This window comes from Vigna unguiculata, chromosome 1 (genome assembly GCF_037176805.1).
Source record: "Vigna unguiculata cultivar grain cowpea cultivar isolate G323 ecotype 2 chromosome 1, ASM3717680v1, whole genome shotgun sequence".
Lineage (NCBI taxonomy): Eukaryota > Viridiplantae > Streptophyta > Magnoliopsida > Fabales > Fabaceae > Vigna > Vigna unguiculata.
Window position 1 is genome coordinate 46,310,413 of NC_140792.1, and position 125,361 is coordinate 46,435,773.

Genomic DNA, 125,361 nt, shown 5'->3' on the forward strand with positions numbered 1-125,361 from the left:
TTTCATCAAGTGTTTTAAATTTTCAAATATCATCTTTATCATCGATGCACAAATTTACATTTTTATACAAAACTCAAATTTACGATATTTTGATATTATTGTTTACTAGTTACATAATTTGGTATATTTGTCAAAATGATAACAATATTCATTAAATAAATATTTTCATCTCATTCATCCACTTCCACACTTTCAATAATATCACTCTTTTATAAAAAAAAATTATGTAAGATGTTCTTCAAAATTTATATGAAAACTGACAAACTTGCTCAACATGTCTTGTTACTTGCTTAGAAAGTTACCTTTGGAAGACTCTCACTCAGCGACTAAATGGGTCACACAACGAGTCGAGCACGAAAAATAAAACGTACTCTACTACCTCTCTACAAAACTCAAGTTTGACTTTCGCTCATCAAGTAAGCAAGAGAGCATACATCCCTAACTTTTTGCCAAAGTCAAATATAACACTCGTGGAAAATGGGCTTGATTAGCAAGTTTGCATAACGCAAACTCAATTTTTTGCATAAAAAAGGTTCATAGACTTTAATGAATGTTTTTATCCTCTAACTAAAAAACAATGTCAATTTAATCAAAATTACTCGTTAAAAACCAAGGATGTCACTCCATATATCAAATCCAAGTTTTCACAACTTAGAGGTCAATTCAACAATTTAAACACATGCTTACTTATTTATCAATTACTCCTCAAATATATCAATTCAACCAATGTTATGCACAAATTCAACATTCAATTCACAAAGATACAAACAGTTAATTTATACCATACAAATCAAACGTGCAAAGACTACAATTAACTTTCTTTATCATGGTTAAACAATCCCTAATTTTACAAATGTTTCTTACTCTAATTCTCACATAATGACCTAACTAGACAAATAAAATCCTAATTAAAAATTTAAACATATCACTATTATCATATAGCAATATAGATTCATATTAGAACATTTTATCGAGTCACATGCGTCTCCTTTACAATTCATATGCGACTCAAAGAGTAAAATCATCTAAAAAAATAATAAAAAGTAAACTTACTCTATTTTACACTCTAATTGAAGATGTGTAATTTTTATTGTTTTTTATCTTAAAAAAAAGGTAAACTTGAAAAAAAAAGATATCTATAAAAGTAAAAATAGTAATATTCACAGCGATACATGATATTTATAGACAATATTAACACTATTTATACAAATATAACATAGAAAAATGTAAATTAATTTAACACAAAATAAAGATTAATTAATAATAAGTAAAAACCAAAATGGATAAATTTAATAAATTTAAAAACCAAATTAATAATTAAACTAAATATTATTATTCATTTAAAAGATTGGTACAGTACTGAACTCAAGGAGATGACGAGGATTCTGATGTAGTACAGAGTGCAAACTGTATCACACTTTGAGGCACTAACACACTTCCGAGACCATGTGTTCCACCCTCCAATGAAAAAGCTCCATGTCATCCACTTACTTATTATTTGTGTGGATATAAGGAGAATATTTTGGATGATTTTTTAGTATTGTATATATTTGATTTAATTAATTTTTGAGAATTTGCAATGATGTGCAGAAAAGTTTTGGAAAAAAAGGAGCGATGAAAAAAATTGTATATATTATTAGCTTATTCTTATATTCAATTTTTAAATTTTTATCATTATTATTAACAATTAATATTTTTAAACGATTTATATTTTCTATAAATAATTTATTTTCATTTTGTAACTAATTCTCTTAATAGGAAAAGTTTATATTTTGAAAAATACACCTAAAAACATGATGGGACCTCATACCGGAAACAGCTTATATATTTTTATTAATTAAATCAATTATACATGTTAATAATTTTTTGTTTAATTAATTTTGAAAACTCTCATGTAGTTCTTTGTAGTTAATTTTTTATTAATACTTACATTTTTATGTTTAATTTTTATTTAAGTGAGTGATTAATTATTATTTTATTTTGTTATCATACTTACTTATCTTTATATATTAAAATATGTAATTTTTTTATTAATATAAAATAATATTATAATTGTTTAAAAAAATAAATAACCTTTATTATTTTCATTAAAAATACATTAAATAACAATAATTATGTTAGATAAGAATAACAATCTCATTAATAATAATAGGAAGGTAATATCGGACATCCCAATGTCATTGTATTAACATTAAGATTCAAATAAAAAATATAAAAACTTTTAATTACTCAACAACTAAAAAAAATGAGTTAAAAATATCTTATCTTACTAGATATTGAAGATTTAATTAAACCGAGATTCTTCACTCGATCAGAACAGTCCCGAAGTCCTAGTCAGGGGCTTCTGTTCAGTTATGATAGTGTTGAGTTAAAGTCAATTAGTCACTCAATGCAATACAAAACCCCAAAAATCAGAATATCAAAATTAGGTTTTGTCCTTTGATTCCTTCTTCTTTCCTGTGGTCAAAGAGATCCATTTTCAAGGAACTTCCAATTTTTTCTCAGGTTAATTTTGGTGTTATCCATGTTCTGTGTATTGTTTTTATTTTGCTGCATTTGTAGTGGGAATTCTTCTATTTCTTTCTTCCACAGTTCTGTATAATGTTTTCATTTAAAGCTGTCTTGAACTGCATTGGGTTTGCTCAGTGCGGGACTTTGTGGTAGAGTGGCAAAAGGGGGAAAACATGATCAGGGCTTAACGATTTTTGTGGAGCTGAAGGCGTCGATTTTCGAAGGAGCTTCCCGTTTTTTAGAGTTAAATTCTGTCTCATTTCCACCCAATTCGCCAATAATTTCCTTTTCTCATGCATATGTTCTTCAACGGTGTTTGTTTCTCGGTTATCGGTGCATTTTTTATTTCGCTTATTTTTTAGTGGCAATTTAATTTTTTTCCTTCCGAAGTACTATGCAGTATTTTTATTAAAAGCTGTTTTACACCACCTTGGAGGTTGGTCAATTCCAGACTAGTGTGCTGGAGGTGTTGATTTATCAGCTGTTTTGAATTTTTAAGTGAATAATGTGTGGTTTGCTGATTGCTTCATGCATGGCTGAGAAATTGGAATTATCTGTGTGCTTCAACGGATGCTGCTGAATATATGTATTGTAAAGCCCTTTTTGAGTGTGGAAAAGTTATTGCAGCTTGTTAATCTGAATGGTTCTGTTTCTGCGTCTCTATTATGTGTGTGTTCATACTTGATCTGTTTCATAGTGCGCAGTTCCAGTTTCACATTTGAAGGAAGCTTATAGTTTCTTATTTATCCAGTGATGAAGTATTTTTCAGATGAAGTGATTGTAGTAAAATTTCTGTTCTAGTTTAGTGCTTTTCTACTGAATCCAATATTTAATGGAACTCGTAGGCACTCTAATAGAACAACAGTCCGTTCTAATGCTACGTTTGTCTTTCAGGCGGTGGAATAATAATAATAACACGCCGTGGAGGAACTGTAATGGCTCAAAGCAGCTCTGATGAGGATACAGATATTAGTGAATCTGAAATCAGTGAGTACGAAGATAAATCCTATGAAGAGCTGAAAAGTGGAAGTCAGAATTTAAAAACATCGAATGAGACTTTCACTTGTCCGTATTGCCCTAAAAAGAGAAAACGGGATTATTTGTACAAGGAGCTCCTTCAACATGCTTCTGGGGTGGGTCAGAGTAGTTCACAAAAGAGGAAAGCTAGAGACAAAGCTAATCATTTGGCTTTAGTGAAATATTTGGAAAAGGATCTCATGAATGTAGATGTTCCATCAAATGATTCAAAACCGGAAGATGAAAGTGATTCTTCTGTTAATTCTAATGATCAGTTTGTGTGGCCTTGGATTGGAGTTGTAGTTAATATTCCAACTAGACGGACAGAAGATGGACGCTGTGTTGGTGAGAGTGGTTCCAGACTGAGGGATGAGTATAGAAGCAGGGGTTTCAATCCAGTTCGAGTCAATCCTTTGTGGAATTTCCGGGGTCACTCCGGAACCGCTCTTGTGGAGTTCAATAAAAGCTGGCCAGGCTTAGATAATGCAATGGCATTTGAAAGAGCCTATGAATTAGATCATCATGGGAAAAAAGATTGGTTTGCTAATGATGGGCAGAAGTCTGGTCTTTATGCATGGGTTGCCCGGGCAGATGACTACAAAATGAACAGCATCTACGGAGAATATCTGCGGAAGATGGGTGATGTCAAAACCATATCTGAGCTTATGGAAGAAGAAGCTCGAAGGCAAGATAAACTTGTATCCAATTTGAATAACATTATTCAGGTCAAGAACAAGCACATAAAAGAGATTGAAGTTAGATACCATGAAACTACGGACAAAATGAACCTTGCTATGATGGAAAAAGATAATCTCATTCAATCTTATAATGAAGGTATCTATTTTTATTGAGCCTTAGGACCAAATAGCAACAAATACATATTACTTGAGTCACCGTAGGGGTTCACATGACAGGATTTTGCATTGAGAAATTTATTTTTAAGAATATTGTGCGGGAATTCTGTTTTATATTTTTAAATGTTTACTATTATTTTAAAATGGCGCTGATCTTTTGTAACAACAACATTTTTTGCTATGATTCCTTGGCTTCAGAGATACAGAAAATACAGTCAAGTGCCCGGGATCACTTCCAGAAGATTTTTACTGATCACGAAAAGCTCAAAATGCAACTGGAGTCTCAGAAAAATGAGCTTGAGTTACGGAAAATTGAATTAGAAAAACGTGAGGCGCACAATGAAAGTGAAAGAAAAAAGTTGGCAGAAGAAATTGAGGAGGTATAGTGTTTTTCTTATTTTGCTGCATCTCCTATAGTGTACTATGATTGAAATTCTGTTAAGATTGGGGAAATAATGTTATTCTTTTAGGTTGATTGATTATTATGGTTGAAGTTTAGGTATTTCAATGCTTTAGAGGAAGGTGTTAGCTACCAAGATCAATCTTTTTCCAATTTTTGCTTGTTGGGTTTGATGATAGTGATGATTGGTTATTGTCATTTAAATTTGTGGATCGAAATTTCTGATAATAATGGAAATATGATGAAACTGGTTTTGATTTGGCATATATGCTATTCGAGGCTGTGAATTGAAAATAAGTTAATGTTTCTATTGATGGTGCGTTTGCCTATAAAGTGAACCGTCTAACGATTCAATCCTTGGTGGCGCAGTACATAATTTGTCTATCGGATTTTGATCTAGGAAGTGATCCTGTGCCATGTTTTGCCACAGGCGATACTCTAGATCGATGGCACTGATATCCAATAGTAATTGTGGAGTATTAATTTAAATGCGACCTCTATCATACATTCAATGAGATGTAATTTGGGAAGCGAGAGGGGATGGAAGTAATCAATCTTGAGTAGTATGCCAAAGAATTTCTTACTGCCATTAAAGAGTTTGCTTAAGGACTATATCAATAATTCTTTTTATATAATCAATTATTGCTGTATCTTTTAAATCATTTAAAGTAAAGAACTGCTTAAGGAGCTTGTGGAAGGCTTTGTTTAACACTGCCGACATTAATTGGTTTTGCAGAATGCAACAAAAAATAGTTCTCTTCAGATGGCTGCTCTTGAGCAAAAGAAAGCAGATGAAAATGTTATGAAACTGGCTGAAGATCAAAAGGTGTGTGGTGCCCATCTTTTACCTTTGTTAACAACCAAAAATGTCCTTGTGAGCACCAGAATGACTTAGTATAAAACTATTTATATTTTATACAGAGGCAAAAAGAGCAACTCCATGCTAAAATCATTCAGCTTCAGAAACAACTTGATATGAAACAAGAACTGGAGTTGGAGATTCAGCAATTAAAAGGATCTTTAAGTGTGTTGAAGCACATGGAAGATGACGAAGATGTTGAAATTCTGAAGAAAGTAGATAATTTACAAAAGGATTTAAGAGACAAGCAACAATCACTTCAAGACATTGATGCACTTAATCAAGCACTAATAGTTAAAGAGCGCGAGAGTAATGATGAGCTGCAGGAAGCTCGACAAGCATTGGTTGATGTAAGTGTGCTTCTTTCAACTATATCTTCCTGCTAATTCTTCAAATTAATTTGCAAGGGCATCTGAATGAGGTTCAGTCCAGTGTCGTTGTGCTTTCACTTGGCTTATGGGCTGGTAGTGTTTTGTATCGTGATCTTGCTCACCCATATGGAGTGTTATATGAATTGAAGCACATACGGTCTAACAAGTTTAAAGCATTCCAATTTTTTCTTTTATTTGGTTAACTGCTTGTTAGTTCTTATAATTTATAGCAAGGCAGCAAAGGGACGAATAAAATTAATGTTCAAAATTAATTTGCAAAGTGACGTCTTACTGTTCAATATTGCTTTCATGATTTAATGGTAATGTTTTTTCTTTTTCGTTTTCACTCGCAGGGAGTTAAAGAGTTACAACCTCATGGAAATATACGTTTGAAGAGAATGGGCGAACTTGACACAAGTCCATTCCTTGAGGCAATGAAGAAAAGATACAATGAAGATGATGCTGAAGAGAGAGCTTCAGAACAGTGCTCGTTGTGGGAAGAGTATCTAAAGGACCCAGATTGGCATCCATTCAAAGTTATCATGGTTGATGGGAAAGAAAAGGTGTTTCTATATTAAACATATTTATAATTCTCCTGAAATTATCCTTAGTGCTTCATTGCATGTTTCTCTTAATCAAACTTGGTTCACTATGTTATTTATTATTATTGTGTTGTGGAAGAAGACAGTTAATGTTTTGATAGTTTCCGTCTCTGCATTATGATTGTTTGTCTTTCTGAACCTGTAATACTTTCACAGGTTAACCTGTAAAATGAGCAAAAACACAAACAAATAGATTGATATAAACTTATGTTCTAATCTTTTCTCTATTATATATTATTATAAACTTTAAGTAACTTTCAATTTATAAATACAAATTTTCTCTACCCTTTCCTCAGAAATCCTACTCCCAAATACACCCTTAGGTTTGTATTTAACGGAATAGAGGAATGCTTGCGCTGATTAGAAGAGTCGTATGTGGTTATTGATTAAGTGGAGAAAAATGATTTGACCACTAAGAATAGCTGCATATTTGTTAATGTTGAAGTTTTAAATAACCTTTCAAGACACGCCACTCTGTTAACACGGCCAGTTCAGGTGTTTATGAAAAACTTCAGTCATGTAAAATGTCAAAGGTAAAGCCTAGCCTAGCTTAACTCATCTCCACACGCTAATGGCATTTTCTCCTTATGATTTTGTAAGCCTGGAGGCATGCACTGCCAAATAAAGTACTTTGCAAAAATTTGTGTTATGTTCAAATATGAAAGAGAAACGAGTATACTTAGCTGATAAGGATTGGTGTGGGAAGGATGACACTCGTTTGAGAGAATCAGAGCTGATAAGAATGGCCTCCCATAAGTTTTACGAAATGATGAGTGTGTTAGAAACAGTGTAGTAGAGTGTTTTTCTAGCATGTTGTTTTAACCTACATCCTTCAATTCTGCCTCTAAAGCTTTATGGCAAGTATCATTCTGATTTAGCAATTTGATGAATACTGATGCTTTTAATTCATTTTAACCTAAACTTATAAATTTCTCTTAATCTGTAAGCTGAACATTTGCATTTTGTCATCTGGCTTCACGCATCTATTATTTCAGGAAATTATTAGAGATGACGATGAAAAGCTGAACGGGTTGAAAAATGACCTGGGTGAAGGTGCATATAAAGCGGTGGTGGAGGCATTGTTAGAAATAAATGAACATAACCCTAGTGGCCGGTACTTAACGTCGGTATTATGGAACTACAAACAAGGAAGGAGAGCAACTCTTAAAGAAGGAGTACAATTTCTGTTAAATTATTGGACAAAACGCAAGAGGGGAACGACATGAAGGTTTGTATATAACTATATTAGGATACTGCATTTGTCTTTTGAACTGTGTGTAGAGTCAGATAGTAGAAAGAAAAAGATTTGAAAAGCTATTGGCATGTTGCTTAGTTTTCGCAAAAAATTAGTAGTTAACTTAACTTACATTATTCACAACCAGCATCATCTTTGTGTTATTATACGATTACTGTTATTGTTGAAATTATTGTGATGTAGCTAAGGACTGTATTTCCGAAAGGTTGATGTTGGCTTCGGGAAGAGAATTATGCATAGCAGTCTGGTAGCATGCGTCCATATTGGGAGAGCAACAAACCTAGCAGTTATGTATCGTAGGTTAAGTTATTTGTGATAATGCCAAACTATTTAATTTCACTTGGCACTTGGCTTCTCTGGGCATGTTGCCGGGAAGCAAACTACATTCGTAATGGTGGTCTTTGCAATCATGTGTGTGGGAAAAGACATTAAAGTTAAACTTCTATGACTATGTATCATTTGACTTCTAATCTTAACTTTGAGTAATTGAAGTTAAGACTGTATGCCATTTGCCTTTTCAACTTGACTTTATCTGAGTAATAGCCATCCTTGTGCAAATATAGTTGACTGGTTTTTTACCATGATCTAACTAATTCTTATATATTAAAAGCATTATTTTTCTCTAGTTAAATAAGTACGTTTAAAAGATTTTATTTTACAAAACTCTTTTCAATATAAGTATGAGAATGTAGATATATTTTTTTTTTGAAGGATGATAATGAAAAAGTGAAAACCACATTGCCACACCATACCCATTGTCATCTTAATAAAAGATTTTTAAAATAATATGTACACATTATTTGACGAGAGTTTAAACTAATTAAATGATTACTTTAGTTAAGATAATAACTTTTCGTAACTAAAGTAATAATCATATTACACCGTTCTCACGCGTCATGAACAACGATTCCTCGAGAAGCTTGTGTTTGTTTTTATAGATCAAGAACGTTTCATGGCTCAGTTCCAGGCATTCGCCTCATCCAGCTGAATATTAATTAATGTAGCTCTTGGGTTTTTTCCTGGATGCAGATAAAATGGACTTGATGGGTTCTGGGTGCATCTATCATGTTGTTGGTGCCTGACGCCATCAAGAAAAACGAAGAAGTAAAAAAAATTTGAAGAAAAATAAGAGTCAAGTATGAAAAAGGAAACCTGGACTAGCAGAAGCATGTTCTTGGTCTTGAACAACTACCCAGAAGAAGGAAGCTCAAAATTGTAAAACACCTAATCTAAAATTAAGCATGAAGGAAAGAGAAAAGATAAAAGCACTAAACTACAGAAAAGTATAAGTTGTATTATACAAGACATTAGACTTAAAACAGAAAAACTAACAAAACGAAAAACGAAGGGTTCTTGCGGAGGTCTAAAGATTTGAGCAGAGAGTTTTCCTCTCTTGAATCCGGGATTTTGGAGTTTATGCAGAGTTACGATAAGCCTGAATTTTGGAGTTTTCATATTAATAAAAATAGATAAATTAAAATAAAATAAAACTAGAGTTTTACATGAGACAATCTCTGTCTATCTATTCACAAAATAAGAAAAAGAAAACAATATATTGAGAAAAGTTCAGAATTGGATTGATCATAGGCCCAAAAGAGCATCCATCGACTTTATGGAACCTATCTTATTATTCGCACCACCAAGTTATTATTTAGACTTCATAGTATTGTTTGGAGATGTCAAAATGAATTTCAATCCGTAAGTCAATCCGGTTCACCAAGGGTTCGAGCCGGGTTGTGTTGAGAAAAATTCAATTTTTTCAAAAGTAGGTTGAACTCAACCCGGCTTATTTAATCCACATGTTAAACAGGTTCAAGTCGGGTTGGAAGTGGATTGACCCACTTAACCTACCAACATTTTTTTTACAATTTTTTAAATTTTTTTAAATTTTTTTAAATTTTTTAATAATTATTTAGTACTCCTACTTATATATGTTCACAATTTCATATTTTTAAGTTATAATGGTGCTCAATAATATTTGAATAGTTTGAATGTTTAATTAATTTGATTGTTAAGTTGTATATATTGATACTTTAATCTTTAACTATAATCTTTATAGTAAATTACTCAAGCAACCGTCTTATAAATGATTTTTTCTAAATTAGTATAACAAAAATGTGTAGTTTTTTATTTATATTTTGTTGAATAACAAAACAGAAAATGTGTAATATTATTCATGTTTTCTTAGACTATATGGATACTTTCTTAGAAACAATTCATCATATACCGGTGGTGAGCATGATCAACTAATTTTATTTTATTCATTAAATATTCATATCATTTATAAAACAGGAATACAATATTCGTTACCAAACAGAAACCTAAATATATATTTTCCTTTATCATAAACGAATTTACTATTGTTTGAAAAATTTCAATAAAAAAAATAATTTTTTATGCTTCGTTAATTTTCTCTCTTTAAATACGTACAATGTTAAGCTAATTTTATTAAAAAAAATAGTTTTTCACCACAAAATTCTAGTATTGTTCTAGAAAAGATGAATAAAATGGTTAATTCGAAAAGGAAAATTTTAATACCTATTGTTCTTAATTGGATAATATTAGAATTCCAAATTAACCTAATTGAATAACAAAATAGACAAATCAATGTATTTTGTTTTTCAAAATTAATTCAATTCATTAAGGAGGCATAGGTAGTTTGAGGACCTCAAATATTATAGACCCACTACAGTCTCTTTGGGTTCCATCCATTAATGTTAAAATTTAATGTATGATTTTTTGAAAACATCATTTATTATATCATAAATAGATTGCACATGCAGAAAAAGCTGGTGATGCCCAATTAGGAACCAAGACATGGTAGTCAACCAATCCTTTTTTTCACTCTACAAATAACAACTATTGTCCACAACCATTTGATTTATATTTCTAATTTTTTATATTTATTATCTCTAGTCTTTTGATTAAAAACAAATGTTAATCTAATAATTTAAACATATAACTAATATTTTAAGATCAACAAAAAAATATTACATTCATTAATTTTACCAAGTTGATAAAAAAAACTTAATTTAGTTTTTTGCGTTGTTATTAAAATTGGATGAATAAGTAATTTAATAAAAGTATTGAACGAATAGATTGTTTGTGAACAAATCCGTTGTTGGCTAGATGGAACATAAAATAAGTTTACTAAATAAATAAATGAATAAAATATTTCTTTTGAAAGATAAAAATTCATGTTTTAATATACTAAACTAAAAGCCTCTGTAGAAATTAAAAAAAATAGTGCACAGTGATTTGTATATTATTGTTTTCAATAATTTCATTATATCCATTCCTTTTCATTGTTGTTTTTATATTCCTTTGTAGAAATAAAAAATGTAAAAAAATTCTTGAGCCTTATTTACCAAATGATATAAGAAAGTTAACATACACTTTGTGATAACAACGGCCGAATTGAACATTGAAAAATGACAGAATATGTTTTGTTTTCCTATGTAGACACAAAAGAGATTTTGGTAAGTGAGGAAAAGGCTTGGTGGAATGTTAAATCACATGCTCTGCTACCTTTCCCAGTCATTTGGGTTGGAATGAAAAAGATAAATGCAATCATAGAAAGAAGGTACACTCAGCAGCATACAATTTTTTATTTAAAGCTTACACATCCAAATTGAATCACAAGTATGAGTATTTTTCAAGTAACTCTTGTGTTTGTAGGTCAAATTTAACAACACAAGTCTCACCAATACCAACACAAAGGCTCGGTTTGGAGAGAGATTTTTCACTTTACAATGAAAAGGGCACTTAAGAGGAATAGTTTAGCATGTGAAAAATAATAATATATGGGCTTATTGTTAGATCGGAACGTTTATTATTAGATAAAAAGTTATACTGATTATTTAGGAGTTTTTGTTAGATCAAAAGTTTATTATTAGATAAAAAGTTATGGTTATCGGTTAGGACGTAATGTGTTTTACTTTAAGAGAGTAACAGTTTAAAACGTCACGATTCGATTGTGATTCGATTCACCTAATCTTTGCATCAACAATTATGCTACTAGAATCTCACTTTATTGTGATTTAATCCATTTGATCTTTGTCACGAGACAATTACGTAACTGACAACAAACTTTCATCGTTGTCTTTTATTGTTTCATGTATAATATATAAATATAAATTGTAAATCTGCATCTTTTGCCGTCCCATATAAAGAACCTTGTGGATCACGTTAGCTAGTGAACCTTTTGAGTTTGTCTTTGATTCTATGAATCCAGGGGACAAATAGCTGGCGTAGCAAACGGAGACATGCTGTATTCACAAGTAATCACATGCTCAAAATATATGCTACATCCATTTCAAGCTTTTTCATGCTTTACTAATGCAAGAACCCATCTTTGTGGTTTGTAGTAGAAAATTTAGCACCACGTTGTGGAAACGCATAATTTTATCCCTGGTGGATTAAAAAAATCAGAATGCAATGTGCATTCCCAATTATAAACATGTAAGTATAATTATTGGGTAGAAAGTCATAAATCTAACTCTAACGTCACAATTGAAAAATACTAAAATTTGTCACATGGCTGGCTAGGTGTGTGTAGTTTGCTTTTTTGTTCTTTGCTTCAAAGCCCAAAAATAAAAAAAGTTTCCAAGACAAAACTTTTTGTACATACTATAACCTAGCATCTATCTGATAAGTTAATTTATATCGAGATTATTCTCTGCCATCTCGTAATTACAACCCACCACATTAATTAACTTAGTTCACAAAGGTTTCAATTTCACCATATTCCTTTCTTCACCTTCCAGCTACCGCTTTAGGAAAAAGTAACATAACCAACTTCCATTTTTGTTCTACAAGGAACCCAACGCTTTCACCAACTACATATTATCATTCAAACAAGGCACTGTTAATTAAGTAAGTCGCAGTCACATCACCAATAAATGTTGATTTATGTGATCAAGAGCTTCATCATGTGATCTTCAACCTCGTGTACCTAATTTCCTTAACACTAATTCTATCATTGTTGAAGCAACGATTCTGTTTATGAAGCTTTTAAACCACTTAACTATGATTTATCAGAAACTGTTTGAGAAAATAGATATGAATTGCAGAGTCCAGTCAAGCTCAAATTCGCAACGAAACACCAGAGAAGGTAGCTAGCAACTGAAATTGACCCTGTTTGATGTGTATATAGACTATGTAGGTGTTAATTATTTAATGTTAAGGGAAGAAAACGTAAGAGTGATCTCAACCAATGGTAGATATTTTATTTTGGGTTTTGTTTGTTAATTTCAATGGGTTTGGTGTGCGATCTGGAATCTGGAATCAATCACCACATGCATTAAACGCGTTATTATGCAAATTTTTATTCTTCACACGTTTTCGGAACAAGTCTTCCGATACAAGTGAAATATGAGCATCAATAAAAAAAATTAAGGAAAAAGGTTGTTTGAAACTATTTGATAATTTATATAAGGGTAAAATAATCTTAACAAAAGTTAATTTTTATATTTTTAGAAGAAAGATAAAATAAATAGTTATGAGAAGTAATATCAAATAGTAGTAAAAAAAAAGAATAATGTCAAAATATCAGTGTTTAAAAATTAAAAAGATTAAAGGTTTTACAAGATTACAATTAAGTATTTCTGGATTTATATATTTTTTCAAAAAATTTAAACTAAATCAATTAAATTGAGCTAGATTTGGTTTGTTTTTTAAATGAACGGATTAATTATTGAGTTTGATTTGATCTATTTTCATATCAACAAAAACTGAATCATTTGAATTTGATTTTCTTCCAAATTGGTTGAAGTGTGAACACACAGCTAGAGAGTATTAAAATACCCAAACGTTGAAATTTAAGAAGCCGTTTATGTGTAGTTGATGATGATTATGTTAGGTTAAAAATATGGCACGTGACAGATTTATTAGTAGCGAATACTTTTCTTGTCCTGTATCGTTGGGTGTATTATAGGGTTGTGACGTAGGTTCCTTAATTAAGCTGATAAACGGATAAGAAAAATAATGCAGATCATATGGAGGATTGATTTGTGTGCCCCTTAAATAACATAAACTTAGATCTATCCTTGTCACTGTTATATATTATGGGGTGTGGTTTTATATTTTCTTTAATATGTTATAAGTTTATTTAACTACTTTGTAATTTATTTTAAACAATATCGACTTGGTTGTTATGTGACTTTATTTGAATAATTTTTAACTTATTTTTAAATGTTACCTTAACTTGTGGTTTAATATTATTATATTATTATTTTTAAGTTTAGAAAATAATTTAAGTATGGAATAAGATAAATATCAAATTGAACTAATTAGAGTTGTAATCTAGGTAAGTAGTTCAATTTTTCTTTTTATGTTTTGTAAAAGGGATGCTGTTAATGAATTCGATATTTGGTGATTTACCTAGAGTTTTAGTAGATATATAGAAATGTTAAAGAAAACGTTTTGCTAGTAGATACTCTATATAGTTTTAGTAAAGGAATGTAGTGATAGTGTGATATTGTTTATATGTATAAAGAATTATCGAGTTTGGATTTTTTTACTGGTTTGTTTATATTGTTCTTCTGATGTATCTTTAAATTACACTTATAGTCATTAATTTTAAAATTTTAAAATAAATTAAAATTATCTTTAAAATATTAAAACAGTATGTTTTGTATGTTTATAATAAGATAACACAAAAAATACAGTAGAAAAACCGAACTCATAATCTATAACAATATATGATTTTTTCTTTTATGTTCACATTTTAAAATTTAAATTTTACTCTTTAAAATATAATTATTTACTAAATTTTTAAAAATAGATCATTACTTTTACAAATTATTTTATAAAATCGTCTATCTTTATTTTTTTTTATTTATCAATCGTTATTTTCTCATATTTTATGATATATTTCACTTTACTTTTAATAAATATAATTTTATTTTATATATTTAAAAAAAAATACATAGACACGCTTTACGCCAGTTATATTAATATGCATTTATATAAAAAGGGAATGTATAATAAATGCAAAACCATATGCTTGAGTGGTATAATCGAAGTAACATGCTATTTTTATAAGGGCAGTTGAATAGAATTTTCAAAATATTTTGAAATATATTTACAATAACTATGATTAAACATGTATATAACATTCAACTTGTCATGTATATATAACAATCTTTTTCTCTATAAATCCTTCCATAATACCAACAACATATAATCTTATAAATAAATTATGTGCTTTATTATAATCTACTTAGAAATTCGTGAATTATGTTAGTAAAGAGTAGACAAACTAGTAATTTAAAATTGGGTCTTATAATATCTATATGTGTACAATATATACTTATGATTCTATACTTCATGTGTTTTTCGTTTAATCTTCATTTAATGATCTTATACTTTTAAATATAAATATAATATTTTATGAATTCATTTTATTTTTGTCATAAAGGTCGATTTCTTTTATTCGTATTTGAATAAATGTGATTAAGTTAACTAGAAATTAATATTAAATTTTATTAATAAAATAATGAATCATCTTAAAAAAATTATGTTGATTTAATCAAACTTAGGTTATCCACTTTCCACACTTGTTAAATTGTTTGTCTTAAAAATAATATTAAAAACGGGTGAACGTATCCATATTGTCAAACTATCAAACCTCTACAAATTTTGTACCCAAATTCTATAAGTAAAACAATTTCAACTATAAAAACCTATCTATCAATTTATAGAGACTTGAGTAATAAATATAGAGTTTAAGCTTAATTGTAACTATAAATTGATTTTATGAACAAAAGTTTATTGCTATAATTAATTTCAAATTCAATTTAATTTAAAGTCATTTGAATTAAATAAATTTTTATTTCGTCCTTTTTAGGAAATTTCTTGGAATAAATTTACGAGATAAAAAACAAGTCAAAGTTTCAAATATACCACTCATATAATATAATAACCACAAACTTTATACTACACAATATATCACTCCAAATATATATATATATATATATATATATATATATATATATATATATATATATATTATTGTTAAACTAACCTGTTTTCTTTGGTTACAGTTTATTGGCTAATTGAGGACACTATCATTTATTATTGTAATAATAATACTTAATCAATACATAAAATTTTAAACTCGTTCTGAAATTACAAGCATGTATAAAAGAATGATATTTAGAGATTTAATCCATGTATAAGATATATCAATATCGTAACTTTTAAAATATATACTGCTACACATATACGAATAAAAAATTTCATAAATAAAAATTAAATGTTTATGTATAAACTCAATTTTATCGTTGGTTTTGGAATTTAATTCAATAAAACCTATTGATATTCACTTTACTTATTTATACTTTTTTGTTTACAGTTCATATTAAATTAAATTGAATTAATTTAATTTATAAATACTGTTACTTAATATTTATAACAACTATTTATAACAGAGCAGTGTGATTGGTGTTTACATAACAAAAGTTATCCACAAATCTTGTCCATGATCTGAGTGCGTAAAGTGTTTCAACACTATACCAACCATTCAGTTTAATTAAAAGTTTTATTCCTTATGCATGTTAAATGGCTAAAATGAACTTAATTCTTTTGTCTCACATTTTGTTTCTATATTAGTAGAAAATAAACGTTTCGTAGCTCTATGTAGTTTAACAAAAAATATTAATAAAGATAATTACATAAAACATAATCAGTGATTGAATAAAAATGTCGTTGATTTGATTTGTAATGTGTTATCATGCTGTCAAAATGTGTAATTACTTTTAATATTTTGACAGTTTTTTTTTTATTCTTTATTATTTTAAAATAAAATTAAAAGTCAAATATAAATATGAAAGACTTAAATACCTTTTTGGTACTCATTTTCGTAGTGTTTGTTGCGGATGTTCCTCATTTTCACAGAATGTTTAAAATGGTCCTCATTTTTACTGAATGTCTAGAATGGTCCTCATTTTCGCAATTCGTGTTTTATTTAGTCCTTTTCTGTAACGCCGTTTAAATCATTAACGGAACATTGTACAGGTGGCACGGTTTGTATTAGGTGTGTTACGTGGTACTGTACAGGTGACTAATTAACGTTAATTTTTTAATTTAGGAGAAAATTTTCAATTGGGAAAATTTCTTTATCTTCGTCTTTCTTGAGTTCAGATTTGCAGATGAAGCAGCTAATACTTGTCATTTCATCATTGGATTGCAGTTGTACTCTTCATTTCAATTTTCTAGTTAATCATCATCAACGAAGCAAGTGGGTTCAGGGTCCTAGATCAACTATAAAAATCAAAGTGGAAAATGATAATGATGAAGCAATTTTGTAGAGGTTTTACTCCTGTTTAAAAGCATGTAAAGATTCCTTTGTCTTCTGTAGACCCATCATAGGTTTGGATGGTTGTTTTTTAAAAGGAAAATACGGAGGTGAGTTGTTGAGTGTTGTGGGTAGAGATGCTAATGATCAGTTACTGCCCTTAGCGTATGCTGTTGTGGAAGTTGAAAATAAAGAAACTTGGACATGGTTCTTGGAATTGCTTATTAGTGATCTTGGAGGTATTGACGTGTGTAGGACAATGACCTTTATGTCTGACCAACAAAAGGTATGTTTAATATATGTTCAATTTATTAATTTTTGTTTAATGTTGTAAGTACTAATAATCTTATCATTGCACAGGGATTAGTGTCTGCCATTCAGGACCTATTACCCACTGCTGAGCACAGATTTTGCATGAGGCATCTGTATGCAAATTTCAGAAAAAGATTCTCTGGCCAAAAATTAAAGATACTCATGTGGAAGGCTGTTAGGAGCACACACCCAGTCGTTTGGGAAAGAGTGATGTTAACAATTAAAGAGTTAAATATCGATGCTTACAGATACATTATTGTTATACCTCCAAGGTATCTCTACTGTACAAATACCTGATTTCTATACAAATACCTGATTTTTGTACAAATACCTGATATTAATACTGACGCTATTATTTATGCAGGTTCTGGTCCAAGTCTAGATTTAGTGGTTGAGCCATATGCGACACAATTGTCAACAATATGAGTGAAGCTTTTAATAGTGTCATAGTGGATGCAAGAGGCAAACCCATAATCACCATGCTCGAGGAAATCAGATTTTATTTAATGGAAATGTGGGTTACCAAGAGAAAAAATGTTACAACTTTTGAAGGAAACATTTGCCCAAAGGTCCTTGACAGACTACATAAGGAAAATAAGTTAACCAAATATTGGATCCCAAGGTTAGGTTTTTGTCTTTTTTTAACACAATCAACTTATTCGTGTACTGATATGTGTAATGATATTTGCAGCTGGTCAGGAGAAAAGATATTTGAAGTGAGGCACATATCTATGGTTGGAGATAAGTACACAGTGAATGTGGATGCTCAACATTGCAGCTGTAGGAAATGGCTTCTGACTGCTATCCCTTGCTGCCATGCTATTGTAGCAATGAATTTCATCAATGTCAATGCTGAGGACTTCATACCAATCTATTTCAGGAGATCCACCTATGAATAAATATATCAATCCATCATCTTTCCAGTCAATGGTGAAGTCTTATGGGAAAGAACTCCCTACCCTGACGTCCATCCACCACATAAGAGAATCTTACCAGGAAAACCCAAGAAAAAAAGAAGGTTGGAAGAGTGGGAGTTGAGAAAGGATAACACACAAATCAACAAAGGAGGTCATAGAAAAAAATGTTGCATATGCCGTCAGATTGGACATAACAGGAACAATTGTCCAGATAAGCCTGTGGATGAGCAGACTGTAACACCTGCTGAGACTGTAACACCTGCTAAGACTGCACTAGATGCCCAAACTGCTGAGAATGCACCAACTGCTGAAACTCAAACAACTCAATCACCAAGGAATGAAGTGGAGAGTCAAGCAACACCACTACCAACACCAGAAGAACCAAAACCCTAGCTCACTTATTTATCCCAAAATATCTAATTAAGCCACATGTACAGTACACGTAATACACCCTAATACAAATCGTGTCACATGTACAATGCTCCGTTAATGATTTAAACGGCATTACAGAAAAGGACCAAATAAAACACGAATTGCGAAAATGAGGACCATTCTAAACATTCGGTAAAAAATGAGGACCATTTTAAACATTCTGTGAAAATAAGGACCATTCGCAACAAACACTACGAAAATGAGGACAAAAAAGTATTTAAGCCAAATACGAAATGTACATGAATCTCTCCTATATATTACTAATGGAAAAGAATCCCAATATATTTTAAGGGAAAAATAATATTAAAAATGGTAGTTACATAAAAAATAATTTTTTTCAGTGTTTAGATAGTTTATTTTTTTAGTTTTAAAACACAATTAAGAGAAAATTGAAAATATAAACTATATATGTCTCTATATAACACAAAATTCTTTAAATCCACACGATATATACAAACAAAATTTATATACCTAAGTTTCATGTACTTATTTTTTAACTCTCGAACATTTTATTGTTGTCCATCTCTTCTCCTTAAATTATTTTGTTCACATATAATATACAATATAATATATGATCGTCAACAAAATAATATCATAGGTGTATCATAATTTGTGTTGAAATAATTTGATTTAAATATAAAGAGTTATAATAACACAAACTTCCTCTTCAAAACTTAAAAAATAAAGGGTTTTGCTGACCGGTGCCCTAAGGGCACTGGTTAAGGATAATTAATATACATTAAATCCTACAAAAGTATATAGATAAATGTAATATTAAATAAAACCTGACCTAATAACCATTAATGTAACTTTATTTTCTCTAAAAGACAAAAATGTCCATAAATATTGTACATGTATATTTAATATTTTATTTAATGTTCACAAATAAAATTTAAAAACTAATTAAATAATAAAATAACTATATTTTAATGTTGCTAAAAATTAGATATAAGAAAATTTAAATTAAACAAAAACCAACAAAAAAATAGTGTTAAACATCTAAAACTTAAAAAAAATAACATAAGAAAGTATAAATTAACAGAAAAACCAACAAAAAATAGTGTTAAACATCTAAAAATGTTACAAAAAAGGAATAATTAAAGTGTCAATTTAAGACTTAATTGATTTTTTTTCTTTTTAGTAGAGACCTTAAAAATTTCAAAATCTTGTTTTGTAACAGTAAGTTATTGTCTACACATTTAAAATGGTATTTTTGTCTTTATAAAATTGATTATGTGCATTTATACTATTTTAATTACTGTATTTAATTATTTCAGCTTTCAATGTAAAAATGATGATATCAAAGCACATTTATTATTTCTTAACCAGTGCCCTTAGGGCACTGGTTAGCATTCTCCAAAAATAAATATAGGAGAATGCTAATACTGGTTAAGGAATAATTAATGTGCATTGATATCATCATTTCTACTTGGAAAACTGAAATAATTAAGTACAGTAATTAAAATAGTATAAATGCACATAACAAATTTTATAAAGATAAAAATATCCTTTTAGATTTTTAGACAATAACTTTATGATACAAAATAAAGACTTTATAATATTTAAGATCTCTACTGAAAAGCAAAAAAAAAAAAATCAATGAAATATCAAATTAACACTTTAATTATTTTCTTTTGTAAAAATTTTAGATGTTCAAACACTAATTTTTTTGTTGGTTTTTATGCTACTTTAAACTTTCTTATATATTTTTTTTGTAAAATTTTTTGATGTTTAATACTATTCTTTTTGTTGGTTTTTCTATTAATTTAAAATTTCTTATCTTTAATTATATTTAATTTTTAGCAACATTAAAATATAGTTATTTTATTATTTAATTGGTTTTTAAATTTTATTTGTGAATATTAAAAAAAATATTAAACACATTTGTATAATATTTATGAGTATTTTTGTACTTTAAATAAAATAAAGGTACATTGATTGTCATTATATCATATTTTATTTAATACCACACTTATCTATACACTTTTGTAGAACTCAATATATATTAATTATCCTTAACCAGTGTCCTTAGGAGACTGGTTAGCAAGACCCATCAATATATTCTTACCTAGTACGACGATAACATCACATGTTCTTAAACATTGTAAACTATAATAAGCACAATTATCGGTTATTTTCTAGAAAATTTCGAACTATTTATTACTTGCACAACTTTGAGAGACCAACATAATTGGTTTTTAGTCAAATAAGTCAAAAGCACTTGTCAAGGTATAGTTAATATATATTGAATCTTACAAAAGTTTACAATTAATTGTGACATTAAATGAAATCTGACTTGATAACTATTAATGTAATTTTATTTTGTTTAAAGTACAAAATTATCCATAAGTGTTATACACTTGTGTTTAATATTTTACTTAATGCTCACTGATCAAAGTTAAAAAAGTATTACATAATAAAATAATTATATTTTAATGGTGTTAAAACTTAAAAAATAATTAAGCATGAAAAAAATTTAAATGAACAGAAAAATCAACAAAAAACAATGTTAAATATGTAAAAAGTAAAAAAAAAAATTATCAATTTCAAACTTCATGGAGTTTCCTTTCTCTAATTTTTCGATAATCTTTTGTAACAACAATATATATTATATTAAAAAAACAGACAATATTTCAATATCTAAAATTATTAATTATAAATACATAAAACTATCCATATGTAAGAAAAATATTTTTTACTATTCTTTAGTAAAAATTTTAGAAATTTCAAAATGCTTATTTTGTATAATAAGGTTATTGTTTAGAAATTTCAAAAGATATTTTTGTCTTTATAAAATTTGTCATATACATATATATTATTTTAATTAATGAAATTAATTATTTTAAATTTTTATATAAAAATTATAGAACCAAATATACATTAGTTTAACAAAAGTAGTACAAATAAATGATAATCCTAAAATATGCCGTGATACATTTATATATCAAATGTTTGAATGTATGGACACACTCCCCCCGCTGATATAAACAATTAGAAAAAAAAAAAACTAAACCTTAATTATATATAAAAATAAAATGCGTCAGAGTCTTACAATGGTTATATCAAGGAATAAATAGTATATGAATTCATACAAACTTTTTATAAAATAACCATATACCATACTTATTGCTCATAGTGTGTAGTGTACGAATATTTTAGTGTTTTCTATTTTGGAAATGAGAAAAATACGAGATCGAAGTAGGCATCACCACCGTCCTCTTACTATTACTCATCTTTGGAGCTTTAGTTAGTTAGATGTCAACAAAAGTTGTGTTCTATTAACGATTTTTCCAATTTATGAAAATTACAAAACTTGACATGTTTTTTCCAAATGGAGAAAGAAAGAGTCAATTTTTAAACAATAGAGTTGTAGAATGTTGTATATCTATTGAACCATGATAAAATAAAATTTAAGAAGAGGAATACGATAGTATTTGAGGAACAAAAGGAAAAGATGTGCATAGTTTGAAGTTTGTACGTTTCTCCAACATAGACCAAAGTTAAGGAAAACGTGATGAACCAGGTTCCTTGTTTTAGATTAGTTGAACATCGTCGGTAATAATGATAAAGCAGTTGGTAACCAAATATTTAATTATCTATAATTTGTAATAATACTATAATGGATATTTATAATTTGTATTTTCACTATGTTCATGAAATTTACGGAGCGTGATATACTTCTATTGATTTAAATAATGTAAGAGACGTGATATTATATTATATTACAAGATTAAGATAGAAGGAAGTAAAGAAACACAAATCAATGACCCATTGGGAAACCCGAACCCGCCAGGGTTGTAATGCTTGACCCGAGAGGTAACTGAGGAATTGACACGTTGGAACAATAAAAGAGAGTGGGACCCGCAGTCCTTGGTGAAGAAAGTGATATGAATGAGTCATAACACAGATAAGATAAAGTAATAAAACAAAAAATGTTAATAACAGCAAACATACTTTGACACCAAAATTTTATTATTTATTATTATTGAATGGTATGGTATGGATAAAACTCTTTGCCCATCTCTTTTTTCTTCCACCACATAATATATCCCGGTTTTGCAGCCATTCATTTTTCTTTTTTTAATTTTGAAATAATTAACTTATATATACGTATACATACATATTATATACATATGTGTATAGTCAATGGCTAATCGAAAAATTGATTTGTTTTATTTATTGGTAAATTCGAAGATGCATTCCGGTGGCTGTTTCTTGAATTTAATGTGAGATTTATTATCGAATGCTGACACAATTAAAGCCAATAATTAAGAAAAATAAGAATTAAAATAGCGTGAATTTCCACATTGTTAAGAGCATGTCATGATAAGAGATGTCTTTAAGACATAATTAAGGAATGTGGATGAACGTTTTAATTATCACCTTAATTGCTCAATTAATAATATTAAGCAATTTAAGGCAATGATAATGACAATTTCTATTTTTGAACATAGTTTATCATAGATAAGTATTTACAAAAGTTGAATATCAGTTTATAATCTTTGTATACACTTGTGGATTAAGTGTAAGTGAGTTGAACTAGAAGATATGTAATTAATAACATTTAATATTTGGAAAAAATATTTCAATATTTATAATAATTTTATCAAACTCAAACATATTTATTTTCTAAATAAGATACATATGTCCTTAAAAAGTTTATTAACTTGGCGTTTTTATTGAAGGTCTGAAAATTTGTGATAATACTCTCGACATATATAATATGTGCTTCTTTCACAATTAGTAAATTTTCCACTGTGTTGAAACCAATCAGTACTTAAAAAAGGTAACATTTCAACTTAAAAAACTGATTTACAGTATAAACTATTCTTACATTAAAACTTTCAACTTATTTTACTATTATAAGCAAATTTCAATTAGTTTAATGGAGTAAGTGTAACCACTTAGATCTGCAATAAAATATATAATAGTTTACTGTGGATCTCAAAGTAGTAAAATTTGGAACAACTGTAATTATCTTATTAATTTAATCATTCAAGTACCATCGGATCTAATGATATTTCAGCCCCGAAAAACTAAACTATGTTAATGAAATAATTTACTTGATCATTCCTCAAATTATCTTATAGTCGCATGTTGTGCTTTTCCAATTCTCTTTATCGGTGCACTTCAATTAGTACTTTCAACCACCGAAGAGAACAAACCAGGTATGTCAAAAATGCTAAATAAGTAATCAATCTACTTTGCAAAGATGATTTTTTTTTTTTTGGTCAGATAATTTGTGTTTGGCTAAAAAGAAAGAGGAAAAAAAGTATAAATTTCTTTACATAATTCTGATTCTTGCTTCCAAAATTAACTATTGTGGAAAAACATCTCTTTTGCATAAATTGAATTAAATTATCTGTTAATCTGAACATGCAGATTAATAACCTTTATTAAATATTCATAAATACGCATATTTTTGTTAATTAAGTACGGAGTAACTCTCTCCTTGGTTGTTCTTTTTTCATTCATTTGAAACAAAACAATATATAAATGCATATGTATATTTAATTTAATTAATTTGAATATAAAAATTATTCATTTTTAATTGTCTTGCGCTAATTAAATTCTCTTAATATAAAAAGATATTATTTTAATCCTCCAATTATATATGTAACAAAGTTCACCACCAAATCATAGATTAAATCTTTTCATAATATTATTATTTGTCTGATAACCTTTTTACCCGGTATAATCAAACATAATGTTTCACGCGCACAATAACGAGTTTTAATAAATATATAATTGTAATATCTTAACATTCAATTGACATAGTTGAGAAATGTAATTGACTTAATTAAAAAGGGAACAGCAAAAACGATATATTATATATAAAAAATAATATAATTAAGAAATAAAAGAATTAAATGCTATATTTGATGGCATCACATTGAAATTCATTTGAAGCAAATAGTATTTTTGGTCAATTTTGGTATAATTCTATCTTTTTATAGAATGAGGAAGGTCCCAGAAACTGCAATGGAGGGTGCGTGGATTGAAAATAAAGTCATGAGTGGATGTTTATTTAAAAATTGGTGATATTGACCTATGAACACCAAATTATTACCATGTACTCAACAAAACAGTACTTATATAAAAGAACCATAATAACCAAACTGAACCCACAGGAATTCCCTTGCCATAACAAATCTATCAACACAGAGAAAAGAAAAGAAAAGAAAAAAATTGAAAAAAGAAGGACCACGAGAAGAGATAAAGAATGAAGGTAGTAATAATGTACATCATGATATTGGACACACACACTATCTACCACCTCTTCATAGGAAGAGCCAAAACTCCCATGCTTCTTTCTAATCCTGTACAAGGATGAGTGAGAAAGACACGTGGCAAAAGGTGGAGGCATGAGGGGTTAAGAATGGGTTTTTAGGTGGGGGAGATACCGGTATAAGCGGTAGCATATACCCTTTAACTGGGTGGTCCGGTTGTGTGGTCAAAACCATGGGATATAAAGGGTTTAAGGCCACTGTTGCGTGGTTTTTGTTTACGGTATTGGTGGGTTTTTGTCTCTTAAGACTCTTCTATCTAATCTATCTATTATTCTATCCATTCTTTCCTTCCATCTCACAAAAAAAAGAAAAACAAAAAAACAAAATGAAAATTTCACGTTCCTGAAGGAGAGAGAAACAGAGAAAGTTGAGGACTTAAATGTTTTGAGTTCCTGAATTCCCTTAGATCTCTTGCATTTCGAAACAGTTTTATCGGGGGTTTTGCTTTGCACGCAAGTTGTACTTTTTTCCCCCTGTCGGAGAATGAGTTTGATCGGAAACATTGTAACTTGATCGTGGTTTGGTTCCTCGGATCCTTGTTCGAATGTTGTTTTTCCAAGAGGTGAGTTGATGTAAGAGGTTTTGTGGTATGTCAGGGGTTTTGAATTTCGATTTTTTTGTGGTTGTTTTTTTTCTTGTCATGCTTCTCGGTGCGATCTAATCATGATTGCGTGGTGGAGATTATTTGTTAACTCTCTATCTTTCCTATAGTTGAATTTCGGAGATGCAAGAACAGAATTGTGGTTGCTTATACGCAATTTTGCTCTTACTTCTTGAGATTCAGTTTCTTTTTTGGGGAAAAAATATGGGTGTTGTTGATTTGAGAATTGAAGATCCGATCGTGGAAGTTTGGTTGTGTTTGATGTATGCAACCTGTTCTTCTTTTTTGTCTATGAAAATTTTGATTTTTTTCTATTTGGTGGGGGTTGTTGGACTTTCTGTTTAGTGGTTCAGGTTCTTTGATTTGGATACAAGGGCTGCAGATTCTTGAAAATTGCTTGGTTTGCGTTGATCTCGCGCAATTAGAGCATGGCAACTGATTGCAGCGTGTTTTTTCTTTTACGATGATGTTGATTTTTTATGATCCTTCCATGTGTTTGTGTTTCTTTAATTGTTTGACTTTTTGATCATGGATTTATATGCAATTGTTGAATTTGCTGACATCCGGGGAATGATTTTGAAATCGGAAATTTTTTTCCTACAGTTCCTTGGAATTCTTCTGAGCATTAGGATTTCGTGTGATCAATTTTCTGTTTCAGTGACTACCGTGATGTGGATTGACCGATTCAACTTTGTACCCCTTTTATGTGTTGTTCATAGTATGTCTGTTCGATGAAATTGAACCCGAAAGTCAAATGGGTCTTTTCTGGATTTCCCTTAAATCTGATCTTGTTTATTCCGCAAGATTCATCTGGGACATAAATGGTACTTTATTGTAACAATTAGATGCATTTTGTGAAAGATTTGAATTCCCTGACATCTTGCTTCTTTAATTTGCTGAGCCAAATTAATATTGTGAATTTTCCTTTTGCTTTCATGCTGTACATGATCTTAATTATCTTCCATATAAGTTCATATGTGAGAATAGAAATTGTCGTTGTCGTTAAACCTTGGATTGTTCAAGTTGCTCTCCTTGATCTGGTAGCATGTGAATAGTCGGTGACTGTTGTTGGGTTATATGTATTTTTTTATTAAGCAACCATTGAATCGAATTCATTGCAAATTATTTATTACAGTGGTATTGTGACATTGCTTTCCAAATTTTCATATAGTAGCAAAATGTGAAAATTAACCTTGCATGTTTCTTTCTTCAATACTGGCAGTGAAAAGGATCTGGTGTATTTACGCTTGTGGTTATTTGATGAGCTGTATATGTTTTAACTATGGTGTTGAAGAAGAGGGTAGATAATGGATTCAATGGCTTTCGTGTTCCTATTATACCTAAAGCTCCTAGATCTGTAAGGGTAAGTACTGAGTAGTTTTTGCAATTGTGGCTATTGTTTTATGTATTCCTTTCTTGGCGCATTGAACTCTATTTTGATTCTTTTTTGTGATTGTTCAGAGGAGGGGTCCTTTGAACAAAGCAGCAGAGGATGGTCGAGTTTGTGCTATTGAACTACTGGCATCTTTAGCTGGCCAATTGCTGCAGGAGAGTGAAAGTTCTGCTTCCAGCAATGCATCTGAAGGAAATGTTCAACCGGCCTTTAGCCAAGGTGTGATTGAGCAAGCAAGAGAGAATGAAGTTAAACCATTAAAAAAGGAGGAAATTCACCAGGGAAGTTGTGCTGAGAGCACTATTAAGACTGAGGTAGGGTCACAAAACAGTAGCCAGAAACCTCCTCCATATGCCAAGACTGATTTTTCGCAAGGACATGTTACGGTTAATAATGATTCTGACATTTGGGAGAAAGTTGAAGGTGATGTGAAGTCTGAAATTTTCAAATGGGATAACAAATTTGGGAATTATTCTAATAGATTAGTAAAAACACCCGAAAAGTTTAGGGAGTCTAGTGATGGTAAGATGAAGAATGGATTTAAACAGGAACAAGAAGCTGGCAGTTCATGCTTTAGGGGATCAAATTTGGCTGATAAATGTAGTTTGAAAGACCACTTAGAATTGTATGTATCTCCTACACTAATTAACTCAAAAAGTAATATTAAATCTTCCTTTCATAGGAAATCTTCTCCCAGTGCTTCCTTTTCCAGGCGTGGGAATGTTGTTAAATTAGGTTCTAGAGATGATGACGAAAACTTTTTAAGGTGCAAAAGAGTTTGCACAAAGTCAAAGGCTTTTAGGTCTCCGAGACGCATTGCGCACAGAAGAATCAGGAATTTGATGTCTTCTAAATACTGGAAGACTGCTCCAAAGCTGAAAGACTGTGAACTTTCAAGATCTGGTAATGTGGCTTATAAATGCGCAACCAAATGCTTTTATGATCTGATGCATGCTATATCTACGAGTTTGATTGTCTATCACTGAAAGTAGTATTGAATTTGCAGATTTAGGAGTACCTCATTATCACAAGAGGAAGACTTTCTATGGTTTTGAAAGGTCTCAGCACAACACTATTATTAAGAAGAGGAAAATCGTTGATCGGGTTTCAGGGGTAACTTCTGATGGAGGATTCAGCAGTGAGAGTGTATCCAATTCACCTCAGAAAGGGACAGATGGAGACAAGCCTAACTCATCTACAAAACTGCATTTAGCTAAGGCTAAGGATTCCCATGGTAACTAATTCTTATCTTCATTCTTTTTGCTTTTCTGCTGATTGTTCACCACTCTCAATCGTAACATATTTGTTCTTTATACCTTGTGAACAGTAAAATTTAGCATCAAGTCGATAAGGATACCAGAGCTTTATATTGAGGTTCCTGAAACTGCAACTGTCGGTTCGCTAAAGGTATACATAGAGATAGCCAGATAGATAGTTTCATTTCTATTTTATTGTTGTCAAATCTTTAACATGCATTTGCTGTGTTGTCTGGCTCTAACTTTTGCATTGCATTTTCTTACAAATTTTTGTAGAGGACAATCATGGAGGCGGTGATGGCGATACTTGGAGGGGGCGCGCATGTTGGTGTTCTTCATCATGGGAAAAAAGTCAGAGATGACAGTAGGACACTTGTGCAGACTGGTATATCTTGCAACGAAAATTTGGATACCCTGAGTTTCATGTTGGAGCCCGTTTCTCTTCAAGCTTCTCCAACTGTTTGTGCTGGTGATCCTTCTTCTCAATGTGAAACATCCCAGCTCACTAGGTGAGTCAAATTCTATTTTAATCAGCATAGCTGATTTAGGAAGGGAAATGGCCGAGAATAATTTATTGGGTAGAAATGGTGATTCAGTTTTATTTAGTAGAATTTTTTTTATACTATACCTAATACCATTATCTGATTTTTCTAGGCCCATAGAAACTCCTGCCTTAGATTCAGGGATTACTGATACCTTGCATGACTCACCCTTGCTGACATATCCGGGCAACCTAATTGAAAGTAACCAAGAGACTACTTCTTCACTCGCCGACACAACAGTTGACAAAATAACATCTGATTGCAGAGCGCTGGTTCCTGTCCCAGCTAGCACAGAAGCATTAGCTGTGGTTCCTGTGAGTCAGAAAACTAAGCGTTCTGAGTTTGTACAGCGTCGAACTAGGAGGCCATTTTCTGTAACTGAGGTAGAAGCACTTGTTCACGCAGTTGAAGAACTTGGAACTGGAAGGTACGATGTTGTCAATGATATCATATTAATGTGGTTATACATTGCAAAACTAGTTTGCTAATAATGTTCATACCATCATGCATCATGCAGGTGGCGTGATGTTAAGTTACGAGCTTTTGAGAATGCAGATCATAGAACTTATGTAGACCTAAAGGTATATTAATTTTTTGGTTCCATATCTATACACTAAGTACAATTACATCCTGAATACATAAACTATACATTCATATAACATAAAGATTGAAGAAGAGTAGCATGATTGTACTAATTGATTCCATTTTACGATTGCAATGCTACTACATTTTTGTTTAATTGTCATTTGATGTGTACAGGATAAATGGAAAACATTGGTGCATACTGCAACAATCTCCCCTCAACAGAGGAGAGGAGAGCCTGTACCTCAGGAGCTTTTGGATAGAGTTTTGGCTGCTCATGCTTTCTGGTCTCGGCATCAAGCTAAGCAGCATGGAAAGCATCAAACTGGATCTGGAGCCTTGAAGATTACAGAAGCCTCAGCTGAAAGACCTTGTGTTTGTTGAAGGTGTCCAATTCAATGACTTGTGATATAATGGTGTAGAAAGGAGTGGTGGTGTTGACAGGAAAAAAGGAAGACAAACTTGTACATTTTCATTCAAATTCATGTAATATTCTTACACCAAATTCTTTGCCGGCCATTAATTGCATGCAGGTTGGCATTTGTAAATGATTTGATGCAATAAGATTGTTCTAACAGGAACTTATACTGTTCTTTGATTTGTATTTTATTTTTTTTACATTTATGAATGTACGTAGAAAGTGTAAAAAGAAGATAGAACATGACAGACAACCCAAAAGAAAGGTTAAAAATGTTCTTGTTATTTTTTTTCATTTCACATATGAAAATTTTTTCCACTTATTTGATTATCATTCTATTTAGTGAACTGGTACGTAGTGAAAAATGTTTTTGTTATTTTGATTTATTTCACATGTGAAATTTCTTTTCATTTATTTGATTATCACTTTATTTAGTGAACGGTTACTTAGTGAAAAATGTTCTTGTTATTTTTCTTTATTTTACATATGATTTTTTTTTTTACTTGTTTGATTCGTGAACTGGTACTTAGTGAAAAGATGTTGTTGTTATTTTTCATCATTTCACATATAATTTTTTTTACTTGTTTCATTATCACTCAAATCACTTCATTTAGTGAACTGATACCTTTTTATATTGTGTTTGTTCATTTTTGCTTTTCAGGTTGAAGATATACTACAATAAAGATTGATGAAAAATATATTTTAAAAGTATTCAATGATTGAATATGATTCCTTGATTAATGATTAGTGTTACAATAGTATAATTATTTGGTGACTTATTTGTTTTTGGTAAAAGAAAAATTGAAAGCATATCTTAGAGTACAATATAGTTGAATATATAATTTGAGGGGCAGGATCTCCATTATTATGTGTTGTGGCTACGATTTCACTTCATAAAGTTATAGGAAGACAAAGTGGTCTTGTGGATATAGCAGATGTAAGGACGAATATTCCACCTCCTTTGAGATCCTTATCCACAATTTGCACGAAACTCGATGCCCATGTGCCTTCTGTTATTTTTTTCCAAATTTATTATTATAACAGATATTGTTGTTGATTGCTGTCAATTTCTTTTATTATAGATAGTATGTAGACAAATTATAACATAGCTGTGCAATTTTATAAGTATACATGAATTTCACTTTCAAATAATAATAATTTCAAAATATTTAATAACAATAAATATAAATATATATATATATATATATATATATATATAAAATGTTCGTCAATGTTATAATTGTTATAATTGAGATATAACACACAAAAAAACATTGTGAAATTCTAGAAAATAATATTTAATGAGTAGTGGTGGCTTAAAAATAGTGAGACTTGATTATTTTAATATTAAAAGGTTATAACATAATTAAAATTGTTATTAAAGAGTTTCATTATTTTAAAACAATATCTTTCTTGACATTTTTTTAGAATTTTTTAATGAGGTGTTCTGTTTCTCTGGTCGTCTGATTGATTGAAAAACTGAGACCGTAGGGTTGATCATCTCGACAAACATTTCAAATTGAACCGATCAGTTTTTCCGTTTATGTAAGTTGAGTTTTCATCATTTTTTTGGTTTTTTTTCTTTTATGTTTTTGGTTGCGTGTTAGTTATTTTCTGCTTGCATGCATTTTTTTTAATCATCAGTATAAGTCTATGTTGAATAGTGATCATAAGTCATAACGACATGTCCTAATGATCCTAATGGTATGTCTTAATCATTCTTGTGATGTTTTTATGTGTAGATATAACATCTTGTGGAGTTAAAGGTGTTTGACGTTTTCAGAGCTGTTTAAACAGATAACATGTAAGGAAAGCTAATTACAATGTTTTTAAATTATATACATGTTTGAATTACTCATTACATTGTTGTTTTGTGATAATTTGACAAGATTGAATCATGTGATGAATTTTACCTGTTGAGTTGGAGGTTAAATTCTCGGTGTGTATTTGTGTGTTTTATTACTTTTAAGCGGCTAAAGTTGAGATGTTACAAATATAACATTTTTAATAATTTTAAAAAAATTAAAAAGATGATATATAATAAATTGAATCCTTACTATAATTTGGTTTTGTAAATCTTAACAATTTATTTTGTTTATTATTAAATCTAACTGTTACAATAAAGTTAATTTCGTTAGTTTTTTTTTATTCTGTATATTGAATATAAAAACACAATAAATAATTAAAATATTTATAAACAGAATTATACTCTTATTGTGAGGAATCATCCAAATTCTCTAGTTATTAGTGGAAATACATGTGAATTAACGTATGCATTTTTATTATATATTAAAATATTATAATTTTAAAAGTAGAAAAGATGAATAATTTTGAAAGAATAAGAATTGAGAAGTTATAGAACTATTTTTCAATTCAAGAGTTAAATGGGTGTTCTTTAAGTTAAAAAGTCGTGTTTTTTTAAGTTGAGAGTTACTTTGGATTGAGATGATTTGATTGAAATTCTTATTAAATAATAAAATTATATTATTCAAATAAAGAATAAAATAATATAACTAAAAATAGTTATATATATATATATATATATATATATATATATATATATATAATTATTTTGAGGATGAAAAACTTACACGTTATCACAATCATCATGCAATGCAATGGATACATCTTATCAAAGGATAAAATATGTTTTTTTTTTCTCTGCGAACTATTTCTATTTTTTTTTTCTTTCTTAAATTTTATATATTCTGTATATTATGAGAATTATATAAAATATTTTTCAACAAAGGGTACATAAAATGTTTCTCATATGCTAAAATGGAGTTTCACAATACATTACAATATAATATGGTCTCTGCATATTGTTTATTGGAGAAAATATTTTATATAACTTTCTTTAAGGCAAAAAAATAGATATATAATTTAATTTGATTTATGGATGAAACACAAATTTTAAAAGTAGTTTATGAACAATTTTTTTTTTTATTAAACCAGAAAAAATAGATATCAAACTTAATATAGGTATACGTAATTAATATTTGAGATGTAAAGGGACTTTTAATATATAAAAAAAATTAAGAAACAATTAAAGATGAGGTTTGACTCTTATAAAAGAAATCTTAATAAAAAATAAAATATAAAAAACAATTAATAAATTGATCATATTTAACACCAAACAAAAATCAGTTAATAAAGCTATGCGAAGAAGAAATATAATTATAATTATTTATCAGAAAATCATGTAGAAAAGAAAAATAATAATACTTATTGATCTGAAAACTGATTTGTTTTTTTGAAGTTATAATTGAATTTAATTGACTTAAAAAACTTCCTATTGCGGGTTGAATGTTTTGTTCGACCATGTGCTTGATGTGTAGAAGATGGAATAAAATCAATGGACCATGGTGTCGTTACCAGCCTGCATCATCTTTTGCATCTCTTTTTGTTCAAAAATAAGGGGCCCAAACCTTTTTCATGACGGCGACTTTTTATTTGTTTATTTAATTTTTTTTTATCAATTCTTACCCTTTAAATACTTGTTGTAATGGCAAACACTCACCTAACTATTAACCCATATCTTTTTAAAATATTAATAATTTTATTATCTTGTTATAACTATTTAATTTTGAAAAAAATTGGATATAGATAAAATAATTTTAATTCAATATTTTGATAGATAAAAGTAACTTTTTTTCCATAAAATTATATATATATATATATATGTATATATATAAATAAATAACCTTAATTTGTTATTTTTAATTTTTTTTTTTGGGAAGTACACTTTTTTTCCTTGCTCAGTCTAAAATTGGGGATAGAAACTTGTAAAATGTGAAGGATAAAACTGAGGGCACAATTTCTCATAAAATTGGGGATGCAGAATTTACAATTTATGTGACAAGCTTGTAATTTATTAAACATTACAGTGAATTGTAACCATTATTACATTGTAAACCATTGAATTTAGATGCAGACTTTCTACTTAGTAAGTTCCTCGTGTTTGATGATATTTGACAGTATTATGTTTTTTTCATATACAGATAATTAATTACAAGATACTGAGATAGTTTTGTTTCCTCTTCCTCTTCCTCGTCCCATATGGATCATCGAATTTGAGTGCGCCCCAGTGACCAAAGGCCTGTATCTTTAACAGGGGCCTGAAAAAGAAAACAACATCATGAATGAATCATAGGACAAAGAATTTGAGTCAGGAGAGGCCATAATTGAAATTGGTAACATTACTTACAGGTGCTTTCATTGATGGGAAGATATTCCAGAACCTGAGAGTCTCATCCCCTGCTCCAGTTACTATTGTCTGCAATTGTTTCAATAAAATTAAAATTCATACAGAAAATGAATAACTTCTTTTCAACAACACATAAAATGGAACTATGTTATGTGGGGATATTCAGTACCTGACCATCAGGAGACATTGCAAGGTACAGCACTCTCATGCTATGACCAGTTAGAGTTGCAACCTGATCAAAATTTGACCATAAGTTTAGACATACATGGTTATACAGAGAGACAAATAGTTTTCTGTAATAATATCTAGAATTGTCAAAGCAAAGTACCTTTGCCAATGATGGATACTTCCACACCATGATCTGATTTTGGGAGTATCCGTGTGTACTTACTAGCTCATTCACATTTTTACTCCAAACAAGGTTGCAGACCTGGCTCCCAGTGTCAACACTGTTCAATTGATGGCCATTTGTAGTGTTCCAAAAACGAATGCACCTATCAGCAGTTCCACCACCAGACACAAGGAGACCGCTTTGGTGAGGTGACCAAGCAATGGCCTTAACTGCAGCAGTATGTTCGGTAAGTCTCAAAGTTGGTTGCTGAGAATGTTGATTCCATACCAGGAGCTGATCATATAATAAAACATAACATTCATGAGCAAATCACAAATATATTAACAAGAAGTATAGAATAAATAACTTTTTCTGGGTTTGGTAAAGGTTGCCAAGGAAAGAAAGGAAAATATACCTGATTATCATTACCACCAGAGGCAAGTTCCCTGTCATCACAGGACCATTTCAATCCACATACCTGTCACAAATTGAGGGATAACAATTGTTAACAACTTCTCAGAATCCAGGTTTTAGCATTGCAAATTCAATGTATATTCCTCAAAATATTTTTACCTCTGACTTGTGGCCAACAAGCTTGTTAATAAAGTCGCCTGAAACCCTCATGTCATGCTGAAGTATGTTCCTATCCCTGCTCCCTGAGGCCAGAATGCGAGAGTTCCATGCCAACACACCAGTCCTTGTCTGATGGCCTCCCATGGTTCTGACCTTCTTACACTGAGTTCCATCCCAAACCTGTATAGCATAAAGCAAAGTGTATGCTCTTTATTCCTAATCATGAAAGGAAACAATTCATGGATAGATAAACAAAAATCTAGAGTGAGACAAAGTACCTGAACTTGGCCGAGATTTGTACCAATTGATATAAAAGAGCCCTCCCGGGTCCACTGGACAGAACATACACCATCATAGGGCCCCAAGTCACATAGCTTAGTCACCTGAAAACCACATAAATATATTTTACTTTAGATTCATGGTGAGAGGGATTTTTGATCAATATGAAATTGTTGGTAGCTCACTTTACTGTTTGAAGCGCTCCAAAGGTAAACACAAGTTCCTAGTCCCACAGCAAGAACATTCTGTGAGGACCAGTCCACTAGATTCAAGTAAAAGTCATCCTGAAGTGATGGAGCATCCAGAACCTGCAAACATTGTCCGAGTTTAGCAATCAACAATCAAGTTCAATAATCCAATATATATATCACAGTAGGTTTAAGTTTGTTCAAGCTTCATCAAGGACCAATATATATCTCAAAAGCTCAAGTTTGGCATGTGCAACACAAGAACAGAAGCATGAGATTACTTTCAAAGCTGAAATTCAACTTCACTGAAGAAGAATGAGGGCCCAAAGCGTGAATTGTTGGTTAAAGGCTCATGGTCAACTTTGTATGTAACATATTGGTACAGATTGGCACGCATGTAACAAACGGGACATCCTATACTCTCTTAGGGTGGATGGAGCTAACGGCAACATCCTAGTAACAATAGTGTTACCCTAATATCCTTCGTTAATTGTTTCCCCTACAGTTTTTCTAGATCTCCCTCCACTACAAGAGATTCTTACATTGTCCAAAATCACCACATGTATGGTCCTAACAAATCTCCACATTACCTAATTTTTCGATTTGATCTTATACATGCATGCACAAAGCATTCCACCAAGTCCTTTCATGACAGGTGCAATTTAGTACTTTTATTTGAAAACCCAAGTATTTCAGTCACCATTTCTACCATTAAGAGTAAATATTAATCCGAGAGCAGTGAGATCCTTAGGGTTTAAAGTTTAGAGCTTTACAAGGAATTGAATAAAAGGGAAAAAAAGAGCTTGCCTTGTGGGGTGTCTTGGGGACTTTCCGGGGAGGTTTGGGAGGCGGGGTAGAGGAATCAGAAGCGAAGCTACTCTGCTGGCCCAAGATGGAAGGCGAGTAAGGGGAGGAAGGCGTAGTGGAGTGATCGGTCTTGAAGCGGAGCATGTTTTTGCTGGGGCTGATCGGCGAAGGAGGAGCACCTGCAGAAGGAGAAGAAAGAGAAGAAGGAGAAGCAAAGTCAGATCCAAAGAGTTCGCATTTCAACAATCTGGAATACGCCTCGTTACTCCCTTCCTTCACCGGCGATGGCCTGTCTACCAGGCCGAACGTGTGGAGGCGTGAGGAGGAGCGGCAGGGGATGAACCTGTCGCTGCATGTGCTTGATTTCGAAGGTGAAGTGAGGTTAGAGATGGAACGGAGAGAAGAAGGGGAAGTGAGGCTGGCGATGGAACGAGAAGAAGATGGCGATGAAGCAAAAGTGTCAAGGCGGAGTGAGGTTCCGGACATCCCAGCTGGGAGGTTCAGACCCGATTTCTTTGTTTGAGGAGACTCCATTTTCAGTAGCTACTACTGTTGGATGAACGAAGAACAGAAGAAAGAGACGATGAACAATGCTAGAGAACGAAGAAGAAACCCTTTCTCTCTGTTTATGACAAAGAAAACAACAGATCAAGAGAGAAAAAACAGAGAGGGTTTTGGTTTTAGTGATGATGGAAATGAAGAATAGTGACTTATTATAAGTTCAACGGTCGAATTCCTGAGGAGCGTGGGAAGAGAAAAGCAAAAGATAAAACAGGTAGGTTTTGCTAAGCTCGTAAATTTATTTCCTTATAAGAGATTCCAACGGTCATTTATTCATTTACTTATACTGCATATATGAAGTTTTTTTTTTTTTTTAAATAAGGAAAAACTATTAATTTAGTGTATGGAATGTAATATTTTCTTTCAAAATGATTTTAAAATAATGAAATTATTTTAAACATAATATTTTCTAAATAGTTCTAAAAGAAATGAAATTATGTTGTTTGTATGGTATTAAACTTCATACTAGATACTATAACAAAATGTGACACCATCATTTGTTTTTTAAAATTAATCCTTAATACTCAAGTAACAATAATACTCAAGAGATCACAGTCAATTTTTTTTTTTAATATAAGATTGTGGGAATTTAGGATTTTTTTTTTCATGTATCGGTTTATAGCACCAATGTTTTTTGCCCTTTTTCAATTTTTTTTAGGGATTTTTAATAGTTTCCAAGTGTTAGATTTGTTAGGAAGATCTCATACAATTATGGTAATTATGAATTTGCTAATGTTTAAGAAATCATAGGCATTCTTGAAACAATATGTTTAAAAAAAATATCAAGTGATTATGTTTGCAAAATTTTAGATTTTTGAAAAACAATAATCAAATTACGTTGGAGTGATTTTAAATACAAGATTAGAATGATTTCTTGCAATATTTATGAGTGGGTATCTTTTCCGTTTATTTGACTTTTTATTTTGGGATGTAATAACTTTTTTATTTGACTCAAATAATAAAATCACCAAGAAAAATATATTTTAAATAAAAATAAAAATGTGAAGTTGTATTGTAGATTTTTTTTAAATTATTTTGCCATTATTAAAATTATATATATATATATATATATATATATATATATATATATATATATATATATATATATATATATATATATATATATATATATATATAAATGTTTTTGTTTCTTTCCCACTATTTTATGTTTCATATGCATCTATATACAAGTAAAACGATTTTCTTCATTTTCTTTCTTTCTTACATTCTTTTACAAGTTTTATTCCAATAACTTTTTTTTTTTCCAAATCTTTGTTCTCATTTCTCATATCTTTCAATAATAAGTTTCTCAATCCAAAATATATCAAGTTCATGATCAATTATATCCCATCAAAACTAAATTTGGATTAAATATCTTATTGCTTTCCTGTCTCTTTCAACTTGTTTAGTGAGCAATTGAAAATTTGTTGATTTTGTCATTTTAGAGATATTATCTTTTAATTAGTTCATCTTGGTTGGAGTTTTGATTCATTTGATAATATTTTCTTAGACTCCTTGAATTTGAATATTTGATTAATCATCTTTTGCATTATCCACTAAATTTCAAAGTAAGAGAAGTTAAGTAATTGATCTTTAATTTGGGTACGAAAATAATTGTTGTTGAACTTACAATTTCATAATATGTTTAATATGATTTTTTTAAAATTTACATAATTGAATAACATTGATCAAACTTAGTTTTTTTTACTTTATTTTAGTTTTAATTAGATACTTGTTCATAAGAGTCAAACTAAAATGTAATAAGCATGATAGATAAAAATTGTGTTAAATGAGCTTAAAAGTACATTTTATACTAGTCATTACAATATAACAATTGGTTTTTGAAAAATTGATTTTAAAGTTTATGAAGAATTGGTTAGATTTTTTTTTTCAATTAACTATCAGCATGGTAAGATATATTTAATATTAATGGATGTTTGAATTTTTATTTTCTATATTGTATTATATTTAAACTTCGATTTGATTCTTTTTTAGTTTGTCATTTTTTTTTGGATTAATGATAGATTTCTTAGTTTTAAAGAGAGATGACGTTGGTGCTTGCATTTTTGTAAGTATACACAATTTTAAGTTTGTCATGTTTTTTGTGAGGAAAATAATTGTGCCGATGAATTATCTAATTTAGCTTTCATTCATATAAAACAATACAAGTAGTTTAATATTTTAAATCTATATTTATTTAGATTTTCTTCATAATAGATATAGTTTGTCTATATTTTGTGAAGTATAATTTTTATCATGAGTTTGATGTTGATCCATGCTTTGTATTCTTTTATTTATTTTTTTAATAAATTTTATCTGATGACAAAGCAGCATCCAACACCTTGGACTCCTAGCAAGTGAGTTTCCAAAGGTGTCAAGTCATGTCCAAAGCTCTCAACCCTAGATCCAGCCTTTTACATCTGCAGAACATTTAAACAATGAGTTGCATTCTAATACATGGTTATATCTATAATTATAATTTTTAATATTATATGTTTGGGATCATATTACAATGACACTATTAAAGAGATTAAAGAAGGTCTAGAATGTAGTATATTGTTCGTCTTTGCCACAAAGATGAAATGTGGTCATGTGATTTAAACTAATCTTTCAATACCAACACCAATGTTATAATAAGAAAAGAAAAAAAATGAAGAAGCAAACCTTAGATGACCTTGTGTTGCCTTCTTTAAACGTGAGATTCTCACAAATTATCCATTTTAGATATATTTGTTTTCAACCCATAACCCAGATATTATGAAACAACTTCATACTTAGCACCGTTGTAACTTGTAAGAACATGTAATGAGAAGCAAAAACTCGTACCTTTGAAAATAGTTTAAATTGTTTTGCTTTGCAATAGAAATCAAAAGCATAGTATAGATGAAGCGATAATATTATGTAAATTGAAGTATGATGTTGAAGACAAGAAGTCTTGTGTTATGGATTGATTTACAATGAATATTTTAGTTGATAACTGCGGAGCCAGTCTTCACCCTTTTCAAAATAGTCCATTCTCGTGAAGGTTTGGGTGTGGAATTGTGGGATTGTTGCATATTCAGCAGCGCCACGCCATGCATCCATAATAGGATCCAATGCTCTGACAACCTTAATGGGTGATCCACATGGTCGAATCATCCTAATTCCGGCTTCGAGGCGTTCAATGATGCCGGGGAAAATAGAACTTCCACCGGTCACAAGTATGGAGTTTGTGAGTCTCTGTTCTAGGCCTTTGTCCTTACACGATAACCTTCTTATTGAGACCCCAGCCATCTCATCTAGCCCTGCTTGATCAACGGCGATCCAGTTTGGATTGAACAAAATCTCAGGGCATCGGAACCTTTCCACACCGAAAACAATTTGAAAATCTTCCTTGGTTAAAGGACGAACACGTGATGCCTCAGCAGGTTGAGAGCTACCATTTTCTGACTTGGGCACGAAAGTTGGATCCAAATCCTACACCAATGCAATGCAACAATTGAACAAGATTTTTGTGAGTCATCAGAATCAGAAGGTTTTACGCAATCCAATCCACAGAACATGTTAACGTTGCTATGAAAATAAACCTGCAGCTTGGAGGAGATGCGAGCTAGCTCAGTGTCATCCTCATCTGGTCCTTCATCACCATCATCGTTATCTTTGCTCATCAATTTGTAAAGTTGCCAATCTTCATCTTTGGCACCGAATGTATCTTCACCCTTACCGCGATCAAAGGCAGCAGTTGTTAAGAGGCGCATTCTCTCCCTCTGAGCAGCACTGAGTCTCTCACCCCGACCAATGCCACCGGACAAGTTATTTCCATTCGAATGATCTCCGTTTGTCTTGAGCCGTTTTCGCTGCTCAACTTTCTCTGAAAGGTCTTTGTACTTGGCACGCAATTGTTCCAAGTAAAGCTCTGGGTTCTCTCTGTAGTAACAAGAGCCAAAAAACAATCAGAATTCGCATAAATATTCTGAATAAACTGACTCGCATAAATCATACAGGCGTTTTTCCTCCTCTAACTGTTGTTTCCTTTCTCGCTCCAGTTCCTCTTCATAACGCTTCTGCTTCATTCGCTGTCGTCCATCCGACATGGATTTCAGTGAAAACTGTTTCTTTTTTTCAACTAGCTATCAACAAATCACACCCACAAGTACATGGTCAACATCATCACATCGCACAGAGAACAACTTGATAAGGTAGTAGATACAAAACTGACCTGTTCAGGGGAGAGCATGTCATCAGGGATGTTTATAAGAGAATACTTTTCGTTAGCGGCAGAGTCAGGCTTTTCAGTTTCAGCTTGTTCACTCTTTGGTTCACCTTTTGCTTTACGTAAAGATTGCGTAACTTTAATGCGGGCAGATTCTATCTCCTGCCTGGAGACATAACCAGTCTCTGCAAGGAAAGATGGAATATCACTGTCTTCAACTTGTTCAAGCTGTTTTAGAAGAAACTCCAAACCATGCAATTCATTTTCCAATTCGTTTATTCTAGAGGACCTCTTTGCCTCAGCCATTTCACGTAATCTTTGACCCTGTCTTTCTCTTATAGCTGCCTTTCTAGCAATCTCTTCCTCAGAAGGGGGCTCCTCAGTAGGGGGTGGAACCCATGGGAGCTGCCAGCATCTGGTTTTTTCTTTAGCCTCCTTAGATTTTTTCTGTCAAACCATTAATGAAGTAAAATCTTAGAAACGGATAAACAGTATATAAACTTAGACTGAAAAGAAGAGCCTTTTCTTGCCTGAAACGGTCGAGCTTCAGAAGCATAATCTGGTGCAATATAACAATGTTCCATCTTCAGGTCGTCAACCTTTTCCCATGTAAATCTTGCCCTGCATTGAGAATCTTAAAAGGGTAAGAAGTACTACTTATTTAACAGACAGGTTAATATGATAGCAGAGGAAGGATGATTTATACTCACATATGATAAGGATACTTAAGTGAAAGAAGTTGCTTTAAATAATCAGTCACATGGAACCCACCAACATTGGTTCGGCAACATCCTTTATATATAGGCTCCCCATCTACAAACTGGAAATACAGAGAACAGAAATTCTGATATAGCAGCACAGCAAATGAGGTATACCAATTTAAGAAAATGCAACTGTTACTTGGCAAAAGGCACACATGTCCACAAAACAAGAGAATTTTCATCATATACACCCCTCCTACATAGAGGGTCAACCAATGCTTAAAAGTAAGCAATCAGACTAAAGTATTACGATATGAATGTTATCTACAACTTCAACAAATCGTAAATATGTGATATTTTGCATAAATATCACATAAAGCATACCGGAATCACATGAGTTGTATTGAATCCAGGACACAAAGCAAGGCCATCTTTATCACAAACACCATGTTGTTGATTATATTTATAGCTGAATGCCGCATCAACACCAAAGGCTGCCATAACAGAGAAGCATAAATATCTTTGTCAAATAAATTATATCTAGCAAATCTAGTATAGAGTAGAAAAAAATATTTGTCCGTGATTAGGTCCAAACTAGTAACAACTGTGACAAGATGTCAAATGCAGTCTTGATGAGCCTAATTTGAAATTTGTTTTTCACTAAAGACGCCTTCTTGCAGAACGATTGGGCATTAGACAACAGGCAAGCCAACCTTCAAGTTCCTACAAAGGCTACTTGAAGAAATTTTTTTTTTTCTTTTTGTTAGGATTAATAAAGTATTGATACCTATAGATGGAACTCCATATGTCTCAAAAAGAAGTTCTGCCATTTTACTACGAGATTGTATTGGGTTGCATACACATTCAGTGATCAGGACAGGATGATCAATCTGCTCTGGCATTAAACATAAAGATAGAACAGAGTGAGTTAGATAATTTAACATGTCAAAGTTCGAAAAGAGAAAAAATTGTACTTATCAAATCAAGGAACTCCTAGGTAAACTACAGAGACCAATAAGTTTACTAAGATACCAAAAGTAGTAGTGGTCTTTTGAAGTTTAAAATGTCATCATAAAAAAAAAATAACAAACAAAATGCTCAGGGAAGAAAAATGAAAAATGTTATTCCAGTAATGGGTATGTATACCTCTGATCCTGTGGCTCCCAACCGGTCAAATCCAAAGTCCAAAATCTATAAATGAAAGAAAATTTTAGTAACGCTTCCCATCATATGTTCTTTATAATTAACAAACTAATACACCAGTATACATGAATGATCCTATTTCCATAATTTTTATATTTAATATGGTGCACATCCCTTCCAATTAGTTGTAAAAATCTTATAATTCCATATTCAGCTTATGACCTTTAACTTGTGACCCTACCCACTGTCACAGATCAATTTACCCATTGTCTCGTACAAGGAAAATAGTTCCTGCATAAAATATATACTGGGAAAAGGAACCTTGGTATTGCCTAGTGCAAGGCACCACTATGCTTGAGATAGTCCCAGGTTATTATCAATATGTAATTGTAAGACCTTGAAAAGCTGAGGTTCATATTCTAGGCAACAAAAAGAAGAATTTTGGCCATGTTCAAACAATATATAATTTAAGCACTATTATCACAGTTCAAAACCTAGAATCCATGCAGAGGAAAACAGAGTATATTTTTCGAATTTGGATACTTTCACCAAACATTTTAGAACAGAGTATCCCGAGGAGTTACTGTTTAGTCTGGTGTCCAATTAGGACAAATCATCAACTAGACAAAGATATCTCATCAGTTCTCATATGACAATAACGAAAGTACAATCTATGATTCTAACATGCAGTTCCCAAATAGACCATTTCCTGAAATAGAAATGCAACTTCACGAGCATATAGCACATGCAAGAACCAACAAAAATAACAGGCTAGAATAAGATCATCGAGACTGGAAAACAAAAATATGATTCTAAACGTTTAAAACAATTCACATTGAATTGACTCCGAAAAACAAGTCCTTTATACACTCACAGGATTGTCATATGAGGAAAAACTTACATATTCCATCATTTCAAATTGGTAAACTACATTGCTGTCAAACGCTGAGCGTGGTCCAGAGCGACTACAGTCGAAGTATTTCATTAATGATGGATCATGGTCACCAACAATAGTGACAATTTCTCCTGTGTAACAACAGTGTTCAAAATAATTATTCAACATGCGACAAAAAGCCTTTCGTTGGCTCATTGTCAATAGCTCATAAGAAAGGTTCCTCTTAAGTATAAAGACGATGACTCACAATAATAAATATATCTCAGTCCCATTTTATGTTTTTTACGAAATGAAATAAATTAACGAAAATGCACCAAGACAAAAAAGAAAAAATGGCGTAACAAGTTAACAACCATAATAACATTACCGACGCAGTTTCACCAACATTTTCGACAAACAAAAACAACAAAACAAATACATAACACAGTAACTAAGATGGAGAAGAACAAGAAAACATGGTGAAAACGTAGAATGTATGATACCAGTAGCTTTGTGGCGTGGCCGTTGGACAATGCTGCGGAAAACAACACGAGGTTGAGTCTCGCCAGCCCATCTAACAATTCACCAAAAGTAACAAACTTTAACGTTAAAATCCACAACCCCGACACAAGCACAAAAATAAAGTTTCAATTTTGAGGCGAAATTAGGGTTTGGGAAAATACCCAATACGGAAATAGGAGGCACCATTGTCGATGACGATGGGGGTGGCGGAGCTGAAGAGGGTGTAATCAGATTGGCGCTGAATTTTGGAGATGAATGGCATTGTGTAAGTGAAATAGAAGAAGAAGTGATCTTGATTCTGAGTGTTCCTGCAACTTGACAAACTTTGCAAAATGGTGAACAACATAAGTAACAGACATGGTGAGCTCCGACCGATCCGGCTAACCCGAACCACAATACGGGTCGGGCGCAGTAGAAATGGTCCATTGAAGTTAAAAAGGTGTTCTTTTTCTTCTATATTTGTTAAGCCATGCAATAACGCAATCTTCCTTTATCAGCCATCTAGCCAATGCCAATATATATAATTTATCATTATAATTAATCGTCATGAATGAAAAAAAGTACTCATATAATGTAATAAATGAAATAATATTAAATTATGAAATAAAGCAAAAGAATAAGAATGATGAAAAATATATAGTAATTTTAAGACTTTACTCATTATTATTTTTAATTGGAAAACTTTTTAGTTAAATTTAAGTAAATAATTAGTAAGAATATTACATTAAAATGATGATGATGATGTATAATGACCATGATGCATGATGATGATGATGATGCTGCTGATGATGCATGATGTTGAGGATGATGATGTTGATGATGATGATGATCATTCATGATGATCATGATGCATGATGACCATGATTCATGATGCTGATGATGGTGGTGGTGCATGATGATGATGATGATGATGATGGTGCATGATGATCACGATGCATGATGATGATGATCACGTTCATGATGTACATATGTACATATATGGTCTTCCAGTGAAGAAATTGATGTACGATTTCAAGGTTATTAATGATGGACAATGTATATTGAAATTTAATCATAATTAAATTGTAATATTCTCGTTGCTAACATAATATTATACATATTCTTGAAAATCTCACATCAATTAGAGATATATTTTATAATATATAAGTGAGTACAAATCTCACTTTAGATCAGTTTTGTGTGATTGAGTTAAGCTGAAAATTTACTTCTTCACATTGTATTAGAGTTATTGGTTAAAGTTTATCCTAACGGAATCTGTGTTTCTTGGACATATAATTATATACCTTATCGTACCACCCATTAATGTCTAGTCTCACGCACGAGATGCATATACTTCGAGATAAGAAAGTGCGTTGGAAGTCCCACATTTTATGAGACTAAAATTTAAAAATCCAATTAATATCTTCCATATCATTCACACCTTTAATAACAATATATATATATATATATATATATATATATATATATATATATAAACTAAATCTTTTGAGAGAATTGTTTTAAAGGTTAACAAAAATAAGATCTGGTATGAAACTGTTGGATGTTACTGTAGTTGCTAAAAAATGAGTTTTATTTTAATAAGGTATTTTTGGATTTTGTTTTAATCATGCATAAAGGAGATAATGACCTATATATGATAATAATAGTTCTCCTAATTATCATTGGAAAAAAAAGATACAAATTTATAATGAATATTATTGGAAGAGTATACCGAACATATAAAACTACTTTTAATTAGTTATTTTAAAAGTACATAAATGAAAAATACCATAGTAGAAATATTATAATTGCCGCAGTCTCGTACGTAGAGCTAGAATAAGACGTTCTACCCGCTTGATTAGCGTAATCATTATCTCTTTAAACAACAATGATAATAGTTAGTTCGACAAAGTTATTTTTAACAAACTTTAACAAATTACATTTTTAAATAAAAAATTTAATTTTTTATCTTATTTTGGTTAAAAATATACAAATTAATGTATTTAGTTTTATATATAAAAGTTTTGTCAAATTTATTAAAAAAAATTGTCAAAAATTAATTTTCCTTTTTTAGAATGTCGATTTATTTCAAATGTAACTACGGAATATTTAGTTATGAAAATACTTAAAAGCATTTCACTACCTAAAACAAGAAATACTCAAAAAGCATTCAATAAATTATATTCAATTCCCTATATCTCAGCTTACTCATATTATATAGCAAGGGTAACATCGATGACGTCTCGGCCTCATAATTTTCCCAGGTCAATCAATAACTTGTATTCAACCACTTACATTGAATATATGATCACATCCATGGTTGTGGAACTTCTAATTTCTTCGGTTTGAATTCATTACAAAATAAAAAGTCAAGAACCAAATCTAAACCAGAATCATAAAACAAATGAAAGCGTAAACGGACTCATTCCAAAGGGTTTATTATTCTTTTTTATAGGTCAAACAATTACGTTTGTCCTTTTTCAATATTTCTTTTGTCATAATGGCATCTAATCACATCCATAAGATTTGAAGTTTGTTGTTCTAGACCTGTTCATTATAACAATGGCTATCAGCCAAACTATACTAGGCTTCATCACTTTCACTTGTTTGATGCACATAACGAAACCTTCAAACTTGAACACTGACACGTTACTACAGGGTCATGAGTTCACAACAAGTGACCGTTTGATTTCACCTACAGGTTGGTATACAATGAGTTTCTTTCAGCGAGAAGGCTCTGCAGATTTCTACCTTGGAATTGGAAAATCAGCTGAAAATTCAACTGATCAGAATTTCTGGATAGCCAATAGAGACACGCCAATCCACGACCCTGCACCGTTTCTCACAATTGATGAATTTGGTAACTTGAAAATTATTTCCAACCGGGATATAAATTCCACTATCATGCTCTATTCTTCTGATGCTGGAAGAGAAGTTAACAATAATAACAGTACTACTTCTACTTCTACTACTACTACCTTCAACGCCATATTGCAAGATACCGGCAACCTTATGCTTCGTGAAATGAACCAAAATGGATCTTTGAAGCGGATATTGTGGCAAAGCTTTGATCACCTCTCACACGTTCTCATGATGGGGATGAAACTAGGGTTTGACAGAAAAACTGGTCAAAATTGGTCTATAACATCACGGAGAAGTGAAGAGACTTATTTGTCAGGGTCTTTCACCCTTGCCCTTGAGCCCACAACGAAGCAATTGGTGATATGGTGGAAAGGGAACATTTTGTGGAGTAGTGGGCAATGGAGCAATGGAAACTTTGCGAATCTAAAGTCCCAAGCTTACCAGAAGGACTTTGAATTTGATTACTACTCAGATGAAAATGAAACCTATGTGTCATATCTTGCTAGTTATATCTACATAGCACCTTCAGGTTCAGTATATGGCGGCGCTTCTGGTTCTTCTTTTTCATGCTTCAGTGATTACATTCTATCTGGTTGTTCAATGCCAAGTGTTCCCAGATGTAGAGATTATGATAGCTTGTATCGGGGTAGCTGGAATAGCTACGGAGTAATGTCAGGGAAGGGTTTCAAATTTGATGAAAGTGAGAACCTCACAAATTTTGATTGCTGGATGAAGTGCTTGAATAATTGCAGTTGTGAAGCCTACTCTTATGTTAACGATGATGAAACTGGGTGTGAGATATGGAGCAGAGACTCAGCAAACTTTGTAGCCACTACTAATTTGACAGGTGGAGGGCGTCAGATATACTTCCTTGTTCCCAGAAAAAATGGTAAGTGCATATACTATAATATGATTACTATGGTAATTAATATTGCAGTTGTGAAAAGTGTATCATATAAGAGATTCAAGTTTCAAATCATTGTTGAAAGTGTAACAATACTTCGTTTGACCATGTTGGAATTCGATGTTTTTGAATATGTGAAACCTCGTATCTGATGAGAATAGCCAACATATAAATAAAAAAGAACCGGTAAAGTTCTTCTGTTTCAATAAGATTTTATCTCACAGAAGCTCTAACTGGGCTACATGCTAACGGTTCCAATTTCAATGCAGGCAATACTAAGATATGGATCATAAGCACAATAGTTGGAACTCTCATACTAATCATCTTATGCTTCACATGCACTAAGTTGCAGAAAAAACTAAAACTGAAAGGTAAATATTAACAACATCAGGGTTGGCCTCTTATTTATTTGATCCTAAAATATATAGTCTTAAATAAATACAAACCATTCGGTAATAATTTATTAAAAGTATTATGATTTTATTTGAAATTTAAGGATATCTTTAAGTGGTGACTTTATACTGCTAAAACTGTAACATATAGATCACTGCCCTTATGCATGATATTGAAATATGCAGCCGAAGATCGCAAGAAGCGAACGAAGTTATTGTCTGAAATCGGAGGAAATACTGCAATTTCCATTGCTTATAATGAAATAAAAGAACGGAAGAAAGATGGAAAGACTAGTGATGATATGTATATTTTCGATTTTCAAACTATTCTTGAGGTAACCGCTAATTTTTCTTCCACCAATAAGATAGGAGAGGGTGGTTTTGGACCTGTCTACAAGGTAATTCTTATACTCGTGTTAATGGTGATTTTTTCTTTACGTAATAGAAAATTAGAGCTCTTAAAAGTGGGTTAGAACCGTGGGTCAACCTGGTCCATCACGAGTTTGGATTGAATTGGGTTAAAATTTTTTTACAAATATTAGTACGGGTCAATTTTTAACCCGGCCTACCCAGAATCCAGCTTATCCGGGTTGAACCCGTGGTGAGCCGGGTTGGTGACCACCAACTTGTATGATCACATACATTATGTTGGACTTTGCAATGTTGGGTTGTTTTTTTAACCAAACACATTAGTTAGTTGACAAATGGAAAGATAACTTCAACTCCAAATAGATGAGGATAAAGAAGATGCTTCAAAAGATGTGTGGATTTATCGATTCAAGACTCTAATATTATAGTTGGATCAATAACAAGAATGCTTTGATCCTACATAGTAATTTTTTTTTTTTAATTTTGGTTTGTATTAAAGTTTAACATCATTTTGGATTATATTTATATTGTATTGAAATAAATTTTAATCCGAATTATCATTTATGATTTAAGAAAAAAAATTATATTTTATTTTAATTAAGTTGACTAATGAGCCAACCCGTGGTGAGTCGGGCTGAATTCAAAGTTTTTCGGCTCACTTATAAGTGAATCGGATTGGGTTGACCCACTAAGTAACCAACCCGTAGTGGGTCGGGTCGGGTTGGGTCGAGCAGCCATTTTGACAGCTCTATAAAAAACAATGAAATTTTGTATTATTATGAAGTTTTAATGTTTTGTAAAAGGAAAAGTTGCCAAGTGGACAAGAAGTAGCCATTAAGAGACTTTCCAAAAGCTCGGGGCAAGGTTTGGTAGAGTTTAAAAATGAAGCCATGCTAATTGTCAAACTCCAACACACCAACTTAGTGAGGCTACTTGGTTTTTGTATTGACAGAGAAGAAAGGATATTAGTTTATGAGTATCTCCCCAACAAAAGCTTGGATTTGTACCTCTTTGGTATGGACTTTTACACATTGAATTGTTCAACACATATTTTTATTTTATATTTGAAGAACGTTGCCTCCTTTATTTACCTATGTTTACTAATCCTTACTGTAGGTTCTAATCACAACACTACACTAGAATGGAATATTCGATGCAAGATTATTGAAGGAGTTGCACAAGGACTTGTATATTTACACCAATACTCAAGATTAAAAGTGGTACATAGAGATTTGAAAGCAAGTAACATTTTATTAGACAATCAATTGAATCCAAAAATATCAGATTTTGGTATGGCGAGAATATTTGGATTGATAGAATCTGAAGAACGAACTAACAGGATTGTTGGAACATTGTAAGTATATAAATTAAATATGCTATTCGTCTCCAAAAACTATTATGAAAAATAATAATGATATTTTAATCCATTTTTTTTATTCATTTTTAACCCACTATTTTAATCACTATTAGATCAACACATCACATCACTAAAAAAAATCAAAATAGATGATCTAATAGTGATTGAAGTGGTAGGTTAAAAGTGAGTAAAAAAAAAAGTGGGTTAAAATATATCATTATCCTATCAAAAATTGTGTATCCTAAATTAAATCATAAAGTTTTTAGTTTCTATATTTTATAAAAGTCAACGTAAAATACTATTTCCAATTGACAACATGTGAATTATTTCTCATGTAAACGAAATTCATATATAGTGGACTAAAATGTTTTACATTGACTTTTATAAATACGGGATAGGAACTAGATACTTGTAATTTCTTATAGAGATTAAACATTATTCTTCATAATAGTTTAAGAATGAAAAATATATATAATCCTAAATACATATTATTTTTTTAAATTGTAACATATTTATTATTCTTTATTTTAACCTTTAAATTTTTTTTATGAATTAATTAACATTTTCATTTCAGTGGTTACATGTCTCCGGAATATGCAATGATGGGTGTGATCTCTACCAAAACAGATGTTTATAGCTTTGGCATCCTTTTACTAGAGATTCTAAGTGGAAAGAAAAATAGTAGTGATTATCCATTTAATCTTGCTTTTAATGTAAGTGTTGTCAAAGCTTTGGATATATGAATGATGACCTTGCATGGCATTGGTTTGACATTTAACACCATGTGTTTACTTTAATTAGGCATGGAAACTATGGAATGAAGGTGAAGCTCTGACACTAACGGACACTAACATGAACGGATCATACTCCCCAACCCAAGTGTTAAGATACATTCATATTGGTCTGTTGTGCACACAAGATCAAGCAAGAGACAGACCTACAATGCTTGAGGTTGTTTCTTTTATTTCAAATGAAAATGGTGATTTACCAGAACCTAAGCAACCAGGATTTTGTGTTACTGGACCACCGGAAGAGGAACGCTACACTTGTTCCGTAAGGGAGACAACAAATTCGTTGACATCAGGTAGATAAAATATTAGTTCTTGGAAGAGTTCAAAATCTGTAATAATAATTTCTGAATATATATATAAAATAGTGAAGAGAAGTGCTCAATTTTCCAATTTATATGATGTTGAAGGTTGGAAGTGACAAGATTTATTAGAAAACTGGGATCTATATAAATGGAGATAAAAAAAATATAAGCTGCTTAATATTTCGAAGGATACCAGCTGCTAATTTATGGGCTGATGAAATGGGCCTTACCTTGGAGAGTGTTATTGAGGGATTTCTTTTTACACTTCCATATTTCCTTTCTGCACTCCTACAAATATTTTTTTGATTTATGAAAAAATGAATTTCAGATTGTTTGTGTAATTCAGAAATAGGTATTTTACAGATTTTAGTCTTTTTTATTTCCAAAAGTTTGTTTTTACTTTCAAATCGTGTAATTTGAAAGTCATTTTTGACTTCTAAACTACACAACTCAAAAGTAACATTTGCATGAAAAAAAAAAAATTATACAAGAATTTTTCCTTCATTAAATAGCTTGTGGGATACAAGAAAAAATTTTGAACAAAATATTTTTACACCATCTTTTGAAAACAACCGACAAGTTTTTTGTGTTAATAAAATAATTTTTACAACTCTTTTTATTAACATAATAATAAATATGATATTATATTAAGAAAAAGTTGTGAAGTAATTTTTTTTATAAGAGAGTCAACATATTATCACTTAACTTTTGATATATCAAACCTGTATCTAGTTAGGGTTCCTCTTGTTAGTAAAATTCATATTAAAAAATAATTTATTTTAAGAGAAAGTTGCTTTTCAAATTTAGAGTTGTTGCATAAATGGTTAAAAAATCTGAATCTAAAAACGGTTATTTTTTGCTTCTTTCTTTAGAAATTAATAAAAAAAAATTAAAATAATTTATGGAGAAAACTATGAGGATTTTTTTACTGAATTTTATAATATTTATATTAAATCATATACATCATGAATTTGTATTGATTTCATAATTAAATTGAGTTTAAATTAGTTGACTTAATATACACATTTTTCTGATATACACAATCCTAAACTTAATCTAATTGTAATTGGATCAACCAAAGTAAACACAAATCAACCTAATGATAATCCGATTTGACATGCTAAAATATATTTGGAAAAATCGAGTTTATAAATTTACAATGATTTGTTTGCACTCCTACTTTAAATAGCAGCGTCTCTATGCCACATTCGAGTTATACTTGCATTTATCTCACTTCAAATATTTTTAAATGTATTTTATAATTTTAATTTTAAAAAATTAATCATTAAATATGAAATCTAATAATAATAATAATAATCGATAACTTTTAGTAGAGCCGTCAAAATGGGTTATAACCTGCGAGCCAACCCGGCTCATCACGGGTTCGGGTCGGGTTGAAAAAAAATTACAAATTTCAGTACAGGTTAAAAATGAACCCAACTCACTAAGAACCCGGTTCATTCGGGTTGAACCCGTGGGATTGACTCGCCAACCTACCAATAAATTTTAAATATTAAATTAATATATATATATATATATATATATATGTAATATTTTGAATTAACATGTAACATTATTGTTAGTACTGTAAAATTAATTTAATTATTTAATACTTAATTTTTTAATATTATTAGTTAACATTATTTTTTTCTTGTTTTATTGTAGATGGGGATAAAGAAGATGCTTAAGAGATGAAAATGTTGTAGATTTATCCATTCAAGACTCTAATAGTATAGTTTGATAAGTGATAAGAATGATTTGATGTTAGATAATAATTTATATTTTTGTGATTTTGGTTTGTATTTGGAGTTTAACATAATTTGGGATTTTATTTGGATTGTATTGAAGTTTATTTAGATTTTAATCAGAATTATAACTTAGTTTTCTTGAGATTGAAGAAAAAAAATTGTGTATTTTTTTTAATTAAGTGAGCCAGTGAGCCAACCCGTTTAACCCGTCAACCCGTGGTAGGTCGGGTGGGATTTTAATTTTGTTGACTCGCTAATAAGTGAATCAGGTTAGGTTGACCCACTAAGTGACCAATCCGTCGTGGGTCGAACTGGGTTGGGTCGGGTGACTCGTTTTGACAACTCTATCTTTTAACATTTATTGGGCCTACTTCACAATGTAAAAAAAGCATTACTATTTTTATTTCATTTTTAGGTTTATTTTTATAGTTTTAAATCTCATTGACCTGGTCTTCATTGTCTCTCTCGTGGCTTTCACTTGATCAAATTCTTGGTAGATATACCAACTACCGACAACAATCAGTTATAATTTAAGAAACGTTGGATTGAGAAAGAAAGAAAGAAAAAAAGAGATAAGCATTACATAAAAATTATGTGTACATTTTTCCAAGTAAACAAGGAACTATGATTCAACCAACCTCTCTCATAAATGCTTTTCTATAAGAAATAGAAGAAGAAAAGAATAATATGTTTATGCTTTGTAGATTTTTGACCCTGTCTATCTATATATGTGCTAAATTCAGATTGTGCTAAGTGCAAACAAAAATGGTTTTCAGCAACAGAGTTCTATGCTTCATCATCATCATCATCATAACTTTTACCAGTTTCTTGCAACTTGCAGAGCCCTCAAACACGAGGGAAGACACGTTGCTCCAAGGCCATCCCCTTGCAGCAACCGATCGTTTAATTTCACCTTCATCTTTATACACACTGCGTTTCTTTCAGCTTGATGATGGGTCTGAGGCTAACACCAAATTCTACCTTGGCATATCAGCCAAGAAGTACTATTACTATGTTTGGCTTGCCAACAGGGACAATCCAATCTACGATGACCCCGGGGTTCTCACCATTGATCAATATGGCAACCTCAAAATTGTGTCAAGAACTAACACTATGATGTTATATTCAGTTGAAGCAGAAAGTAACAAAAGTGTTAGAGGGTCTTTGCTGGATACAGGAAACTTTGTGCTTCATGAATTCAACTTAGATGGATCTGTGAAGAGGGTGTTATGGCAGAGCTTTGATTACCCCACAGACACAATTTTGCCAGGGATGAAGCTTGGGTATGACAAGCACAGTGGCCACAAGTGGTCTCTAACAGCAAGGAGAAGTTACAAAACTCTTTGGTCAGGGTCTTTCTCTCTTTCCGTTGACCCCAAAACTAACCAATTGGTTAGTAGATGGAGAGGGGACATTATTTGGACCAGCGGAGAGTGGAGAAATGGAAGTTTTAGCAACCTGAAATCTTCATCACGTGACAGAGAGAACTTCAACTTCAGTTTCTTTTCAAATGAAAGTGTGACCTACTATGAATTTTCTAAAGTTTCTGGTTTTCTGATCATGGAAGCATTGGGTAGAATGAATGCTAGTGGTGTGTCTTACTCGTGTGTTGACAGTGAGATTGTGGCTGGTTGTACAATGCCACAGCCTCCGAAATGTAGGGAAGATAGTGATTTGTACTTGCCAAGTTGGAATAGCTTTGGAGCAATGTCAAGAAAGGGATACGTATTTGATGAAGGAGAGAACTTGACCATTTCTGATTGCTGGATGAGGTGTTTGAAAAATTGCTCCTGTGAGGCTTACTCTTATGCATTCAAGGATGCAACTGGGTGTGAAATATGGAGCAGAAACACATCACACTTCGTTGAGACTAATTCCGGTGTTGGCCGTCCAATTTTCTTCTTTCTCAGCGAAACCACCAAACCCAGTAAGTTCATACACACAACACAACATGAACTTCTTCAGATTTAATATCCATTCTCTTTTCTGATTTTTTATTTATTTTTCCTTTTACTTTTATCTTTCTTTCCTTTACTCTCACAGTCTTGCATGGAGATGTTAAAGAATTATTTTTGTTATAATATGCATATATGAATATAGAGTAATTTGGTAAGCATGTAGTTGTTTATTACACATATATGTAGAATTAACACTCTTCTTTTCTTGCAGAAGGCAAGAAGAGGAGAATATGGATTGCTGGTACTGCAGCTGGAGTTCTTTCCCTCATAGTCTCATTCATTGCATCCTTTATCATGTTCTGGAGAAAACAAAAAGAAACAGGTTAATCTACATCATTTCAAAATTCTCAAGTTTCAAAATGAAGCTATTATGTTATATATATATTTGAAGTTCTTATATATTATTTTTAATGTATGATGATATATACAGTTGAAAATCGTAAGAAGCGAACAAATGTATTCTCTGACATTGGAGAAAATACTGAAATTTCTGATGCATACGATGAAGGAAGAGAACAATGGAATGAGAAAAGGACACGCAGTGATACACATAAATTCGACTTTATAACCATTCTTCAGGCAACGGACAATTTCTCTCTCGCGAATAAGATTGGAGAGGGTGGCTTTGGACCTGTTTACAAGGTAATAAATTCTTATAAGTCTGTTGCTTATGGTTAAAACTATTTCATACATTTTTTTCAGTTAATTTTTGTTTTTTTTTTTTTTTTATATACACATTCAAGAACTTCTCTTCAAAATTTAAAGTTTCAGAAAGCTTTGGTTGTCTCACTTCTGATGTAAAGTCGGACTCTCCAAATTATACTGGAGGGTGAAGAAACGAAATCAAAGTTTTGGTTGAGAATTTAAGCTCGAGTATAAGTTACAAATATTGAAAAGAAAATTTACGAATTCATTAAACTTTTAATTAAAGTTGATGTTAATATCTTACGTAAGTTTGACTCTTTTGTTTGACTCTTTTATTAGTGTTGAATCTGGACAAAGTCAACAATAATATTAATCAAATATAATATACATATTCCATATATAAAAAATCTTTCCACCAATGATTTCAACAAACGTATCTTTACTAAAAAACACGAATATTAGTATTGTCTCTCATTTTCGTCACTAGGATGTCAACGGGGGCAGGGTATGCGAATAGTAGCTCCCTCGAACTCTACCAGTTAGATAAATATCCGTTCCATATTCATACTTATATCTGTTAGGTATCTGTTATACGGGTATCCATATATTTTTTTAATATCCGCGGGCGGGTATCTACGGGTACTCGTGAGTATTTACAAAATTATTTAAAAAATAAATATTTAATCATAAATTTAAATAAAATAAAATACATCATTGTCATAAATTTTAAATAAAGTTCAAACAAACTCAAGTCCATACAAGTCCAATTAAATATAAAATGACGTTCAACACAATGAAAATTCTTTAATTAGTGCTTTGATCAACAAGCCCACTTTCTCCGATTGATTCTTAAGAAAAATTAGGTCAAAATGTTTTTTATTAATATAAATATATATAAGGGTATTTTTGTGAATTAAAGTTTAGCGGATACGGATATTCACAGATATGAATACTATGATACTCGTACCCGCCCCGTTAACATGCGGGTATCAAAAATACTCATACCTGTGGGTAGCAGGTATCCATTTTTAATATTAGTTTCCTACCCATTACGGATTTTATTAGAAATACCCACGGATACGAATATTTTTGACATCCCTATTTGTCACAATTATCTTACTTAAATGTAATCTTATTTGAATATATTGCATTATGCGTTTAATATGAATGATATATTGTTTTTTACTTTTAATTATTTTTTTATTAACCGAATACTTCACAAATAAATAAGGAAATTTATATCTTTTTAGGGAAAATTGGCAAATGGTCAAGAAATAGCTATAAAGAGACTTTCAAAAAGCTCGGGACAAGGATTGGTAGAATTCAGAAATGAAGCTATGTTGATTGTGAAACTGCAACACACTAACCTTGTCAGGCTTCTAGGATTCTGCATTGATAGAGAAGAAAGGATATTAGTCTATGAATACATGGCCAACAAAAGTTTGAATTTATACCTTTTCGGTATGAATAATATTGTCATCTAATATGTTGTCAATATTTCATCTATATATTCAAGACATTCTTTTTATTAATTCATTGTTCATTGTGGTTTTCTTCTAAACAGATGCCAACAAAAGAACTATATTAGATTGGAAGATAAGGTATAAAATTATTGAAGGAATTGCTCAAGGACTCGTGTATTTACATCAATATTCAAGATTAAAAGTGATACACCGAGATTTGAAGGCTAGTAATATTTTATTGGACAATGAGTTAAATCCAAAGATATCTGATTTTGGAATGGCTCGAATACTTAAATGGACACTATTAGAAGAAAAAACAAACAGAGTTGTTGGAACATAGTAAGTATTTATTTATGGTAAACAATTTCTTTATATATTTTGTAGTAACATTTTTGTAGTGGTTATATGTCTCCAGAATATGCCATGAGTGGAGTTATCTCAACAAAGATTGACGTATATAGCTTTGGGGTATTACTCTTAGAGATTGTGACTGCAAAGAAAAATATCAGTGACGATTTTTCATTGAATTTGATAGGATATGTAAGTTACCTCAAATGAATAAAAATAAAGTTGAATTGATGTTGCTTAAAATTTAAGAGTGTAAATAATTTGTTTCAGGCATGGCAATTATGGAATGAAGGGGAAGCTTTAAAGCTAATTGACACAATGGTGAATGGTTCATGCCACCACATCCAAGTTATGCGATGCATTCATATAGGTTTGTTGTGCACTCAAGACAAAGCAAAGGATAGGCCCAGTATGCTTGAGGTTATTTCTTTTCTTTCAAATGAAAATAGTGAGCTACCTTCACCTATACAACCACCACTTTATACCTTTAAAAGTGCGAAGGGGGCAGAGCAACATAAATCTTGCTCCAATAATGAGATCACAATGTCAATGACATATGGCAGATAACTTATTTACATATTGTGTGATGAGGTTCACACTTCAATGTATAGTAGTGAGTCACATTTAATATGAGGCAAAAATTTGTTAAATAATATTGTCATTTTAATATAATGTCATATTTATTGAAAATTTTACATTGTATTCTATTTTACATTTAACATCCTAAATTATATTACTAAGCACTTTATATAGACTTACTAATTAATTACATAAAAATTATAGATATATGAATATATGCACTCACTTAAATAGGAATAGGAAGGATGAATGGTTGTGGTGGGGAGATAAATAACAAAATAGTATATAGTAAGGTCTCCATATAAGGAACTATACAATGAGACGATGAGGGAAGATTCAAAGACATATGACATGTTATGAAAACTAAAAGTACTTCCCTCAGCACAATACTTTGATTGAACAATGATGCAAAATAGAATAGCTTCAAAGGATAATTTGCATCATAGATAGATTGATGTAGGAAGTAAGTGTAGGAGGACATTTTGTTATGTGTCAAATAAGTGAAGAAACAATAGTCCATATATTCTTCGAATGTAAAGTAACAAGGAAAGTTTGGTATATGTGTAATAGGTGAGTTGGAATTAATAGTGTACAACACATCATACCCATACTACGCTTTCAACAGTTTGGATTACAATAACTGAAAAATAAAGAAAATATGATTTGGAGAAGTATTTAGATAGCATGATTTAGAATATAAAAAAAAAAAAAACATCATTTTTAAGTCAAGAAAGTTGATACAAAATTTCCTTTTTATTGAACTCAATTAAATGCTTGGACCAAGATATAAAACAAAAGTCTCAAAGCAAAATTATCTCATTCAAAATTATGTAAATAGTATTTAGTTCACATATTTTCAAAATGTCTTTCACTGCTATTTTAAGTAACCATTATAAAGAAAACATTTAACTTTATTCATGGAGTGCATACTTCAAAATAAGTTTAATATTAATTCATGTTATATAACCTTCACCCTCTTTTTTTTATCAAAAATTTGTGTTTTTTTAAAAGAATTAATATTGCACATAATATTTTAAAATATGTCAGGAATCATACAAGTACATTTTTGTCATTAAATAAGCTCCGGGATACAATAAATGTTTTTGAAAAAAACTTATTTTTACATCCTCTTTTAAAAACAGCCGACAATTTTTTTATTAATATAAAACAAAACTATGAAGTGGGTTTTTATAAGAGAGCCAACATATTATCACTCGAATTGTAAAATCAAAACTTGTATCTAGTTAGGGTCCTCTTGTTAATAAAATTCATATTAAAAATAATTTATTTTAGGACAAATTTGCTTTTCAAAATTAGAGTTGTTGGATAAATGGTTAAAAAATCTGAATCTGCAAAAAAGTTTATTTTCTGCTTCTTTCTTTAAAAACTAAAAAAAAAATTGTTTTTAAATTAATTTGTGAAAAGAATTATGAGGACTTTTTAACTGAAGTTTACCATCTTCATATTATATCATATACATGATAACTTTTTATTGATATATAATATAAATTTTAGTTTAAATATGGATATAAGGAGTTTCCATCCGTGAACCCGATGATGCAATCTAACTATTGATTTCATAATTGAATTGAGTTTAAATTAGTTGACTTAGTATACGCATTTTTCTGATACACAAAATCCCAAACTTAATCTAATTGTAATTGGATCAACCAAAGTAGACACAAATCAACCCAATGATAATCCGATTTGACATGCTACAGTATATTATATTGGGATAAATCGAGTTTATAAATTTACATGATTTGTTTGCACTCCTACTAAATAGCAGCGTCTCTATACCACATTTCAGTTACAATTGCATTTATCTCACTTCAAATATAACTTTATTTTTAAAAAAATAAAAATTAATAATTAAATATGAAATATAATAGTAATAGTAATAATAATCAATAACTTTTAGCATTTAGCATTTATTGTGCCTACCTTCACATGCTCCCTTTTAAAGCATTACTATTTTTATTTAATTTTTACATTTATTTATGATTTGAAATTTCATTGACCTCGTCTTCATTGTGTCTCTTGGTTTTCACTTGATCAAATTCTGGGTGTAGATATACCAACAACCGACAACAATCAGTTATAATTTAAGAAACGTTGGTCAGAGAAACAAAGAAAGAATAAAGAGATAAGCATTACATAAAAATTATGTGTACATTTTTCTAAAAGTAAACAAGGAACTATGATTCAACCAACTTCTCAGATATTTTTCTAAAGAAATATAAGAAGAAAAGAATAATATATATGATTTGGATATAGGAATTAAGCACTTATCTCCAACACTCGAATTGTCTTTTAAATTCTTTAAGTTTTTTTTGTCCAACACTCTATCGTTCGTTGTTTCGTTTTATCCTCGTTCGATTTCTGTCTTGTCTCAGAGGATTGGGGTACATGTCTAAAAGACTCTGATGCTTAAGTCAGTTTAGATAGGGATATTGTAATTAATACGTTAATAAATACAAGTTAAAGGTCCTCACCAACTTACCTTGAGCTCCAATTTATAGTTTTTTGTATGAGTTGTGAGTAAGGTTTTCTTAATCATGGTCCAATTGTCTTTTAAACTTGATTACCGACTTACATTACTTTAATTTACTTTTAACTTACAGATTCAGTTTTGTACCTCCGCACCATTGGAGAACCGTGTGTTCTGGCGTTTGTCTCCATAAATGTGGAGACAAAGTTTAATTAGAATGAATGTGAAGGCGGTTCGATCGCAAACTCCCTTAAAGCATTTCGAAAAGATTGTAACATCAACAACCCAAGAAAAAGTCCATCTGTAACGGACCGCCTGTGATCGCTTGTCCTTAGACCACCTAACCCATGGTCTGGTGATAGGCCATAGAGTACACTATGCTTTGTAGATTTTTGAACCCCTCTGTCTATATATGTGCTAACTTCAGATTGTGTTAAATGCAAACAAAAATGGTTTTCACTTTGAGCAACAGAGTGCTATGCTTCATCATCATCATCATCACTTTTACCAGTTTCTTGCAACTTGCAGAGCCTTCAAACACGAGGGAAGACACGTTGCTCCAAGGCCACCCCCTTGCAGCAACCGATCGTTTAATTTCGCCTTCATCTTTATACACACTGCGTTTCTTTCAGCTTGATGATGGGTCTGAGGCTAACACCAAATTCTACCTTGGCATATCAGCCAAGAAGTACTATTACTATGTTTGGCTTGCCAACAGGGACAATCCAATCTACGATGACCCCGGGGTTCTCACCATTGATCAATATGGCAACCTCAAAATTGTGTCAAGTACTACCACTATGATGCTGTATTCAGTTGAAGCAGAAAGTAACAAAAGTGTTAGAGGGTCTTTGCTGGATACAGGAAACTTTGTGCTTTATGAATTCAACTTAGATGGATCCGTGAAGAGGGTGTTATGGCAGAGCTTTGATTACCCCACAGATACAATGTTGCCAGGGATGAAGCTTGGGTATGACAAGCACAGTGGCCACAAATGGTCTCTAACAGCAAGGAGAAGTTACAAAACTCTTTGGTCAGGGTCTTTCTCTCTCAGCCTTGACCCCAAAACTAACCAATTGGTTAGTATATGGAGAGGGGACATTATTTGGAGCAGTGGAGAGTGGAGAAACGGAAGTTTTAGCAACCTGAAAGCATCATCACTTGACAGAGAGAAGTTAAACTTCAGTTTCTTTTCAAATGAAAGTGTGACCTACTTTGAATTTTCTTCAGTTTCTGGTTATCTCATCATAGAACCATTGGGTAAAATGAATGCTAGTGGTGTCTCTTACTCATGTGTTGACGGTGAGATTGTGCCCGGTTGTACAACGGTACAGCCTCCGAAATGTAGGAAAGATAGTGATTTGTACTTTCCAAGTTGGAATAGTTTTGGAGCAATGTCAAGAAAGGGATACGTATTTGATGAAAGAGAGAACTTGACCATTTCTGATTGTTGGATGAGGTGTTTGAAAAATTGCTCCTGTGAGGCTTACACTTACGCATTCAAGGATGCAACGGGCTGTGAAATATGGAGCAGAGACACATCACACTTTGTTGAGACTAGTTCCGGTGTTGGCCGCCTAGTTTTCTTCTTTCTCAGCGAAACCAAAACCAGTAAGTTCATACACACAACACAACATGAACTTCTTCAGATAAAAGACTTTTTATAAGCTAAAATTAAGTTGTATCCTAGAAAAAACTAGTTTTACTAAGAAGTTTGCATCGTTGAAGTTGTTCAAAAAGTATGTATGTATGAGTATAGAGTAACTGGTAAGCGGTGTTGTTATTACATATTACATATATATGTAGAATTAACACTCTTCTACTCTTGCAGAAGGCAAGAAGAGGAGAATATGGATTGCTGGTACTGCAGCTGGAGTTCTTTTCCTCATAGTCTCATTCATTGCATCCTTTATCATGTTCTGGAGAAAACAAAAAGAAACAGGTTAATCTACATCATTTCAAAATTCTCAAGTTTCAAAATGAAGCTATTATGTTATATATATTTTTGAAGTTCTTATATATTATTTTTAATGTATGATGATATATACAGTTGAAAATCGCAAGAAGCGAACAAATGTATTCTCTGACATCGGAGAAAATACTGAAATTTCTGATGCGTGCGATGAAGGAAGAGAACAATGGAATGAGAAGAGGACACGCAGTGATACACATAAATTCGACTTTGTAACCATTCTCCAAGCAACGGACAATTTCTCTTTCGCGAATAAGATCGGAGAGGGTGGCTTTGGGCCTGTTTACAAGGTAACAAATTTTTATAACCCTTCTGATGTAACATAGGACCGCTTTTTTGAATTTACGGGTTCGTTAGAAGTTAAATTTGTAAATAGGAATCAGTTGATTTTTTTTTTTTTCAAATAGATCAAGTGTTGTCCTTCATCCGATCGGTTTCTTTTTTTTTTTTTTAAAAGCAAAGTCGTCATATTATGTTTTTATTATTTTTCCTTTTTTTTCAAAATTTTCAAATTTTATTATTTTTTTTTAAAATTTTCAGTTTTAATTATTCTTCTCTTTTTTTTTTTAATTTTTGGTTTTAATTTTTTTTTTCAAAATTTTCAGTTTTCATTAATTACGAAAAAAAAATAAAAAATAAAAACTGAAAAGTGAAGTCGTCATGTACGAAGACGACTTCACTTTTCCCTTATCGTCTCCCATGACGATTTTGTTTCTTTTAAAAAAAAAGAGAAACCGGTTAGGTGGAGGACGACTTTACCTGTAATGTCGTCCTACACCATGACGACTTGACTCTGTTTGGCAAAAAAAAAATCAACAAACCCATATTTACAAATTTAACTTCTAACAGATCCCTAAATACAAAAAAAGCCAGTATAGAACTCTCCAAATTATATAGGAGGAAGAAGAAATGAAATCAAAGTTTAGGTTGAGAATTTAAGTATGAGTATACTTAAAAATAAAACAATTAAACAACAAGAAAATTTATAAATATGTTAAGCTTTTAGTAACAGTTGATGTTAATATCTTATCTAAGTTTGACTCATTTTATTAGTGTTGTTGAAATCTTTCTCAAAAAGTTAGCATCAAACAAATACAATATATATATATATATATATATATATATATATATATATATATATATATATATATATATATATATTCCATATCATAAAAAATCTTTCTAACAATCATTTAAGACAAACATATCTTTATTAAAAAGAAAATATTAGTATTGTCTCCTCATCACGATTACCTTATTTAAATATAATGTTTTTTCTTTAATTTGTTTATTCAACCGTTCAATTTATCATGGTATTGCATTATGCATTTAATATGAATTGATATACTTGTTTTTTACTTTCATTTTTTTTATTAACTCAATACTTCACAAATAAATAAGAAAATTTATATCTTTTTAGGGGAAATTGGCAAATGGCCAAAAAATAGCTATAAAGAGACTTTCAAAAAGCTCCGGACAAGGATTGGTAGAGTTCAGAAATGAAGCTATGTTGATTGTGAAACTGCAGCACACTAACCTTGTCAGGCTTCTAGGATTTTGCATTGACAGAGAAGAAAGAATATTAGTCTATGAATACATGGCCAACAAAAGTTTGAATTTATACCTTTTTGGTACGAAAAATATTCTCATCTCATATGCTTAGTCAATATTTCATCTACATATTCAAGACCTGATCTTTTTCCTTAATTGTTTATTTTGGTTTTTTTCTAAATAGATGCCAACAAAAGAACTGTGTTAGATTGGAAGAGAAGGTACAAAATTATTGAAGGAATTGCTCAAGGACTTGTGTATTTGCATCAATATTCAAGATTAAAAGTGATATACAGATATTTGAAGGCTAGTAATATTTTATTGGATAATGAGTTAAACCCAAAAATATCTGATTTTGGAATGGCTCGGATACTTAAATGGACATTGTTAGAAGAAAAAACAAATAGAGTTGTTGGAACGTAGTAAGTATTTATATGTGGTAAAAAAATTCCTTTAAATATTTTGTAATAAGTATTTAACATTTTTGTAGTGGTTATATGTCTCCAGAATATGCAATGAGTGGAGTTATCTCAACCAAAATTGACGTATACAGCTTTGGGGTATTACTCTTAGAGATTGTGACCGGAAAGAAAAATATTAGTGACGATTTTTCATTGAACCTAATAGGATATGTAAGTTAACTTAAACGAATACAAATAAAATAAAGTTGAATTGATGCACTTAAAATTTAAGAGTGTGAAATAATTTGTTTCAGGCATGGCAATTATGGAATGAAGGGAAAGCTCTAAAGCTAATTGACACAATTGTGAATGGTTCAAGCAACCACATCCAAGTTATGCGATGCATTCATATAGGTCTGTTGTGCACTCAAGACAAAGCAAAGGATAGACCCACTATGCTTGAGGTTATTTCTTTTCTTTCAAATGAAAATGCTGAGTTACCTTCTCCTATACAACCACCACTTTATACCATCAAAGGTGCGAAGGAGGCAGAGCAACATAAATATTGCTCCAATAATGACATCACAATGTCAATCACATCTGGAAGATAACTTATTTACAAATTGTGAGGTTCAAACCGCTAGGTTTATGTCTATGGAGGAGAAGGTTCACTTAGGAGATATAACACCAATGAGTCTAACCATATAAGAGATTTACACTACTCTCTCAGCCAAAAACCTTAAGGTAATGAGTTTATGAGTTTTCATCCTTATATAGTGTTATACTTGCTCATTTATACTCATATATCCAATGTGAGACTTAAACTCACACTTGAATTTCCAATATTTCATATATAATGCATGAGTGATATGAATATGGAAAAAAAAAATCTCTAATAATATTGTCATTTTAATATAATGTGCTATTTTTATTGAGAGGTTAGACACATTAATTTCAGGGTAACACAAACTCCTTTTACATTGTATCTACTTTACATTTAACATCCTAAATTATACTACTATGCATTTTATAGATTTACTATTTAATTATATAAAAAAAAACACACGTATATGAATGTATTCAAGCATATAAGTCTTTTTAGAATATTTTTCACCTGTAACATCTTCTGTTCATATAATAAATGCAATCTTATCATAATAGATAAGCACATAACAACCACACACAAAAGTTAAAGCTAAATAATTTATTTTTATCATGTTAACTTAATGCAACATCCATGCTTCCGTTAAATTCATATATACTCTTTTAACAACACGAAAAATACTACTTGTTATCCCAATACTTGAAGGACTACATTTTAGAATTTCATGCACTATTGCCACTTAACAGTTTAAGCAAATCATGGCACTTAAGCAATATTTAATCCAAAGAAAAAAAAAATGTCTCAATCTCTCTCTCAAACCTTAAGCCAGTACTTGAGTCATCCCTTGAATGTCCCTATTGTTTGGATCAGCACATGCAATTATAAGTTATTACTTGAACATTCTTTAAGAAATACTAGCGTAAGCACAGGTGCTATCGCGCCTGTATGTACGTATTTTTTGAATAATATTAATAATTGATGATATTGTAATGTTATTAAGTTAATAAACAAAATAAAAATATATTTATAAAAAATAAAGTAAAATATATGGAGAAAATATGAGAAAAATAATTGTTGATAAATAGTAGAAGAAGAAAGAAGAAGGAGATAAGTAAATAGTTTTATAAAATCTTATAATAGTAACCGTTAATTTTTAAAAATTTAATAAATAATTAAATTGTAAAGGGTAAAGTTGAAATTATGAAATGTGGACACAAAAGAGAGAATTCTCTTTATATATAATTATAAATTATATCGTTTAAGCAATATATGTATACAAAGAACATATTTTTACAATAATATATATAATTTATCAAATACAATCAAGACAAAAGAATTTCTTCTTACATTTACACTTAATAATCTGCCAATAATCACCATACGAGTATATATAATCTAATTAATTATGTCCAAAATATACTTAAAATTTCCAACAAATAATAACATACACAAATATTCATGCTCTAGTCCATAGAATGACGCAAGGTATTCACTTATTTTGCACATTTTTTGTACAATAATACTCTCTTGTTGAATAGTTCGTCAAAGTCATAAATATGTATCAAACTTATTTTAACGTAGCATTATTATTTTACACATTTTTTTGTAAAATAATACTTTCTTATTGAATTTCGTCAGAGTTATACTAATATATACCAAAGTTATTTTAACGTAGCATGAATAGAGATAAATAGCAAAGCTAATTTAGGAAATAAATAAATTAATATAAGAAATTATATCAAGAAATGAGATACTGAGATAGTGTAGCTTAAAAAAATCTCAGCAATTGCAAAGATATTCTATTCATATTTTTTTTAAATTATCCATATTTTGTTATTTTTAAAATTACCAATTAACAGTATACTAATATTTTAAACCCTTTTTTAATTTTAAAAAATCATTCAATTTTTAATTAAAACTATTTCTCTTTTTCTTTTCGTCTAACACATATCCTACTTAATTAAAATTATTTTTTTTCTACTTATATTTATAGACCTATAGTTAATATAGTTATTAGTAGTCATAGAAAAATGTTTTCTATTTAATTAATTTTTGGCATTTGTAATTTAAGTAAGATTTTATTAATGGATCATCTTATACATATATTTACATAAAAATAATAATGTTATTTCATTTTTTCAGCAGACATTTAATTTCCTAAAAATAGGTCTATATATCTGTTATTTATTTTAATTAAATATATTAATTCATGATATAAAAAATAAATATTGAATATAGCAAAAATAATATATTACAGTAAAATCTAATAACAACACAGTTAATTATATTTTATTTATTTTAAGTTGGAATTTTTTTTATCATTTTAATAGAATAAACAGATAACAATACTATAAAAATACAAATAATTGACCATTTCCCACCCTCTTCAATTGATACATACAACCGTTTCCTAAAGCATTAATCCCTGGTGCACTGACATTCAAATAATTGACATTTGGAAATATATATATATATATATATATATATATATATATATATATATATATATATATATATATTCAAACTGATTTATAAAAATGTTATGTGACATGATCAAAATAATAATTTAATAATTGAAGACAATAGCAATTTAATATAGATGAAATGGTGGCAGGTGTTGAATACTAAGAATTATTATTATTATTATTATTATTTTTGAAAACGGGACATTTAACTAGAATAGGGTAGTAATTACTAATGAAAAATTAGTTGAACCATGATCGTGATAGTAAGCTAAATGGAATTGAAACCTGACCATGCATATATCTATCTTCTATCTCCCATCAACACGGTCATTTCAATTCAATCACACAGTAGAGATGTCAAAATGAATTTTAACTCAAGTTAATATGGTTTATTACAAGTTTGAGTCGGATTAGATTAAAAAAAATCATTTTTTTTTAAAGTGTTCAACTCGGATCACTTAACTCACGGGTTCGAGTCGAATTGATCCACTTAACCCACTAATATTTTTTTAAATTACTTAAGCAACTGTTTTATAAACAATTCTTTTTCTAAATTAGCATGACATCAATGTATAGTTTGATTTTGCTATGATTGTCATTTTATGGGTTATTGAAATTTTTTTAAATACTAAAAAAAATAAATAAATAATTTTTTTTATGTGGGTTGACACTAACCCACTTAACCCACTAACCCGTGGTGGGTTGAGTTGAATTACAAAATTTCTGATTCACTATAAATGAACCGGTTTGGATTCACTCATTTTCAACTCAGCTCGTAGTGAGCCAACCCGTGTGAGTCGGATTGACTCTCTTTAACATGTCTAAATCACAATACTATATAGTATCCTTTTCATTTAATTTAATTTCATATAACTTTATACTAATCTTTTCATTTCATTTCATATGTTCTTAATTGGATTGATAAGGTTTCATGTGTTTGGAATTTTAACATCTACCCTTGCAAATGCATTAACTCCATTCCAAGTCAACATCAAAATAAATTTCACGATCAAACTGTATTACTACTATTTTCATCTAATACTGTTGATCCTTTAATGTGATACATGTTTTTTCTTAAAATAATAAAGTTATCAGTTACACAAATTATTACATACTAATGTGAATACATTGACTTTATTTTAGAAAGAAATAAGCATATTTATTAAAATAATGTTAACATCGTAAAAGTACCCTTCAAAGAATCAAAAGGATTTCTTTTTTCTTTTTCATGAAAGCATAGTACAATCCACACATGATTTTATTCAGGGGCGAACCTTCTTAGGGGCAGGCCATGGTCCCCAAAAATTTTGATTTTTCTTTTAATTTTATATATATATATATATATATAATATTTTAAATTTATTAAAAATTTTAAATTGTAGTAGTAGATTTTAAAAATTGATGAAAATTAAATTGTGTATCTTTTTATCTCTTTTATAAGGCACCATCTTTAATGTTAATAGAAACATAAAATAAATATAATAAATAATAAAAATATTTAGGTATAATTTTTCTTTTGGTCTCTGTTCTTGTTGTCGCAACCCTAATCGAGACTGGACGACGAACCAAAAAAGAAAATGGGTTTGAAAAAAAAGATTTGGAATCGCCACCATAGTTATTCTGGAAAACTATGGAAAACCATAAAAACAAAACAAGTCTGCGAAAAACCAGATTTTGGATCCGGGAGTCGGTTACGCGTAGGGAAGGTGTTAGCACCCTACCGCGCCCGCCCGAGGGCGGTACCTTTAATTAAAAAACGCAAAGCTGATGTGATTTTCAAAATATTAATTTTTCCCAAAAATAATAAGACAAAAATGCTAAGAGAAACAAAATATATATTTTTTTTAAATTTTTTGGGCCCGACAAGGATTGACTTTGGTCCTACGTATTCTCATTTAAAGTGAGAAATCAGGGTTACATAGTTCTTTAAAAAAAGATATTTGGAAAACAATTTGAGAAAATGATTTGATTGTTTGGAGGTGAACCTGACAAGGACTGACCTTGCTCCTACGTATCTCACAGTGGAGAATCAAGGATCACGTAGTTCTTAAAAGCTTATTTGTTTGAAAATGTTGATGTTTTTTATATTTTGGAATTTTATATTTTTTTTTTGTATTTTTGAATTACTTGAAAATATGTGTCACACGACGCGAGCGGTCGGACAGACACTGAAAGAGAAAGAAAACTATTTTTGGTATGTTTAGAAAATAAGCATCACGCGGTGCGAGCGACCGAACAGACACAATGAAACGAAAGAAAACATTTTTATTTTTTTGATTTTTCTATTTTTTGCAATTTTTATAATTTTCAAATATATTTGTTTTTTTTTTGTTTTTTTTTATAATAATAAAATAAATAAAAGGATGAAAATATTTAAGAAGAAATAAAAGTGGAAAATAAAATATGGGGTACATGAGTCATTAGTGAGGGTGCACAAAGTAAACACAACAACAAACCCAAAAACAATAGACAAAGATATGGGGTGCATGAATATCACATGGTATATGAAGTAACAGGTGGGGTGCGTGCAGTAAATAAAGGGGTGTGCTAAGCAAACACAAGATGGAGGTGCAGGAATTAAAAACGGGGGTACACGAAGGAGTTCCTAAAGCAAAGAGGGTGTAAAAAAACAATTAATACAATCCAAATAGGGGTGCAGAACGTAAACAGTATTCTAGCCCAAAACGAAATAATGGTAGGTGCAAGGTGAAACTATGGGGGTGCAAGGCGAAAAAACAAAAAAAAATCGTGGCAAGTGAAACCAATTGACCTAAACCCTAGCTGCCGAAAAAAAAACAAGAGGCAAGTCACCTCCCTCTCTCCCTCTTGCACCTGGAACCAAAACCATGACCAATCATCATCAACACCTCACTTACTCCGGCAGGCCAGGGACGCCGGCGACGACGCCGACCACCATCAACGACCACCTTCACCGTTGCATCACCACACCACCGCGGCGCCTATTGACGCCGGAGACGTCGCCCTTGTTCCCGGCGGCTCAACGACTTGTTCTCGCGCATGCATCGACTCCAACCCCGAAAGATCGTCACCTCGTCATCTCGCCACCACCGGCCACAGCCGTCGCGGGCGACACCAGTGTCTACCACGGTCGTTGGCGACGAGAGCCTATGCGACCTTCACTCTCCTTCCCCTCATGCGCAACTCGAACTGCTTCTGCGCGAACCCCAGGGCCACTGCCATTGGTGCTTGTACTCCGTTCAAAGCTCTGACTCGCCGCCGGCCTCGCCGCCGGCGATGGTTTCTACTTCTTTGTTCATCTATGCGCTATGATTAGACACGGCTGATTGGGGAAAATGAGACTTGAGTGCTTGGCACTGGAATGGGGTTCCGGTTTGTTGGTGACCGTGTGGGAGGGGTTGGTTTGTGGTGTGAAGGAGATGATTGAAGGTGAGGTGAGGGATAATGGATTCTGTTTTGTATTCTTGGGCAGGGGAATGGTGTGATGTTGAAGTGGTGAAGACGTGAATGGGGGATTTGTATGGGTATTTTCTTGAGTCTCTGTTTCGTGTTTTTGTGCAGATGGATGATTAAGATGAAGGGAGCGTGACAGTGATGGAGGAAGCAATACGAGGGTGGTTTTTGGAGGATTATTAGTGAAGAAGATGAAGGATGGAATGTGTGCGAGTTGTGTGAGGATGGAAGGGTGTGACGGCAGTGAGAGAGGTTGGTGATGGAAGAGTGTCATGGTGTTTCATTTTCAACCGTTAAAGCAACAACAGTTCCCACATACAAGCATATTTGAATCATGAACCAATAACAATGAAATACAGCCATCCCCACATGCAACTAATCATCATGCTCACACATAAATATTGAAGGTACAATGCTTACTTCTCAGAAGCTCAGAAGCTCCTGCTGGTGGTGGTCTTGGGTCTGCTCGTTCAAGTCTGTTGCCCCTTGTCTGAGCTGTTTCCACTCTTTTTTTCTCTTCACCTTCACCTTGTTCTCTTTTTGCGCTCTCACCGTGCGTGCTCTTCGGATGCTTGGAAGTTGTGTGTGTAGGTGGAGGAGAGTAGACTTTGGGTTGTTGTTTTTTCGGTTTTTGCAGGTGAATCATGATGGTGGCTATTGTTCCCTTTGAGTAAGTGTTGGGCCTCCCGGAAAAGATAAAGGAAAACGTGTTATAGGAGAGAAAGATTTCTTCATTGTTGGCGGTTGCGTGTTGATCATTGAGGAAATCCACAAGAACGACAACTTTTTGATTAAAACAGAGGAGATGTATGAAGATTAATGCATGGAACCGAGGGTTAATGCATGAAATCTACGTGGAGAAGCGACAATGTAAGAGAGAGTTGCAGCGGGTAGGTTGTGCTGGTGCAGAGAAAAAAAGAAGCCTTTTTTGCATGTCTAGAAAATAAGTTGAGAGAGAAAACATGGGACCCGTGGCAATGTGGCAACGTGTGATTGGAAGAATCTTAGAGTGCAAAGAGAATAAAGGTGGAGGTAAAAAATAAGATGATATGAACATGATAGAAACTTGTTACACTTTTAACAGAATGAAAACAAGGTAAAAATAAAGAAAAAGAATGCTGCAGGTACATAAAAAAGGAATTAGGTTGTTACGAAAATGAAAATGGATATGCATAAAAAAATGGAAAACGACTAAATAAAAAGGAATAAGATAAAAAGCTAATATGAAATAAAAGTGCAGTAAAACATATTAAACTCAAAGAACATAAAATAAAACAACAAAATAAAAACGAAACTAAATAAAGAGAAAGAATAAAATAAAATAAAATAAAAAGGGTTAAAATGGATATAAAAATAATATAAGATAATAACAATAATAACATTAATAAAATAAAATAAAGTGAAATAAAAGTCATAAAATAAAAACAAAACGAACAAAACAAAAACAAGATGAAAATAAAGTTGAAATAAGAAAAAGAAATATATATTTATGCTCAATTAAATATTCATTTTTTGTATTATTTTTTTTATTTTTTACCCAGACGAAATTGGGTGTTGACACTTGTTCAAAAATTTACAATGGGATTATGTTAATTACACCAACAAAGCAAATCATTCATACTAAGAGTTTCAATTTTAATGAAAAAGTCATTTATCTGTTTCAAGAAATTTAACGAAATTTATTGTAAAAGACCAAATTGCATAAGTTTTTCAAAAATTGGACTTAAATTGAGACTAAAAAAACTAGAGGACCAACTTAACATTTTTAAACAAAAACATGAATCAAAAGAAAAATTAAACCAAATATTTATTAAGATAATTTTTATTTTCGTTCTCATTGTCTTTTTAGTTTTTTTCACACATTGTAATAATCTCTCGTTCTCATATGTTTTCTTTTGTTTATAAAGAAAAACAAAAGTTAGACAAAAACTTATTATTTTGGCTCTCATTTATCCTCTTCTTTTCTTGTCTCTTGTCTCACTTAATAATGAAAACATTATGTTTATCTCATGAGCTTTTTCTATATTCACTTTTTTATGAATAGAGAAGAAAAATAAATAATGTATTCATAACCGATTTTTAATTGTGACTTGACTATAATATATTTTTATTATAATAATTACGTGTCTCAATTTTTATTGGATTACGATAAATTATTTTTTAATATTATTTACAAAAAAATTATATTGATAAAGAATAAAAGAATAAATTCATTTTTTAGAAGTGATAAAAAGAAAATTATTATGAAAACAAGATAGACTTTACTTCTTCACATATCTTGAAACATTATACTAATGATCAAATTGTCCAGTTAAAGAAGTCATTTATTGAAACATTATACTAATGATCAAATCGAATTATTTCAAAATTATATTAATTTGACTCCTCCAATACTTTTGTTCAAGATTCGCCACCGATTTTTTTTGTATATCCAACATAAATTTTTATAAAATCTTTACAGTTATTGTTCTTCGATATGTGTTCTGTTAATTATTTGTAAATAAAAATATATTTATATATATATTGTTAAGGAGGTGAAATGGTATTTAGAAAAATCATTCATGAATAAATTTTCATAAAATATGCTTTCTACCGCTTGATGGAATCTAAAATGTAAAAACAGTTAGAAAAAATAAAATAAGATGTAAAACTAGAAAGAATAAAGAAGAAGAAAAAATAAAAAGAAATTATTTTCATTTTTTTTTTATTTGAATCCACGTTGAGTTTCAATAACCACCATCTTAAAAGTTTGATTAAAAGCACGCTTTAGATGCATAAATGATATCAATGGTTTACATCTGAATTTTTAAATGATATCAAATGTTTAGGGATATCAAATCATAAACTCAAGTTCAAAACAGGTGTGTCAATTATGTTCTTGAGAAATATTGATCAAGCAAAAGGTCTTTGCAATGGCACAAGATTGCAAGTCAACCATTTGGGAAAAAATGTAATTTCTGCAACTGTAATTACTGGAAAAAACATTGGTGACCGGATTTTTATACCAAGAATGAATTTAGTGCCATCTGATTCAGGATTGCCTTTCAAATTTCAAAGAAGACAGTTCTCAATTTCCTTATGTTTTGCAATGACGATTAACAAAAGTCAAGGACAAACACTTTCTAGAGTGGGATTTTATCTTCCACAACCTGTATTCACACATGGCCAACTATATGTTGCTATTTCTAGAGTGAAAACCAAGATAGGATTGAAAATACTTATATTGGATGAAGATGGAAATGTCACAAACACAACTAAAAACACTGTGTACAAAGAAATTTTTGAAACTCTTTGACAAAGAACACATTATAGGTATGTAATTTCTAATTTTGTTTTAATTTGAAAGTTTGTATAAATATAGATGCAGGATCTATTGCCTAAAGTTCAAGGCTTACAATGAACATCATGCTGATTTAAGAAGTAATAAAAATTGTGTACAAAAGGAAATTATGAAGTTGATTAACAAAAAAGACATTATAGATATATAATTTGGTCTTCTTTTATTGTTATTTTTTTAAAGACAGTATATTATAATCTTATAGATTATTAAATATCACATAACCAATTGCTATTATCAAAAATATTATATTTAAAGAAACTCGTGAAAACCAATCAAAAGATGATATTATAATCACTCAAGACACACTTTTTGAAAACCAATCAAAAGATGATAAAACCATATCAAAATAAATTCTGATCATAAATGATAAAGAAAGATATCACAAATAATAAGTATACTTCAAAAAGATAAAACTAAAAGAATATGAAATAATTTCTTTAATTAAATTTAAAACTCCTTTTTGAATGATTTTTTAAGAAAAAATATTTTGCTATTCTTGAAGAAAACTTGAAAATGTAAAATCTTATTTTTAAATAATTTAAACTTGTTCACTTTTAAAATATCGAAAGCAATTTTTATATAAAATAATTTTTTATTGATATAATAGACTATTTTTAATAATGATTGATAACTTGTTCATTGAATATGAAAAGTTAGTATAAAATTGACTTAAATCTAATACACAATCAGTTATTGATGAAGTTTGTATTTGAACCGAAATTCAGATAATTAATTGCCATTTAACATAACTGTATAATTGATTATTCCACTTATAATATGGAATAATTCAGTACTAAAAAGATTACAAACAATGACTAAATTTAGTGTCTGATTAGGTGACTAAATGAATATAATTTTAATTAATTTAAATATTAGTTATTATTGATATATGATTACAGTATAGTTAAGATCAATTATGTGTTTTTGGAGTATTGTTCATTGTTGGTTATTGGGCTCCTTTCCTATGTGGAGAAAAGATCCAAAGCAGAAGCCCCGTCTCACTTAACCTAATGGAGAGGGGGCTGCAAAATAAGTAGAGAGACAGAACAATAGAGTCAGAACACAGTAAAAACCCTAGCACATAGAGGGAGAAGTAGAGGAAAATTTTGTTCACGTGTTTTCCACGCTAAAAATCTTGGTGTCTTTATTTGTGTCTGTAGTGATTTATTATTGCTACTCTTTGATGGTTACTCCTCAGAGAAATTATATCCGTTATATTATCTGGTATATTGTTTGTGTTGTTGTTTTCTTCATCATTCACTTAGGAATCTGAACCTCCATTACGATTTTATTTTTAAAAAAATAATTTAAAAGGTGAAAGAAAAAAAAATATTTAAATTGTGTTTGATCTTGACTTTTAAACAACGTGAGAATAGATTAGTAGGTGTAGAATAACATTATACAAAAAATGGTACCATCATTCTCGACCTTTATTGGGTAGAATCAGTGTTTAATGTCTTTAACCTTTACTCATTGAAGCAACCACGAAATTGTTTAATCAATTGTGAATCTTTACACTTGGTAGTTGTCCTTAAACTTCACAAACGTCGAACCTCAACCATAACCAAACTTTCATGAGCATTGAATTCGAACTTTCATCTCTGTGTCATCATACTTAATGATCTCAACCCTAATCCTAACTAACCAATATGTCATCTTCACACCAAGAGTGAAGAGTGTAACTAAAGAAACATTGCTTGTTAATTGTCGTTGTCATTCGAGAGACAAAATCTAGTTGTAAGATGTTTATGTTTTTTTTTCTTTTATAATGTATGTAACATGAGTGAATAATATTAGTTAAATTTAACTCAACTATATAAGTTTAGCAAGACCTGATAGTTGACACCGGTTTTATAAGATTAACAAATAACAAATATTATTATATTAGGTTTTGAATGATTTATTTCATCTTGAAAAACAAATTAACTCAATTTTTCATAAAATTTACACTCACTTGTATCCGTCAAATTCACTTTATCTCAAAGTAAAAATGATTTCTATATTATATAATCCAAAAGTTTTTTTTTTTCTCAAAAAAAGAAAAAATCGGGATTACACATTCCAAAAATCATTCGGCTTTCAAATTTACAATCTTTAAGTATTTTTTTTTTAGTTTCAAATTGTTGTGTAATACGAAAACTCTTATTAAGGGAAAAAATGGTTTCTTTTGATTGTATACTCTAGAAATAAAAAAAATCGAATTATATAATTTCAAAAGAGCAAAATAAGAACAAAATTTTATAAGGGTGCACGAAGAAAGCTATGGTGGTATAGGAAGAAACTGCCCCAAATGCAATAGTGAGTAATCCTCCAATTTAAAGCCCAAAGGACTAAACCAATTTTTTCCGTGTCTCCACTCATTGATTACTTATTTTACATACACAGTACAAATAATCATATACTACCTATTAAGAAAAAAATGTAATATAACATTAGTAGTAAAAAACATTATATATGCGAGAAAATATGATAATAAAAAATACTTGCTAAGTAAATCATTTTTAATTGATACTTAACCTTTTAACTTTTGCCTTGTTCTTTAGTTACTTTCTTCAAATATAACTTATGTTCAATTTGCATGAAAGAGATTTATTGTGTAATTTCTATGTTATTTTCAACTATTCTCTTTTAATCTTAAAAACTTATCTAAAGAGGTCAGTTATAATAGTTTTTTTTTCTTTATCAAAATATATGAATGAAAAAGTTTACCTTTTAAGTATAACTAATTATAACAAAAAAATGTTTTAAACTTTAAAAATAATAATATAATTTTAAATCTTGATCACAAAAAGAATAGAAATACAGTCTTAATAAATAAAGTACAATGTTTGAAATAAATTTTAAGATTAATAAATAAACATCAATACTGGGTATTCTCAATCAACAATATTATAATTTTTAAGTTATATATTCTCAATCAACAATATCATAAATATAATCTTTATTAATTTCAGTTTAAGTAATTATAATCGATATCAATTAAAATAATCACAATAAAAAACATTGATTATTTTTCGTCAAGATTAATTAAAAAAATATTGATGAACTTTAATGAAAAATACATTTTAATAATGATTAAAAAAATATCATCAATACTTATATTATACATTTTGAACATATAAATTCTTTTATATAATATAAAATAGTTTATAACTGGTTAATTTTTTAAACTATATCTATGTGTGGCATAAACTATTTAAAAATAGAACAAATACATGGTTATATTCCGATCCATGGAAGGATTAAATCACATGATAAAACTAAAATCACAAGTTTACCTTAGGTGAGACTAAAATCTCATACGGAATAATTCAGAAACATGAGGTGGACTTAGTAAAAACCGGATATGTAAGTACTTTTAGTGTGGTATGGACTAAGCTGTGGTAGGTTTTTTTTTTTTTTTTTTCTTGGGCAATATCAATGTATTTGGGAGCTGATACTTAATATTCATTTGTTTTTTCTTATATTCAACTGAGACAAATATAAAAACATATTTTATTATAATCTTTTATTTTTATTATGTTAATATAATATTTTATTATAAGAGATGCATTTCAAGTGTAGAAACAAAAATTGTATTTCAAGATAAGAATATAGTAAAATACATTAAAATTAAAATTAAGATTTCATAAAAAAAATTACATCTCAAAATAAAGCATACTAAAATAAATAAGATAATAAAATATCAAAATTTAACTTTTCATAGGGCGGCTCAACGATTTGGGAGACCTAAATTAACCATGAAAAATGAGGTCTTCTATTTAATTTTTTTTTGAGTTTTTTATGCAAAATTATTTATTAAATTATGATAATTAATTTTATTTAATATTTTTTTCTCAATAGATAATAGAGTTAATCCGTTCAATCTTCTTTTAAGACATTGTTGATCTTAAATAAGTTTTTATTATCTTTAGCTCTGAGAGACGTCTTTTGGTTGAAGCAATTGACACATGAATTATTAACATCATTTTATACATTACATATAAAATGAATGAATTAAAACAATAAAACATGGTTTTGGTTGTCAAGAAAATAAATTCAATAGTAGACATCTAATATCTTGTAGTCTCAAGTCTATATACAAAATAAGATAAACTCTCGAAAATCGTAAATCGAAAAGTATCGAAAAACAAAATCTAGGAAAAAACGCACTTATAATTATAATACAAATCCAAAACAGAATAAAAATAACAACACAAATAGAAAGAAAAAACATATTAACCAGAAATAAGGATGAAACATTGGTATACACGAGCAACCTGAGATTCAAGAGATTTAAGGAATGTAATATGCCAAAACCCTAAAAAAAATTACTCTTAGAAGAGAATAAATGGAGTAAAGAAGAATATGCAAGAGAAGTCACACCCATCAAAGAAGAAAATAGAATTCATATTGATTATAAGAGAATAAAGATAATTAATCATTCTCTTTCTCGTAAACAAAATTATAATTTACCAAAAAAAATGTTTTAAGTCATTAATTATCATTCTTACTACGAATAACATACACTAATAATAATTTAATTAAATTTTATTCACAAACATAAGATTATTAGAGCTGTCAAATGGGTAACCTGGGACCTGGCTCAATCCACTACGGGTTGATGATTTAGTAACCCAATCCAACCCGACTCACTTTTTAGCGAGTCAAAAAAATTTGAACCCGACCCGGGTCACCACGGGTAGGCGGGTTAAACGAGTTGGCTCACAGGTTCATTTAATTAAAAAATATACAATTTTTTTATTTATTTTTCAGTCAAAACTAAATTATAATTCTAATTAAAATCTAAATAAACTTTAATAAAATTCAAATACAAATCAAAATAAAAAAGAATACAAATTATGTATGTGTTAGCTAAAAAAGACAATCTAACATGACCCAAATGTAAACCGCAACTTAATAAAAAACACTTGTGTGACCCTTTTATCTGCGAGCCAACCCGGCTCACAACGGGTTCAACCCGGATGAACTGGGTTCTAGATGAGCCGGGTCAAAAATCAACCCATATTGAAATTTGTAAAAAAATTTCAACCCAACCCGACCCAAACCCGTGATGAGCCGGGTTGGCTTGCGGGTTCCAACCTATTTTGATAGCTCTAAAGATTATAATTAATTTAATAGGGTTACATTAGTAATAATTCTTTTTAGGCTTTTTTATCTTAAACATAATTTTATAATTAGTTTAATAGAGGTATATTAATAAGCACTAAAGAAAAATTTGAGACATTTTTTTCTTAAACATTATTTTATAATTAATTTAATATAAAAATGTTAGTAATAAAAAAACATTTTTGAGGTTTTATTTTCATTGAGACATAAAATGAGTGTTTTATTTACTTTACCCTTAAACTAATTCATTAATATGTATTAGTTGGTAGTTCGCGAGGAAGTAATATTAAGTCGTTGAAGTGTTATATAAGTATTAACTCATAAATTAATTTTTTAAATATTGAAAAAGATGAATTACTAGCTATAGTAGACACACTATATAAAAATTATTAAATAAAAATTAATTTAGAGAAAAAATTTAATTAGTCACTATATCAATACAATTACACATTAATGACATTTAAAATAGTTTTTTTATCAATAAAAATTTATAACTAGTCTATAAATCAAAATCTAAAATAGTCTCTTAACATTATCTATTGGTTTTATCTTCTTACTATTTTTATATTCTAAATTAATAGTAAAAATGAGAGTTAAATAATATGTTTTGTCCCGTTAACTTTCACTAAATATTGAAATACTTTAGTTCAATATTGAAATTAGTTCATTTTCGAAATTTTCGTCTAATCTAGTCCTTCGACTCTAAAACTCCGTTAGTTAAGTTCTTCAAACCAAATTTATTGTGATAAGTTCATTTGACATTTCAAATACGTTTCAGGATAGTTATTAGCTAACGTCGAACTGTGTCAAACCTTGTAAACACCTCAAATGTTGTCATAATATATATTTCAAACGTTAAATAAATTTAACAAAATTTAATTAAAAGAACTCAATCCATATGATTCTAAAATTTGAAACTAAATTGAATCAAAGTATAAAAATAGACTAATTCTAATTTTCATTTATATAATTAATAACCAAAAACATATTTCACTTTAGAAACTAATTATAAAAAGTATTGAAAATTAATATGAGAGACTAATTTAGATTGATTCACAAGGTCAGTTATAAATTTTTATTAATAACATTAACTGACCTCGATCTGAAAAAAAAAATATTGATAATTATCTGGATCATCATCACATACCTTGATCTCTTTAAGAATTTATCTTTTCTAATGTATTACTCTTTTTAAAGGCACTGACACTTCGCCATTTCCTAAATATACACTTAAATACAGTTAATATAATATTCGAAAAAGCCACTAATGGTGTATTTGTATTTTGAAAATATAAGTAAAAAGTTGCATAAGGAATTTAAAAAAACAGTTAAATGTAAATAAAATGATTGTTTTTGTGAATAAAAAATGAAATGGGGACAGAAAGCAGAAGGTGTTGAATTATTGTACCACACGAGGTCTCTGATTAAAGATTGTGCGGCGTACTACTTCTCCCTCTTCCCTTCTCCTCTCACCTTCTCTGCGGACATTGCCTCCTACCTTTCTTTCTAATAATACTTCTATATTTCAAAAACATTATCAATAAATACACTTAAAATAATATATTTAATTTCAAATAATATTATTCTTATTTATGTAAACACTTTAATATATCTCAAATCTATATTTTATTTTTTAATATCTTAAATCTAACTAAAGTTGCAGTCTTTAGCATTCGCAGTTTTGAGAACATGGTAATGGAAAATGGTAACCTGAAAAAGAAATGTAGGATATGACGCATCATGCTTTGGGGTGGGTCACACACAAACTAATGGAATCCATCAAATATTCTACATTCTCATATGTTGGTTGCTCTATAATTCATACCACCTTTCATTTCTTTTACCAAATTCAACTCATTCTTTTTAATGAAAAATCCAAGTTTTAACACCTATCCAAGTTTTAGAGTATTTTTTTTTTTCTTTCAATTTCCTACTATTGCTATTAAACGTTTTTAATAATATTATTCTTCTTTCATTAGTTCACTCTAGATACTATCCCTACAATCGACTACGTATTTACAATTTTTTTTTTCACTAAGTATATTACGAATGGGATCTTTCTTTCATATGTATTTATTTTTCATTCACAAAATCCAATTCAAATGTCGAAACTGAATACAGGATTATATAGAGTAATGACTTATTGATAATTATCTCCATCATCATAAATTACCGTGATGTCTTTAAGAATTTATCTCTTTCAATGTATTACTCTTTATTTTCAATTTAATAATTAAAAATAGATAAACTAACCTTATGTCTTAATTTATTATTATAGATTTAAAACATACCTAATTCTTCAAAGTATATTTCTTTATAATAAAAATTAATAATAGAAAAGAACATTTATCCTTTACAGTGAGCACTACAATCATAGTTTACCTAATTTTGAAACAAACATGCCTTTATATAAACAGGAATTGAGAGGAGATTATTTTTAAAAGAATAGTTAAGTTGTCGTCATTAATAACTAAAGCGCTGTAGAAAAATAGAAATAAGGATTCTATTTTTTTTTTTAAATGATAATTGACTGGCTTATCAATGAAATCAACAGTCAAATACTTTGCAGAAATTATTATTGTCAATCAAATACTATCAAAGAACGCATAATGACATTTTTGTTTATTTATTATGCATGATTAAATCTCTTTCTGCGTTTCAATTTTGAAGTTCTATTGATCCTGACATATTTAGCTGTTTGTTATCCATGAAGTATTTGGATTTGAAAAGATTACAACGCTAAAGTATAAAGCAAATGATTGATATAAAAAATGGTGTTTTGATCTATCTTCAATAAATAAAAATATCTATCTTCAGAGAAAAGTAACGCTGTATCATACATAGTTTCTTGATTCGACACTGTCATCATGTGTAAGATATTTTCAACATGTTGCTTAAGGTTGCTGTTTTTTTTTTTTTTTCAGTTTTTCAAGTTTCATTTTTTTTCGAATATGTTCTACCACTGACATAGGATCCGGTTTTGAATATGTTCCATGTTAGATATGATTGATGATACAAATGGGAACAACTACGTACAAAACTCTTGCATTCCACTTAATTTTAAACAATGTACTAATAATTATTTTCCAATATATTTTAATGTTCCAGATGGACAAAAGTACAGAATGGTGTTAAAAATATAATATGAGTGAAGAGAAAAATATAAATATGAAACATACCTTTAGCATCATATGCATGGTACGACTCCAACATCATTCATTCGATTAAGGAGACAGTACGCAGCATAATGGAAGTGTGTACTCGTCTTTAGTGAAAAAATATAAGTGCATAATACCAGAAAAAAAAAAGTACAAAGGTTTAATTTACAATGCCTTTTACTTTAAATTAATGCATGAACATCGATTTAACTATTGTGGTGACTGTGTGAAAACATCAATATCAAAATACTGGGATTATGCAATTAGTTCTGCAGATACATGGTATCGGAGATGTGATATAAAAGTACAAAACAAATTCATGAAGAAAGATAACTAGCATTCAAGTTGATAGTTGTATAGATTTAAGCAATGTACATTTGTGATTACACATTCCCAACTCTTAAAAACAATTAAATGTGTTATCTTACCATTGTTTTACATTGCTTTTCAGAAGGAGTTTCATTCAATGATGTAATATTCTTTCATGTAACATAGGTAACAACAAGCATATATGTCACTTATCAAAGTTTAAACTTACCTTCCAACTCAGCTTGAACAATGAAATTAGTTTATTGTTAATCTAAAGTCTTAAGATCAGTTTCCAGAATATATATCCAGGAATGTATGAGTGAAATCTTTACTAGCATATTGTTCTCAAACAAATAAGAAATCTAAAGCGTTTTAACAATATTATGAACCAAAATAGAGCTGATTAGATGCTACTTTATGAAAAAAGCAAACACTGCATCACAGATCCTGTTGATTAAAAGGATAATTATATTCATTTAGGGAACCATCTAATTAATCTGCTTTTTTGCTTCCCGCAACAAAATCAAGAGAACACTGAAAGTGCAACCTACATATGTTTAATATCATTAACATATTAATATTCCAAACACAAAGTGTAAAAAGAAAAAACATGCTGGCCATGTCCAAACTCAAATTAAGAATATATGAGATGTATATACATACACAGGTGTATGTATATAAGTGAAGAAGAGAAAAGAAAAATGGTGTTACCCCAAATGTCCATGAAGTAAAAGCATTGAATGATCCATGGTGGTACACAATGTTCCATCAACGTACAGACATACCTACTGAGCTTTGCAGGTGGTAAGGGGTTTTGCAGTACTGCAAATTCCATAAAGGTAAGTGAGAGCACTCATCTCCATGGTTACTCAACAATAAACCTCAAAATGGCACAAGAAAGGATTACAGAGGGCATTACCAGGCATGCCAATGCCATCATTATCTATGCTGTCTCAATCAACCAATGGTCTCAACTGCACTTGATTCAAAAAAAACCTCAAGTACTTAACCATCCATGTCGAACACGACTTAACAGCTACTGGAGTTAATAAAGGTAGATCCAAAATTGGCAAGTAACTGGGTGATGATCTAATTCACTTGTCAAATATTAGAAAACAAAATAGCATGATCATAATAACTATTGAGTTAATTAATAACCTCCTTTGCTCCGAGCATTGTCGAACAGTTGTGTAGCGGAGAGATCCTGAAACAATAGCTGGTGGTATTAGTCATTTATTGCTGCTGCAGCATCATCAAGATTCCCATAGCAAAGGCGTAATTGGTTTGGAGTAACAAGGGACCACCTCAAACAAATTAATGCCCCTAAAGCTTTGTGAATCTTGATGATGCTCCACCGGCAAACAGTGACTGGTTTCTTTTGTTTATTCACGACTTCATAATTAAACCCTCTCCGTGCTACCAACATCAAGATCAGTAGTAGGCAATGAAATAGAAAACTTGAAAAACAAAAAGGAAAAAAAAAAGACAGGAGTCGGAAATGAAGAATACGAGGAAGTAGAAAAAGGTAGGAGAGAGTAGAACAGCCCTAACCCTAACCCTAAAAATATAATATAATTGAAGATATGAGGCAAAAGTAAAGGCAATATAAAAGGTGCTGAGTCCCATGTGTATGTGTAGGCCAACAACATAACAAACACAAGACCCACTTAGTGGTATGATTCATTGATAAGTCTCTATAGAAGAGAAAAGCTACCGAAGTACCTACCATCTATAGTGATTAACGAGTAGAAAGCATACAATTATACAGTTGAAAAGTCAGGAAGAAAGCAAAGAGAAAAAAAGAAGAAGAAGAAGAAGCAAGAAACGAAGGAAGGAAGAAACACTGAAATGAGAGAAGAGGGTTGAAGAGGAAGAAGAAAACTGAGAAGGAAGAAAGGGTTGAGTGGTGTATATATAGAGAGAGTGGTGAAGTAATAAATGAGGAGGAGATTGGTTGGTGTTTAAGAAGTGTCAGAGAGAGAGAAAGAGAGAGAGACGTACAACAGTTATACATCGTAATCTTAGGCACCAAATTTACCAAAAACTTAAAAGGAGTCTGACCGAGTCCATGGTCCAGAGATGGAAGCGGAATAATAGATGGAAAATGAAAACATAAGCGGTTGAGGAAGGAGGTGGCGTTTGGGATTGGAGCAAGTGTTTGCGTCCTCTACAAGCGTTTTCAAAGTGGGGGCCGGAATTGACAGCCCCTAACCCTTCTCTTTTCTCCTTCCCTAGGGTTTCCTTCTTTTCCACTATTCTCTTCTTTCATTTTCACTCTCCTTTTTTTCTTTTCTTTTTTTCTTAATCACTCTCCATCTCTTTCACATCATTTATTTCACCCATTCATCACTTTTTTTTTTATCCAATCTTTGTTACTTATATCCACCACACTGCTCGAATCTCTAATCTACATATTATACATTTGGTTTCCACAAAGAAAAAGTACTATGCATTATTAAAGCAAAAATAATGCATACATAATGGAAACAAACCTAATTGCATCGCTTTATTTATTACTTATTATATACTGGAATGAATCAATTTTTCTTAGAGTTCATCTTTTATGAATCTTTAAGAATTCAAAGATGAATTACTCCTAAAACTTTTAAACTTGCACAAATATAAAAGTAAATATCTTAGAACAACTCAATTTTCCATCTTTATATTTATATATATATATATATACATACACTGAGGTGATAGGTTAACGCGTGTTTAGAGATTGGATCTTTAGTACTGTGTGTACAGAAAGTATTTGTCTGGAAGTATCAATCTCTCAATCAAGATATATGCCATAAGCATAAAAACAAAAATCTTACATATACATATATTGAATACACGCACAACATTTAAAAATCTAACCAAATTATAAAAGATTGGATTTTTTTTTTAAATTATAAGAAAATCCATTAAATCTTAGAAGTTTTTTTTAAGAAAAATTTACGAGTATAAATATATTACTTTGAGTCTTATTATCTCTTGGATAAGAGGAGGAGCAGAACTTTGTTTTAGATTATGCTTTTCCAATCATAGGAATGGGATCTTAAATCGCTCATTTTCACAATAATGCTAATTGTCCTTTGGTTTTCAGGTGGCACGTTTAAAAGTGATTGACACACGCCTAGAGTGTCATGATAATATGTCTAGTTTTTGTGACAATTTTTGATACAGAGATTGAATGGTTTATATACGTGAACAAATTTAAATAAATATATTGTGAAAAGAAATTTTATTGAATATGCGTAACATTATAACATATCTTAATTGTGTCATAGTCAGTGATCACCGACCATGTTCCCGCGACAAAATAATACTACAGCGTCCCTTGTCATGGTAACAGCCATATATAATACTGTTCGCCGGACTTTTATGTTTACAAATTAAAGGAACCCCACACAGTCTTAACTATTGTCAAATTTAATTATTTTAAATCTGAGTCATAAACATAACTAGGAAATCAAAATAGGAAAAATAATGCTTTAATATATTTAGATACAAAAAATTTGTGAGAATAATTTTTTTAAAATATTAAAAAGAATTTTATGATTTAGGGTTTAAATAATTTATAAAATTTGTGGTTTTAAAAGAATTTTAAGGATTCTACATTTTAAAGAATGTATAATAAGTTACATACAATTTTTTAAGATTAAAGGGCTATGCTAGTTTACATTTTAAAATTATGTAAATAAATGTGTGGTTCATATTATGATAAATCTTTTTGAGTATTTACAGAGATCGATACGTTTCAGTTAAAATTCTGAACCGTCGTTTACAACGTAAAAGAATTTAACATTGTAATAATAAATTCATTTTAAAGTTTGAAACCAAAATTTATCAAGAAATAGAAATAAATTTTAATTTTAAAATTAAAGTTTAAAATTTATAAAATTTGAAATACAAATAAATTTTAATTTTACGATCAGATACTACGAGTATATTTAATAGACAATGAAAAAGAAAATAAATATAAGTAATAAGGTTTGATAAAAGCTTGAGAAACCAATACAAATTATAGTGAGCGATTGACTCTTGTTTAGAGGGCTTCACGATGCAGTTTTGTTCGATTTTGAACCAAGTCACTCAAACCAATATGAGAAGGCGTGGAGTATGATTTAATTCAAATGAAATTATGTAATCTAAATGAAATCAAAAATTTTGTTGTTATATTTTAAAACAATTTTACTATGCATTATTTTTTTCAACAACCATAAAATTTAAAAACATCAGCATTAAACGTATTTAAAGTAAAATATTACATATTAATTATTATCTTACGCTACAGTCAAATTCACAATAGAATAGCTAAGTTGAAAAGGACAAATAATAATTTATTACATTATAATTAAAAAGATTAGAGAATTAAAGAGTTAATGATTCAAGTGTTGATCAGGACAATAAAAGAATGGAAAAAAAAATTAGTTTACCAGTCTAGGGTTAAAGATGACTAAGCTTGTCCATTTTAGTAAATATAAAACAATTAAGTAAATAATAAATATGAAAATAAATATAAGGGTTAAGTATATTTTTTATCCTTCAACTTTTAGTGAAGATTGGAATGGGTCTCTCTTAACAATTTTGAACCAATTTAGTTTCTTATCCTTAAAAATGCGTAAATTTAATCATTTAAATCATTTTTTTTAGTTTATTTTATGTTTCAACGCGCTTCTTAATTAACATTGAAGAAAAGATGTGTACGCTTCACTACAACTTAAAAGACCACCAAAAACATATTTAACCTCAAATATTTATACCGCACGATTTGGTTTGATGTGAGTTAGTTTTCAACTTTCAAACTCCAAGACAATCCTGGGTTTGAGGAAGAGATCCAAACACAAAATAATGTTTTGAGAATTTTTTTTGTTAGATTTTCAATTTAGAAAACTCCTAGTCTTTTGTTATCTTCCAAAATTAACATAATCTCGATAATCAATTTTAACGATAAAAAATAATTAGTTATTATAATGACTAATTTAGATAACAATTTATAAAATTAAAAGTTATTGATTACTAAAATAGTCAATGAATAAAAAATTATAATTAATCTTTAATGTTAAGTACTAACATTTTGGCTATAAAAAAATTAATTTATAAATTAATCACTAATTAATAAGAGATCAATTTATAAACTAATTTTTTAATAGTTAAAATCTTAGTAACTAATTTTAAAAACCAATCTACCAACTAATTATAACTTTTTATTTATAATAGTAACTATATAACCAATCATTTTTAGTTTGTAAACTATTATCTAATTTAGTCACACGACTAATTATTGTTTGTCTCTAAAATTAACATATAGAGATTTTTTTAATTTTTCTTGTAATGATAATAATATTATGGATAAAGAAAAACATTTAAAATTTCAGTAAGATAAAAATTAGAATAAGTCATATATAAAAAATATAAAGCAGAAAAATCTTACTTTCATTTATTAAACAATCATATGAGATAATAGTAATTACTATAACACTAAAACTGATTGTAAATTTTCATAACAGTGAAAATAACTATCTAGCGGTAGAAGAAAGAAAGTATTTGAAATTGAAAAAGAGAACTCTTTTCTTCATATATAATCATCATTACATGCACAAAAATGAAGACACTAATAATCAAATCATAAATAAGTTTTCCAAATTTAAAAAATTGTTAAACATAACAAAAATTAAGAAAGTAAGAAATCTAAAAACTAATTTACTATATCAACTATAAAAGTTAATAAAATAAAATTTTCATGTTGTAAAGTCAATTATTATGAAGTGAAATAGTTGTACATTTATGAAATATCACAAGACATGATAATTTCAAATTATTAGTCAATAAAAAATAAATAATGTATTTAATAATCAATTGATGAAACATAATTATTTCATCCTAACATTTTTCATATTCACTGGAATAATGGTAGGCAACCATCGAAATACATAGTAGCTCCAATCGCAGGCTCCAACTTGATTTTACAAATAGTTAACACATTTAATTAAATTTAAAGTATTTTTTTATCAACAAAGAATAAATTAAAATTAAAAAGAGCACTTAAGGAATGCTCTAACTCTTATACAAAAAGTTATCCTGTATGCATTAGTTTGGCATCATAGCATTAGCTAAACACATATCTGTCAAACTCAAAAAATGACAATGGAAAACTAATCCTCAAAACAAACCGAAAATACGCATCCTTAATATGAAATTCTAAGTTGTTTCATCACAACAGTCCAGAAGCGCATATTTATTGTCATCCAAGCTCCTTTATATAGCAGCCATATTTAAATCCTTTATATAGCAGCCATATTTAAAGCATTTCAAATATATGCATTATACTGCAGTAATGGCTAAAACACCAAAATAGTGGTCAGGACTAAAGTATTTTTATATTTGTTGTTGTACCTGCAACCATTCATTTGCTACACTTCTCTCTACATATTCCATTGCATCTTTAAGAAACAACTTCTGACATAGTGTAGAATGTGCAATTATGAGTCAAGATAACTATTATATTCTGATACAAACATCCCTCTTTCTCAATAGTTCAAAAACACAAATGTGTCTTTCATTTTATCCCGCAATTGGACTTCAATCAACTGGTGCTATTGATTTTGCAATACCATGTTTCCTTCCTCTGTAAATCCACGTTCTTAAATATAAAATAAAAATATAGAATTGTAGATGTGAAAGACCTAACTTTTTGTTTTGATTGTTGTGGCTAAGTATTAGTATAGGGTCATAGAATGTATAAACAACCCCAAAGGAAGGAATAGTGTAGAACTTCAAATGCTACTTGTTGACCTAGAAAAGTCGCAAATCATGAGGAATATATGGCCTTTTTTAACCTTCTTATAAGTAAAAAAAAAAAAAGTTGATGGATGAATCATAGGAAAAAGGCTAAGTAGTTCTAGAAAAGATTAGATATTATGATATGAAGTTTATAATGGAGAAGGATGTTGAATAAATTCAGGTACTTTAATACGCAACGAAACGTGACACTAGCTAGTTAAGATTCCGAGTGTGCGTGTTTCTTTGTGGATTTATCTGTTCCGTCAACTCATTCTTCAACACGTATATTATCTACAAAAGCTATTTTATGGCGATTTGGCATAAGATTCGGGAGTTGGGGTCGTTTTTCACTTCTTTTCACACTGTTAGTTAAAGTGGTAGCTTTTGTAAAAATAATAATAAATGTTTATTTTCTTACAAAAATATCTTCTTTTAAAGATAAGCATGCTCTAAACATAGTAAAAAAATAATACGGATGTCTCTTTCAACACATTTTCAAAGATAATTTAATTTGCTTTCAATTTATTTAATTTTCTATTTAAATATTTAAATTTGGTTAATGACATCTTGCTCTCAACGGAAATGAAATTGGAGAACTCCTAGTTCAAAGATAGATTTGAATTAACACTAGATGTGTCTGTTCACATTTGTTGAGTTAAGAAAAAGTGATTTTGGTTATATGTTTGGTCATTCTTATGAAGAAACAAAACATACCCCACCCAAAGTAGTCTTCAGTACTAATAATGCATTTTTAACTCAACTGGGTTCCACAACCCTCAAACCTTTATCATTTCATGGTACCTATGGAGTTCAATAACAGATCCATCTCTTCCACAAAATATTTACAAAAAAATTCTATTAACATTCACCAATGTGTGATACTGGTTTGCATCAAATGTGAGTGTGATTTTGAATTAATCGAACATCATTAAAATAATTATTAAAGAGAAGAGTTGTCATAAATAATTTTTAGTGTCCCTTTCTAGATTATATGGCATCATGTAAAAAGATATTCCTTTTATAAGATTATTTTAAATTAGTTGTATATGATATATATAATGAGGAATTTGAGCTTGAAATGACTTTAATTTGGGTGAAAAGGTAGTAGTAAAAGTGAGGGATTCGCTGCTTGTCCTTATGCACATCACTGGTCAAAGCAGTGTGTGTCTATCTATGATTTATGAGTAATTGCAATTTGTTACCGAAACAGAGCATCGCAAAATTTCATCCCATAACTTTTTTTTTTCCCGTTAGGGAATGATATGCTGAACTAAATAAGTGATGCTTTCTGATTTTCCAAAAAGTTGCTATTACATACATGACTCTCCACTTTTTTCATGTGAAGGTTAGGATTTTTCTTTTGCTTTTTTCCAAATTTCAGTCTTAACCTCTGCAATAAAATCAGTAAATTTGTTTTTGAGAGATTTATTATATTTTATTTTGGTGAGGCAGTGACAATGAGCGATTTCATCCGAGGATGTGACTCTGATGTGACGAGATTTGTACGGAAGCGAAGGGAGAGTTAAATGAAATCGAAAGACAAGCGTTGAACACGGAGAAGTGGATGGATCCCATTCTCCCACACACAATCATCTTCCTCGGACCTACCTTAACTTCTCCTCACACATCTTAATAAACATTTTAATTCTTCAACAAATCCTATGTAATCTTCTGCTCTTCTAGGGGGTAGCTGCTAAATTAAACTAAACTATTCCAATTCCTTGAGGCTCACACCAATTTCTTTGACTTTCAACTTCGAATCATCACCTTTTCGTTTTCTCCGGTGACCTCATTGCTCATTTGTCACTCTTTTTTTTTTATTATTATATCAATTTAGGCCTTTAAGAAGTTTTTAATTGAAGAAGGACAAATGACATTAATATAATATTACGGGTACAGTAGAAATGCCCTCCCACGCTTTCGAATCGCCGATTTGCATCAAAATCAAATATACAAATATGTAAAATTTAATTATTGGGTTTTAACTATTCAAACCAAGTAAATATTAAATTTAGTGATGTTGAGATTAAATTTTGTATAATATATATATATATATTATTTTGGTTATATTTACGTCATATTAATCCAAAATATTCAAGTCAATAGGTAGTCTGTTTATAATAAAACACATAAACTATTTCCCGAAAAAAAAAACAAGACACAAACACTTTCTTTGTGAATTTTCATATTCTAAGCTCAAATCCTGATTTTCCAACCATAAGCATTAAAAATATAGACGAAAAAGTAAATACATTAATTACATAATCAAGAACTAATATGGAAGTTAGATAATTACATTTAATACATCTACAGATAAATTAGGTAAACACGATGACAATGAAGCAAAATATATTATGAAGATTATAAGAGACATTTTAAAGATAAATCTTTTTCAAGCTTTTCCCATTATTTTAACATAGTCTCCCTTATGTTTTTTTTTTTCTCAGGAAAATCCACTATTCTAAAGTTTTTTTTTCTTTTTGAAAAAAATTATCTTTAGCTTTCAATTTCAAAAATATAAAAACTAAATTTTGACACTTTAGTTCAACAAATATTTTTTATTCAGTGAATTCTAGAAATTGGATTCTTTATTTTAAGTCTTTTTTTTTTAATATTATTAATCCAATGACAACTCTATTTTTATAGATTTAGTTTCTTCAATTAATTTAACTCACATACCAAAGTATCTTCTTATGAATTTAACTCACAACTCTACTGATAATTATTATTAAAAAACTGTGTTCATTTGAATATACTTCTCTTAATTTTTACCTAAGACTCGGTAGTTTTTTTTCTTCTTTTTCAGAATACGATTATTTCAATTATAATTATTGACAAACTAATTTTTTGGCTTCAAAGTTAAAGTTAAAATTGGCTCAAGACCAAGTTTACATTTAAATAGTGTTTGTATTTGCGGATTTGATATAATTTGGGGGTGATAATTTACTGCTGAGAGGAGTAGCTCCATGCTTACATTTGGAGATGATTTGTGTTGATATCATGTAGCATATACATGACATTACCAACTTATCCTTAATTTTTTCTTTTTATTTTTTTCTGCAAGCCCATGTATGTACAAAGATTTTATGCATACCTATGCCATTTTGTAATCAGTAATGACAAAAAATAATTAATTTTTAATATTTTTAATTTTTAATTCAATATTTATTTAAAAATATATTTTTTATTAACTTTAAATTAATTTTATCTAAATAAATTTTATTTTTTATTATTTTAATTATAGGAGTAAAAGTATAATCTTAAATTTTAATTTATTAATCAACTTTTTTTAATCTATCACATCCATGACATTATTCATAATTTTTATAAACTTTCTTTTCAAATCATTTCATCTATCCCTTAAAATAAACAACATAACAATCTTCTCTCCCTCTCTTCAAATTTGTTCAATCACTCTTCGTCAAATCTTCTTTCCAATTTAAACACATCCTAAAGGATGCGACAATTTAATGTTTTTTGTTTATTTAAAAGTTGTGTGAATTTCCTGAAATTAACATTTTTAAATACTTTGTGAAAACAATAGCTAGATTTATATTTGGAACTTGTAACATTATATTCCAAACAATGTCTTTTTTTACAAAAGAAAAAAATATAAGAAAATCAGGCCAAACATGGAGAGAAAATTGTAACTGATTGGAATATCGACTGCCACTTTTCCTACAACGGTGGCCTGTGGTTGGCAATGTTATTTATAATTTAAGTAATTAATGAATTTAATATTTTGAACTACACGAATATATTCAATTTAGTAAGATTTCTTTCTCTAAGAAAACTGGATACAAAATTTAACTTAGAATATTTTTTTTTTCACTTAGTATTTTCTAAATTTGTCTGACATTAATAGAAAATATTTAAAATTGACTGAATATAAATAGAAATAATATCCTACTTTTTAAATTATATAAGATTAAAAAACATTTTAAATTATTAAAATAATATTCATTATTTTATATCATTATAGTTTCTTTATTGAATATATATATATATATATATATATATATTTTATATTGAGTTATTTAAATATTACATTTTTATATATTTTGTGGAAAAAAAATGATATTTAAATTGATAACCATGTTTCTATTTGATATTTGTCAAATATTGAAGATGAAGATAAAAAGTAAATATCAATGTTACATTAGAAGATGGAGACGTATATAACCAAATTCACGTTCATTCCATTATTAATCATTATGATTTGTGATATTTTTATTTAAGTCCTAATATTTAGGTAACCTATAAGAATAGGAAGTGATATATTCCTTAAAGAAGGTATTAGTTAGGGGGTCTTGATTAATTAAGTTGGCAATTAGTGAGTGAGGTAAATAGACGAGGAATTTGTATAGGGTTTAACTGTAGGTTTAACACCAGGGTAAATGAATAATGATTAGGAACGGCTTAGAGATAATAATAGTTATGCGAAAGGCATATCTTGAAAGCATATACGCTCCAGCAATGCACTAATCACCGATGATCAAATAACATTATATATATATATATATATATATATATATATATATATATATATATATATATATATATATATATATATATATATATATATATATATATATATATATATATATATATATATATATATATATATATATATATATATATATATATATATATATATATATATATATATATATTTCTAAAACTCAGGTTTATAAAAGAAAAAGAAACAACTAATTTTATAATAAACAAATATAAATAATTTTTGATTTCCATAAAATTTCTTATTCTTTTTAACTTTTATTTTTTTTTGAAAACCTGAATCAAATGCACATGGAAAAATAATTTTTTTTTATATTTATTAAAAACAATGTTGGTGACATATAATTTACAATGAAATTATTAGTATCTTGTATTCTTCATTTTTTTTCTTGACTTCTCTCACACAGGTCTATTCTTTGGTCTTCTTCAACAGTTAAAGAAACCTCTACTGATCGGGCCCTCCTCTCTAATTATTTTATTGTTGAATAGTATATTTCTTTTTCAATTTTTGCATCCAACCTCTTCCCTCAAATGATCATAATCTGGCTGAAATATTATTCTTGTTGTCAGTTGTCTAGTGATGGCAGGAAAAAATGGGTTGAAGTATTGTTTATTTCTACATAATTTAATTTAAAAGGAGTTATAAATTGTCTTTAATTTAAATTCTTAAAGAATATAAGACTTTTTCACATCCGGGAACAAGTGTGCGTATAGATGCTTTGTGTATTAGGTTAGGTTGGTGATAACATTTTGCATCCCTAGATAAAATTTGAATTTGTGGTGAGAGAGCAACGTGTAACTGTGCACTATTTCATTAAGTTTTCTGTCTCCATGCTTGAGTCAAGACGTTGATATATATTAGGTAAGTTATTAATGGCTGTTTGTTGTAATCGGAGTGTGTTGACAAGATTCCTGGGACCAGAGGCTACGTTAGTAGTGAAAAGTTACAACCTCTGTGGTGGGGTCATGTTCTTAAAAAATGTAAATTATTCTTTTGGTACAATGGCTTATGTTTTTGCCACCTGCGAGAGATGAAAGAGGAATGCTAGTTTTTCATTCCGTGTTCTTTTGCTGTAAAAAAACTTGTGAAAATCAGAGGAAACGTCTTCATTTTTTGGCCAATTCACTTTTTCTGCCACATTTTTCTTACGTTGTTGATTGTTCCCTCCTTAACCTGGCCCCACTTGTGACTTTACGTTCAAGATCATATTGCATATATGCATACACTCATACTCTATCAGAATACAACACTAGGGAACCGCAGCAGACAAAATAATAAGACATTTTCTTAGATTCAAATCGCACTGCAATTTTACTGCCACTGGAAAATCGTCAAATCAACTCTCATCACCACTTAAATCATGAATCTAAACAGATATATTGCGTTGCGTTGCTTTGCATTGCATGTCATCATCATCATCATCATCACCATCATCTGATATATATGCACTTCATGCATGTGATCATCCGCAGTCACTTTCAAACCATAAATATATCCACTCACTTTCACACCCTCCCTCGGTTTTCCTGGTTCACACTCATAAATTCCAACCTTCACCACAGATTTTCTTTTCACTCCATTAATTACTCCCATGACTCGTGCACGCACAGATATATATATTTTATAGTCTCATCGTGCTGATAAAAGTTTTGATCAATTTTTATTCCATACACAAGATTTTCAATGTTTATTCATGGGGTAAAATAAAAACCATGCTTTTGTATTACGTAATATTTTTTTTTTTTTGCATGTATGAGGTGGAGGGTCCTTTACCTCAAGGACAAACGCCCCACACTAGGAGGACGCAGAGTTAGTGTCTATTATGTACCACACTACTCAGATTCCCGAAAGTTTATTAAAATCCAACCTTTCACCCTCCTTCTGATGGGATCGATTTGATTTGTATTGGCATGAACACGACAACCTAAAAATTCTTCACTGCATAATTATTCACACTGAGCTCACTCAAAGAGACTACCCTGCTTCTATACAATGGCTCAATCTTGCAAACACCAAAATCACTTCCCATAGCCACAAACTTACATGTGGATAAACGGGTGCTTCACCCTAACTTCGACCATATATCACCAACAAACACATTCAAGATACTATTTCCAACCACAAAATGTTACTCTACTCTATTATTTTCGAACTTTGTTTTCTTCTGGCTAGCCAGCTAAGTCCTACCGTACAATTACACTTGCAATAACTTCATTATATAGATTTTAATATTACACTGTATTTGGGTAATACCGTTTCTTATTTTGTTGTCTGCATTTGGTTACTTGATACATATCCTCTTAGCATTAAACTTGTTCACAGCCATGATTAAGCAGTGCTTAGCAACTAGTTTGATGATTCATATATGCAAGAGCAACACCAACAACTATTGTTTTATATTTGAACCCCATTTTCTACACACACATGCATATTTGTTGAATAATGAAGTTAGAGATGGCGTGTAGATGTAGACATAGAAGTAAAAGTAGCTAAAATAAGGGAATATGATGAGTAGGGGCCGGACATTGGAGTTTTCCAGATGGAGTAAGCTAAGATGCAATGCAAATTAGGACATGATGTATTGTGTGCATAATTAATGCAGACATATCTGTGTACAGTAGGTTGTTTTGCTCAGCGAAATTTCTGGGTTATGTTCGATGTGTCTTTTCACATATATAATTCTCTAGAATAAGTGTCACGCCCAATGAAGTGGACTTGGGATTTCTCACACCTTATTTCTATTCTGAGATGTCATGGTAATGTTATATATAATAAGGTAAAGACTTCACTTATGGTCCAATCATATGACACTTTTCTTTTTCCCTACACAGATTCATATATATTTCGCTTAGTGCTCATGTTCTTCTACCGAATATATGTTCTTTGCTCTCTCTAAATGCTGACATGGATGTATAAGTACTCAAATTCATATATATTAACTATTGTAAGTATCTTTCTGTTCCAAATTTTTTTTTTTTCTTCTTTTTTCACATACATAGTTAAGTAGAATTATCGTTATAAAGGATATTTGAAGGATGATAATTTGGTGGAGCCAATGAGTTTTGGTCATGAAAGGTGGTGTGTGTGTCTGTGATGTGAAGCGATTCAAAACAAACTGTGTATCTTTATAACTGTAAATGTGTGCAAAAGTCAAATTGACAATTACACGTCAATGGAAGGCACCGAGTAGAGTTAAGTGAATGATTGTGGAGTCACTTGTAAAAGTGATTGATGAGTTAAGAAATGAAAATGTGCAGAAGAAACAAAAGTATAGAGATTGGAATTTAAAAAGTGAATGTAGGTGTTGCATGTAAGGAGAAGAACAAGCTCACACTGGAAGCTGAAAAAATGTTTTGTGAGTATTCTGAAATTGGAGACTCAAAGATGAGCATTCTGTAAGAGCACTTGGGTTATTTACAGTGTCACTTTGAGTTGTGGCATGCATGTGATGATGATAGGGAAGAGGACCATCACAGGGTGCTTTTTTCTTTCTTTCTTTCTCACAGCAATAATTTTCTAAAGCAAAAAAGTTGCATGACATGACATGCCAGTAAAAGGTTGTTTGGAGCAACGAGGATAATTTAAATTTCACCACATATAATAAGGAGAAGATTTTAAGAAAGGAAAAAAAAGATTCATGTACCATATTATTCACAAAAGGTTCTTAAAGGAAGAAAAAGTGTCAGATAAAAACAGCTTACTAATTTATTTGTAAAATGCAGTGGGAAAGTGAATACTCTTACTAGTTAGTTTTAAAAGTTAATAATTAAAACAAAATATTAAGTAAGTAACTTTTGGTAAATTTAATATTCATGCAAATGGAGGTTTCTAATTCAATAATAGTTTAAACACGATTAAAAAAATTTATATTTCATGTTAATTTTACATTAAATATTTTTCTTAGAAATTTTTTTACAAAAAATTACTACATTTTTTTTATAGAAAAAAAATAACAGCAAAAAATCTCTTTTACAAATTTTTCAAACATATATGCAAACAAAATTTCAAATAATATAAGAATTTTTAATAATAAAAACAACTTACGATAATTGTTAAACTCTTCTTATAACTGAACAAAATTTATAAACGACTTTCTACTTTTAATATCACTTCAAACTAACTGTTTACTCTTTATACTACAGACATTTTTTTAATGTAACAAATTGACCTGAATTTTATTATTAAATAAAATAATAAAATTTAGTCTCTCAGTCAATTATTATTTTTTACTTGAATCTCAAATTATTATTTCTCAATTTAAAAAAACTGAATTAATTAACAAAAAAATCAAGACTATATACACTACAAAATGAAATACAATTATCGACAAATAAATTATCTCGGTATTAGATAAATTCTATTGATAAAATGAAATTTTCGATGCAAAAGTAACAATTAAAAAATTCATCGATAAGTGATTATACATTTGTCCATAATTATTTAGATTTTTCTTTTTCTTTTCTTTCTTTCTCTTCCTTTCTCTTTGACTTTAACTTCGTCTCTTTCTTGATTTCTCTTCTTCTTTTTTCGACTCTTCTCCTTCCTTTCCTTCTCATCTATATTTAATAACATATTTATGATGAATTTAGCCAAAAAACATTACCAGAAAAATATATTTTTAGCAATCGATGATGATGAAAAGAATAAAATTGAACTCAAATACCATTAGCAATCCAATTAATCACAAAAATGATACGGTGACAAAAACTCTAGTTACAAAATTGTTAGTCACCGATTTAAAAATCAGTTTTTAAATTATCACAAAAATATCAATTACTAATTTGGATCCCTACAAATTTGGTCATCTTTAATTAATAACTTAAATTTCGATAGGTAATACGATAAAAACTAAATACAATTTTTAATTTAATTAAAATAGTTATTAATAACTAAATCAATAAAAAAATACAAACATTTAAACTAATGTATTTTGATCACAAATTACAAATTTAAATATTTTAACCTGGTTGTAAATAATTTTATAACCTATTTATAAACCATTTCCGAATTTAAGTATAAATGCTACAAATTAAAAATAAAAATAAAAACAAGAAAATACACAAATAATTATTTTGGCTACTCACATCGTAATTAACTATATCTTCTTAGGTCATAAAAATTCAGTCTGCAGTGTGAAAAATTCTGGTTAAGGTCCTGCTAATTTAAAATTTAATAAATATTTATCTACCATATCATATGCTCGACATCTAGATAAGAAAAAATGGGTACAACTTATATTTTACGATCAATAGATTAATTTATTATATTTTACTATCAATAGATTAGATTGTTCGGAAAAGAAAACTATTGGATCAAAAGCCTATAAAACCATATTTAATAATAAAGCTTACAAACTTTTACCCTTTTTTGCATAACATGTTTAATTTTATAAAAAAAAAAATGCACAAAGGTAATTTAAACTGTAAAAACATACCAAAAATTCATTTTAACCCTATTTTCATGTAAACATACTCTTACTTGTCTTTTTTATTATTCTAAATAATTTTATTTTTTACTCTTAGTTTTTCCTCGTACTTTTCATTCTCAATTGAATGATAAAACAATCTTTTAAAAATATTTTCGGAACAAGTTTTCGAACATTTTTCTTTATAATTCAGCAGTAGGATGTTTCTTTTGTTCATCTCCAATATTTATTATGCATTCTTAAATGGTTATGCGATAATTTTAAAATTGAGTTAAATACGTTTTTTTTTTCAATTTTTATTGAAAATTAAAATTAATTTTTTTAAAAATTTTGAATCAATTTAGTTATTTATTTTTAAATATATGTAAATTTAGTCATTTAAACCAAATATTTTTAAATTTATTTTAAACGTATTTTTCAGTTATGATTGAAGGAGCATATGTCAAACGGTGTAAACAAGCTAAAATACTATAATGAAATATGTTTAAAATGTCAAATAAATTTAATAAAATTTGATTAAAAAAACTAAATTCAAGTATTTTAAAAATTAGAAAACTAAATTAACTTAAGATTTTAAAAAATGACTAATTCTAATTTTTGATAGAAGTAGAAAGATAAAAAAATATTTAAACCTTTGAAACCGTAGAAAAAATCTTGGAGTTACATGAAAAAATCTCTATAATTATAAGTATATTGGGCTTGGGCTGATATTTTTTGGGCTTAGCTTTGTTTGCGTTTACTCAGACTCGTCATCAGTACTAATATTTTGAAAGGTTATTACTTGCTGATTTTGAGAAAAAAAGATGAGAGAAAAACATACCTGCAATTTCAAATCAATGCATATATACCCAAAAAACAACTTCTGACATCTTTATTTTTTTTACTGTAGATCAAATTGATTAAAAATTAGAGGAATAAATTGAATAAAATAAAATAAAAGTATTAGAGATCTAATTAAATTTTAATCTAAATAAATAACATAACAAAAAACTGCAGTAAAATGGGTTGTTTTGTGAATTCAAAATAGAAGTTTATTCCTTTACCCAGCATCTTATGGAGTTCTCCTGATCCCGGCAATGGCAGTGGTGCTCCTCTTCCACAGATAATATTTGACGACAGCAAGAGAAAACAGAAAAGAGGAGTTGATGATATCATTGCACCCAGTTCATATCATTCAATTTACAGATCAGATCAGATCAGATCAGCAGTCTCTCAAGGCTGAACTCGGCAACACCCAAGAATGGACATTCTCTTTGCCCAGATCCAAGCTGATCTCCACTCCAACGACGCCCTCCGCCAGTCCAGCGCTCTCCTCCAGGCCCTCCAGCAGTCCGCCGCCGGCCGCGACATCGCCGTCATCGCGAAAACCGCCGTAGAGGAGATCGTTGCCGCCCCGGCGTCCGCCGTCTGCAAGAAGCTAGCCTTCGACCTCATCCGCTCCACGCGGCTAACCCCGGACCTCTGGGAAACCGTCTGCAGCGGCATCCGCAATGACCTCCACTTCCCGGACCCTGATGTCGCCGCCGCTGCCGTCTCGATCCTCGCTGCTATCCCCTTCTATCGCCTCGCCAAACTCATCTCTGACTGCAACAAGGAGATTTCGGAGTGCTTCGACTCCCCCAGCGACAACCTCCGCTTCTCCGTCACCGAAACCCTGGGCTGCATCCTCGCCCGCGACGATCTTGTCACACTCTGCGAGAACAACGTCAACCTCCTCGACCGCGTCTCCGCCTGGTGGGCCCGCGTTGCTGCCAACATGCTCGACCGCGCCGATGCCGTCGCCAAGGTCGCGTTCGAATCTGTCGGACGACTCTTCCAGGAGTTCAGCTCCAAGCGCATGAGCAAGCTCGCCGGCGACAAACTCGTCGACAGCGAGAACTCCCTTGCGATCCGCTCCAACTGGGTCTCCTCCATGGTGGACTTCGTGTGGCGCAAGCGCCGCGCCCTCATGGCGCGCTCCCTCATCCTTCCCGTCGAGAACTTCCGCGCCACTGTCTTCCCCGTCGTGTACTCCGTCAAGGCCGTCGCCTCCGGCAGCGTAGAGGTCATCCGTAAGCTCTCTAAGGCTTTCTCTGCCGCTAGTGGAAATGACGAGGTTGATTCCCATGCGGAGAAGCTTGTGGGGGTGTCGGACGTGGTGACTCACTTGGCGCCCTTCCTTGTTTCCTCGTTGGAACCGGCTTTGATCTATGAGGTTGGGATCAACATGCTGTATCTGGCTGATGTGCCTGGTGGTAAGCCTGAATGGGCTTCGCAATCCATCATTGCCATTTTAACGCTGTGGGATCGGCAGGAATTTGCTTCTGCTAGAGAGAGCATTGTAAGGGCTGTTGTCACCAATTTGCATCTCCTTGATCTTCACATGCAGGTGGGGTGCCCTGGTGTTGTTTATTCACATCCATGAATTACTGATTAGGTTAAGAAAAATGCTTGGAACAAATTCTTCTTTCGAACACACTATCTCATGATTTTGTAGTTTTCAGTATGTTTTCACCAGTAATTGACTGCTTTAAGAGTAAGAGACTGACTTAAAAAGAGTGTTTTATGGAGTAAGAGGCTGTCTTGAGAAGAGTGTTTTATAGTGTGTTCTTAATACGGTTCTTAAATGGATTGTTATGCTGAGTGCTCTAGTGCTTTTTTTCTAGTTTTTTAAATGGTAGTATGCTAGCCTATATAAAGTATGACTAGCTTTGAAATTTCACTTTGGGAATAAACTTCTATGTACGTACGAAGATTTTAGGGAAGTTAGACAGGGTTTTAAGACAGTTCGATTATTCTTCTGCTCATCCTTGGTAGTGTAATGCTTGTCCTAATGTTTTTAATTTAATGTTGCTTTTTAGCCTATGAATTATGAATATAGCATCAGAGTTTCACTAGTTTGGTGCTGTGTGCATATGCATCTCTATAAGCATTTATAGAAAAAGAATGAGTCTCTTTACATAAACTTTTCCACAATCAATTATAGGAGAAAAAAATAACAAAAAGAAAAAGCTATTTATCTTGTACACAATTTTAGTTTAAGAAGAAACACATTTTATTTAAACAAATCAAGTGCTGCTGTTGAAGTCAGTTTATATATCTTAGTTTTTTGATAAATCAGATGGGAGTTTTTCTGTTGAAGTTTGATTGTTCATTTTGCTTATCCTTGGTATTCTAATGCTTAACCTAATGTTTTAAGTAGTAGTTTGTTAGCCTTTTGAATTATTAAATGCATCAAAATTTCACCAGCCTAAGCCATAGTTCACAACAATATGGTGGGTAAATGTATTTGATCTGTATCTTGTGTGCTACTGAATTGTATGAATCTATTAATGCTGCTGGCAAATTTCTAGACTTTTGTTTGATTGTTGTGCAATCTAGCGGTTACAATGTATGTATGTGAACTGTTTCCCATTTGACATTTAATGCTAGATTGTATTAGTGTAGCATAGGATATTTGGCTTGACAAAGTTGCTTGTGCTTATTATGTATAGACGGCTGCTTGTAGGTATCACTTTTCAAGAGGCTACTTTTGATGGTGAAAAACCTGAGAGCAGAATCGGATCGAATGTATGCTCTAGCATGTATATGTAGAACAGCTCTTTGTGTGCATCTATTTGCCAAGGAAAGTGTACGGAGAGGGCAGAAACCTCTCCCTGGAACAGATATAGCATCTCTTTTTGAGGATGCCAGAGTGAATGATGATCTTAACAGCATTACAAGTAAAAGTATATTTAGGGAGGAGTTAGTTGCATCGCTTGTGGAAAGTTGCTTTCAGCTGTCTCTGCCACTGCCTGAACAAAAAAACACGGGCATGGAGAGTAGGGTCATTGGAGCTTTGGCATATGGAACGGGTTATGGTGCATTAAACTGGACTGAACCTGCTTTGGAAGTGGTGGAAGTTTGTCGGCCTTGTGTTAAATGGGATTGTGATGGCCGTACCTATGCCTTTGACTGCTACTTGAAGTTGCTTGTTCGGCTATGTTACGTATATGATACCAGGGGTGGTGTTAAACGAGTCAAAGATGGAGCTTCTCAGGACCAAATTTTGAATGAAACTAGATTACAAAACTTGCAACGTGAGCTTGTGAAGGACTTACGTGAGGTACTTAGTCTAATATTCTGTCAATTGCATGTATGTGGCTGGTACCATAGAGGCTTTTATTATCAATGAACCATTTGATAAGGATGAATTTCATAGGAAAACCTTAAGTTTATCCCACGTTTAATCTATGCCCTTGCTTTCCATTACTACTGTTTACCTTCCATTAAGGCATTCATCATAATGCTATTAAATTCAATAATGCAATTTGATAGTTAACAAGTATGAATTTTCACCGTCTTTAGACAGTTACTCACCTCCATGGTGGAAGCAAATTATCTTTTACCTTGTTGAAACTAGGCAAGCTGATGTCATTGTTGGTTTGTGGTGCATTGCACCTGTAGCAGCAGTGTGGTTCAGAGGGTCATAGTGTGGGTTGTGTAGTGTGAATTGCGAGCCCTACGTGATTCATCCACTGCAGATTAGAAACAATTGAATTGTCCAAAATACCTTTACTTAATTGACGTTTGTAAGGTTATTTTGGGTATTTTGTGTTTTTAATTTGATTTTTTATATTACACGGCAGTGAACAAAATGAACCAGCAACACTGTTATTTTTTTTCTTTCCATTGTTCCCACTGTTAATTTTCCTCCCTAGTTGCTTTAGGTTTAAGTATTATTATTTTAATTTAATTCTTTTTGTGTTCAAGTAATTATTATTTTTTAAATTTGGGTTTTAAGTTTGTGTTTTCTTGACCTTATACTCTATATTTGTTCGAGTACCACAAGTTTTTACTCTAAATGATCATTGGTGTATGGTCTGATTTTTTTTCTCTTTGTTTTTCAACTTATATCCTTATAAATATTAATTGTTTAATATGGATAAAAAATATTAGTAATGATCATACAGCCATCCAATATCCCACTTTTTGTGGTCGGGCCATGGCGCCTCCATATCTGGGAATGACAATAATGGTTTGAAGATATTTTTAAAGTTTTCTAGGGCATTTTACTTGAGTTATAATTTTTCTATCATGCAACAATATGTGATATTAGATGGTGAAATTTAAAGTAAGACTAGTGCATTTTGAAATTATGAAATATTTATTTCTAGACCCTTGTACATTTCTTCTTTGTACTCTCTTATTTTTATGATTTTTTCATTATTATAAATCAAATCTTATAAGATTTAGTTTCCTCAAAGTTAGATGGTGCCTTTTGAAATTATGAAATATTTATTTCTTGACCCTTTTAAATTTCTTCTTTACACACCCCCTTGTTTTTATGTTCTCATTATTATAAATCAATTCTTATATGATTTAGTTTTGTCAAACACTTTAGTGTTGTTTAAGTTGGATAAATATATATATCACAACAAGTGAATGGAATTTTCTCACACACACTTGAATGTTCCATGGTAATGTTTGTGAACGTAACAGGTCAATACACCAAGAATTTTGGCCCGCCTTATTTGGGCTATTGCAGAGCACATAGATATAGAAGGATTGGATCCACTCCTAGCAGACGACCCTGATGACCCTCTTAATGTCATCATATCAAATATTCACAAAGTTCTCTTCAATGTTGATGCAACCGCAGAAACAACAAACAGAGTTCAAGATGTACAGGCAGTTCTTATATCTGCTCAACGGCTGGGATCACGCCACCCTAGGGCTGGACAGCTACTTACCAAAGAGCTTGAAGAGTTTAGGAACAATCCTTTGGCTGATTCTGTCAGCAAGCACCAATGTCGTTTGATATTGCAAAGAATCCAATATGCTTCAAGTCATCAGGACACTAGGTGTGAATATTGTGCAAATTTATTCATCACTGCTGGCAATGCATTTCTAATTTACTTTTCCATGTTGTCATTGATCCCTTTCTTATTCATATGTTTCCTTAATTCTTCTTTTCTTAAGTTACTCCTTTAAGTAAAACTCCAGTCTGCTATGATTGTAAAAAAGTTATTGCTTGATGGTGTTGTTTCTTGAAAGCTTGCTGTTAGACCTCCTGTTGGATTGAGGTTCTATAAAGGTTGACAGAGTCAGTGAGAGGTACAGGGGAATTTTGTAAAACAGAGATGCAAGATTTGATTTATAAAATCTTGAGAGGGCATGGATTTTTTACATAATCCAGCATTTTAGGATCGTCATTCTTTCCCCTTCACATTAGGAAATCCTGTCTTTGTAACTAAAGTCTACACTTTCAGATTCTTGTGCCAGTGGTGATCACTTGCCAATTTCCTCTCTGTTCGGAATATATTGGTGCTTAATGGCTATTTTCAATGCTAACCAAGATCTTTATCAAATCATTAATTGAATTCATCATGTACTATGCGATTATTTCTCATTATTATTGTTACCTTCAGGTGGGCAGGGGTTACAGAAGCCAGAGGGGATTACCCATTTAGCCACCACAAATTAACTGTTCTGTTTTTTGAAGCATCTGCTGCTCAGGATAGAAAGTTGGAAGGATTGGTTCACAAGGCTATTCTAGAGTTATGGAGACCTGACCCCAGTGAACTAACACTTTTGCTCACAAAAGGAGTGGATTCTACTTTACTGAAGGTTCCTCCTACTGCGATTACTTTGACTGGAAGCAGTGATCCCTGTTATGTTGAAGGTTACCATTTAGCTGATTCAAGTGACGGGAGGATCACTCTGCATTTGAAGGTCAAAAAGCTTTCTGAACTTTTTGCTTTCTTACTCAGTTATTTGGATTTTGCAAGTAAATTTTGAAACATTTAAGTTGGCCATATGCTAGACCATTCTGTAATAGCCACAATTTATCCCTTCGTAAAATGAATTAGAGGTTGACAGAACTTATTACTTTATGTGAAGAATAGTAGATTGGGTTTCATTTTAAAGTGTGGTGACCATAATATCTATTGCTTGAAGATCCCCATAATGTTGGCACATTGATTTCTTCGTTGGAAGGTGGCGCCTGTAATTTCATGTACTATCTTTCTACAATTGCAACTATTTAATTTTACAAAAACAAATATTCCAAGGTCGTGATGCTCTACAATTGTATTTCGGCATGCGATAACTTCCTAAGTCATGGTTCCTTAAAAAAATAGCATTAATCATTAACCCCTTAGACTTTGATCGACTATCTATTAATGTATTAGCGTTGCTTAGTAATGTAGTGTCATATTTAAAACTTTAAAACTCATGGATGAGGTACATTATTTGTTTTTGACGCAGTTTCTTTTCCAAGCAGCTATGATGTTTGTCCTTATTTTAGTCTCATTATAAGTGAAAATATTTCAGGTCTTAAACTTAACTGAGCTTGAATTGAATCGGGTGGATATACGTGTGGGATTATCAGGTGCATTATACTATATGAATGGTTCTTCTCAAGCAGTGCGGCAATTACGTGGTCTTGTTTCACAGGTTTCTTCTCCTCTAAAGTTCATATTCCATTCCAATTTCCAGTTGTTATTTTGCATTTGCATCTTTTCAACTATTCTAAGTAGGATCATGTATTATTAGGAAAAAGGTGGTGTTAGAATAATTTATATTATCTTAGCAAAAGTGGTTTTTATGTTGTATCCATCTGAAACCTTACTCTTTCTTTAAGCTTTTGTAGTAAGCCACTGATCATTATAAACATTTAAATCTAAATCAGTACGTGTATCTAAGTTAAGATCTGTCAAGCTCTTTTTCTCAAATATTCTTTTAAGTTAGTATTAGAGAGGGTTGATCTTGTTTTGTCTATCTTGTTTGGAAATAAAGTGTTTTACGCAGCCTCCATCCGTTGTTGTTTTTCTCTGGTGACATTATGATTCTGCCGATACATTGACAACTTCATTGCTGAAGGTCATCTTGCTATTCAGGAACTAAGAAATATTCTTGGAAATTCAGTCATTGGAAGAAACCAAGTAGAAGTTGGATAAGTTATATACAGTCATGATTCTTTGAGCAATGAATCTTAATTTTGATCATATTCGGGATCAAATTTTAACTGGTCAAGAAGTTCCATTAATGTGTTTGCTCTGGGTTCCAACTCTTAAAAGTTGAAATCCTCATGATTGAATTGATTGTAGACTCCTTAGATAGTCCCAAGGACCCAAATCAAAAATTAATGATTGAGGGTGAATCATTCTCTGATACAGAGAAGAAGATAGGGGTAAAAAAGGAAAACCCTAAGTTGTTCAAGATGACCTGCACGCAAAATGGGGTTGGTGTGATATCGTTCTAGTGGCTGGAGGCGGCACACAAACAAGCTCCTAAGGGAACCCCATGTAGAGGTGGCTCATGGTGGCGTGTGAGGGGTCTGCCTTCAAGACTGATTAGGTTCTCCATCACATAGATAGATTATCCTAATCTAGTCGGTCCTTGAAAAGAGAACTGCAGTGGTCGGTCATGGTGAACATTGACAAATTGAGCGGGATTGATCCGCTTTGATATGAACTTGACAGTGGAAATAGAAAAGAAGCTTAACAGATTAATTCACTCCTTTGCTGCTGATTTATATATTTATAGGCATACTTACACGGAAGATATCCATAAAAGATATGAGTAACCTACACATAGCTAACGAATAGGTAATTCAACACAAATAAGTTAAACAATTCTGACAGAAACAAGTCAAATCAAAATATAGAAGAATAAATCTCAAGGGAACATCTAAGATATTCCAATATATTCAAAGTATCTTTATATATTTCTAATATTTCTGACATTGTCTTTTGTTATATCTTCTGTTGGCAACCCTTAAAGTACTATTATTTGATAATATGAAGGCTTGTATTATATGTTTATGTTAATTGTTTTCCTTTTGCTGTACTTTAAGCTCTGTTTCTTCACACAGCAGTTTTTTACAATTCTTTTGTTCCATTCTCAGGATCCAGTGTTGTGCAGTGTGACAGTTGGTGTTTCCCACTTTGAAAGATGTGCCCTTTGGGTTCAAGTATTGTATTACCCATTCTATGGTAGTGGTGCTGTGGGAGACTACGAAGGTGACTATGCAGAGGAGGATCCGCAAATCATGAGACAGAGGAGAAGCCTAAGGCCTGAATTAGGTGAGCCTGTGATTTTGAGATGTCAGCCGTATAAAATTCCGTTGACCGAGCTTCTTTTGCCACACCAAATATCACCTGTTGAGTTTTTCCGACTGTGGCCGAGTATGCCTGCTATTGTCGAATATACTGGTACATATACATACGAAGGAAGTGGATTTAAGGCTACTGCGGCCCAGCAGTATGGTGCATCTCCTTTCTTAAGTGGACTGAAATCCCTGTCTTCTAAGCCATTCCACAAAGTTTGTTCGCATATTATCCGCACTGTGGCAGGGTTTGAGGTGTGTATTTGTTTGTTTGTTTGAAATAGTTTAAGGATGTGTTGCTGCGTTCCATTTCTGGAATTGTTTCATTTTCCGAAAATATAAAAGAAAGGGTTGTAACAGCTCTAATTCTTTTCCATTTTCCTTTATCCTTTGTGTAATAGATGTGCTATGCTGCTAAAACCTGGCATGGTGGGTTCTTGGGCATGATGATTTTTGGTGCAAGTGAAGTGAGTAGAAATGTGGACTTGGGTGATGAGACAACAACCATGATGTGCAAATTTGTGGTTCGAGCATCCGATTCATCTATTACTAAGGAGATCGGATCAGATCTTCAGGGTTGGTTGGACGACTTGACCGATGGTGGTGTGGAGTATATGCCAGAAGATGAAGTGAAAGTAGCTGCAGCTGAGAGGCTCCGCATATCAATGGAAAGGATAGCCTTGTTAAAGGCAGCCCAACCACGACCCAAGACTCCAAAATCTGATGACGAAGATGAGGAGGATGAAGATAACAAGAATGAACAAAACAACGATGAAGATGAAAAAAGGAAGGGGCCTTCAACTCTGTCCAAACTAACTGCTGAGGAAGCTGAACATCAAGCTCTTCAAGCAGCAGTACTACAGGAGTGGCATATGATCTGCAAGGATAGAACTACTCAAGTTAATTAACTATTTTCCTTTTACTGATTTGCTTTGTATTTTTTTTATAGTCCCCAGAAATGTGAGTATATTATTCTTTGTAATATTTTCTTATTTTACGGTATACAAACTAGGTAGATACCAAGATTTTCCAAGAGGGTATTCTTTATATCCATTCCCATATTTGCTGGAGAAATGCTTTTGTACATGTAAGGTGCGGCTATTGGTTTGCTATTTTATAGTTGATCATTTCTTTGAGTTGGAAATGTTAGTATTTTTTCTTTGTGAATCACCTGAATTTTATGTTGTATTTAGATTCATTTTTTTTGTTCTAATTTCTGGTGAGAAAGTGAAAGAGGAAAGGAAAAAAAAAAACATAATAAAGTTGTGTAGATTAGGAAAAATAATTGGAGAATAGAGGAGTAAAAGAATTAAAGATTTATGAGTAATTTGATTAATCGATAAAATTAAAACTTAGATGATAACTGAGAGTTTACAAATTTGTATTTCAAGAATGGTAGAATGGTAGTGTTGTATGATAACGAGACTTTATAATAATGAGAGTTTATTATTTTAATAATAAAATGATTAATACAAATAAAAAATTTATAAAAAAAAATTATTATTTAAAAACATTTTATTTCTATTTATATTATTAAATGAGCACGATTAGGAAATGTTAACTTAGCACAATTGGTTTGAACTTATTAATGTGGTTAGTACAATTGGTTTAAACTTAATGTGGTTAGAAAGACTGGATTCAACTTTTAGTTGTTCATTTGGTTTACATTGTTTGTTTGTATTGAAGTGTGGAGTATAGTTCAGTTCGATATAAGTTACTAGGAAAGAAAATGATAGAGGAAAAATAGAGTAAGCCAAGCTCGAAATGTTTTTTTTTTTTAAATATGATTTTGTCTCTCAATCTTTAGTGAAAGTTAAAATTAATTTTTTTTTTAAACTTTGATCTAATTTAGTCCATCAATTTTAAAATTAAATAAATTTAATAAAAACTAATTCAAAATTAAGAAACTAAATAATATAAAGATAAAAACAATTTAAAATATGTCATATTAATCAAAGATAAAAATAATTTAGATATATAAATAAATGTGAACTTTATTTTACATAAAGTTAAATTTATTAAAATTAATTTTTAATATAGTATCAAAATAATTTAATAAACATAAAATTTAATTGTGAGGTCTTTGACTTTTGAAAGCTGTACAAAAATTTAGTTCTCAAGAAGATAATTTACAATAATATATAACAAATCTTCGCTTCCAAAATACATAATTAAAAAAATATAATAAAAAGCTAAAAAAAACAATAAACGCATTAAAGAAGTATAAACAAGAAAGCAGAAGAAAACTAACCATAGTTCATATATTTTATTTATAAAAAATATCAAATATGCATAATAATATATATATATATATATATATATATATATATATATATAAATAAATAATGTATATGAAAGTTATAAAATCTTATTCTTGATAAGAATGAATTACTAAATAGTTATTAACACGTATAATAGAATCAATTATCACACATGAAAATGAGAAAGAAAATAACAGAGAATGGAGAAGAACATGAAGATTAAAGATAATTCTTTTGACATGTGTGTGAAATCTTTAATTATAGATAAAGTGATAATGGAACAATTCTAAAGTCATCGAGTGATGAAAAAGACTAAAAAATATACAACAATAAGACCCAACATAATTAATTTAGCTTCACATTGTAATTAGTTCTATCTTCTTAGGTCATCAGATTTCAGTCTCCCTCATCTTTTGTTACAGTCCGCCTAATTTAAAACTTATAAATATTTGTTTACCATATCATATACTCTGTTTCTGGGGAAGAAGAATGGGTACAAATGATAAAGAAAGAATTAATTTATTATATTTTACAATTAGTAGATTAGTTATTCTGAAGATAAATTATTGGATAAAAAGCCCATAAAATCATATTTTATAATAAAGCATACCATTTTCACCATCATGTAAATATATTACTTGGTTTTTCTATTAATCTAATTAATTTCAACTTTTACTATTTTTTTTCTTTTTTATCTCTTACTTTTTCGTTTGAAGGATAAAACAGTCTTTTAATATATTTCGTGAGCAAGTTTTGGAACATCTTTCTTAATACTTCACTAGTATATTGGGCTGATCTTTGCTTAGACTTAGTTTCCTTTGGGTCTTACTTAGACCTGTGGTTGCTACTAATATATTGAAAAAAAAAAAATAGAGAAAAACATATATGCAATGTGAACAAGTAAAAGTGATAATCTGAACACTCAAATAATTCAAATCAATGGTATATATACCCAAAAAACAACGTACATTTTTTATTTTCACATTAGATCAAGTTGATTAGTCAATGCTGCAATTTCGATAATGATGTTCTACTATTTTCATGGAGGCATGTGATATTTGACACGGATATGTAAAATTAATGAGAATAGAATTATAAAATCATATTCTTCTGCACATCTCTGAACAAAGATACAAAATTACGGCGGAGACTTTGAAATATAAAAGAGAAAAGACAACCTATGGTTTACCTGAGATGTCTACGAACTGGAAGAAAACATCAACAAAAGGAAATGCTTTAGTTATTCTTTCTTTAACGTAACAGTGAGCTTTTGGTTTACTTTCTGAATAATCATATGTTGTTACATTCATCAACAGTCTGGGAATGAAAGTGTCTGAACATGTTAGCATATCGGAACTAGCGAGAATGGCTTCCCGAATGTAGACAACGAGACATAAAATTTATGAGTATTTCTCTAAATTCACTGAATTGAAGGTTTGTTATTATCAATGGACAATACAGAATTTAACATGTTCTTGAGACCACAAGCTACTCCCAAAACAAGATATATAGCATGCATTCTCTACTTATCACTTTTCATGCATGATTAAGGGGATTCAATCCTTCATAGGTAACATAATTTTGTCTTATCATCATTACAACATCTAATTATCATCACAACGTTAACACAGACCAACCAAAACCAAGGATCAAATACTCAAAATTTGTTTTACTTTAGTTGTCCTTCTATCCCTTTTCAATTCACATTAAATGGGGCATTTTATCAACATTGTTTTTAAGACATCAGTGGTTATCAGTGCCCCAACCACTGCTTTTCTGATTGATATCTATTAGTCAGATTTTGTCATAATGAATATAAAAGAACAAACCAAAGTGGTTATAGAAGGATTGTATATCAAAAGGGTATGTAGTATTTGTTCACGTTCAATAAAACAATAGGACAAATTATGAATTACGGAACCTAGACAAAAACAAATACCCACCACATGATTCGTGATGGCTGTTGAATAATTAAGTTTCTAATTTTCAGTTTTTCATGTGGATTCATGGACCTAATATGTAACATTTTGATGATGGAGTTGCGCAGCTGAATGCATTTGTTTATGTTTGACTGGTCACGTACCTAATGGAAAAACAAACCCATGAAATTTAGTGAAATAGTCCTTGTTCCCCATTTCACAAACAATGTTTTTACATGTCATCTAACTCTCATCCTTAATTCATAATCACATGCACGTTCCCTAGATAGCAAAAGATGTGCTCGGTAGCGTCACGAAAAATTTGTCCAAATCATTCTAATGTATCTTCACTCATGTTGAAAAAAGAAGAAGAATTGCTTACATTGCAGAAAATGAGGCTGAATGTGAAAAGATAAAAAAAAACAATATTTGTCTCTTTGTAACTTCGAATTGGTCAAGTGTACATGATATTTTAATTCCAAATCGAGTGATTGATTTTTGTTTTTGACTGAGATATCGAAGATTAAATTAATTAACACCTTTTTCTCTCGACTCAAGCATATTGCCCATTTAAGTAAAAACTCTGCAAGTCAGAGCATTGATAAAAAGAAAAGAAAGAAAAAAAAAACAGTACGTTTAAATGCAATGAGTTAATGAATTCACTGCTATTTATGTTCGAATCAAACCTTGCGTGATTAAATGATCCAAAAGTCAATGTTTCTAAACGGTTGATGTCAAATGTTTTAGCCTACAATTTTCTAGATAGCAGTGAAAATATTGGAGTTTCCTAGAACCAGTTTTACACGTGTTTTGTGGGAGAGTTTTAAGAATGCAAGACCACATAGTTTAAATCAAGCTCCCAGGGTTTCTTCATTTGTGTTACTGCTGCATTCATTGTGAATTTTTAGGATGAATGAATGTGAATGAATGTCATTGGTCAAGCATGGTAGTAGAATAATTCGAGACCCTAATGACTCTTCAACGCACAATGGAGGCAAATTGAAAACCAACCAACTTGTTTTCTTTCATTGTTTAAGTTGTTGTTCAAAGAGAGTGTATATATTTAAAAGAAATTTGCAGAAAACAGTGTTAGTATGAAATATGTTTCCTAGTTCAACTTTTGGTGTCCTTGGACGGTCTAGGAAGATAAAAAAAACCAGTAGTATGTTGAATAGGAATGAAGTATTGGTCTAGTAAGGGTAGTAGAAAATGATTTTGGCAACTGCGAAATGGTTGAAGCAGAGCACTATGCACTGTTGTCTTGAATTATTGGTCTAAGTTCGTTGCATAAACATATTTGTGGCATGTGAATTAGGAAAACAAGCTAACCTTATCGTGAAGGACAAAATTGACAACATCATCAAGCCATCAACAAAGTGTAGTGTTGCCAAAAGTAGCTTATGTACCCTATTCCAAGGAGACTGTTGCATGTAATTTTGCTATCTTCGAGGTTTGTTTTTTAAAACTCACTTCATTTTCTTTAATAAAAAATGGACATAGATTTTGATCACAACATTTCAAACAGTTTCTACTTATTTACTGTTATGGTATTGATATAGTATCTTGTTTCTGTGTATGGTTTCATATAAGGTATTTAACATCATTTTTAATCAATAGTTTACCACCGATGGATTTATTTTATACAGAGAGTTGTTTATTAGGAAGATTTATATATATGACTTTAGTTTAACATATATAAAGTATTGACACCGTAAAATAATGAATTTATGAATTTTTCATTTTATATGATGTTTAACTTTACCTTTTCTATTTATTATAGGATTTGGACTCACACTTCTAACAAATATGAAAGATGGGTGAATCTTTAAGAAAAGTATTAGTTTAAATTGTAAGATTTTATGTCTCTTATAAGTACCAACTTGTTAATTAAAAAATAATAAATTAATAATAAGGGATAAAATAATAATTGAGTTAATGAGAAACAATTTCATTATTATTTGATGGGTTTAACAAAGTAATAGGGTTTATAAAGCATTAAGGTATAGACAAGGTTCACTCCCTAAGAAATAAGTATATTTCTTTAAGTAAATATCATTATTCATTTAAGTGGATATCAAATTATTAGAAAACATAATAAAGAGAAAAAATTGAGATATCTCGTTAAATATTTAGAGCACCTAAGGATAACTTATGTCTTTAATATAAGTAAAAAAGTGTAATTTAGTTAAGATTTTGTTCGAATTATTTACATTTCCGTAATGGTTAAAGAATCATAATATTTTTATATTTAAGATGAAAAAGAGTGAAAGATTGTGAAACAAATAACATTTCACCCTTAAAGAACAACAAATATAAGAAATTAACATCAATTAGATTGATCACAGTGTTAAGATATTTTTTTGTATTTAAAATATAATGTATTTTGATATCATTATTTCCTTCACAATCTTATTTAAAAATGTGTTTTCATTCGTTAAGAAAAAAAAAATTTCATTAGATATATCTTCAACTCTTAAGCACATATCAAATTTTCAAATAGGTGTAGGCCTACCAAAAATCCTTATATTATATTCACTTTGATATTTTGGTTACAAAGTACGCGTTATGGAAATGGATATGGTACGATATTTAATAAAAAAAAACTTTCTGATAAAAGGAAGTAAATCATAGGTTGTAAATTAGAATGAATCAAATGTTTGTGCATTTCAATGTCATTATTTTCTTGGATGTCGATGGTTTTCGAACTTCATTTAGTTTTATTCTGTAACACATGGCATGTCATTATTGGACAAAAAGTTTTACTAAATTATTAACTTTCCCAAATTTGTAAACAATATCAAGTAACCACCACATGCCGTACCCAATTTCTGATTTTTCAATTGACACCTCACATGGTTCGTGATTTGGTTCGCACAAGCCTCCCTTGAAATTAATGTTTTCATTTTTTTTTTTTCATGTAACATGCACTTTGACCAATCAAGTGAACAAACAAAATGAAAACACGACCAAAGAAATATGAGATTTTCTTTTATGCGTGTGTGCAATTACATAAATTAATGGTCATTAATATCGAAACATAAAATTACCCCATATATTGGTCAAAGAATATCATTGTCTTTTTACATTCTTTATGCATGTATAAGACTAACAAATTTGGTTGTGCATGTTGTTATGATTCCAAACATTTTTTTAGTTCTTTGAAGTGGATTGTCATGCTAGAGGAAAAGATTGTCCACAAATTAATTTAGTATTACAGAATCAAATATCCAATACAGCCATGCCAAGACAAACTTCATTATGGAATCCACAACGAGAATCGACCGAGAAAATGTTTCTGGGACTTTCTGTGTTTCCACAGTTCATGAACAAAGTTTGGTGTTGTTACTTTATTAATGGTTATAAATTTAAGATATTGTTTTGTTACAGGGAAGAAGAGGTGAAGGGTATTTCAGAATAGTAGACTTCGCAGAGGTAAAAGATTGATGGAGATTCTAGTTTTCATTATACTTCAAAGATTATAAACTAAGAGTTCTGTTGACTAATATCTAACTAAGAATGAGATATTTTAAAATTAAACTAATATGGAGCAAATTTTTAATTTGAATAAAAGAAATCATTCGTAACAAAAAAATAAAAATACAAAGGGATTTTTACATTAAGTTTACAAAATTAATTAAATTTAGAACGATTGTTTTGTGCTTCAAATTGGCTTATGTAGGAAACTTTCTGCCTTATCTTCTCCTACTCCAAGTCTTCTCTTCTCAATTTTTTTACATTATCTCTTTTCGTATTCTAGTACAAGCTATCATTATAAAATAATAGCAAAAGAAGTAGAAATAAAATCTTATTATTATTTTTATCATGTTTTAATTTTTCATTTATATCTTTTCAAAATTTTAGTATGTTTATTTATCAATACTTTATATCTATTTTCTTCGTGATTGTTTTTTATCTATAGTTATAAAATAATAACAAAAGAACTAGAAAAAGATCTTATTATTATTTTTATCATGTTTTGGTTAAGATATTAGGAGCTAAGATTCATTGATAACTGAAGCAACAAAATTTCTCTTAAACAAAAACCCATCACTTTCCCTTCTCTCTTGATTGAGATTTATGCAAAGAGCCACCCTGCTACCTCTTGTCCTTTCCTCCTTTTGCATTTCCCCTTAAATAAAACGCACCTCTTCATTCTCCATCAAAATATCCCAAAATCAGAAACCTATGCATCTCATAATAATCACTTTAAGTCATTATTAGGATTAAAAATGTCACTTCAATATAAATAAGTTTAAATATATTTTTTAATTTTAAATTATTAAAAAAATGTGCTTCATCTTTAAATTAAATTATATATTTATTTTGTTCTTCTATTTTATGAAAATTATCTACAACATAGTATAATATTTTTTATATGAGAAATAAAGTTTTATATAAATTATAATATAATCTCTAAGTATTATTTATTGGAATGGCATTTTACGTTATTTTTATGAAGAAATATTATGATTAATATAAAATAATAAATTAATTTTAATGTTTTAATATTATTTTATAAAATGATGAACCAACATAAAAATCATGTAAAAAAATTAAATAATAATGAATCAATTAAAAAAATATTAAAATTTTGAATACTCAAAAGAGAGAAGTGAGAGAAAAATTACATTTATTTTATAAAAGATATTAATTTTAATAAATTAAGAGACCTAATTGAAAGTAAATTATACTTTTAAATACTAAAATGATCATTTGTCTAAAATAAACTATCAATAATATATATTATAAACTTTTGTTTTGGAGAACATTAAACACTTAAAAAAGTACATAACAAATATTGTAAACCTAATTACTTATATATCTTACTAAAAAAAAGTAAAAATTGATGCATAGTGAGGCTTAGTGATCCGGCAGGTTTATATATAAGATTGAGTGAAGGAGTTTAATGGATTAGAACACTTAATTTGACCGACAAACCAGACCGTGTTACCATCTTATGGTATATCTACAAGTGAAACTCATATTTTAATTATTATTATTATTTGGTACGATGTATCTTAAGGAACATAAAACTACCTCTGCGTTTGAAAAGAAATAATGTTGGATTTGGCCATAAACATAACATAAAAAAGTTGATAAATGTGAGTGAGTTGTGGAAGAAAGACGTTGCAAAGGGTATGTGTCCAATGCATAAATGTACAGTGGCCAAGGTTTTTGGCTCTATCCTTTGACTCACACCCCTTTTCTGCGCTTTATGTAACGTGTTGGGCGCAGGAGCCCCCCACCGACCATTTCACTCTACGCTATTCTTTCAACATCATCATTTCTCTCAATAACATATGCATAATCTCAAATCTTTTCCACTTCATTGCAATTTCATTTCCTCTTCAAATAAATAAAAGAAAAAGGTATTCCTTAATTAAATATCTAACATACTTTTATCAGAATGTACATAAACATTCTTCATTCAACACGTCTCAAACTATGTACTCATATGTCAATTTAATTTATTCAACACATTCTCGATTCGATGTTTATCAAAAAAATACCATATTTAATATATTAAAAGAATTTAACATAATTTTATTAAAATAATTCTATTTATTTAATTTTAAAATTTAAAATTAAAACATGTCAAAATTTCAGATAAAAATAAATCTCAATTTCCTGTTAAAATTGAGATATAAAAAAAACATAAGCATTCTTAATACTAACTTTTATTAATATAGGTTATTTGTAGTTTAAAAAAAAAGAAAAAAACTCAGTTCGACATAGTGAGCAAACATATCGTTAATGTGATTTGAACTTGTCATTGCAACGTTGAAGGTACCTGTACCTTCATTAGTAGTGCAAGGATCTATCAAATCAAATCTATTCAGGAAGAACTCTCTAGTCTAATTGCCCTTTTATGTATTATTGTTAGCAGAGTGGATAGGGTTTCATGACTCATCTATTGCTATTTCTAGTTCCACTAGGTTGGAAAAAGAAAATTTCTAAAAACATGTTTTAATTTGAAGTGAAATAAAACTCGTCAAACTGATTATTTATTGGAAAAGGCTGACATGTTGAATAAGAGGTTCAATCAATTAGCTCAATAAAAATGTGTGCTTTTCTTTTTGTTGTTGTGGATGCTTTTTGTAAGAAACTGGTCAACCAACTTTATTTGTTTGTCCAACTTAATCATAATGGATTATACTTATTTACTTTCGTATATAACTTATTTTTATTATATGTTACGGTTTATGACACTTTTAAGTTAAGTTTAAATTATATATATTGTGTTACTGATATTACTTTGTATATTATACTATTTTATTAACAATTTAAAGTTATAAGATTTTTACAATTAGTTTGACTCCTATTGGACCTCTAACTATCTAAAATCTATCTTGATTCAATGACAAGTTTCAGAAGCTTATGTAGAAAAACAGCATCCACAATAAATGGAGAGAGGAACTCCCTTTGTCAAATTGTAACAGGGACCTAACATTTATGTAGTCATCTAATAATACTTATTACCTTATTTATTACTTTATTATAAATAAAAAAGACATATTTCACACATTACTCTCATAGTTAGTAAAACAAATCACTAAGAAAATGTTTAAATATTAAAAAAAAAATCATTTTAGTAACTAATTTAATGACTAATTATTTTTTTCTTTAAAATTATTCTATTTAGAGATTTTTTTTATCGAGTTACCATTCAAATATTAAACTAGTCTTTCATTTAATTTTGAATTCAAATATTACTTTTTATGTTTATCTATTAATTAAATTTTTACATTTTTAAAATAAAAAATGTCATAGTTTAAGTACTCTAAATCTAAAATGTAACATCTTATGTGAAACAATATAAAATTAATAATTCAAATCCGCAAATAATTCAAAAACTAAAATACATTATTATAAATATTTTAAGCGTTTAAACAAAAAACATAAATTAAGATTTTTGAAACTAAACAATGAAACTGGAAGCTTGGAACAACTTAGCAACACCATCATCGTCCTTCACAGGTAGTTTAACTCTTACATCTTTATCTGTTCAAATCCATAAAGATTATCATTACAACAAAAGAAAAACAAACACAAGAAGATACAAAGAAAAGCTAATGTACAAAAGGATTTTCATAAAGCCATTTAACAAACAATGTTAACAAGACAAATAATCATACAATTAAACACCAATCACACCAAATGAGACTCTTCTAAATTCAATCATCCAAATAATTAATGTTGGACTACAAGGATGTTTTAGCACTTGTGATGTATACTCTCAACACCACAAGGTTAATCCTGTACAGGTTACTAGAACTTCAAGAAGATCAGTACCTCCTGCCACTCTCAACCTGTAATCCATCATCCTTTATATGTGTTTGAATGACTAATAGAGTATTATGATAACTTCCTATTGGAGTCCTTACTTTAATGCACTCCCTTGAAAATCTTATCATACTTACAGTTCAAATCTCATCAGATTCCAAACATACATATTATCATTCTTATATATATATACTACCACTAGTCCTCATACAACTCAAATTTCACAGAAAACATTTATCATGACACAAACTTTAGAACATTCTCGTAATAAATTGTCCAACGAGCTCAGTATGCGCCTAGCGAGAGCACCACTAGAGCTCCTAGGAATTTATATGTTAAAGTTCGTCCAACAAAGCTCATATGTGTTCATCAACCACCAAGTCTGTGAGCTCTCTTACTTTGAAATCGCTTCACAAGAATATTCTCACTAGCAACCATAAAGTCAGTGGGTGCTCTCTGTCTTCAGCATCCACGCTGCCCTTCACTCAACTTCCAGAAAATGAAATTCTGCAATTATGCAAATCCAAACCTATCAAATTTCATTGTATTGTTTTTCACATGACATCACATACAAATTTGATGTATAACAATTCAACTCAATTCATACAATCACATTCGCAAAATCAATTATCAACTCACATATGTCAATACAATAAAATAATATTACTAATTCTCAATTTAATAACTCATGCTCATTACGTCTAAAATAATATTTTGTTGTCATACAATCACATATGTCAATACATACTTAGTAATTGAACCAATTTAAACTTTAGAATAGTTGTGAGTAGTTTTCGTTACCTTTGATAACAATCCAAATAGCTCAAAGACCCTACAACAACTTTAGATGCACAAAAATCTCTATCTTCTTCCAGGAACAACACAAACATGATCAGAGTAAAGTATTAATCAATATAGAATCTCATAGATGACTCTAATATGCAGGATAGACCTACATATTTATGAATTTTATATTTATACTTAAGTCTTTAATTATTAAAATAATCAAATCTCATTATTTTAAACACATTGTCAATTCTAAAACACCCATTTTATAAGTTCTTACATAAAATATAATTAATAGACTAAACAATTGTTATCATGAATTTTAGTATTAGATTTTATATTTTGAAGATATTATTTGTGATCATTTTGATTATATAAAATATACTTACAAAAATATAGTTATAATTATAGTCAAATCTACGTATAAATTTAGTGTGGAAAATTTCTTTATCTGAAATGTGACCTTATCTTCTCCTTTCACTATCCTTCAATTATGCGGGACCAATGTAATGCACTTTTTATATGTTCTCTCAATTTTCACCATTTTCTTTCGTAATTCATGCTCCACTCATGGAATGTGTTCATAGAATGAGGAAGAATCTGAGACAGGTTTCAGAGTCATAGCACCATAAAGATTGATGTAGACATATATGTAGAATTTGGTCCTGTATACTTGTTGCCTCCATGATCGTGAAAGTATGGATAATCGAAAAGAACAATAACAAAAATAAGAGTCATCACTTTGTTTTATTATTATTTTGCTGAACTACAAATTAGTTAAAACATGAAACATAAATGTAAAATTCATACGATTGAAATGTCAAAGCATCACTATATTTAAAAAATGTACAAGTTCAATCTCAATATCAAACATATAAGCAAAATTCAAAATCTTAAAACAAGACTTAATTAAAATATAAACAAATGCAAAGTTTAAGTGTGACATGTCAACGATGTCACTTAAAAAGCATTAGGTCCTTGAACAACATACAACACATGCTTAACCGATGAAATTTATTTAAGCAAATACTTACGTTTTAAGTTATTTATCTTAAGTGGCCTTCATTATCTTTAATTGACCATCTTTTTTAAGAAACAATTCAAAATATTTGTATGAAAAATCAATATATTCTATTAAAGGTTTTTAAAAAATAATAAAGAAAAAATAATTTGAATGTTAGATATTTCTAACAAAATAATTATAAAGAAAAAAGAAAAAAATAATTATAAAAAAATAAAGTTATCAAATAAAGTACTCACATAAATAGATTACTAAAATAAGGAAGAAGATTTTACATAAGAAAAAGATAAAGAGAATATATATGTTGTATGGATAATTGGTAATGGAGATGCTTTATATATATAAAACATAAAAATAAAAACAATGGATGATGGTGTGAAAAAGATGAATATAATTTATTTATTTATTTTGAAGTAACAATGACTTACAAAAAGTAATAACTATTAAGTTAATTAACAATTCAATATTAAATTAAAAGAATGATTAAATAAATGATTTTGTTAGGAAAAACTCAGTTACATAAATAAAACATGTACAGATTTGTACAGATTTTCATTAATAGGATGAGTTCTAGGTTTTTAAGACCTTCAAATCTTTATAACTCACCATCTTACATTACCTAAATAATTTAGTCACAACTCATAGTAACTAACTAACATTAAAATGGTTTGATAAATAAATAGTATTTATCTTTTATTTTATAACTTTATAAATAAAATATAGATAATCAGTAGAAGGTCACCTTAGTACTTCCATCATTGATTTAATTCAATGTTAATAGTGATGTCTAAGTATGAAATTACCTTCTTTGTAAACACTTATAGAACCAAGTTAAATTACTTTCTTTTCAAACATTTATAGAAGAATAGAAAATTGTTTGTAAGTTAAAATTAATTTATGTAAGTATAATTTGTAACAAAAATGTTTGATTTTAACAGAAGAAATGTGATTTTATTATTTCTGTCTTTTAAAGACACATCTATTTAAAGATTTAGTCAAATATGGAACAGTGGAGAGTTATGAGTTGGACCATGTTACTGTGAAACCATGTTTCTCTGCAAACGATGTGATTAGTATGAAATTCAGCCTGAGGAGATTATGTCACGAGACATATTTAAATTTGAATGAATGAGAAAATGACAATCCATTTTACAGAAGGAAAAAGAAGAAGAGGTTGGTTTACATGCATGAGAACTTTATTTCATGACAGTAGAAGTAAAGTGACCTCTCCATCATCTACAGTAATTTCAGCTCCCAATCGTGACAATGTCACAGGCCCTCCTTTTATCAGAATTTCTTCCTCATTGGCCGTTTTTTCCCTTAAATCAAACACCATCGCATTACCTAAATCAAAACAAACTTTTCACTGCCAATATAACTTTTTTCAACGCTACGCCTTTCGTTTACTAAAACCACCTCCAACTCATCTTTTCGATCTGGTCCCGCTCCTTCCTTTTCTAAACTTCATTCAATTTCCCTCCCAAACATTTTTCTTACAAATCAAATTTTAAAGACATAATATTCCAACCTATACAACAAAACAAAATCTTGGAGGTTTAATTATGTTCCGCATAAATTTGTTTGTGTGCTCGGATCATGGTATCATCTAGCATTTATGTTGTTTTGTTTCATATCTTTGTTTTTTACTTATTTGAGTTATTTTATTTAAATGTTAAATTGAGTTTTTATCTTTTAAGAAAATATTTAATGTGACACCTTTAGGTTAGATAACAGTTAACATGTTTAACAGTTACTATGCGTCAAGATTTAAATGTGTCACGTATTAACAAATATTGTAACTTAATTAATAAAACTTAATTTAGTAGAAAAAAATATAAAAACCAAAAAATTCATAAAATTAAATATAGGTATGTATGGTGAGAATATCATTTGATTGATAAATATGATTCGGTATGAAAATCTTAAAGATTATCTTTAGAAGCATATGAGTTATAGACTAGTCGACTTAAATTTACATATTAAAAAAAATTATATTTACTATATTACATATTTAAAAACATTTATAAAAAATGTTTTATTATATAAATAGATTTACAAACTATTGTCCATATTATATATATTATTGAAATAAGTCAAGTAATATATTCAGTTGATGAAAGAAATATGAAAATTAATGTGTTCCAATCATTTTTCATTTTTTTAAATCATTTCATGATTAAAAATGAAATTAAATATTATAAAAATATCTTTAACTAAAAATTATTATATACCACAATAAATTATAATAATAAAATTTCAAATATATCTGTAGTCATCAAGGATTATGCAAAATTACCCATTCAATATCATTTATTCAAAGCCAAATCTTATACACACTTATATTGTATATTGTTTCGGTACATTCAATAAGTCATATATTCTTTAAGAATCGAGGTTAAGCGCAATTTAAATATTTCTTTCTCCTTTCTCTTTCCACTCTTCAAGACACTTTATAAGGACAAAATCGTGACGGACGAAACTTCACGCTCCAAAATAAACAATACTTTAGAAACGATGATTGTTCCTTGATAAAAATGAAGATTTAAGAAAATGAAGATTTTAAAATAATATAAGAAATGAACGTTTAACATTAAAAACAAAATATATAGTATTTATTATTTTCCATAATCATCCTCCCGTTTTAATCGTTAAGGTTTTCTTTGTCAACTTAAATAATTTTTTCAACTTATGTTAGTTAAGGTTATTTTCAGTTGATATAAATTTGAGAATTTTCTAGTCAGCGTTAACCAAAGTTATTTTTTTTGTAAAAGCAAATCAAACTCAAATTATATTTTGACCAATATTAGCTATGATCTCCTCAATCAACATTACTATTACTACTCTTCAATAGCATGAGTTTGTTATTTATAATACTTGGACTATATTTTAACCAATATAACTTGTGGTTTTTAAATAAATGTTAATAATAAAAAGTCAATGTTATTTCTTGTCAACAAAGACTATTTTTAAGACATGTTACTTATATTTATTTCATTTATATTTTTTCAATTCAATTTTTAAATAGATGTTTGTGGAGATTTTTTATTTTCAATCCACATTGTGAATGTAATTTTATTTTGTCAAAAATCGGTTGTTTTTTTTTTTTTATTAACATAGTTTCAATCAGGAGTTTTTCTTTTGTTGAGAATAGTAAAAAACTATTATAAATAATAATCAAGACATGAACTTAATCAACATATAAATTTAAAAACATTCCAATTTATAATTCTTAATTATTAAATATTAGGATAACTTATCATACTTGGCAACTTATTTAAAAAAAGTAACTTAACATTGTGGAAATTTCTATATCTGTTAGAATTGATAATTAAATTTCTTAATAAAATTATTAATTTTCACTAACATCAAACCATTTTCAACTTGTTCTGCTTTACCAAAATAATTAATCTAGTATGACAAATTTATGGAAAGTAAAACTAAATCTTGGAGGGTTGAATATACTAAAAATTTTAACCTTAACAGTAAAT

The 125,361-nt window shown here is 30.1% G+C and overlaps 8 protein-coding genes and 1 long non-coding RNA gene across 15 annotated transcripts; 6 read left to right on the forward strand and 3 right to left on the reverse strand.

The window, feature by feature from the left end:
* The first annotated feature begins 2,276 nt into the window (after positions 1-2,276).
* Positions 2,277-8,395, forward strand: LOC114183472 (protein INVOLVED IN DE NOVO 2). 3 transcript variants are annotated; one of them, XM_028070507.2, is made up of 9 exons: positions 2,311-2,505; positions 2,647-2,754; positions 3,406-4,362; positions 4,581-4,762; positions 5,519-5,608; positions 5,704-5,991; positions 6,366-6,575; positions 7,610-7,842; positions 8,053-8,395. In XM_028070507.2, the coding sequence occupies exons 3-8, from the start codon at positions 3,447-3,449 to the stop codon at positions 7,838-7,840; spliced, it is 1,917 nt and encodes a 638-aa protein (XP_027926308.1). In that variant the 5' UTR covers positions 2,311-2,505; positions 2,647-2,754; positions 3,406-3,446; the 3' UTR covers positions 7,841-7,842; positions 8,053-8,395. The 3 variants fall into 3 exon arrangements, with proteins under 3 accessions (XP_027926317.1, XP_027926300.1, XP_027926308.1); XM_028070516.2 differs by lacking the exon at positions 2,647-2,754 and having other exon boundaries at positions 2,277-2,505; positions 8,075-8,395; XM_028070499.2 differs by lacking the exon at positions 2,647-2,754 and having other exon boundaries at positions 2,278-2,505.
* A 16,942-nt stretch (positions 8,396-25,337) lies between these two features.
* On the forward strand, positions 25,338-30,084 carry LOC114183573 (telomere repeat-binding protein 3-like). The gene is made up of 9 exons (XM_028070648.2): positions 25,338-25,680; positions 26,942-27,082; positions 27,181-28,015; positions 28,119-28,346; positions 28,440-28,519; positions 28,645-28,877; positions 29,023-29,337; positions 29,428-29,491; positions 29,670-30,084. The coding sequence occupies exons 2-9, from the start codon at positions 27,002-27,004 to the stop codon at positions 29,874-29,876; spliced, it is 2,043 nt and encodes a 680-aa protein (XP_027926449.1). The 5' UTR covers positions 25,338-25,680; positions 26,942-27,001; the 3' UTR covers positions 29,877-30,084.
* Positions 30,085-33,703: 3,619 nt separating this feature from the next.
* FZR3 (FIZZY-related 3) lies at positions 33,704-37,048 on the reverse strand. Of its 2 annotated transcripts, XM_028061003.2 has the most exons (9): positions 36,296-37,042; positions 35,486-35,608; positions 35,300-35,404; positions 35,022-35,201; positions 34,864-34,926; positions 34,446-34,742; positions 34,287-34,349; positions 34,118-34,186; positions 33,704-34,028 (listed from the first exon to the last, which is right to left on the reverse strand). In XM_028061003.2, exons 1-9 carry the CDS (start codon positions 36,827-36,829, stop codon positions 33,975-33,977), a joined length of 1,488 nt encoding a protein of 495 aa, XP_027916804.1. In that variant the 5' UTR covers positions 36,830-37,042; the 3' UTR covers positions 33,704-33,974. The 2 variants fall into 2 exon arrangements, with proteins under 2 accessions (XP_027916804.1, XP_085531142.1); XM_085675016.1 differs by having other exon boundaries at positions 34,287-34,742; positions 36,296-37,048.
* Positions 37,049-39,733: 2,685 nt separating this feature from the next.
* On the reverse strand, positions 39,734-44,616 carry LOC114180423 (actin-related protein 5-like). 2 transcript variants are annotated; one of them, XM_028066745.2, is made up of 12 exons: positions 44,450-44,616; positions 44,270-44,340; positions 43,794-43,918; positions 42,896-42,940; positions 42,537-42,639; positions 42,134-42,243; positions 41,759-41,868; positions 41,579-41,669; positions 41,055-41,495; positions 40,838-40,965; positions 40,423-40,762; positions 39,734-40,312 (listed from the first exon to the last, which is right to left on the reverse strand). In XM_028066745.2, the coding sequence occupies exons 1-12, from the start codon at positions 44,548-44,550 to the stop codon at positions 39,809-39,811; spliced, it is 2,169 nt and encodes a 722-aa protein (XP_027922546.2). In that variant the 5' UTR covers positions 44,551-44,616; the 3' UTR covers positions 39,734-39,808. The 2 variants fall into 2 exon arrangements, with proteins under 2 accessions (XP_027922546.2, XP_085531153.1); XM_085675027.1 differs by lacking the exons at positions 43,794-43,918; positions 44,270-44,340; positions 44,450-44,616 and having other exon boundaries at positions 42,537-42,644; positions 42,896-42,938.
* Positions 44,617-46,829: 2,213 nt separating this feature from the next.
* On the forward strand, positions 46,830-51,412 carry LOC114172967 (G-type lectin S-receptor-like serine/threonine-protein kinase CES101). Its single transcript, XM_028057140.2, has 7 exons — positions 46,830-48,018; positions 48,303-48,404; positions 48,612-48,823; positions 49,598-49,808; positions 49,911-50,148; positions 50,726-50,864; positions 50,953-51,412. Exons 1-7 carry the CDS (start codon positions 46,830-46,832, stop codon positions 51,241-51,243), a joined length of 2,382 nt encoding a protein of 793 aa, XP_027912941.2. The 3' UTR covers positions 51,244-51,412.
* Positions 51,413-53,747: 2,335 nt separating this feature from the next.
* Positions 53,748-58,035, forward strand: LOC114172995 (G-type lectin S-receptor-like serine/threonine-protein kinase CES101). The gene is made up of 7 exons (XM_085667122.1): positions 53,748-54,919; positions 55,162-55,272; positions 55,381-55,592; positions 56,846-57,056; positions 57,160-57,397; positions 57,457-57,598; positions 57,677-58,035. The coding sequence occupies exons 1-7, from the start codon at positions 53,758-53,760 to the stop codon at positions 57,971-57,973; spliced, it is 2,373 nt and encodes a 790-aa protein (XP_085523248.1). The 5' UTR covers positions 53,748-53,757; the 3' UTR covers positions 57,974-58,035.
* A 2,761-nt stretch (positions 58,036-60,796) lies between these two features.
* LOC114172975 (G-type lectin S-receptor-like serine/threonine-protein kinase CES101) lies at positions 60,797-65,276 on the forward strand. Of its 2 annotated transcripts, none has more exons than XR_014995899.1 (7): positions 60,797-62,087; positions 62,308-62,418; positions 62,527-62,738; positions 63,869-64,079; positions 64,184-64,421; positions 64,507-64,631; positions 64,715-64,729. XR_014995899.1 is itself a non-coding variant. In XM_028057153.2 (7 exons), exons 1-7 carry the CDS (start codon positions 60,914-60,916, stop codon positions 65,009-65,011), a joined length of 2,385 nt encoding a protein of 794 aa, XP_027912954.2. In that variant the 5' UTR covers positions 60,799-60,913; the 3' UTR covers positions 65,012-65,276. The 2 variants fall into 2 exon arrangements, 1 of the variants encoding a protein (XP_027912954.2); XM_028057153.2 differs by having other exon boundaries at positions 60,799-62,087; positions 64,490-64,631; positions 64,715-65,276.
* A 17,991-nt stretch (positions 65,277-83,267) lies between these two features.
* Positions 83,268-85,215, reverse strand: LOC146889013 (uncharacterized). Of its 2 annotated transcripts, XR_014996749.1 has the most exons (3): positions 83,737-85,215; positions 83,529-83,639; positions 83,268-83,364 (listed from the first exon to the last, which is right to left on the reverse strand). It is a non-coding gene; the product is annotated as an uncharacterized LOC146889013 (long non-coding RNA). The 2 variants fall into 2 exon arrangements; XR_014996748.1 differs by having other exon boundaries at positions 83,268-83,639.
* A 15,332-nt stretch (positions 85,216-100,547) lies between these two features.
* TPLATE (ARM repeat superfamily protein) lies at positions 100,548-109,746 on the forward strand. The gene is made up of 7 exons (XM_028085387.2): positions 100,548-101,900; positions 103,020-103,616; positions 104,993-105,354; positions 105,922-106,225; positions 106,826-106,948; positions 108,402-108,857; positions 109,004-109,746. Exons 1-7 carry the CDS (start codon positions 100,773-100,775, stop codon positions 109,508-109,510), a joined length of 3,477 nt encoding a protein of 1,158 aa, XP_027941188.1. The 5' UTR covers positions 100,548-100,772; the 3' UTR covers positions 109,511-109,746.
* Positions 109,747-125,361: the final 15,615 nt, after the last annotated feature.

Excerpts from the sequence above, each read along its gene's own strand:
- LOC114183472 (XM_028070516.2), top strand. The coding sequence starts at position 3,447 with ATGGCTCAAAGCAGCTCTGATGAGGATACAGATATTAGTGAATCTGAA. Across the intron at positions 5,609-5,703 it reads AACTGGCTGAAGATCAAAAG|AGGCAAAAAGAGCAACTCCA; the intron begins GTGTGTGGTGCC and ends TATTTTATACAG. Across the intron at positions 6,576-7,609 it reads TGGTTGATGGGAAAGAAAAG|GAAATTATTAGAGATGACGA; the intron begins GTGTTTCTATAT and ends CTATTATTTCAG.
- LOC114183573 (XM_028070648.2), top strand. The coding sequence starts at position 27,002 with ATGGTGTTGAAGAAGAGGGTAGATAATGGATTCAATGGCTTTCGTGTT. Across the intron at positions 27,083-27,180 it reads AAGCTCCTAGATCTGTAAGG|AGGAGGGGTCCTTTGAACAA; the intron begins GTAAGTACTGAG and ends GTGATTGTTCAG. Across the intron at positions 29,492-29,669 it reads GAACTTATGTAGACCTAAAG|GATAAATGGAAAACATTGGT; the intron begins GTATATTAATTT and ends TGATGTGTACAG.
- FZR3 (XM_085675016.1), bottom strand. The coding sequence starts at position 36,829 with ATGGAGTCTCCTCAAACAAAGAAATCGGGTCTGAACCTCCCAGCTGGG. Across the intron at positions 35,609-36,295 it reads TCCCCAAGACACCCCACAAG|GTTCTGGATGCTCCATCACT; the intron begins GCAAGCTCTTTT and ends CAATGTTTGCAG. Across the intron at positions 35,405-35,485 it reads GGAGCGCTTCAAACAGTAAA|GTGACTAAGCTATGTGACTT; the intron begins GTGAGCTACCAA and ends TGTGGTTTTCAG.
- LOC114180423 (XM_028066745.2), bottom strand. The coding sequence starts at position 44,550 with ATGCCATTCATCTCCAAAATTCAGCGCCAATCTGATTACACCCTCTTC. Across the intron at positions 42,640-42,895 it reads TGGGAGCCACAGGATCAGAG|ATTGATCATCCTGTCCTGAT; the intron begins GTATACATACCC and ends ATGCCAGAGCAG. Across the intron at positions 40,313-40,422 it reads GCATCTCCTCCAAGCTGCAG|GATTTGGATCCAACTTTCGT; the intron begins GTTTATTTTCAT and ends GCATTGGTGTAG.
- LOC114172967 (XM_028057140.2), top strand. The coding sequence starts at position 46,830 with ATGGCTATCAGCCAAACTATACTAGGCTTCATCACTTTCACTTGTTTG. Across the intron at positions 48,019-48,302 it reads CCTTGTTCCCAGAAAAAATG|GCAATACTAAGATATGGATC; the intron begins GTAAGTGCATAT and ends ATTTCAATGCAG. Across the intron at positions 48,405-48,611 it reads GAAAAAACTAAAACTGAAAG|CCGAAGATCGCAAGAAGCGA; the intron begins GTAAATATTAAC and ends TGAAATATGCAG.
- LOC114172995 (XM_085667122.1), top strand. The coding sequence starts at position 53,758 with ATGGTTTTCAGCAACAGAGTTCTATGCTTCATCATCATCATCATCATA. Across the intron at positions 55,273-55,380 it reads GAGAAAACAAAAAGAAACAG|TTGAAAATCGTAAGAAGCGA; the intron begins GTTAATCTACAT and ends TGATATATACAG. Across the intron at positions 57,599-57,676 it reads CATTGAATTTGATAGGATAT|GCATGGCAATTATGGAATGA; the intron begins GTAAGTTACCTC and ends AATTTGTTTCAG.
- LOC114172975 (XM_028057153.2), top strand. The coding sequence starts at position 60,914 with ATGCAAACAAAAATGGTTTTCACTTTGAGCAACAGAGTGCTATGCTTC. Across the intron at positions 62,088-62,307 it reads TCTCAGCGAAACCAAAACCA|AAGGCAAGAAGAGGAGAATA; the intron begins GTAAGTTCATAC and ends CTACTCTTGCAG. Across the intron at positions 62,419-62,526 it reads GAGAAAACAAAAAGAAACAG|TTGAAAATCGCAAGAAGCGA; the intron begins GTTAATCTACAT and ends TGATATATACAG.
- TPLATE (XM_028085387.2), top strand. The coding sequence starts at position 100,773 with ATGGACATTCTCTTTGCCCAGATCCAAGCTGATCTCCACTCCAACGAC. Across the intron at positions 106,949-108,401 it reads TACGTGGTCTTGTTTCACAG|GATCCAGTGTTGTGCAGTGT; the intron begins GTTTCTTCTCCT and ends TTCCATTCTCAG. Across the intron at positions 108,858-109,003 it reads GCACTGTGGCAGGGTTTGAG|ATGTGCTATGCTGCTAAAAC; the intron begins GTGTGTATTTGT and ends TTTGTGTAATAG.